The sequence below is a fragment of the Bemisia tabaci genome, chromosome 4 (assembly GCF_918797505.1).
Source record: "Bemisia tabaci chromosome 4, PGI_BMITA_v3".
In the NCBI taxonomy this organism is placed as follows: Eukaryota; Metazoa; Arthropoda; class Insecta; order Hemiptera; family Aleyrodidae; genus Bemisia; species Bemisia tabaci.
Window position 1 is genome coordinate 22,966,844 of NC_092796.1, and position 144,179 is coordinate 23,111,022.

The 144,179-nt window shown below is 40.0% G+C and overlaps 3 protein-coding genes, 1 long non-coding RNA gene and 1 pseudogene across 5 annotated transcripts; 4 read left to right on the forward strand and 1 right to left on the reverse strand.

The window, feature by feature from the left end:
• Positions 1-7,589: 7,589 nt before the first annotated feature.
• Positions 7,590-104,674, reverse strand: LOC109037107 (somatomedin-B and thrombospondin type-1 domain-containing protein). Its single transcript, XM_019051607.2, has 5 exons — positions 104,605-104,674; positions 43,531-43,722; positions 33,757-33,877; positions 21,449-21,525; positions 7,590-11,966 (listed from the first exon to the last, which is right to left on the reverse strand). Exons 1-5 carry the CDS (start codon positions 104,657-104,659, stop codon positions 11,743-11,745), a joined length of 669 nt encoding a protein of 222 aa, XP_018907152.2. The 5' UTR covers positions 104,660-104,674; the 3' UTR covers positions 7,590-11,742.
• Positions 26,032-27,327, forward strand: LOC140224457 (uncharacterized). The gene is made up of 2 exons (XR_011899730.1): positions 26,032-26,356; positions 27,035-27,327. It is a non-coding gene; the product is annotated as an uncharacterized lncRNA (long non-coding RNA).
• Positions 30,086-33,571, forward strand: LOC109037108 (uncharacterized). Its single transcript, XM_019051608.2, has 2 exons — positions 30,086-30,290; positions 32,599-33,571. The coding sequence occupies exons 1-2, from the start codon at positions 30,240-30,242 to the stop codon at positions 33,007-33,009; spliced, it is 462 nt and encodes a 153-aa protein (XP_018907153.2). The 5' UTR covers positions 30,086-30,239; the 3' UTR covers positions 33,010-33,571.
• Positions 35,381-43,516, forward strand: LOC140224368 (uncharacterized; annotated as a pseudogene).
• A 23,240-nt stretch (positions 104,675-127,914) lies between the features above and the next one.
• On the forward strand, positions 127,915-142,100 carry LOC140224456 (uncharacterized). Of its 2 annotated transcripts, XM_072299526.1 has the most exons (5): positions 127,915-127,963; positions 129,681-129,779; positions 136,646-139,000; positions 139,256-139,520; positions 140,639-142,097. In XM_072299526.1, exons 3-5 carry the CDS (start codon positions 138,985-138,987, stop codon positions 141,060-141,062), a joined length of 705 nt encoding a protein of 234 aa, XP_072155627.1. In that variant the 5' UTR covers positions 127,915-127,963; positions 129,681-129,779; positions 136,646-138,984; the 3' UTR covers positions 141,063-142,097. The 2 variants fall into 2 exon arrangements, with proteins under 2 accessions (XP_072155627.1, XP_072155626.1); XM_072299525.1 differs by lacking the exons at positions 127,915-127,963; positions 129,681-129,779; positions 136,646-139,000 and having other exon boundaries at positions 139,035-139,520; positions 140,639-142,100.
• Positions 142,101-144,179: the final 2,079 nt, after the last annotated feature.

The window sequence follows — 144,179 nt, forward strand, 5'->3', positions numbered from 1 at the left end:
TTTGTACATAAAAATATACAACTTAAATCAAGAAAAAACAAATCTTGGCGGCAAATTCAAGAATCATCATGCTTGAGCCACGCACACTTCTTTTGTGTGTAAAAGTTGGTTTCTTTCTGCTGTACGTTGCCCACCTGAGTCAATTCTTCAAGCGCCTCGCGGAATATTCACATCTGCCTTCCCATGAATTCGTAAACTTCTTCGTCGTTTACATTACTTTCCCTTAATTTATATAATAATTTGTAAAATTCTTGTATTGGAGAAGGTCACAATCTATGTTCAATAATAATAATAATAAAAAAAAAAATCTGCCTTCCCGAAATTCGTTCAATTTACTTCCCTTCAGGCAACGCCGGGCACCTGCCGCAATTTGCAGATGGGGGAGGGGGGGGGGGCGACGGGAACTGCTTTGAATTATTTCCCGCCCGGGAGGCAATCCCTCAAAATTTCGCTTTTCATAATTACGAGTCGTAGAGAGCTGGATTTTTCTCCCGCGGGGCCGCGGGCGCGACAAACTCCAGATTGGGAGTGTAAATCAAGACGGACAACTTAGGAGAGGAGAGGTGAGATGACCGTGGGGGGGGGGGGGGGGTGGAAGAGTTGATGGGCGAGTGATACGTATCTAAGGAGGTATTATTCGTCCACGCTGCCCTGCACCGGGGCAGTAACTGCGCGCCGCTGCCGGGCCTCGCGAAATTCACGGGGTTGAAAGGATAGGAAGCCACATGATACAAGTTCATCAAAAAGTTTTTGGACATCCGCCGAATGCGAAATCGTTTGAGTGAACTGAGATGAGATATGAGAAAAAGCCGATAAGGGCTGAGATTGGACTGCATTACACTGGAAAAAAAAACAATAGTGTATTTCCTTCGGAAAATACACTAAAAACACATTGGATTTAGAGTCCAGGCTCTTAAAAAAATCGACAAGAAAAAGTACTCTTGATTCAATCAGAATCTACCTTAAATCAAGAACCAAGCCTCTTGATTTAAGCGGATTTCGTTTTGATTCAAGCAAAAATCCGATTGAATCAAGAGTATTTTTTCTTGTCAATGTTTTCAAGAATCTGGACTGACTCCAATGTGTTATTTTTCCAGCGTTTGCAACAATGAGGAACTAAAATGTCTGGCTCATCCGTAAAAACACGTATGTGCATAGGGAAACTAATGATATACATACTTCGTTTCTAAACTGAGATAGAAATTATTAGTTTCTAATAGGTCAGTTGCGCTGGTCACAGAATTGTGTTTTGAAGCTTCATACTTGCAGATAAGTAAAAAATGATATAAGACCTGTCTAAACAGCAACTTCCTATGTTGAAAAAAACAGAGATCCCGCGCCTTGAAAAACTTGATTTACAACGTCATCCACCGCGGTAGTACATACCATATTATGCACGACCTAGGTTGATGACATCATAAATCGAGTTTTTTAAGGCACGATGGCTCGGTTTTTATTCAACGTAGGAAGTTGCTGTTTGGACAGATCCTATTATTTTTAACTCAACTGCAAGTATAAAGCTTCAAAACACAATTCTATGACCAGCGCAACTGACCCATTGCAAAATGCGGTCAAGTTAGTCTCTCTGGAGCAGTTATACAGAGAAAGTAAGTATTGTAACTTTGATGGATATTTCTACCGATTTTTTCCTGATGGAGGTAACTTCCACTACCTACCTCAGGTTTCATATTTTTCGACTGAAAATAAATAAATCAAGAAATAAATGAAAACACGAATTTCCCCCGTTTTAGACCTTTGAACCCACATAAGGACTGCATTTTGCAATTCGGAACTACTTTTCTGCATGGCTCAATACATAAAAACGCCTATCTACATTGAGAAACTAACGGCACATACTTTGTATCTATGATGAGCCTGAAACTGTAGTTCCTAATTGCAAAATGTGGTCTATGTGGACCTGTGATGAGGCTTAAATATAAATATAGACAGAATTTGAATTCATCTGGGAAATACACGTCAACTGCGAGGAATCGGAAAAATTTGGCCGATAGGTGGGCCGTAATCGATATCCTCTTTTTAGCAGTGCATTTGAGTAAGTATAATTAGGAAGCTACTTTCTGAGCCCTATGAGATTATGGAGAGTCCCTCCCCACTGAGTTACTAGTCAAAGTTTTGTCAAATTCGACTTCGTCAGTCCGACTCCTTTGAGTTGCCGACCAAAGGGCCTACGAATTTTAGCCCGTTAAGAGCTTCTCTATGATGACAGTATTGGCAACTCTATATACGATATCCAGAACTTGTTCACCCTCATTCCCCAAAAAATCGCATTCCCAAAGTTTAAGTTACCTTCAGCGCTAGCTTCACATTCACACCTACAAAATGAAGGAGGGGACCGACAAGGACCGTTCTGGGGTCCGCACTTTAGGTAAATTTCCTCAACTCTACAATTTTTTGCTCATTGAAGGTCTACATTTTACAGATTGCATCCTGATTTCGTCATTTTCGGTCCCTTTCGGGTTTGATATACTGGCCTGATTATCGATAGGTCTGAAGGTCGATTTTGGAGGAAAATGCGAGTTTAGACTGTTGAAGTCAAATGCCGAAAATTTCGCATTTTTTGAAAACTCGGTGTTTGGACCCATGTTTAAATCAGTATTAGACCCGGAAAATAGATCAGAAAATATCAAATTATGATTCATTCCGTAAAAAATAGAGTTTCGATGAGCAAAAAATCGTAAATTTGAGGAAATTCAGGGCGAGCCCAAAAACGCCCCTAATCAATATCCTTCCTGCGTTCCCTTTGCAATTTTACCTCCCACCCTCCGAGAATCTAGCGAGGGACTAGTTAGCGTTTCGCACGGCAACCCTGCGGGCGAGAGGGCGGGAAAAAATGGAAGTGTTTTTATTTTTGACGCGGCAGTCGGTAGGTATAATAGGGGCTCGTGAATTTTTCATGAGTCATTTTCCTTTTTTCCGAAACAAGGGCGTAAGGGACTCCAGCATCCGCGGGAGGGACCCGGGGGGGGGGGGGGGCAGAAGGAGCAGGAGCAGGGACACACCGTGATAAATTGGAGAAGCTTCCTCGGGCCAGTTGGGCCCGTGTCTGAGGTGCCGGGAGTCGTCGTGCCGTGCGACTCTTATCCATGGCCCTTATCCCTCGGCGTGGCACTGACACATTAGACGGGATTTTTCATCCGCGCCCCATCCCTGAGCATCGGGACCCTTTGACCGGAGCCCTGGCCGCAGTCTCAATCTCCCAGGCACCGCTGACCGATATTCCACGTCGGTGGATCCCAGGACAAGGTATCAAATACAGTCTCCACAGAACTGCGTCCGAGATATTGGACTTACTCTCTGTATACGACAATTGCCAGACGCACAATAGTCAAACAGGCATTCAATGATAAAATTGCTAGGAGCCTAGGGTGTAGTCCTCAAATTTAGTAAACATTTACCAGGCCTAGTTCAGTTCAGGGTTTTGAAACGGGATTCGAATGCTTGAAAGTAAAAATTCATCGAATCCATAGGCTTCTCAAAATGCTCCTTATGTGTTTTAACCGTCAAATTTGGAAAAAATCTGTATTTCATGACACGTAGTAAATTTTGAGATAAACGTTAGTCCAGGGCTAGAGCTTATTACGGATACCATTGTATGGTGTGCTATTAATTATCTAGAACAACGGCTTCTCTGGAAACTCGCTGGATTTTCATCAGGTAAGGTCTAAAAGGATTTTCAAAAGACGTAAACTTCATCTTCCAGGGTGCGAAATTGGAAAAAACTTACGTTAGAACATCGTAATTGCGACTTCAACTCACGGGTTTCTGATAATATCTGCAACTCCTGCAGGGCTGGACGCCATACTGTTGTTGTTTACCAACACCAAAACTGCCAACCTTGACGTTTTTCACCTAGCATCTCAGAGTAGCGAAGTTTTGAAAAATGAAATACAATAACGATAAATAATTGCAATTTAATATTTATTTTACATCCAGAAACTGAATGCAGAAATCTTTTGACACCTAAATGCTTTCTAAATAGCAATTACTCGCTGTCGAATCTTGATTTTTGCGCACCAAGTTAGGTTGGCTCCCTTACCGGAAATGCCGCGCCGTGGCAGTGAGATTAGCTCCCATTTCCGTTTCCGCTCGTCATTATTTATTACGAATTACTTAGCGGGATCCCTCAAAACGTTTCGTTTCTTTATTTGCGCTGTTTTAAAATCTTGGTGATTTTGTTTAAGATGCAAAATTGTGTGGTGAAAGTGGAGAAATTGAATTATTTTTGCCGTTCTTGTAAACTTTCCATTTTGGACACTGCCACTTTATGTGCGGATACAGATAGAGTCGAAAGATTTTTGTTAGAACATAAACTAATCAGCACCCATTGTATTGTTCCGTCGTGTGGTTCTCTGCGTCCGGTTAATTGGCGCACCGGCGAATACCGTTGTCAGAAATATGCCTTTTGGCGAAATCACTGGATAAAATGTAATTTCAAACGTATCTTCTACAATCGCACTTTTTTTAATCGAGTTAAACTGACGAAAGAACAAGTAATTCTACTAGTGTGTTTTTGGGTTCATCTTGTTCCTCCTCGGCAGGCGCTCATAATGAACCAGCTTATAACCTTCTGTCCGCCAGTGTGGTCAACCGGCTTTCGTTTTGCAGAGAGGTTCTAGTGCACTGGATGGATAAAGAGGACAAAATTATCGGGGGCGAAAAATGAAATTGTCGAAATTGATGAATCTAAGATAGGAAAACGGAAGTATAACCGAGGACGCCGTGTTGAAGGACAGTGGGTGTTCGGGGGGGGGGGGGGGGTGTGTGTCTTACGGTCCGACCATACAAAATGCTTCGTTGTACCGGTGGAAGATCGTACCACGGAAACTCTTCTCCAAGTGATCCAAGAAAGAGTAGCTCCAGGGACCATAATCTACTCAGACTGTTGGAAGGCGTATAATTGCTTAAACCCTGAAGGGAAGTTTAAAAATTTACCTTCATTAATCTCTCATGAAAACCTCAGATTCACCTTTGCTTTTTTCATACAACTCGAAACCTATACCTAGGTATATGCAATATACCTTAATAATAAATAATATGTATTATAATATAATAATATTTTAATAATATTTTTAATATTTTTAATGTCTTATAATATTTATTTTATTTTTTTCTTAATTGATGGTTTTTTCCCCCTTTGTAGGATATTTAATAGGGTTTGTCTTCTTGATTTGTTAACTAATTAAAACACTATAATACAGGTGATTTTGCCTTCTGTTCAGGTTTCCAGCATCAAACTGTCAATCATTCTAAACATCTTGTAGATCCTCAGTCGAAGACCCACACACAGAACATCGAGAGACTGTGGCGTGATCTAAAGAGCACCGTCCCGAGATTCGGCAGATCAAAGGAGCATTATTATGGGTACCTCGCCGAATTTAAGTTTAAACGGGCTTTCCCGGATTTCAAGGACAGAGTCCATTGTTTCTTTGTAGAAGCTGCTGATTTATACCGGCCGAATGTAGGATTTAAATTTTAAATTTACGTTAACATAAGTAATCATTTCAATATTTTTATTATATTGTACCTCTATTAATTGTATTTGTATGAATACATGCTTATTTTAAGTGTTTCCAAAAAATGATCATAAAGTGATATTCATTAAAAATTCAGAAATTCTTTTAAGTCGTTAAGTTCTTTATTTCTCTATCATTTTTATCACCCATTCCACCGAGCCCAATGCAAGTTGGGGCAGATTTCATTCGTCAACAACGAAAAACGTCAAATCTAAGTTAGGTTAGGTTAGGTTAAGTTAGGTTACACGGAAAAAACGAGCTTAGGGTTGGGACCTACATGTTAGTGCTGGACACTAACGAGGGTTAGGTCAAATGGAGCCAGCAAGTCAGAGGAGTGCTGGGCACTAAACAGCTCGAGGCTGGGTCACTAAGGAAGAAGTAGTGTCAAGCCCTAAAGTGACTTTGGAGCGAGCGTAAAATATGAAACGCCTCCGCCTGGGATCGAACTCGGATTGCGCCGGTGGAAGACCAGCGCGTTACCACCAGGCTATGGTGACTCCGACGTCCCACGGGTGAATTTACACCTGTTAAGCGCAACTACGTCTCGCGGCATCTGATTAGCACTACTCATGTTCAGTGCCCACCTGTACTGCCTTCCGGTGTTGAGCTGTACAGCGTTTGGACGCCAGCCCTCAACTACTCCCCACTAAACGGCCAGTAGTGCTCAACACTAGTCTTGTTTTTTCCGTGTAGGTTACTTCAAGTTAGGTTAGGTTAGATTAGGTTAGGTTAGGTTACCTTACCTTATGTAGTACTGAGTTGGGTTAGATTTTAAAGGTAAGTGCAGAACAGTGACCGAAATGGCGGAGTCCACTCCGTGAAGTGCCGCGAACGAGTGCTACAGAATTGCGGCATACTTTCTGTGAATCGAATTTTTCGATTGATCGATTAATCGAATAATATTTATCGATTAATTGTCGATCGAATAATTATTGTCTCGCACTCACCACACTCTTTTTTTAGTGTCTGGCAATAGTTTTTTCGTGATTTTTACTAAAATTTAGCGAAAAGAACGGAAGCCGCTGTTCTAGATATTTACCGGTGTGCTATAATGCACGTTTTTATAATGATTCCAATTGTAAGTAAAGAAATATTTTTTGTAGCAGTAGCAAAAAACCAGAATTTCAATGAAATTAACTTGTTGCCTAAGCATTTGACACAATGCCTGATGAATATTTGTTTGCAACATTTACATATGCTTGACAAAAATCTTAGACTCAATGCTCAATTTTAATTTCTCTGCTTGAGCATGAAATCCAACAGCTTGAAGGCTGTGTATATTTTTAATTTTAATTAATTCATTGTCCTGACGGCAGATATAATATATTTCTCTCCTGAGAATCATTCTAAATCTTGGTAGGTTCAACTCAAGCGCTTGTCTTTGGTTCGTATGTCTTCCCTCTACTTTGATGAACGAGAGAAAATCTTCCCAGGAGGAGACAGAATCAGCCTTCATCTTGGCGTGTATGCAATCTCAACTACTCGGAGCAGAGGTTGAAATTGCAGTATCACGCGATCAGATGCGATGAGGAAAAAATCATTGGATTCACACTCAAAAATTCAAAAATTTCATAAATTAAGTCCTTAGTTAAAGTGACTTGAGTTTTGATTGGAATAGAATACATTTTATGGCAAAAAGGTACATTGAAATGTATTCGAAAACAATGGATTCGCATAAAAAAGTGGTTATACTAAAGCGATCTGTGCTGATTTAATCAGCAAACAAGCTCTGATCAAAATTTTGTTTCGAAAATATAGGTTTATTCTCAAACACGGGCCGATACAACTATAGATCATTTTTGAGAATGTATGAGCGATTAGAAGCCACATAAGTATTCTCAAAGGCTTCTTAAACTTGAAGGTATTCTTGGCCGACGAAAAAAAAATTAAAAGTAAAATCAAATTAACTTGTTAGGCCTTTAAGTTCAAGGAACGACTATGAATGACTATGGCTGACAGATCAATGAGTGTTAAATTAAAATAGCATTTTGATAACTTTATAACAAAACGTTTTGTTCGCTCCTGGTACAATGGTGATAATAAGTGAAATACGAGTTAAAAATAAAAAGAAATTTATTTGATGTCTTTTCTTAATTATAAAATACAATATGTCACACTAAAAATTAATTATCCCTTATGATTAAAGAACGGAAATGTCAAAAAATGCACGAATGCTTTCTTTTCAATATTACATATACTATTCTTATTCGTACCTTTTTCTTAATGATCTGCGCAGAATGGGATCTTGAGGCAAAAACAATAATCAAGATGAAACGGATTACGCAGTTTTTAGAATCCTAAAGATTTAGCCTTAAAAATGTCGTTATTCCGTTACTATACGGCTGTGACTACACTTTAATGTAAGCCCTGACGTCAGTATGATTCCAAGTTTTCAGAACCTGCGTGAAAATTGATTTATGCTCTTCGGTCACATGTCAAGAGGCGAAAGAAGTAGAATAGGCATTGCGACGCATACACGGGAAAAAGACGAATTTGAAGAGGGCTTCATTAGAATCGTGGAATTATTTGATCTACAGGATATCCAAGTATTTAGGGCATACACTATGCAGTCTAAACATGGGCCAATATTCATCGTAGCAGTAGGGCACCTGACATACTGATTTTTGGGAACGTGAATGCTTATAGCACAGTATGTATGCGTAGCACATATACATATTGAATCACCTTCTTCATATTTCTCCCAAAAAACTGCATTTTTGGTGCATTTAAAAGATTCCCTCTTGTGATTTTCAAGAGCAGCTTAGATATGTGGCTGTTGTAACAATACCGTGGGCGTGATTATGACATTACAACAATTTATACTCTAGATGACAAAAAACTCACTTTAGAATCGTAAAAATTACCTTCGTTGAGTGATATAAAATATGAAGTCACAAAATAAAATAAGACTAATATTAATGTAACAGAAAAGGTGTATGAAAAATATTTTTGCGTACGGTACGCAAAGGGAAACAAAAAGGACGCCGTCAAAACAGGTATTTAATTCCTCATTGATTGAGGTGTTTATTAAAGGGTTCCGAGTTTAAACTTCACTGAAAAGTTCTTTGCAGGAACAGTTCTAGCATTTAAATCAACCATGAAATCTTTTATTTCCACATTTACGACTTTTTGAAGAAAAAAGCTATTGATTCGCGCTACATCTAACGGGTAAACATATCAGTGATCGTACCAAGAGTGTGACACAGAGAGCTTCTCTATCACAACGTATGAGAGTATTCGTAAAATATAGACATTGAACACAACTAAACAAGTATCATTGAACAGTATAGTACAAAAACTAAAATCAACTTATTACATAAAAGTGTTCATTCCAAAATTAGGGCCCTAATAAAATTAAGAAATATTCAAGTCCTTTGTGCATATTAGGATGAATGTATATTTACACACGAGTACTTAGCAAGACTAAATATTTCATGGCGGGGTACTTTCATTTGGGCAATTACGTTCTAAGCACAATTACAAAGAGCTGTTCTTGAATTTTAAGATTCTTTAAGGATTCAACTTCAATGCTTAGATTGTGGCCTGTTATGAGGAGGGACTCCTGCCTCACTTAACTTTCTCACAAGAGAATTTCATTAAGCTCTGTGAAAACCAATTGAATACTCTTACCTCAAATATAAAATAAGTATGGATGCAAACGTCAAATAAGTCGGGGACAATTTTTAGAACAACTGTCACGGAATCTCCACACTGGAAAAAAAAAACACATTGGATCTAGAGTCCAGACTCTTGAAACATTGACAAGAAAAAGGACTCTTGATTCGATCAGATTTAAGCTTAAATCAAAAGGAAATCCGCTCAAATTAAGAGGCTTGGTTCTTGATTTAAGCTTAGATCTGATTGAATCAAGAGTATTTTTTCTTGTCGATGTTTTTAAGAGTCTGGACATAGTTCCAATGTGTATTTTTTTCCAGTCCGATAAAGTGATCTGGCCACTATCTTGGAGAATGTCTCTTCGGGGCGACGGACTTCTGAAAACAGGGCTCGCTGGTCAAATGACTCTAAAATTTTCAAGCGAAGATAGAACAGCAGTCTCCAGGCGTCAGTATGACCCTGCTTTGACAAATTAACTTAAAGCCCTACGCAATATAGTTTTCCGCGGAATCCGTGTGCTAAAAAACGAGTTATTTGAAACGATGGCCAATAAAATGCGGTCCAATGGCACGGAAAGAGTTAAACTTTTATCAAGTTGGTTTTCACAGGGAGCGGCGGTTTATTTTACATGCTCCGTGCCGAGTGTACTGGGGTTTATATTGAGATAGGATTTGTTTCAGTGCGTGTTCCGTATTGTTAATTTGCCTCTATGATTTTTACAGTGCACCGATGTCGAGAAAAAACGGCAAATTAACAGCGACAAAGCAAATATTGACGCAAGGTTCACCCGCGTGAGCGCGAGCGTGTACCTGTCGTCGTGTATAAGCTTTTATACTTTTAATTGATTTTTCGAGCTTTATTTATCGGGCTGAGGCTGGAGCGGGCATTTTTTCCTGTTTTTACACCACTGGAGACGGGAACGCAGTCGATAAGTTTCGTCCTCGCTGTGAGACAAAAACAGTCGGAATGGTTTTAATAAATTAGAATCCGCATCACGATGACAAAACAGGAATGCTGGTAACTCGATAACTATTTACCGACGCAAGTTTTCACCGAGGGATTCACTCTGGAAATCAGGCAAACATTACGGGTTGAGGAAACATCTAGCATTCTAGACACTGTGTCACCACGGATTTACGTAACGACCATTGTATGCGCCGTTTGCTGACCGCTCTTCATACAGTACTGAAACATTTCTGATTTATTGAAACCGGAGGGGCTCGATCGAAATCTCACCAAAGAATGACCCAACATGAAAGCCTTTCCATGACCACTGCAAAGCTTAAACTCCCGAAATGTCCTACAGCCTTATTGTTGAAATTTTGTGTTTGTCGAATGGACATGAATACCATAGGTTAAATGGCGAAGCGTGATTGGTCGGCTATGTCTTATCGCTGCTTTATTGGTTAGAATGGACGACATACTGTCGAAAACTCAAGAGGTACCTTTAGTTTGTCGTCCATTCCGATCGATAAAGCACGACAAAGCAGCGATAAGACATAGCCGACCGATCACGCTTCGCCATTTAACCTAAGTCGTCCATGTCCACCCAACAAACACAAAATTTCAACAATCAGGCTGCAGCCCTGCTTTCTGTGATATTACGATGAGATTTAAAAAAAGGAATACAAATGGAAGACAGGTTGTTTATCTAGGGATCGACTGAAAAATTCTGAATATCGTTAGCTAAGGTAAAAAATGAAATTTGGGGAGTCATTAGAGCTTGTACTATTATTTGGTGGGATTTAAATGGAGCTCCTGAAGTTTTACCGATATTTGGGGATGCTTGTGGAAAAGTGATAGTGCTGTGTTCAAGGAGGCCATCAAACAGCGCAGCAGCTGCCGAGCCGGCTCACTGAAATGTTGTCTAGAACTTATAATTTCTCAATTCCCGGATATATTTTTTTAATTTTTCTTGATTTCCCGGGTGAACGCTTGCATGGAGATTTCTTTCAAGGCCCTCCGGATTCTCTTCGGGAAAACTAGGTTTTTCTCGTTGTTTGGAATAAAAATATAGATTTTGTTCTGAGATTTTGATCCGATTTTGTTCTTTGCTTCAATTGAAGAAAAATATGATCTCATAGCGGAAAAGGACACAATCAGGGTTTAACGTGGATTCTCTGACAATTAGTGCATTGCCTGGACATTTTTCCTTTCCTCGACAGTGGCCGGAAACAAAGCGGGAGTCACTATTATTCAGTGCTCTCATTTCCCGGAACTAGTTCGAATTTCGTAACCTTTGAAATTTTCCTGAATTTTTCCCAGAACTTTCAAAATTCCCGAAATGTTCCGGATCTGAAGCATTTTCTGGAACTTTCGAACAAATCAAATAGGAGTCCCGGAACTTTTGACGGTCATGGAGCGGGAAAGATTGGAACAAAAAAGTTCCTGATCCCGGAACTTTCGACGGGATGGAATGGGAGCACTTCTAACATTCATCAAGAAATAGTGGTGATTCTTGAATGTTGGCAATATTAGATTTCCTCCTTTGAAATCCATTAGAAAAATCGATTGACCCTTGGCCATTGGGCATCTACTTAGTCTAGATCAGGTATCTTTTTACACGGTAGAGTCGGGTGGGCGTGTGCGGGGACTAGACGAAGATGAACTTGGGTCCCTTCTCGCAGGCGGAGCAGGAGGTGTCGTCGTACTCGAGGGCGTTGAGTCCCATGTCGAGGCGGACCCACTTGCCGTGGCAGTGAGGCGCCGCCAGGGCCGCCCAGCGCGTCGTCCGGTCCATCGTCCCGTGGCCCGGACACCGGTAGCCCAGCGCCGGCCGCATCGCCTGGCTCTCGCACCGCACGCACACTCGCTCGCCTGAAACACACATCAACACCAATACTTCAATCGAGAGTTTATACACACAAATGTATTGCTTCATCTAAGAGTAGGCTTGCAATTCTTCATGGAAACCAAAATCTTGAAATTTCGTATAAAATACTTCATGAAAAAAAGGAAAAAAAAACCCCTGCAAAGTGGGCTCATTTTGCACTCACAGGCAGGGTGGCGCAAGTGAAATGTAAAATATATGAAAGATTGGAAATTTCCATGTAATATTTAATAAAATTTCACAAGGTCGTTACAAATATTTGTATACCATGAACTCGAATTCGTCTGCCGGGCTAGAACTAAGTTACATGTACCCATACTATACGTTTGTACAGTATAAAGGTTAAGGAACAATGCTAAAGCTTTTTTCAGGAGCCGAAAAGTGGCTCTTCCGTGCGATTTCAGACACGCTTTTCCCGTCTTTTGGGGGGCGCAGCGGCCAGATGCACTACTTTTGAGGTCTGGTATTGCCCAATTTGTTACTAGGATGGTCAGAATTATGCATTTGAAAAGTTTCAAGCGTGCCGGAGTCGTGGCGCCCTAGGTGCAGCTGGCTCTTCTTAGACTCCATGTTGGTGGCCGAGATCCCAGGAAAACAAACGAAACAACTGATAACACGGACATCGACGCCCCGTTGACCAAAAACAATCAACACGCAAGTTCAAGTTACCACTCACATATTCTGTAAAATCGAGTGAATGATGTCGTTCAGCACTCATCAGTATGCCTTACAATTAGTTGCTCGTTGTTCACACTCGTTAATCTCACGCACGTTTTGTCCCCCCGCATAAGAACTTCCTAGTTCTGCCCATGGATGTTTCAAATGCCCTCTTGATCAGTAGCTGATGCCGTTTACCTATATGGAGAATTTAAAGGTGTTCAAAATTTGATGAATATCATTTTCAAGTGGAAACTCCTAACTTAACTGATTGTGAGCATCAGACTATCTTGGATTTCAAATTGAACAGTCATTGGAGGAGATAATTATGACCAATTGACCTAATCTGCTAAAATGCATCGTTTAGATGAGAAATGCCGCCCGATAACGTCACGACAAGGCGGTACATTTTCTCACTTTTGAATCTACTCTCCTACAGTTTCCCCGCATAAGAACTTCCTAGTTCTGCCCATTCTTGATCAGTAGCTGATGCCGTTTTACCATTTTTGCAAGGTTTCAGTAATTTCATTGCAAAGAATACAAGTGCACAATCCTAGAAATATTGGAATGCTCTTGGTTCCATTTTGCAGAATGCAATCCATCTGTCAATGCTGCACGTAACACTTCGAAATTTCCACGAATATCATCACGTTCCGTTAAAACGGAAGAATTCAATAATCGGAACGCCACCCGGCGACACGCGAAACTGATCCGTTTTGTCACTTTAGGGTGCTGCCAGCCGGGCTCCCGAGTCGAGGAAACATTTAACGGCTCCAATTTCAATGGAGGCGAGCGAGAGGGATGATAAACAGGAACGAGCCACGGTTAGCGACTCGACTGCGCGTAAAACAAAGTAGGTTGTGTGCTCGAGAAACAAAAGAAGCTCAAATTAGGATTCTGGTTAGCTTTCCACGACCATTCGTTCCCGCTTCCCGATACCCGAGCGAGAGGGACGAACGAGCGCACCGTGGACGAGAGAGAGACGGACGAACGGGGGGTTGATGAGTCGAGTGAAAAAGCGGGTGGAAGTGATGTATGAGCCGAAAGTCATTCAAGGAAAATTTGTTGTGAACCTCGCCGAGACGGAGCGAAAATTGAATTCGGTGCAGGAGTACGTGGAGGTAGTTTCCTGATTATGTTTAAAGAAAAACCCGGGATCATTTGTGCGGCAGATTCCGGGTGTCGATTGAGCGGAATTAAAATTGAAGGGGGCGCCCCGGGGGGCGGGGGATCGGGGGGTAACGAGGCTCATCGATCAAGCAGCGACAGTGAGCGCCGGAGAGAGATGGAGACACCGCTAAGTAACAGCGAGAGAGAGAGAGAGAGAGGAGAACGAGGAAAGAAAGAGAGGAGCGCGAGCATCGAGAGAGAGAAGGTATTACGGGTAAAAACTTTAAGCATTGACGAGAGCTCGCGCTTAATGTTTGTGTTGATTTGACCACTCTAACCTTGCATACTGGAGATGAGAGTTCGAGTTAGGAGCTCGACCCCTCCCCCCTCCTCTTTTTAACCCTATACCCCCACACAATCACAAGAGAGAAAAACGAAGTGTGAATGAATCGCACCACCGTTTCGTGAACCTGCAGTGCAGTAACCCACAAACGAAAGCGGACTGGGCTTCACAGAGGCACGATTGCATGACGCCGGACCGCAAAAAAGCCTTCAAACGAATCTGATACTTCACGCACATCCGGAGAGTTAAAATAGTTGTATCACGCAGAAGCGCTAAGGTGCACTCATTTTACTGGAGCCTCTGTTCTCCTACATGGCTTGGCATTTTCCGTTTTCGTATCAAGCCGAATCGACCCATGAAAATTGTATCGTGAGAATAGATCATATTTCCAAAAATCTTGACTTCAATTGTCGATGCCACGGCATGATGAAGAGTTAAGCAAAAATATTGTCTGAAAACGCCCTAATAGCATCGAACAAAATCAGAGTCGTGATGTTTTGAGATTTGCAGTTCAAAAAATGTAGTTTCAAGAAAAAACAACTTAAATTTGGAGCCTAACAAGTCTGAAGCACAAAATTTTAGTGGCGCAAAGGAGAAGGAGGATGGATTTCAAAAAGCATCATAGCCGATACGCTCTTCACCAAACTCGAATCTTTTATGTTCCAGTTTTAGTGACCGATTTATCATTGAAAACTTGTTAGACTGTAAGGCATTTTGAGTGACACTCATTTACACTTTGACGACTATTGCAATTATCGTATCGCATTCCAATCATTGCATTCTCACGTTTCACTGTAGTACTGAATCAGGAAAGTCATGAAAATTTCAGGACTTTCGTGCCTCTAGGGAGCAGAACATTAACATACAATCCGATAATCCTGTAACGAGGTCGATGTTCTTAGTGTTCCCTCACTGGAGCAAAACAATGAGGAAGAGGGATACGCTGATGATTCCTAAAATACAATTTACATATGAGAAAATAAACTGGGCAAGGACAAAAACGTGTTCCTGCAAGGCCTCTGAGAGAATATACACGTGTGCATTAGGTGTTATATGCGTGCATCGAGTGAAAGAGTCATCTCGTTATCACGTGAATAAATTTACGACGCCTTTCATCCCTTTTATAGGGGCCTTTACGCTTTGATTTTGAGGTTCGTCGTGGGGGTTGATTCAATTTTGAGCTGTCACTCATACAACTCCTTTCCACCCTCTGACTTTGGATTTTTAGAGTGACATGCAGTCTAGATATTTAAGATATTCCTACAGACTTTAGTTCGTAACATTTCACCGCTTTCTCGATGCATTGTTAGTAATATCAACATGTTAATAAATTTGATAAAGAGTTTTCTTGAAATTAAAAAACTTGAAAAGAAGTATTTGATTCGCCCTATCTCCGAGACAAGAACTAGGTCGAATTCGATTTGAAGTATAGTCTTAAAGTCTCCACCATCTCGGGTTTGTCGCGGTCATATCTACTCGGAATCAATTCAAGTTGGTCTTAATTTTAACCGCGCTCGTCAAATATTGTGTTTGATATGCTAAAATCGATATTGGAATAAAATTCAAAAAATCACAGGCTGAGCTGAATTAATGTTTCTTCCAATATAGTATTGTTATCATTTACTTCAAAATATGTAATGATCACATTATGTGCTTGTACATTAATACCTAATTACGAATTAAAGAGTGTTAACTTCAGTGAGAATGTTTTGAGAATATGATTCTTTCGATTCATTCATTGCCTCCAGTCATTCTCAAAAGCACCGAAGATCCAATTTAACCGATGGAAGAATCCGTATACATCCATTTTTCACTCCATCATCCATTAAGAACTATAAATCATATAGTTCACATTCTTGTCCATGGGAGTGTTTCGTAAAAAATGTGGTATAAATAACCCAGAATTATAAAAAAACTGTAATTATGACGATTTTGAGTTTCGAGGCTTTAAAAGCGCTTGATTTTTGGCAAAAACGTTTGCAAGTTCCATTATTCACGCGTTTGGGTCTCAAAATTGTAGGTTTAAAATACAGTTAAAAGCCCAAATTGGCACCGAGATGAAGTCTAGTACGGCCACCCGATTCTTTTGAATATACCAGAGAGCCCTCTCATAGAAAATTCAAGCACAGATTTTTCGACCTAGCTTGATAAAAATCGCTCTTCCGAGTAATTCGTCTCTGATAATTGAGACTCCTTTGGCCGTGGGCGGTAACATTTTGAAAAAATAATTTTAAATATCCGCGCAAGGCGGATAAACAGACTGCAAACTAATTGTAAGAGAAACTTAAAGAGGGCACTCATCCAATCAGTCCGTTTACGAAACTTATCAACCGGCAAAGCTTTCTGATGCGTCAAAGTTTAAAGCCATCATCTCAGAGAGCGGGTAAGCTCGAGGGGCAGGGCCGCAGGGGTAGGCCCATTGTAAGCTCGAGAATGGGGATGAAGGTGGTGCAATCAAGAAAAAGAGACGATTAAATCTGAGAATAACAACGTTGTCAAATGGGCCAAGTGATTTTCTTTATCGACGTGGAGACGAATAATACAAATTGTCCTAGATTGATTTATAGAGGGTTAGTTGCGCTGCACTGGAAAAAAAAGTAGCTAGGATATAGAATCCAGACTCATGAAAGCAATGACAAGAAAAAATATTCTTGATTCAATCGGATTTTTGCTTGAATCAAGAGGAATTCCGCTTGGATTAAGAGGCTTGGTTCTCGATTTAAGCAAAAATCCGATTGAATCAAGAGTGTTTTTTCTTGTGAATGCTTTTAAGAGTCTGGACTCTAGATCCAAGCGAACTTTTTTTTCCTGTGTGGTCAAAATATTGTGTTTTGATGATGTAAGCTCGTAGATTGGCAACAAATAATATGATTGGCTCAAACATGAAGTTTCTAGGTTCCTGAATGACGGAAAAACATGCTGCAAGACGTTAGTCGTGCATCAAGGTGAAAGAGATCACTACACGTTGATTAATGTCAGACACGGTGTTTTACGATGGACGATATCTCCGTTAAAACTGGACGTGATAATTTGGAGTTTAAACAGACCTTATAAATTTTTGCTGATCTTAACGCTTAGTCCATCAAAACGCGATATTGTAACCGTTACAACTGTTATAGTTATTTCCATGTTTCCTCTGCTCTGCTTCACAAAAACTGTATGATTTTCAAAAAAATTCTCAGCCTTTAGGGTAACTCGCATCGCATGAAGAATAACTGAAAATGTTTCCTCACTAGCCTATGAATTGTGGTGGAAGGAAGATCAAATGAAGTATATTGATTTGATGAAAGGCTGATAAGGAACATTTCTTCCCTTACTTTTACCAAATTTTATCGTGACATTATTATCATGTGCTTCGGACACTTGTTCACAGCAGAGAGGTCACCCTTGCACTTCTCTTCCTCTTTACCTCTTATTACGCTTCAGTTACATAAGGCTATAGCTTCGCAATTTGACAAGTATAACTCACGTGCATGACAAAAAAAAAAAGAAAACAAAAATCTGTAGATATACACATTAACAGTACCGCAAATTTGACCAACAGCCTTGCGGTGGGATTCAGTCATAAAAACTTGACATTGCTCTCACAATGACTTCACGGCTATCTTACATTCTGGCAAAGATAGACTAAAATAGAAATACTTACTACACATGACTTCCGGCGACCAGTGAATATTTTAACTTTCTAGGCCTCGTCATTAGACCGCTGTATTACTTATTTTTTGTGTGTCGAACAAATCCAAGTAAGATGCAAATTGCTCGACGCGAATCTTGACGACCAAAACAATAGGTTAAATGGGAACTGTATCCCTGGAGAAAATTATAAATTCATAAAATCAAAAGTTTCGACCACAGCCAGGGTACTGGGAAAGGCTATAGATTTGTCCCAGCCACGGCTTCTGAGTCCAATCCGAGGTTTCTCCTTCCTCTTCTACCCCTCTCTCCGTCTTTCTTTTCAGATGGCTTCATTGAAAATTGGAGACTAAATCGTTTGATTAAGGTCGGTTAATTAATAGAAGAAGATGAGTTGATAACAACTGTCAATATCCAATAGGTGCTGAGGTTTTATTATCTATAACTAGTTTTTGTGGTTCATACGATTATTTTCAACCTGCGGGCTAATTGTTGAAATGGATAGACAAAGAAGACATGAGGAGTATGGAGTGATTCTAATGGTTGAAATGGGTGGTTCCTGAAGACTAATGGAGAAAATGATGGACTAACCATATAGGGTCCCTTTGTGGGTTACCGTTAGTTTGTCTATTACATACCTCCTTCGTCTATTGTAACTACCAGTTTCTACCAATAGGACCCCTCCGTATCTATTTGGCTCCTTCGTCCATAACATCTACCAATTTCAACAATCAGCCCGTTGAACCCTTGGATATGGAGGAGAAAGTCGAGGATAGGATCGAACCGACAATGACGCAGCGGGAAATATCGAGAGACGAGGCTTTTATGAGATGAAATTAAATTTAAGGAGCCAGGTAAGGGACGAAGGGGGAGGGTGTATGTTTCGCGACTTGATTCAAAGGTTGCTATTAATTCGACGGATAAACTGCGCTGCCAAGCTCGTTTCGGCACCTGTTGCCACATTTCATTCACAGGAAAAGCATAAGGTTTGATCGCAGAAACCGTCTGCGCAGTTATCGCTAGTCCCGCGCTATCTGGACCACGTTCAGCAGAATGGAACCAAGTTACTTAAGCTATTGCCAACTTTAACTGAACACTTTGATTTTTTACGAGAGAATGTTGGTTTTGGATTTCTTCGAAAATTTTAAGGAAATCACTACGTATTAAGTACAAAATTCACTGAAATTTGCACAAAACTCGGCACAATCGTTTTCATGTGAAAAATTAAATTACCCGATTAAATTTGGCAATAGCTGATACGGCTTGGTTTCTTTTTGCTTAACGCGGTTCATTTCGTCTGTCGAATTGAGCTTCCAGTTCATGGAGGCGAAATTTTTCCTCACTTCGGCTCCGTTCGAGAGTTCTGTTGCGCATGCATTAAGAGTTCGACTATATGTGCATGAATAGAAAGTCTGGTTATGTGAACCGGAAGCTCGATCAAACCGACGGACCAAAACCAAAAGTTTGGTTGTGTATGAACCAGGAGTTTAGCTGTGTATGAACTCCAGCAGCTTGTGGTGAAATTGCTCCGCACGGAAGCTGGCTTGCGGTACAGCTGAATTGCCTCCCCTATGCAAGTCAGTTACTTGTTCCAGACTTGTGTCTGACCATTGAATCTTGTACACGTAATACTTAAGATAATCCGTCGAAGCACAAAATTACTCCATCTACTTTAAATGGAAAATTCAGAAAAATGTGCAGAGTCCGTAAACTTTGACAATAAAATCATTGATAGAGGGTCCACGTTTTGATTTCTGGTTAAACTCTATTTAAGGTGTTATTGTTCGCTTCCTTGTTGACAGAGATTGACATCAATCCGAGATGTTCCAGGGTCATTCCATTGTAACGGGTGTGACAACAATTTAACTTTAAACAAGAATTTGAACTCTTTCTTCGGGTTTAATTAAAAAATGATCTGCAGCAGCAGAAAGAACTTTTTTTATAGATCATTTCAGTTTATCAGAAATTGTTTTTACTTTGTTCCATTCCTCAGAAAAAATTAAAAGGCATGCGTAACGGGTGTGACCGATTTTGGAAGTGAGTTTTTCCTCAATGAGTGTAAAGTGGAAACTCAGCGAATTTTATGAATGTAAAAATCTGATTAAATTATATGATGAAGCCAAGGGTTTTTGCTTCAACTGCCGATGATCCGTTTTCGATTATCTGTTTTTCTTTCCTTGAAAAAATGGGAAAGTTTGCGTAACGGGTGTGACGTAACGGGTGTGACAGATTGTCTCTCTGAGGTCCATCATTTCTGATAGAGTTTAAAAGTTAAAAAACTTACTTTTCTTCTCATAATCTTATTGTAGGCAATCCTAAGCAGTAAATCAATCTGTAATATGACGCATTTTAATGTAGAACATGCCAAAACTACATTTTTCTACAAGGTGGCCCAGACCTACCGTTTGCGTCACGGGTGTGACGTAACGGTGTGACAGATTGTCTCTCTGAGATCCATCATTTTTGAGAGAGTTTAAAAGTTAAAAAAGTTACTTTTCTTCTCATACTCTTATTGTAGGCAATCCTAAGCAGTAAATCAATCTGCAATATGACGCATTTTAATGTAGAACATGCCAAAACTACATTTTTCTACAGGGTGGCCCAGACTTACCGTCCCAGGGCTTTTCTTCGGGTAACCCAGGATTCCCCTTTCGTCCCCGCGGTCCCAGACCTCGCATGGCCCTAATTAACCAAAAGAAAACCATGGCACGGTAGGTCTGGGCCTATAGTAAAGTGAAAATATTTCAATCAAATCGGAGAGAGTTCAACGAGTTCTATTTGAAGTCCTTTTGAGATAAGGTGTATTCACTTTAAATACTGAAATATGGCAAAAAAAGTTGGCTATCTCTCTCTTATTAGATGTATACATAACCTCTAATTATGCATATGAGTGTATTTCTTGTGATAACCGTAGAAAAAATGGTGAGAAGTGAGGCAACATCTGCATAATTGAAGCCTCTTCTCATTGGTCACACCCGTAACGTGTCACACCCGTTACGCATTTTTGCCCATCAATTGTTCAGATAAAAATTCGGAAAAAATACTCCAAAGCTGTACTTGACTTGAAGACGTACGGAAAAAATTGGCATCTCAAAATGACATGAATTAAAATAGTTACATTAAAAAACCCATGTTTTGCGTAACGGGTGTGACAGTCAGTACACTAAGTTTTAAAAGTTACGTATAATATACAGTAATTACTTTTAAAAATTGAAACTTTGCAGGAGCACATTGAATCAGTTTCTTGACAACTACAAACATACCCTGAAACTTGGTTTTGGCGGGAACACCAGAAAACATTGCTACCAAACTGTCACTCTTTTTACAGTAGCATGAAGCTAAGCAACGGGGTTACAAAACACGTAAAAATTGCGAGAAAAAAAACAAAACGGAAGTAAACCCCATATATTTCCAAAAACTAGGAGTATTAAGGAGTCCAAAAATAAATATCGTTGGGTCATTTGGAGGGAGAAAAAAAAATACCCCCCGGACTACCTAGGCGTGGAATGACCCTCCACGCATTATGATGTGTGATTTCGCATTGTTTACCCAAATTTATTGTATTTGTTCATTAGGACAGAAAGCCTTTCGAAAAGCTCTTTTGATGTAATTATTTTAGCATATGGTTTGTACGTATATATATATTGCGGTTTCTATAATCTTGCTTTTTATGCTGAATATAAGGTTCGTTGAAAAGAATAAGTCAAGAAAAGAAAAAGTCTTTACCTTCCCTTAACGACGAGAATTCAGCTTCTTTCCGGCAAGCTTTCTTTGCTTTCGTAACTTCAAAGAGAACACAGTACCTGAAACAAAGCAAAATACTTTTTACAATTGCTCAATTGCATCATTTATAAAAAGCACACTGCTCTGGCAAAATGCACACCAGGAGCTTTGAGGTTTTGAGTTAAATCCACTATAGAGTAAAATTATCAGGCCTATGTGGATTTGCACGCTCTTGAAAGTTAGTGCCAATTCTGCACAAGGCAGGGAAGAAACATGGCTGGATTAAGGAGCCTGCCGAAACCGATGTATAGTGCGCAGTTTGATTCGAAGAGACCACTGTTTTTTTTTTGGTCTGTAGCGTCAAATAAAAGCATTTTCAGAAACAATTTTAAAAATAAAAAAAGTATTCTTTTTAACCCTGAAAAACCCTGTATAGAATACTTCCCTGTTCATATTTTCTTTAGAGATGATTGCCTTTTACTTGCTTATTTTCTATCTTTTGCACTTTCTTCATTTAAACTACATTTAAAGGGCCAGTCGTACCAAAACTTTACTCTTTAATCTTTCTGTTTCCTGGATAAAAGCGAATCCAATGATTTGAAGGAAATAAAAAACTTCTTGTTGGAAATAAAAACGGAGGTCAAGGACTTGAAAACCGCTGTTGATGAGAAACGTTACTTTGACTCAAAATACGATTATGCGGAGATTCAAGCGCTTCTCCCACTTTGCGATGAAAATGCTCTGAAGACATTTGACATAAAGATTAAAGATGAAAAAGATTATGAGTACTAAGTTGTAAGTAAATCACCACCTATGTAATTCCTTTTCCCTCTACACCTTGAAAATAATGCCGGTTTTATGTAAACACTACCGTACCTATAATTATTTGTGAATCATTTCATCCATCAAGGATTGAGGTTTATCATTTCTTCCACCTTGGTCTCATCAATCATTGATGCATTCATATACACTGACTGGCCCTCTTGCAACACCGATAACATAAGGTGGAATTAATCATGGCATATGTATTCCAGTGAATAAAATGGTACACTGCTTTTCACAACTTCAGCGATTCATAAAGATTCGAGGAATAGCCAACTTATTTCAGTCTGCTTCTAGAGGCAAGTATTTCCATCCCTAAGGTGTGGGATTTTCCTATCTCATTTTTAGTTTTTTATTTCTTTAGTTCTTCCAAAAACCAAACCACCAAAGAACCAAAAATATATTTGCTTAAAGCTTGCAAAATGAATGTAAAATGAAAAGTAAAAGAGAAGTTAACTTGAAAAAAGGGAGGGGATAAATTTTAGCCAAACAGATTAGTGCAGATGTTTTGTTTGCTCTCTTGGAAGCACAAAACTAGTTTTTATAGGGAACAAAAAAAACCTATTTTTTTTTGCTCTGAAAGTTCAGGGAATTTCCCACCACCATAAACGACTAAAGGAATAGACAGAGCAATTGATCAAGGTTCTCTTTTAAAAAAATAACATAGAGGCGGAGATTTTCAGACACCGCAAACGAGTTATGTGATGGCTGACTTGCACCGTCGATATGCTCTCTTCTCGAGATACCGGAAGACCTCCGCCAAAAAACCACCTCAGTTGCCCTAAGCATGTCTGCACTTCTTTTCTTCAGTTGCAGACCTCACTCACGTCCCGGAAGTTACGATACTCGTAACGATGACGTTGTACATTTTTCTATTAGTCTCCTAAAAGATAGTATGGACGCAATGTAAACTAAAAACGTTAATCTCATAGTTATGAGTTGATTCCAGCAATTTTCGTTGCACAAATCGTGTTCTAAGAGAAACGGTTAGGAAGCACGTATCAGAATGCTTAAATTTGCACTCACTGGAAAAAAAAAACACATTGGGTCTAGAGTCCAGACTCTTGAAAACATTGACAAGAGAAAATGCTCTTGATTCTATCAGATCTAAGCTTAAAGCAAAAGGAAATCCGCTCAAATTAAGAGGCTTGGTTCTTGATTTAAGCTTAAATCTGCGGATTGAATTAAGAGTATATTTTCCTGTCGATGTTTTTTTAGAGTCTGGACTCTAGATCCAATATGTTTTTTTTTCCAGTGCTTGGTCCGGTGGTCCATCCCAGGGTTTCACTCGTTCGCAAAAACAACACGCGAACGGAAAATTTTGATAAACCGTGAACGAGTTTAACGGATTCGCGGGTTCACGAAGGATATACGTGGCGTAGATTTCACCGTGATTACGGCGAGAGAAGCCCTGCCTTGCCGCTTGGCTGCACCTCTCATATTTCCATGTTCACGAATGAGGGTAAGCGGCTCGGCTCGGCGCACATGGATCGAAGTAATGCAAAAAGTCGGACATGAAATTTTAAATTAAAACTGCGAATTTTGATGTTTATTTCGTCACGATTTGAATTTCAAGGGGCGATTGTAGGAAACAAATTCACGAGGAAACCAATGGTATCACTTTTAAATCCTCAAAGTTTTGTATAAACGGAGTTATAGGCGGTTAAAAATTCCGAATTTTGTCCGACCTCTCCTCGATTCGAGCCACTGTGCTGCTCGGCGTTGGAGGGCCCGGGCCAGAGGAGCCATTATTAGCTTTTTTCTGGAAATATGCACGGGATCCGAATCTGACTGAGAGGGAGGGGGCAGGGGCAGACCTTTGCGCTGCTCCGAGCACAGGAGCGTCTTTTGTAGACGCCTCACTTACGCCATGCTCAATGTTCCTTTTCATCGGCGGAGCTTTTAACATTCCAAATTCTGATTAACTTTTGAAAGCTTTTCACCTGCCGCGGCGCTCACTCATCAATCATATACGACCCCTTTCATTCCTGATCCGCTCCCAAATTCACCTACAAATTATGTTCACACCGACTCCAGCTCCGACTCGGCGTCGATCCGATCCGATGCGATGGAGCCCGTCCGTCTTGCAGCCCCCGAGTGATACACCGAGAGAAATTCTAACACGAAAGTTTGGTTATAACGGGAAGTAAACGCAAATTAACCAAAGCCTCATTTGAAAATTTCAAGGGAAAATGCCCACTAGTTTTCTGGAAGAAATTCAATTGAAAACGAGGGGTGAATACCAACGTCGCAATCGAAAAACTGCATTTTCCCGTCTTCGTTCGTCTTGCAGCCCCCGAGCAATACACCGAGAGAAATTCCGGCACGAAGGTTTGGTTAAAACGGGAAGTAAAACACAGAATAACCCAAGCCTTCAGTTTAAAATTTCTAGTGAAAATGTTCACTAATTTTCTGGAAGAAATTCAATTGAAAACGAGGGGTGAATACCAACGTCGCAATAAAAAAAAATGCATTTTCCCTGTCTTTCCATCGCTTTCTGCGCTAAATTCACAGCAAATTGTACCAAAATCAACACACAATTTGTGCTGGTTTATGTTTCACTTCCTATGTATATTAACCAAAAGTAACACAAGAACACGAATGAATATTTGCATTAGTGTAGGCTCCTTTCTCGAAGAGCGTTCATAAAGTACGCTCATGGTAGGTGGGTCTGGGATGCGAGTCGCCGTTACGCTGCGTTACGTACACTGGAAAAAAAAAACACATTGGATCTAGAGTCCAGACTCTTAAAAACATCGACAAGAAAAAGTACTATTGATTCAATCAGAATCTAATTTAAATCAAAAAGCAAGCCTCCTAATTCTAGCGGATTTTGTTTTGATTCAAGCAAAAATCCGACTGAATCAAGAGTATTTTTTCTTGTCAATGTTTTCAAGAGTCTGGACTCTAGATCCAATGTGTTTTTTTTCCAGTGTAAGATAGTTAGAGGTAGCATGACGTAACCCTCTCTATTGTTAAAAAAAAAACGCAAAATCTTGAGAAAGTTCGCGCTAACTTTCGTTGGTCGCTAGGAGAACCGATTCTGATGTATTTTTTATTTTGTTTTTTTACCTTTCAACAGTATTTTCCGCTTCTCTGTAGATTATCAAGAACACCAAACAGTACAAACGGATGTTTCCGCGATTCTTCGGAGTCATTTTTTTCACCTTCATCAAAAATACATAAAATTTCGTCCTCCTACATTCTTTGTCCTCCGTCTGAGCGGAAAAAGTATTTTGTCTGGGTGTCAAATTACGCTGACCTTATTTTACGTTTCGATGCTGAATACCCGAAAATGATAATAATTTTTTTACATTGCCTATACCGTTTTTTTGAAAAAAAAATTTTCAATATAATGTCTACTATATGCCGATCAATCAGTCGAAAACCTTTCAAAAGCACCTAAAATGAGTACGAGTTCTGACATGATAGATAGTTAAAAGTCCACATGGGCAAGTATGACTTTATTCAACAAAATTTTGGTTTTTGATCAAAAAGGACAGTAACGTCGTCGATGGGACATATCATTTAGTTATTAAATGAAGTAATTATTGTAATTTGAGTAAAAATTCGCCTCGGAATTATGATACCGCATTTTCCGACACTTTAACTTCTTATTTTTAAATCTTTAAGAGAACCTAGATGGTTGAATAAAAAAAAAAAAAAAAAAAAAAAAAAAAAAAGTTTTCCTACACTACCTTCAAACCTATATTAATATAATAGCTTGGCTTTAGTTGCATGCATTAGCTAGCATATCTGTCGTTTCGGCAAGCTGGTGAGCTTAAAGTTGACTCATAAATCATGAATTTTGGTTTTGCATAAGCCCCCTCCCCTTTTTTTTCAGTTTCTCCTTGCGATCTTTGAGAATAGAAGCTTCAATTCTATTCAAAACTTACAGAGTTTGAAGAAAAGTATGTCAAGGTTTACCGCTTGTTTTTCCTCTTCCCAAACCTTGACATTTTCTGAGTATTTGCGATTGGAAGACAATGAGCGGAAATCTTCCGTTTTGAAATGTTTGCATATAAAAATATGATGTACGGAAATATTCTTGTCAGTGTAGATACTCTCGCCTTACTGTGAAATTTTCAAGTGAGTTGGAATGTGAATTTTTAAACTATAAACATACTTATTAGACCAATATGTACTGTCGTTAAGAACACATTTTTTTCCAAGTCGACGCAGTTAAACAATTTCCCGAAATTGCTCTCCTGCAAAATTTGTTTATGTGCACTAGTGTCTCTTTTCACAAGAGTGATTGCATTTTTTGGAAAAGTTCAAACTCGTTGGACGTGACTCGGGGGCTCTATTCCTTAAGTGTTTTCAGCATGTCATGCATGTGACCAATAACAGAAAGTGGGATCTCAGCACACGGGAGCATAACTTTTAAGGAGTGCAATTTCCGTCAATTTGAGCCAATATGATAAGAAATTTAACATTGACAAAAGAGGAGCAATCTAATAAAATAACCTCCGGGCGGTTAAAGTCATTTTAGTGAAACAAGAAGACTCAAGGATTCATTATAATCAACAAAACGGAGTCTTCTGCAAAAAAAAATTAAAACTGAAAGTGGATGCGAGAATATTTCTTTGGCAGCAAACCTAGAAATCGTCATGATTCTGATTGCTTCGACATTTTTGGGGCCTTTCCCGCTGATATTTTGTATGAATACTTTCTTTCCAGGTGTGCAAAATATTTTAATTCTGAGCTTTTAGCGGTGCTGTCTCCATTGACTATGTCTTATTTCATGATATTATTTTGTGATTTCAGTTGTCCCCACATCTCTCGCTGTGAAAAGAAAAGTTACCGAAATGAAGATCATTGGTCTCGTTATTTTCGTCCTTGTCGCAGCCATGGGGTTGATTTCATTATGTGCTGCCAAGCCTTATATGCCTGTTGCTGCAGTGGGACCGGGAGTCGCACAATCGCAATACACGCAAACAACCACGCAGAAAACCCAATATGGCGCAATAGGCTAAGCACGCCTGATTTCGGTTGTGTATGCTAACTTCATTTGTAAGATTTATTCAAAAATAAAATAAAATACAGGTTTCTTTTTCATATTTCTTTCTTTACCGCTTCATCGTAGTAACTTAGGGAAAGTCCATTATTTCAGCCTAAGCGCTCGATGGTCGATGCGTTTGAGATTAATGACCATTTTATCTAATAGCATACTTTTCAAGTTAGATGGTATCCACAGACCGTTAAAATTCATCCGTTTCTTTCCAAAAAAAAAAAAAAAAATCAAGCTATTACTCTCGGTGAATAAACCCTCTGTAAGTGAAGGAGACGTTTCCTTGTTTTTCGATCCAATAAGTGCTTATATTGAAGGTGAAGAGTGATAATGTGAAATAAGCAAAGAAAAATCGAGGGTCGGAATATGTAAACGGCCTCTTTATTGCTGACAGGCTACTGATTCTTACAGTAAAATTAGTGTATTTGCGGAAGAAAATACACTATTGCATTCTCTCATGATGTCGGACCCAGACCTAAGACCTTGTAAAGAGCACCCATAAAAGGGGTCGTACATCACGAAAATATGTGCCATTCAGATTCATATATATATATATATATATATATTACATAAAATACGGTTTACAACGAAGTATCGGTCACATTTATTTTCTGTATGGATTTCCTCACGCTAGCGAGAACCTCATTTGAGAAATATTGGGTGTGGGTAAAGAAATCAGGCCTGCTGTCAGTGCCGCTACCGGATTCACGCTTGTTAGCGATAATCAGGTGAGCATAGACAGCCAGACCCGATTGAAGCTCAAACACTCTGAGATGCCGTGCCAATCAGAATGCCAAACTCCGGCGGGAGCCACACTAGCAGAGTGGCTCACGCCCTCTACCGTTAGCCACCCAACAACTCCTAAGTTTTACTTCTGGCGGTTAGCCGCAACGCGACTTATCAGCCAACCTGAAGGCCTCCAACGGAGGAAATTTGAGCAGTTCATTTACGGACATGTTGCTCAGCACTCACGCCTCTGTGCCTATAAAAATCAAATGATTTGTTCTGACCGAAGAACCTCTTTTGAGGAGAGTCGGGCCACCATGTTAATTTTCTATCTGTTTAGCCTACTTCTATTAAAAAAAATATTGGCCCTTAACTTAGTACGCCGCATAATTGGTCTGTCACAAAGGAAGTTTCGCTTTGAAATGATTAGAGTTGGAAAAAAATTACTCATGGAAAACTGTCACCCGGAAAAATTTGTCAACAACATCTTTAGAAGAGTTTTAAGCAATATAGGAAGACCTGGGAGTCTGACCTTAATAACATCTTCAAGGTTGAAAAAGTTGTGAGTATCTCTCATGTGCCGTATCTTCCTGGGAATCTTTCAGAGATACTCAGAGACTATGGTTATCAGGTGGTTCATATAAGAAACACTTTGTAGTGCATTTTGTCTAACAATAAGCTTAAGGCTGAGTTATGGATGCAGCCGGAGTATAGTTCATCATATTCCTTGTAATGACTGTGACTTGGCGTGTATAGGCCAGACTAGGAATAATTTATCTAAGCGGCTTAACGGTCATAAATATGACCGCAAAGAACCAGAAGTTACTGCCCTACACAAACACCAGCAGGATACGGAAAATCTTATGTCACGAGAAAAGATATTTTCCGCGTATGCTAAAGGAAATTATCGAAATTTTGAAACAATAGGGAAAGGTGTGTAATGCTCGATCAGATATAAGCAAACTCAGTTTCCTTAACCACTCGTTTCTCCAAGTTGGGACGTAATAGCTATCGTGGTAGTATGTGGCACTACGGAGAGTTGACCGGTCCTAGTCAACAATGTTTCTTGTTGAGGGTTGATTAAGTTGTTTACATCTTATCAGTCCTAATTTTTCGTTGGGGCTGATCACACGGTTTTAAATGTAGTTGTGCTGTTAGCCTTTTTTTTAACTTTGTATTTATTTTAGCAGATAAAAATGGTTTGGGTCACCAGCCGAAACGTCCTGCGAATGTTTTCATACATTCTTAGCCTTGTTTCTCACGGTTTTTATTGTGTTTTCGCTATCGTATTTTGGGCCTCCATAACTTCTCTTTACTGGAGAAATATTATAATGTAATTTTATAAATGTAAAGAGATAAATAAATTTTCTAGAATTAAAAAAAAAAAAAAAAAAAAAAAAAACTGGTAATGGTTTATGTTTGTCTTGAGAATAAAATTGGAAGATTATGACGATTAAGTAACAGGTGTGGCGAGCTGTAAGAGAAGAGGAGACAAGGCTTCATTTTTCTTAAGATTTTGAGTTCCTAATGGTATGCCAAAATTGACTAGAAAAAATGAAGAATGAACATTCCTTGGGCTTCTTGTAAAATATTATTTTGTCAGAAAAATATCGAAAAAATGTCGAATGGACATACGGCGTTTTGACTTTGGACGGCAGCATGGGACTGACAAATTAATAACAAAATGGCAGCACGTTTTAAAACCTTCACGGCACACCCACAACGCTGACCATTAAACATGAATAAAATTAACGAGGAAAAATAAAATAAGTCTTTTAAACATTATGTAAGCCCATTTCTCTTAGCAGTGTGATTCGTTTCCAGACTTGACGTAGGAGGGAAAAAAGCAAAACCTGTAGTCAAACCTAGAAATATACGCATGTTTCCTTCAATAATCCTCACTTTCGGGGGACACACTAAATGTGTCTTTAATTTTCAACAAACCATTCTACCGCTCACTATAGAATGCGGGTGGTGGTGGAAGGGGGAGGGGAGCTTTAAAATCGGACGCGTTCATCATGTTGTTGTCTTATCAATCAAAAACACTCATTCATGGCACAGAAAATTCAGTTATGTAAATACTAACGTAATGCACGGATGCTCTTAACCCTCTTTTCGGCATACCTCGTGTTTTCTGTAAATGTCTGAAGTCTCGGTTCTTTGTTCTCTCGTCCTCTAAGGAGTGAATCTTGTGAACCTTGATTTTGTAGCGATGGTTTGTGGCAAAAAATAAACATGAAAATTAAATTATTGCTCCGAGGAGTAATTTGCGCTCTCAGTGTTAATGTAAGTCTCACGTACTCTGCCTTAATCGACTGGTAATACTACACTACGGCGAATGGAACTATTGTTACCGAGGAATCTCAAACTGAGACTGATACACGTATCCCTAAAAGTTAGCTAATATGGTAGTTTCAATCGAAAACCTAGATCTGAATGAAAGTTTACGAAACGATAGTTGTTTACAATAAAAACTCTCAAGGTCCGCACAAAACTCAACTTGAAGTCTTAAACGGGACAGCGAGGACTCTTTGTGTGAGGCTTCTTTTCAGAAATGAGAAAATGGCCCCATCGTGTGTTCTGTGTTTATTTTGTCAGCAAAGCGCGCAAAGTTTTCACGATTTCCAAGGGAGAAACCACGTACCTCTAATGAGGTGTTTCAAAATATCAGCTTTTATTTTACTATTTCGAAGAAAAACAAGGAAACTTTATATTTACAAAATACAGAATTAACGTTGAATTCACCAGATTACTCACGAGCATTCTGGCATTCTTTTGTTCTTCAAGGTCATTGTAGATGCGTTTCGCCTCCCATACAGGGCTTCTTCAGTGCATGGCATCTAACACTAAAATGTCCAACGATGGTCCAATTTCACGAGGACCATCGTTGGATTTTTCAGCGTTTTTTAGTATTTTAGTGTAAGACGTCAGCACTGAAGAAGCCTCGTACGGTGAGCGAAACGCGTCTGCAGTGAAGTTGAAGAATAAGGAAAGCCAGAATGCTCGTGAGTAATTTTGCGATTTATACAGAAAATTCTGCTAATAGAAAAGACGATCAAGGCAGTTATCAAGAAATTACTTTGAATAGTTTTCTATAGAAAAAATACAGTACGACAGGAAGTCTGCAACGTCGTAAACGGAGCTAAATAGTTTCACAGGTTGGCCATCGATAAGACTGTAACTTACGTTGGCTTGTGAAATGAGGACCAACTCCTCCAAACCCTAATATAACCAACAACAATTTCGGACAGCATGGTTTCTTCTTAAGAATAACTCCCAGAGACAAGAGACCATCCACTCGTATCTCGGCTATGGTGAAAGCTTTTTCTTTCGGGACTTCAACACTCAACTGTTGAATTGCCTACATGGTTGATGTTTAAAAGAAACAACTTAGAACGGGACTAAGGCCGCAAATAATAAACATAAAATAAAATAAAAGCCCGGGACGTTTCGCAGGGATCACACCCGCATTTTCAACCGGCAAAACAAGAAAGGTATAAGAAGGACACTATGAGCCTCACCGTTGTTAGTGTGAGACTCAACGATGTTTAACAACGTAATGGCAGTTTCGTTTCGTAATCAAGCCGGAGTTTGAGCAACTTGTTTGGCTCATGACGTCACCTGAAGCTCATCATCCACCATGTAGGTAGGTCAACAGCCGAAAAAAAGAGTCATTACTATTGCTCCCTTATAATATTGTCCATAAGGAATGGACCACTAGACAAAGTACGAAGTTAAGCATTCTGATACATGTTTCTAAACCAGAATTTTACCCAAAACACGATTCGCGCAACGAAAATGACTGAGATTAACTCCTGACCAATATATTCAAGGTTTCTTGACACTTAAATTCAAACCTCCTGCTCGTGAAAACTCGATGGTGTACGTGAGTCAAATCGCATACTAAAAATTACCATGACTTTCTCTGCGATATGAAAAGCTGGCAACATCAATCTTGACGCTTTGGCTCAGCTGTAGCAAGTTGTTTATAGTTTGAACAACACAGGGTGGGAAATGAACAGTGCTGGATTGAGAAGCCTGCCAAAACCGGTGTAGTACGCGATTGGACTCACGTAGAGTATTGAGTTTCGTATGATCGGGCAATTCAAATTTCCCATAACCAGGTAAAATAAAGCCGGTAATATCTTACACTGGAAAAAAAAAAAACATTGGATCTAGAGTCCAGACTCTTGCAAACATTGACAAGAAAAAGGACTCTTGATTCTGTCAGATTTAAGCTTAAATCAAAAAGAAATCCGCTAAAATTAAGAGGCTTGGTTCTTGATTTAAGCTTAAATCTGATTGAATCAAGAGTATTTTGTCTTGTCGATTTTTGTAAAGAGTCTGGACTCTAGATCAAATGTGTTTTTTTTTCCCAGTGTATATAGGAAATGATTTCGGTAATTTTCGATGCAAGAATCGTGTTCTATAAGTGAAATTTTGGTTAAGAAACATGTATCATCCTTAAATTCGTACCTTGTCTAGTGGTCCATTGTTGAATCCCCGAAAGTAAAAGCTTCCACCTGTCGCCAAGAGGCCAATGCAAGGTCTCTTGTCTCCGATAAATCCCGACTTACACGATGAATATTTCCAGATGGCGTGGACGTCAGATTATCTGGCGAACTGGCAGTGGAAGAACCTACGTTGGCTGAACAGGGGCCACGACCCGTGCCGGAGGATCGGCGAGGCCGCCACCGGGAACAACACCCACATCGTGAAATACGTCCACGAGATGTGCGGCGGGTACCTCCGCTTCTTCCACATGACCCCGCCCGAGTACCACGAGCACTGCCCGGGCGCGCACGAGCCCAAGTGCATGTACCACGAGAAGAAGTGGTGCTGCACCGTCAAGATCAACCACCGCAAGTTGGCCGACCCCAAACCCAAGGACTTCAAGATCGTGGCGCTTACGTCGTGCCTCGCCACCATCAACAACTGGGATGAGCTCGTCGAGCAGGAGGTCGTCACCACAGAAAAGGACAATTATGAAAACCTCTATAACTGACTCCGCGCATGGTGTACCCCTTTCAATCCCCCTTTTAGAGTTGGAGTCCTCCCCGAGAGCCCCGGCGTTGTATTTCTTTTCCCATACAGGTGTCGTCAGCTAAGTTGACGGTGTTAACTTTCGGTTTGCAAGCCCCAGCGACGAACTTGGGCCTCTGCACAAAGCGGCGTTAGCTACTATCCACATGATCGTATCGTAAAAAAACTACCATCAGTTATGATTCGCGACTTTTATGTGGTTGTGATTTCTGAATGGCTAAAAATTAAGAGTCAAAACCGAACAGGCCTCCATTTTGAAAGCAAAACGCAGTCGGCAGCAGTAAGGGATATTTTTCTCCCCTGCAGATAGGCTCCTCTGGCAAAAATACCCTTCAAACCACAATATACGGAGAGACTTGTTGAATACTGTATTTGAACATAATTTAGTCAGTATGTTAATCAGAAATTGCGACCATTGAGCTAGTTATTTGGTCTTTTTTCTACCTCTTTTGTTCCATTTGTGTAAGTGCTTGAGATGGTTATGGCTCCCCAAAGTCCTGAATAAAACCCAAAACATAATAGTATACGAAGGAATTTTAATATTCAAAATTGTTACATTCACTTGCGACTAAATTTCAAGCATAAAACTGAGCCCAGAGAAAACCAAACTCTTCAACAAAACTAAAAGGCTTTCAGGCCACTCGCTACTAGTGGCTGAAGCGGGCCGGCCGACCCTACGTCAAAACCAAACATGCAAGTTGAAACTTACTCTTTGTTGAAATTCTCGGCTGGATCTTTGGGGTATCTGAACCTCAAATTCCGTCGGATGTCCGACGTCTCGTTAATTTTCCGACTCAGCGATAGTGAAACTGGTAACAACATTGCTGTTTCTGGAATCAGAAAAAAGACGAATTATTCGATCAAGTTCTAACAATGCGCTGGGGGGAACATGCATTGAAATTTTCTGATGAATAGCTGATACTACGTCATATTGACGTGCACGCTGATGGTGTTCTATGCATGTCAGCTCCCCCACCCTTCGCCTGTTGCTTGAATGATGCTTCCAACGTGACAATCATTCTAACTCTTTTACCATGGAAATGTATCTTTCTCTTCATTGAATTGATTAATTGTACAGTTTTTATCTATTTATTTCATTTTGCGGGAATTGAGCGATTCGATGTTTTTATGTTTGTTCCGGATTAAAGTTTTCACGATTTTTTCTCATCGAGAAAACATATGTATGGATCACAGCATATTCTTTGCAGAATGGAAAAGCCCTGTTTCATCCCTCTCGAGTGATGGTACGGAGAGAATTTGGGGTAAGATTTGACGCTGTCTAGTAAATACACTACTGAATACAGGATGCATTCAGTAACATGACTTTTTTTTAAGAAAAAACACGACCTCTGTGATTTTCTTTTTATTTATTTTTCACTATTGATTGCATAAGAGACTTAATATGTGCGTATCTAGTGACTCGTATAGTTCAGGTAAGGTCATTGTCACTCTCCATTGAAATTCTTCGAGGCAATTTCAAAACTAAACCAATAGTGCCACGATTTTCAAATGCAGATTGCCAATTTCTAGTCTTAGACAATATTTTTTATTTTGTTTACTAATTCAGATGTGTGTATATTTGGTATTGTGTTGACAAAAAAATGCAGTTGCAATCCTACTGTTAGAAAAGCCACTGATTCAAACCCACATCAGTTGCACCTTTTTAAGGGTTGACACTGAATCATTGAAAAATATTAGAATGTATTGTGAAAGCGACGCGACTTCTTCAAAGGTGACAAATTCCTGTGTAAGAACTATATTAGGATGTTCTTCTGCTACACGGAACCGAAGGAAGGTGGAAAAGAAGGGGTGTGCTCGTTAGTTCTCGGGCCGTAAGAAATGAATGGGAATTACAAAGCGCCAGTGACGTCAGCGGGCGCTTGTAGGAGTCTTTACTACATAAACCCTGTCCACGACGCTCTTGTTACATGCCCACGGCTCATGAGTTAGCATAAAGTTGGAGCTTGGTTCCGTGTGATTCAACGTAAAATCCCGTTTTTCCATTTCCCCAGAGGGAATCACGCCTACTTTAACATTATTTCTTGTGCGGCTCACCACCAGCACACCTCATCTTTCCCACACGTTTTAGTTCCGTTCTGCAGAAATATGTCCATTTACTCTCCATGAGCATACAATTTATTAAATAAAAATCGGATGTTTCCGAAGAAAAAATCGAGAATATAAATGAATTTTTAATTTATTTTTTGCACGAATTCCTCGTCTTTTTAAATGTTCTGGTAACATGTGAACTGGTCGGCAAGTGTTTGCAAAACGCGTTCCTTTTTGCTATCTGATAGGGTGACTCGACACTCGGCAGTCAATGTGACGGCTAGAATATTCTGAATCGAGAGCATAGCGCATTCAAATGCCGCGCGGTCTTCAACGGGTAACATTGCCACGTTTTCCAGCATCATTCCGCATTAGCTGATCCAGTTTTAAAATCCGCCTAATTTTTTAACCATTTGCTTGAGGTCTCTTACATCATGGGCGCAGTTCTTCAGCCTGTCCCCTTCCCCTTCGGATTTGGAAAAAAATAATCTTCCTCCCTCTCCCTTCCCGGAGAATCTGGACAACAGGAAATAGTCCCGAACCCGTACTGTTCCTTGCTTTAGTGCGATATGAAGAAGGCAATAGCCTAAGATTTTTGGTTAATTAATGGTAGAATTGAGCGTTAAAAAGAGGCCGTCGGGTTCGTGGGTTTCACATGGCGAGCTACGTTTTGAACGAAATTTTGGCGAGTTCCAAACTTTAAGAATATCGAAAAGTTTGGAGGGGAGTAGAATTTAAAAATATAGTTGCGGATCTTTCAAGATATGAGAGCTCTGACTGAAGAGAAGCTGACAACATTCCCCACCCTACAGATACTGCTTTGAGGTTGCTTAAATATCCTATGAGTTCTGGAGTTTTTGATAGAGAATGTCTTGGCAACGTTGAGGCAATATCAATTATGAGAAAAAGAGCAATAATGCCAGGGAATATTTCATCAATGGGTTGTATTGGCGTAAAAAAGTGTCGGTGCTTTTTTCGCCTGAATGTTAATATCCACGGCATTTCAAATAGTGGCAGGATTTTCTTTGTGGGGAGGGGAGGAAGAGGCGATATTGTTCAACAATATTGCCAAAAATGTTGCCAAGTGAAATTGTCTTAATGTTCCTTGTCCTTGGAAATTTCGCCTCGCGATCAATATTGCATAGGGGTAGTAGACAGATACCCCCTAAAAATATCCCTATTTGACTCATGAGAATACACTGTCTCTACGTTGTCTCTATTCAAGAGATCAGTGTCTCTTGCGATTGTCTCCTCTTCCACATTTCAGCATGGACTAAAATATATTTCTCGGAAGAGCATTAGACGTCACTGTCCACACGCGCCGAGTTTCCAAAACTTCGACGGAATAAATTATAGCTGATTTATGACTTATTCCGTCTACGCACAGAAAAGAGGCGAAAAACGATGCGCAACTAAAATTTCCGCGAGCTTGTTCCGACAAAGTTCTGTTAATCGTTGCTCGTGCGGACAAGACCCACCGATTCAGATTATGGTCAATTTTTCGTTTTCTCTTTGAGAGTACAACCCCGTGCTCTTTGAGTGGAAACCCCCATGACCCAAATTAAAAATGAAACCAGCGAATGTTTTGATACGTCGAATTTAGTCTAGTTCCGGGACAAAATGTTCTAAGGAGGAGTGAGGCAGTTGGAAACGCCCTCTCTCCATGGGACGTTTCACGGAATTTTTCTCACGTTCAAATCTCAGGAATGTAACTTCTTTTGTAAAAATTATGGAAACTTAATGCCCCTTACAATCCCTTCAGTTTACTCGACGCAACCAGCTTCTTTGTGAAGCAAGTTAGGTTGCCTGAGCCGCGTACAAAAGGTGCAAGGATTCTTTGTGGAATGGGTTCGGTTCACCTTATGGAATTGCTAAAATTTATCTACTTCATCCATACCAATTTTCAATCCTCAAAATTTTTGATATCATTTGAGGTCAAGTTTTTCTGCAATCTCCATATTTCTTAATTTCACTTTTTTATGTTTTTTTTCATAGATTCCGTTTTTTTTATAAACAACACGAAACAGTTTCTTCTTCTTCTTTTTAAATCGTTCCTGGGACTCCACAAGGACTCTTACTTGGAACTGTGATTAGTATTGACTAACTCAATATTTTCCCCAACTTCGCAAGTGAGATTTTTTCCTAGGAAAAATCCCATTAAACGTCTCGTGGAGACAAGGCCTCAGAGGTTGAAGGACAGCTGACGAAGTCCACATGGCAACAAAGTGATTCTGTCGGGGGTTCGCTTTGTCTTGTGGCGCAAACCGCACGCAAGTTTGAGCTGCTTCCTGTTTCGCGGTGCCGGCCCCGGCCCGACTCGACTCCTTCTCACCGAGTTGACGCGGAGAAGATAGTCTTGTCCCGAATCTGTTCCCGCTCTCGATTGTTTGTTGAGCTTATTCCCGGAAGCTCAGCTACAAGTATTTTGATCAAGTTGCTGCTCCCCGCTTCGCACTTCAATTATTAGCTTCGCATTTGAATTAGCTGCGGGTGGAGCCGCCTCGAATACGTCATCGGCCTTGCAAATATGTACGAACCATCGGGTCGTTTAGTGTATAGTACTGCCGTGCTCGGGAAAAACGCCGTATGGACATTTGAGAGTTGCCAAATTTTCTCCAATAAAATGTTTATTTTTGAGGAGAATTACGGGCATTTTCCATTGAAATTTTCAGATAATGCAGATTTGGTCGCGAATAATTTTCTCTGAAAAATTCAAAAGAAAATGTTCACAGATTCCCCTGAAAATTTATATTTTATCGAAGAAAATTTGGCAACGTCAAAAAAGTTCATACGGCGTTCTTTTTCAGCACGGCATAATATGTATAGGGCATGTAGAGGACAGTGGCGTGGCGTGAATTGCGATACATCGATTTTTATGCCATAAAAACCCATGGTGAAGAATCGATTACTAAGGTGTTCGCTGCGAACACCCTGTCTATCGATTCTTTTCCGTGGGTTTAAATGACCGATCAATCGATACATCGGAAAGCACGCCACGCCACTGGTAGAGGATATAGTCATCTTTGGCACCTTCGTATAGAAAAATTATGAAACTTCCTGAAGTTCCTCCGTGTTTAAAATTCTAAAGGCATCTTCTTGTCTTATGGTTTAATTTAAGATTTTTCACTTAAATATTAAGTTTTACTTTAAAATTGTAAGTAGCTAGTTTCTAATTTTCCCTTTCATTCTAGCTTTAAAGTAAAAAAAAAACGATACATCGTGTACACTCTTGATCAAAGTGATTTTACAGTTTTGAGTAGACAGTCAGCCTGTAAATCGATGAGTCTCGGACAGTTCAAGTAAACTGCACGTCGCATGAGAGGATCTCAGACATACCGCTCTCAAACTTTATGCTATGACTCATCGAGACCACTTAATTTAAAAATATCTGGGGAGCTACACCCTTTGACCGCTTCGCGGTCAAATCTTTCGAAGTGTTTCGTGCCTCAGGTGTTATGCGTTACTCTTATGACTATACGTTTTACTTTAAATTACATCGTATGATCAAGGAGTGAAAAGAAATAAAATTTCTAATATTAGCACAAGTTCATCGAAAATTTCCTACAATTTTTCCGCGAATGTGTCCCGCTTTTTCGCGGTTTCTCCAACTCCTAGTCACAAACGTCAGAATTACACACTGAATTTGGAAGCTGAGTATGGGAGTCATCTTTCCAGCTCAACTTTTGTAATTCCGAAAATTTAATACTATTTTTATCCACCTATGTATCAAATTTACTCGAAGAGTTTAGACGAAATGTTGACTGCGAAGCCCCGATCCTCATACTGCCGTGCTAAGGAAGAACGCCGTGCGAACCTTCGGGTGTTGCCAAATTTACTCTGGCAAATTGGTAATTTTCAGGAAAATTTTTGAATATATTTCTACCAATTTCTCAGGTAATGTTATTTGTAATTTGATCTAAATTATCTGAAATTTTCAGGAAAAAATAATCATGATTTTCCTCAAAAATAAACACTTCATCGAAGGAAATTTGGCAACTCTCGAATGTTCATACGGCGTTTTTCATTAGCACGGCAGCATAGTTTGCCGAATTCTGCGCCAAATAATTCATAGTTGCGAAATTCGGGGCACCACTCGACAACGGACCGATAACCTCCCCCATTCAACTATCCCCATTCTCAGCGTGAGATTCCAGCTTCTGGTTTTGACAATGAGCAAAACGAGCACGTCATATTTGACGCAAATAATGTCAATTTAGATAATCATCAGAATGGCAACGGAATGTTGCAAGTGAGATTGAGATGTCTTAAAGATACACAAACAAAAAGCGCGGAGGGGAACTATCGAAAGAAGTAGCGGGAAGTCGCGAAACCTCGCAACGCTCGGTGAGTCCGACCGAAGTCAATCGTTGATATTCGTGGAGTTCTCAATATTGATATTTTATTTGCCAAGTCACTGGGAGGTAATAAAGTTGAGACTAGTCGGTGCTTTTTGCGCTGAGTGCACTCCGGACGGAATGTCTCCGGCTGGAAAATTAGGAGGTCTCCGCGGCCTGCTTTTCGAATCGATTAAACGTCACCTCCTTTCCAGCTCCTTTCTTGCGCTACTCAAGTCCTTGAGCAGCGATCTCTAAATTATGTTCTCATGCCTGCAGAGCAAAGACGCGATTTACACGTAATACGCTACTTTTCCATAAGATTAATTTCCAAGATTAAATGGTGGATAGGGAAAAGACTGCCTGGACGACCGCCTAAGAGATGGGCACAAAGCTGGGTCTCCTCTCCTGAGGATGATTGAATGTTCCTGTTGCTATTTGTTTTATTGACTTGACGAATCTTTACAGATAATTATTATATTTTTAATATTTTGTGCGCGGCACTCGAAGGCTTGACAAACAGGGTCATGCCCTAGTCGTTAGTAGAAGAAGAAGAAGAAATGGTGGATAGAAGTAGCCTGACAGATGAAACTGGAACAAATCTCAAAATAAAGGATACTCGTGCGCTGATCTTTATTCGGACCATCGATGACCCGGAGTAGACACACTTCCAACCCGAAATAGACCTCACTCGAAATACTCAAACCACTTGAAATTTTGAGCGAAATACGCGACCGCAGTGTAATCAATGAGGAAGGACGAAGGGAGAAACAAATAGACACTTTAGTGCCACATCACAGTCGGTATCGATTGTATCGAATTGGATCCAAAACACTAACATAACGTTATTATTCGAACATGTTCAAACGTGATAGCTTCAACCAACGCTTTAAAGGTTCGTGTTTCTGATAGTCTGTGTCTTTAACCATGATTAAACTCTCTCGAGTTTTCCAGTCGGTAGACGGATTAAAGCAGTTCCAGAAAGGTGAAAATGCCTACGAGAGCCAACATGTATCAAGCCTGTCTTCTGATAGTGAAATTCTCATGATTAAAGGTAGTGTTCTTGCAAGCCAGCGAGGCAGACTGTATGATGTCCAGGTAAGTCTACTTTTCTATGTACTTTCCTCATAACATTAATGAATTCAACAGAATTGAACCTATGATCCCAATATAGGTATACTCCGTTGTTAAAGTAAAATCGTCCGATTCCGTTTGGTTCTTCTATTCGCAAACGCAACCTAACTAACCTCCTGAGATCGTTGAGCGTTTGGTAGAAAATGTTGGGCCCCCATATGTAAACACACAAATCATCCGATAATTCTAATGGAGTCCAACAACGCTGACAGTACCGTGCAAAATATCTTGCACTGATTCCTACCTCGGTCAGTTGCATGCTCATTTCATCTTTTTATTCTTTTAATTTTTACATTTTTTAGCTTTTGTTCCAGTTGAGAATGGGCATAATTGGCCCAAAACGTCCTGGTTTGTTTTATAATTCCTTTGCCTTGTAAACCTATTTGTTTTTTGTATTTTAATGTGTTTTCATTTTTGTGTGCATTTGGGCTATTGTGTCTCATGTCTCTCTTATTTCCACCCCACAGATACATGATATAATACCTCATAATGTCATAAGTTCATAATGCAAGTATGTCATCCTACTTATTTATTAATAGATTGTGAAACCAAAATGTATAAAATATCCAAAATTGTGTTTCATGTCTTTTTTCTAGATTGATATTAATGTCGATAGTACTATTAAAGGCGGTCTCTGCTTCTGCCCTGCAGGCGTGGGAAGATGACATCACATGGCTGCCCTTCTCTTACATGGCCACCACAACATCTCCAGAACGGACAAATCTTGCCGGTGGAAAAGACAGAAGGGAGCTACAAACGACACTTGTGTTTCAATTGACCAACTCTTTGCCAATCCTGAACAACAGGAGTACAGAGCCTTTGGTAAAGTATTACCCCAAGTTGTTAAAGACCAATTGCACAAGGATGTGACATCTGAATATGGTTTGCATCCCGGTGTTTCCTTTCTGCTAATGCAAGAAATACAAGATAGTGCTCTCAAAGTTCATTCTCTCGAGGTTATCTTGTCTCAAGATGAATTTCTCCAGTCGATTAATTAAGTCCAGTTTTTGCTGGATCATGCCAAAGTGAGCGCAGAAGTGGTGAGGACGGTTGAACGACTGACTAGCGGTCAGCGGGCTAATGCCATGGGCTATTAGCTCGACAATTCGTTTGGATCGTCAGCAACTTTTTTGCAGATTTAAGAGCCATTTAATTCGACTCAATAGAATAACCCCTTCCCTTTATAAGACTCTTCTAGGGTCATATGAGCTAGATGCAGTCCTAGCAAACCAGTGGGGCAAGAACCACGAAGAAGTCAAAAAGCTCTTTGAGCAGTGTTTCAAAATTAAAGTGAAACCTTGTGGATTGTTCCTCCACGAGAGAGGTTTACCAGATCCTGTCCGTTTCTGTGTTGGGGTAAGCAGTAAAAGAAACATTGAACTTCATTGACTCAAAAAAAATCCAGCAAAGATAGGTGTTCTGTATCATGATAAATATTGTCAAAAAGATAATACCGGCTAATAAGATAATAAATAATACCGGTTTCCCAACTCGTCGGATGTTAGAGATAATCATTAATATATTTAAGGATCTTGACATTAATTATTATTTAAAGTTGTCAGTTCATAAAATTCAGAGGGAAGATCAAATCTTCATTACTCTCTTTGAAGTGCGTGTAAATTATGGAACAACAGATGGCACATCAAGTTGGCTGCAGTTAAGGCACAAACAGAACAGATAAGTCAAGAAGAAATACTCGAGGATAATACAACTCCAACTCCAGTTACAAAAGTTGAGAGATAGTGTTAAACCCTCCTAACGATTACTGATCGATCGTCAATGATTCCTTTTTCTAGAGATATGTTTGTGAAACTATCACGCTTTCAAAACTATCTTTTCGGAAAGATTGCAACGTATTTCTGCTCGGAAATTACTACCCCTTGATTCAAGGAATAAGTATCCAAAATTTAGTATTGATGACAAGTAGTGTTACCTGCTTCAGACTACACAGTACATATTCAAAACTCCAATAGGATATCACGCAATGCATACGTATGCCCTATACTTGCTTCAAATATTTTTCCTGCAAAGCCACAGCTCAAATGTCCTTCTCATTTTAACCTCAAAATCCGAAAAGATACTCCTCAACTTTTAAACCTGAAGTGAGTGCATAGTATGGATCGATGTTTTCGACTAAAATTCCGCGAATGAAAGCTGGGATTCCCCCAAGGACATTCCTTAAATTGCGTGTTAATACAGAGTGAAGGTATATGTTTTTGAGTCACAGTTTCGGGAAAAGCGGATTCCGTTCCGAGATTCCTGAGAACCTTCTGGGAAAAGTTCTTGCTCCGAGAAACGGAGCATTTGTCCTCTCGATCCATTTACAGACTTACCAGTCATGAGTAACAATGCTTTACCCCTAATAACGATATTAATGATGAACACACAATCCGACTAGTTTTGAAAGCAGCGGGTCTGCATGGTGTATACACAAAGATATAAAGACAAATGATGACTATTAAAATTGTAAATCATCTGAAAATTGCGATGAGGACGTCCAAAAAGTCCAAAATCCACTCCTTGAAGCACAAAATGCACACAAAATCATAAATTTTGAGATTTTTCGGCAGCCTCAGGCCACATGAAAACATTCATTTTATAATACGTTTGTCTCCTCCCTAAACAGAAAAAGAGGGCAATATAATCAAAATGACAGAAATCATGCGCGTAAAAGGTCGAAAGCAGTTAACGAGTTTGGTGTGCATGATTTAGGTCAAAATGTCTCATATCTCACGGGGAAAACATGATGGCCAAAAATGATGGAAAAAGAAAAAAAACGGACGCGGGATTTTTGAAAATACTCGATACCAACTACGTAAATTGTATACGTTGACGAGCGGATATCAACATTTATTTACAAACCCATCGTATGGTTTTCGGACGATTTACCACCACGACCACCGGAAAATATAATTTATCTGCATTTCTTGGATGAGTAGACTGATTCAAATCGTTTTTTAACCCACCTTTCAGAGCACTCCTGGGATCGTGCGGACACTGAGACCCAAGGCAGCCTCTTTTCTGAACCAGAGACGGACAGTGTTTGCCTCCATTTTCGGGCTGTCTCACCACCACCCGACGGCGCGTCATCATGCCTGTTCCGCAGTCGGCATCACATTCGCTCCAAGGTTCCCATGACGAAACCTCGCAGTCAACAACTAGAAAAGAAAAATAACAAAACCCAAATAAATTGGAGTCCGAAGATAAGAGAGAGTTAAGCTAGTTCGGAATCGCTTTACTCCCAAGTAGCACAGTGCAACGAAAATACTGAAATTAAATTGCAATTTGTTTTCAATAAAATTGCCTTTTTTTTAAAAATTAACTTTCAATATATTAATACATCATTTAGTGTTAGTCGAGTTATGTCGATTTTAAACAATCAAAAAATGAGCTTCATGTGTAAGAAAGATAGGCAATATGCAATGCAACGAAAAATTGCAACTAATTTCATTTTATTGCAAGAAGTTTTAATAAATGGGGTCCCTTCAAATAGGAGCTAGGCAACATACACAACACTCAGTGAAATTGCAATATTTTTACTAGAGTTGCTACCTTTTACAATCTGCGCTACTTGGGTTTGAGAGTTTTGTTTCCAAACAACCGATTGAAACGTCGTGACAGTCATGAAAGAAAGCCTTAACTACAAAACAATGGGCACAGAATGAAAGTATTTTCACGGATGGGTCTTAGAGTACGAGAGTATGATGCGCTTAGTAAAGAGGAAGTTTGCAAATACTCATCAGTTTCAAAATGAAAATGAAAATTTAAGATCTCGGAGGCAATTCCGATGTTGGACGCGTCCGTTGCTAATAAAACTCGAGGCATCTCTTTTTCTCCTCGTAGAGCCATCAAGACGAATAGAAGTTATAAGACGGATTAGAAGTTAGACCCAGAGTAGATTCTCTCACGCTGGCGGCACCTAATAATATTTCAAATCCCATTTGAATACTTTTGTTCAGTCCTTCGTTTTGAAACGCAAGAGTCCGCTTTAAGTTCATTGTTGTCGTTGATTCTAAGCTTCCAAGTTCATGATATAGCTGTATTTGTTAATCTTGCACCTGCCCTCAACTTTTGAAGACCGCCCTCAGAGATCTATGGTTCCATTGTCGCGTGACTTTATAGACTATGTGTAGGCCAAGAATGATTACTGGATGAATATCATACTTGCCGGCCAGGTTGACCTAGTGGTCAGCGGGTCTGACTCAAGGTCAATAGGTCCCGGGTTCGAATCCCGGTGGTGGCGTCTAATTTTCACGGAATTGACGAGTAGATCTGCTGAAACAGATTCTCCTCGACCCTAATCCCTGAAAATTAGAAAAGCCTGGAGCATGGAAAACCCACGATGTCTACGGACACATAACATTGTCTAAAGTTGGCTGAAGGTACTAGACACGAATCCATTAAACTAGCAGGAAAAAAAAAAAAAAAAAAAAAAAAAAAAAAAAAAAAAAAAAAATTCATACTTGTCAAACTTGGTCTTGTTTGGTGAATAAGTTCAACATTAAGATAGTTCATAAATGTATTACTTTGTAAATTATTATCTTGTGAAAAAAATGTCCCTATAAATAGAGTTTATCCGGCGGAGAACCCGTGGTATGGAGTCCTTAAAATACTTGGTCAGCTGAGTGCCATCTTTGTATTATTTACCCTCGTATATTTTGTCGTTATAGATTTGATAATTCATGTTTTTTAAGAATTGTCTGATTAGCGAATCCCCAGAGGCGAAGAATTTGCAGGGCCTTCTATTTGCTAGGCTTAGTGAGGTCAGGCTTGCATATTATGGTCTGCAATTATATGGTAAAAATTGAAGCTTACTACTGCCATAATGGCTCACTGGAAAAAAACACATTGGATCTAGAGTCCAGACTCTTGAAAACATGGACAAGAAAAAATACTCTTGCTTCAATCGGATTTTTGCTTGAATCAAAACGAAATCCGCTTAAATTAAGAGGCTTGGTTCTTGATTTAAGCTAGATTCTGATTGAATCAAGAGTGCTTTTTCTTGTCGATGTTTTTAAGAGTCTGGACTCTAGATCCAATGTGTTTTTTTTCCAGTGTATGATATCAAACCGAGAAACTGCTTATTAAGTTGAAGATACAAAGAAGAAAGGGAAAAAAAAGAGTGGGAAAAGGAAACAGAGCAGATATTCTGCGAGTGACATTTGCGTAACTGTTGTTCCGGCAACAGCAGCTGAACAGGAGGGATAAAAAAAACGAAGAGCTTTTTCCTCCACGTGCGGGCGGGCCTTGAATTCCACTCTTGCGGCTCCCAATTTTTCAGCGTAGAACATTATACATTGTTTACAGAGCATCCGAGTGCCCCGATCTAAAACTTCTTTCGGAATAATGTCTCATTTCGCTGAACACTTGTTTGCTGATCCACCCCTGCTTACCTATGCGCCGAGCTGTACCTCCGAATATCTTGAATTTAGATGATTCGTTAGGATTAATAGCTCCCCGCTACACGCCGCACAGTGGATCGAGTCAATCGGAGAGGTCGGACATGAAATTTTGGACTAAAATTGCAAATTATGATGCGTTTATTTTGTCACATTTTAAATTTCAAGGGGTGCTTGTAGAAGAAAATTTTACGAGAAAACCAATGAAGCTCCTTTAAAAACCTCAAAATTTTGTATAAATGGAGTTGAACACTGGAAAAAAAACACATTGGATCTACAGTTCAGACTTTTAATAACATCGACAAGAAAAAGTACTCTTGATTCAATCAGAATCTAGCTTAAATGAAGAATCAAGCCTCTTAATTTAAGCGGATTTCGTTTTGATTCAAGCAAAAATCCGATTGAATCAAGAGTATTTTTTCTTGTCAATGTTTTCAAGAGTCTGGACTCTGAATCCAATGTGTTTTTTTTTCCAGTGAATGCTTTTAAAGCTTCCAAAATTTTGTCCGATCTCTCCTATTGACTCGATCTACTGTGCGCCCCTCCCGTATTCTGAACCGCGGGCTCCCAGACACGTAAGTAAACGAATCCGGGAGTAACTTTGCGGCCAAGTCACCACGAATTTCCGCATAGATCTCTTGAAAGTTTGTGGTACATCTGCTGACTTGACAAAACGGAAAAAGGGAAAAATACGTTTGGTTTAAGTACATAGTAGCGCATACCGAATTTTAGTAAATTTCCTAGGGAAGGATTATTTATTGATGAGGAGAGTTATAGGAGCATACATATATTTGCTTCACATGCAGAGCATCATATGGCTTTTCAAAAATGACATTTACCAAGAGAGATGAGTATAATTGACCTATTTTTTGAACGAACGTGGTCACTGATAGCTACATCGTTTCCCCATTTTTCAGTGCCCTTAACAAGTTCAAAGAGATTCCCTATCGAAAAATAATGCCACAGGTAATTTTATTAGTGAACCAAAGGACTATAAAGATTTCTGAAGAATCTTCCACCACTTTCTTATTGGATTAGAAAATATTCAGCATATTTTTATTTCTCAAAAAAGTATTTTGAAAGCATATGCGTATTATGATTAGAATCAAAAACAAGCGGGAAAGCTCTAATACGTTGGTATTAGAGAAGCGCTCAGCATTGAGGGTCTGCCTGAAGTGAAGAAATATTCAACTTTTAAACCAATATATATTTACTTTATTTCAGAATTTTTATTAAAAACTAAATTACAGAAACTAAATTAAAGCTTTCTTAAATAGAATTTTTTTTTTTCTTAAAATTTGAAAATTCAAATCTATAAGTTTTCGCGCTTTTTTCGAAGAATGCCGTGGTTGGAGCTTCCTATAGTCATACTACTCGACATCAGCTGATAGCAAACAAAGGTTACCAAGGAAACCGTAAACGCGTAACAACTACCTACCGTCGCCAGAGCCAAAGACAAATAAGTCAAAGACACATAACCTAGATGTAAGCGAATTCTACTAAGGTCTCCGAATAAAGTTATCACCGGTGGAAAAGTTTTCGGAAATCAGAACGCGCATCTTGAACTTTCGAAAGTAATTATAGAATAACTATAAACCGCATAGCGAAGAGAGTTTTAGGCCTGTTATTTATTTCTCACGCTAATTTGCATTTAATCGTATTCACAGAGCTATTATGAGGTAATCAAAAAATAAATTTTCCTAAATGACGTTCCGTGCATCGATGAGTTGGTGCGCCATTTGACCGCTTGAGCGCCCTACTATACTAGAGCTCTAGTGGCAAATCGAAATCAAAAAGCGCCGCCTATCGGCTGAGCGCTTAAAACAAAAAAATTAGAAAAGCGCAGTTTAGTGGAGACAATGATATGAACTTTTTTACAAAAAGGAGAAGAAAAATTTGGCGTTTTTGAAATCGCGCATTAATGGGCTGCAAAGTCTTGGTGGGGCCGGTACTTTAATTTCGCAATCGAAAGAGAGAGCAGAAATACATTTAAAATAATTAGCGACGTTTCGTGGAATTCTCCCAAGACATTCGGTAGAACAATGCTTTGAACTTTAATCCTTCATTTTTGACGGTTAGCACGCAAAACAGGGAATTACGGCTAGAATGTTGTTAAAATGGTTGAGAGAACTTCAAATTCTAATTCTCTTTTATCGAAAACATTATTAATGAAATAAAAGAATCAGATTTTGCTGATTCGCTGTTTAGTCATCACAATCCGGTTAGTTTTATTCCCCTCGTCGTTTTCATTTCTCAAACTTCTTTTGAGGTGCTGCCCTCAATATTAACCGGTCAGAAAGTTATGAACCTGTAGGAGACAAGATTCCACTCAAAGCCCGTTTCTTTCTTCGAACTTTTTTTAACTTCATAAACCCATGGGAAATTCAGTGATTTACCATCCTGTCAAACTGGCGATCGTGCTCGAATCTCATCGATTCGTTTTTGTGAATAATTCGCTACGTCAAAAAGACCATCCAACTTCTCCACTCATTCCGCAAACGTTGAACTTTACGAATTCTGTCCGTGGATTTTTCTACGGAACTTTCAACTCCCTCACAGCCACCCCTCTGTTGCTCCTCTTCTTCTCTTTGTATTTCCATCGCTCGGAAAACTCAGCGTGTAGAACTTCAAATCGTAAAATAATTAATTTCCACGTAATTTCTGTCTCATTCAACCGCTACTATCCGCTATGATTTTCACTCCGGCTGAGAGAGGCGAATAAATATAAAATAAAAACTGCTGCTACTTGAATCTATGGAAGCTGCCGTCTGAACTTGTTAATTTTCTTTCATACTCTCCGTTTAATTCGGCGCAGCATTTTTCAGGTATTCTTCCGACTTGAAACTTTTTCATTCGAAAATGTTGAATAGCGATGATGTTTTGCATGTTAATTTTCCATCCAATTAACTCTCCACACTGGACCTCACTACAACTTTTTCACCGAGGCCTTCATTTTTTTACTCTTTCCAATTACGAACTGAACAAAACGCTCAAAAAATATGGATTTAATCGCTGGATTTAACTCGCCGTGAAACTTTTTATCCTCCCCGCATTCTCGCTGAACATGAACAGAATATTTAATTTAGATTTCCATTCCTTAAAACGAAATCAGAATCTGTAACGGAATAGGGATTCTTATCCGTGATCGAGTTGTATACGACGGATCATATGCGGATTACAAGTCCCTATATTTACATAAAATCCTCAAGAACTTTTTTCCGATTTCCGATAAGATCTTTCCAAAATCTATAGATTAATTTTTTTAAGTGGTAAAATCCAACAATTTCTTGTTTCTCCTTCTTTTTTTATGTTTCTTGTCTTTGGGTTTTTTTGTCTTTTGTTTTTTGTTTGTTTTATCCATGAAACACATGGAACGCGATGGATCTGGATCCTCTACGATTCGGACCTATTCCAAATCGTTCGACGAGGCAAACGAATTCCAATGGCGGCTATACGTTTGTTCACGTTTTTTACATGATTTACCTAAGCATAACAGGTTAGGATTCGGCCTAACCGCGACTTTAACCTACCTCGTCAGAGCGACCAAAGCGTTCCACTGGATCGGGCTGGACCACGCCAGAGGAGTGTGATCCAGGGTAAACAAGTTAAGTTTTTTGTTGCATTTCATGGAGAATCGGATAAAAAAACCCAATTTACCTACAATTTAATCAATTGTCCCTTAAATTTATAGTCCATCTTCATAGCATTATCTTTCAATGGTGTTTTACTAATCTGTGAAGCGCATTTTGCGTGATATTTTAACAATTAAATGAGGAGAAACATGCATTTCTCTGATTGATTAGGTCATGAGCCTAGTGGTAATTGTGTTAACTAATTCCTCTGGTTCCATCAGGTTTAGCCATGTAGGTTGCACGTTCCTGGTAATGTTTTCCCTTTAGTTTGTTTACTTTATTGCTCTTAATAATTAAGTCTGTTGTCGTTGTGCATATGAAACTCTTCTCGTTATTCCTCTTGTTGTTCTTCAGCTGTATTTATTCGATGAATTTGCCTATTTTATTGTTAACCATGCATTGTGATAATGTTCTTCGTTGTTTTATGTTTTGATTCATTTTATATTATTATATCGCCGAGGATTGGTTTGAACCTGAAATGCATGCGATGAATCACAATAATATGTTAATTTGAAAAGTTAAAAAATGCGTGTTTTGATTTGTTTTGTCATAATTTGAATTTGTATTTTGTGAGGAAATAGTTATGATCATGCATCCGCGCTATAGCCAGGCTGCCAGGTATTCCAGGTTCTATCATCGCATGTGAGAAAGACTTTCGTCTGTACCTGACTTAAACTCATAACTATTGATTATAATTCTTCGGAGTAATACGTCGCTACTCCTCGTGCCAGTCTAACAATGTGCAGGCGTTTTCTAGAGAGCTGCAAGAAAGTGAAAAGTTAAGGAGCTCTTAACTCGGTGTTCAAATATGTAAAAATTTATTAATGGCCTTGTTAAAATGTGTACGTGCAAACACCCGGAGACGCCTCACGCACATTAAAATCTCATTACAGGCTTTCGCCGAGTACTGAGCCAAGCCGGGCGTGAAACGGCTTTCGAGAGTTTAAAAGGCAGAAACTTCTTAAAAATTGATTTTCGTCCCTGCAGCTCAGCAAGCGCAGATTTTGACGCGACATGAGTCCGTTTAATGGTTTTTTCTCCTTCTGCTTCTTCTTTTTTTGCTCTCCAAGTTCTGCTCGCGAGCCAAACTACAGTCGAGCGTAAACAATTTGCCCGAGTCGCCCCCGTGTAATACAAAAGCGCATCTTGAATCTTCGCGAGCGTTTTTCTCGCTCGCGTGAATGTTTAATAATACATTTTTTAGCGAGCAAAGGCTCCGCGGCAATTTTTACCTCCCTCGTTTATTCATCGCCCCGGCTCCTGTCGAGTTTTTGAAGTCGGTGCATAAACATTCCCGAGGATAAAGTGGTCGGGTATTCCGAATGTTGAAAAGCAGTAATTAGGGGAAGACGGAACAACCTTACTGTTCCAAGATAATGCAGGGCTTTTAGTGATCCGAGGAAACATCAGCAATAGTGTTCCCGCGAAATGACAGATAACAGTTCCAGGAGTATTTTGAAATGCATAAGTAGGAATCGTCCTGCCAGTGGGCATGGAAAAGGGCCTCAGGATGAAGCTGAGGCTGTTGTAAAACGGAACGCTGATTCTCGGAAAACATTAGCAATAACATTTCCCGCGAAAATACCTAATATAATCATATAATGTTATAATAGTTTATACATGTATAGTTGCAGTTTGTAGTAGATACAGTCATGGCACCGAACCAAAATCTTCACAAAACGATTTTTAAGAAGAATATGGAAAATGCGATAAAAAAAGACCGTAGAGTGAAGCGGCTACAAGGACAAGTAGCGGACAGAAAAGGAATCAAAATATCAGCCTACACTGCGAGCTTGGTCCTAGAAGAAAATATCTCCGTGGATGCTGCAACGAGAATGATATGCGAACATCTGTCTGAGACCAAGAAGCAAAAGAGGTCCCTCCGAGATCAAGTATCTCCCCCCAGTCTTTTTTTCTGCCTGAGAGGGAAATCAACACGCAAGCACGATCTACAAAATCAGGATCAGCAGAAGGATCAGCAAAATCCGTGGATGCTGCTACGGTCGCTGATATGGTGAAGATGATCGTGGTAACGATTGTTGAAGAATTGGATAAGTTGCCTTAGATTTCCTTAGTAAGGCACTTGGACACCGACGTCAAAAATTAACTAATATAAATATTGAAATTCATAAGTTGGAATTGTTTGCCAGTGCGACCATGGCAAGGGGCCTCAAGATGAAGCTAGGGATGTTGTAAAATGGAACGCTGAATCTGGGGAAACATCAGCAATAGCGTTCCTGCGAAAATACCTAATATAATAATATATAATGCTATATTAATACAAATTCATTAGTTGGAATTGTTCTGCCAGTGCGGGCACGGCAAAGGGCCTCAGGATAGAGCCGGGGCTGATGTAAAACGGAACGCTGACTCTGCTGTATCCCTAGTGGAAGTGAACCTCATGCGGCGGGAGGTCTGCAGGTGGTTAACCACCCGCGGCGGGGACTAACCTCCTGCAACCTCGTGCGAACCTCAAGCAACCCCCCGTCGCATGGGGTAGACACCCGGTTCCAGGAAAAAACCGAGTAACCTCCCGCGAACCTCCTGCAGACCTCTCGCAAGCCTTAGTGAGCTGCATGGGGTTGCAGGCCCTTGCTTGAGGTGATTAAGGCTTGCGAGAGGTCTGCAGGAGGTTCGCGGGAGGTTACTCGGTTTTTTCCTGGAACCGGGTGTCTACCCCATGCGACGGGGGGTTGCTTGAGGTTCGCACGAGGTTGCAGGAGGTTAGTCCCCGTCGCGGGTGGTTAACCTCCTGCAGACCTCCCGCCGCATGAGGTTCACTTCCACTAGGGATATGCCAAAGGATTGACATCAATTCTGCAGAAACACTACTTGAATCTAACAGTAGCAGTTCATTAAAAGTTCAACTTATAGATCTTCAAGAAATGGATATGATTCAGAGAAAAGTACCAGAAAAACTTCCTCAAATTCCCACCTTCACCAAATGTTATTTAGTTACCTGGTCAGTTGATGAAGAGGAATTTTATCTTCGCCATCTATTCTGCTTCAGTTGTCCCTTCAACGAAGTGTGCAAACATTTTCCCCCTACAAGGTAGCCACACAATTTAAAACATTAAATTCCCTGACATTACCCCGATTTTCCTGACACATTTTGGTGAAATTCCCCGGCAATTGAACAAATGTCAGATATTTAAAAAGACTGAGTTAGAAATTATTTTCGGGCAAAATTTGTTGTGCGCGAAGTCAAACCTACTCAAGTTAGCAAATGAAGGTGATTTGACGAATTTCCCCTGACATTTTTGTTTTTTTCCATGATATTTCCCGGTATTCCCTGACTGTGGCAACCCTGCCCTTGATGTACGGTTTGTAAAGTACCCGGCTGTAGGCACCTCCTCGATTGATCATCAAGTGTGTTCTATAGATTGGATTTTAGCTAATACAGCATACCCTACAAATGAAGTATGGTAAAAAGTAATACAATTTGCAAAATAAAAAAAAATACCAGTTGAGTTCATGTGTGCTTCTAGTTTAGGAAAAATCAGAAATAATTCAGTACCGAACAAAATGCGGTCTTTTCCTGTTTCAGTTGTCATAAAAAATTTAAAGTATGTTAAGAAAATGCTAATTTAACGTAGTATTTCAAGTCGTAACCCGAAGGACTAATTTACCCAAAAGAAAATTGCCTATAACCAGCTAATACCTAAAATAGTGGTAAAGACATTCCATCTGCCTCTTCCTCTGGAAAAAAAATCTAACGAGATTTTGAAACCAGAGGAGCCAATCATGCCCAACTAACAACTAGTCACGTATTTTATACCATCAAAGCAAAAGAAATTGTGGGAATCTATAAACTTCAACGAAGTATTCTATGCTTTGGAATGGTTAAAAAGAAATAACCCTTTTCATTCCAAAATGATTTTACTCGCCAATGCAGAAAGCTTGCTTACCTATCTGAATGATATCGATACACAGTTTTAACTTAATGACCTGAGCAAACCCGAAAATGAAATTAGGTGTGAAAGTGATGCTGATGAAATCCTATCCCCTGGCCAAGTTAATTGCACCTCTACAGAAGCCTCTCAAATTTCTCAAATATCTGCAGCATCAATGCTGACGGAAAAATCTGAGAGTGATGCAGTTCATGATGAGTACACCGTGTATCCTCTCCATGAAAATAGGACTAATGAATCTGCCTCCACTTTGTACCAAATGTTAAGAATTGAAAATTCACCTCTCAATGAAAGATCAAAAAATCTAGATGTACTGTGTTTTCCTGATCTTTATCCTTATGGCACCAATGGACTTTATGAAGACGGAGAAACGCCAATTCAATTCACTGAATTCATAAAGGCCAAATTAATGAGTCGCCACCCTCAGTTTCGTCGTCAGATGCAGTATATTTTTCATCTATTGTACCTGTATAATCTGCGGCAAATTAGGAAGTTGTTCTCCCTGAATACAGATTGAGCACTTTTAAGCTGTAAATTGCACCTACTTCCTCAATTTAGGAAGATGAATTTTTTTGGTTACCTAATCGAATGTGTTGCTTCATTATGTTTCTTATTATTGCTATCTTGCAGCGAAGCTGTTCAGGAGAAGTCTGGATTCATATTACCGAGTTTTTTTCAAAGATTTTAATTATAATTATTCATTCTCCAAGGATATGTCTTGGTGATTCTTTTCCGTATAAAACAAATTAAAATAAGGTAAACTGTTTTGGGGAAGTCAATTCATAAAATAACGTCTCTTAGTTTTCTTTTTTGATTTTCCTCCCGTCGATTTTTTTAAAAGTTCAACTGTAATCAACATGTACAGAGTATCTAATTGCAAGATAAAATTAGTTGGTTGCTTCTGTGATTTTTCTCTTGTAGGTACAGTGTTAGAAATAGAATAACAAAGACTGCATATATGTAGCATAATTTATTCTTCTTCCTTTTTATCAGGGGAAGATGAGTAAGCAAAGTTCATCGAGGGGGGACAATTGTCATGTTTGAAAAAACTGAAAATCCAAAATTGTGTGGCACGCGTTCCACCCAAAACGCTCCCTAATTTATCAATCATTTCTCTTGCATAAATTCAATATAAATTAATTTCAAATACTGAGACAGCAAAGTTTTTCTCTGTCCTTTTTTCCGGTTCCTTCGTGCAGGAGTGAAAATTTTAATTTTTTGTTCAGTTTGCTTTTCACACCCAAAACAATGGAATGCATGTACCAAGAAGTATTAAAGAATGAAGACGCGAAAAAGTCAATTTGTGTCAAAACTGACGATGAGCAAGTTCCAAAATACTTAATATGTTATTCCAAATATACTTAAGTTGTTTTCCCCGACCCAAACCTACAGAGAGAGAGAGTAAGGAAGACAAAGTGCCTTCAATTTAGTGGGTATGTTACATGCAAGGTAGAATTTCCCGCGTGGAAAGCCATCCTCCGTAATCCCGACGATTCGCACTCTCCCGTTATCAAGAAATCATGCAGATGTAGCGTGAAATACATCTGGGATTCGTTTTCTGTTGTTAAAATTATGTTTTTGCTGAATGGCATGTCAAAGTCCTCTCAACTTTTGTTTTCCACATTTCAACAGGCCACTAAATCCCATTGGTGCGGTCAAAGGCGACAGTTTAATTAATATTCATGCATTGAAGGAAATTCTGTGAGGCAAACCTCTTATTCTTCCGCAGTCGAACAGTTTCGTCCAAATTGAACGGGACTGTGCCATCGGAACTGTACCTACTGGGATTTTGACAACTTGAGGAGTCCTAAAACTTTCAAGTCCAATAATTTTATTTTATCCGGTGTTTTCACAGTATGACCTCTCAGAAGATCGATTGGTGTTTTGTTTGTCATTTTGCAGCACAGACTCCCTTAATGTTTGGAGGCGTTATCTGCATGTCATAAAGTTTCCTTTCAAATTATGTAGCGAGGAAAACTTAATAAAATCAATTTGATTCTCCGTTTATTCGATACTCTAATATATTTCTGAAAATAATGTTTAAATTCCTACTGTGTAGGTCTCTTGATGACAATGTTTTTGTGAAGCCTCATTTTCACTTATTTACCTACTTTTAAGAATTTTTGTTTTGCTCGTTTGTTTGTTTGTTTGTTTGTTTGTTTGTTTGTTTGTTTGTTTGTTTGTTTGTTTTTTGTCAGGAAAAGCGACCGCGCGGATATATTGTGGAGTAGCTCGATCATTGAAAAATCTTCGTTGAAAAAGTAAAATACATTTTTGTTTGAGTGCACCTGAATTCTCTGATTCTTTAAGCCTTCTGAAGAAATTAGAAGAAAATAACTGGTTCGTAAATGAATGATTTGTTAATTCATAATAGTTCATGAAAAGCGTACGTTTAAAAAAGGGGGAGGTTCAAATAGGGAACTTTTCAAAAGGAGTTTCAGACATGGGTTACAAATAAATTCAAAAGCAGTGTGTCACGGCCGCACGCTGGAACCAGTCAATGGTAATCACTGATCTTCATGCTCTCACATCTTATGGTAGACTAATGCGCTAGGCACTTTTCTTGCAATAATATACAGATTGAACCTTCGTGGCGGGCCTGACCACAAAGCAAACAATGATTACCAGTTTTTTCCCCCAAAAATATTGATTGGTTCGCACTCCTAAATATGTACAAGACCTCTAACGGCGCAACAGCAAACGGAATTTATGGTTGTGCCAAATTGAAAACGACTGAGGCAATGACCAGAAGTCAGGATATGGAGCCAGGTGTTATAAAAGTCATACAGAATACCGGCGGTAAAACTAGAGAAACGATTTTCAATTCGGTGCGTGTCGAACTTATAGACATATTTTATTCTAATATGTACAGAACAGTCGCCTGTTATTAATTCAAGAGATATAGCATCCTTTTGATAGGTGTTTGCCAGAGCACGAAACTCATCCATACATCAACACCACATAGAGGACGAGAAAACCAAAAAGCCTTAATTTTCTTCGATATGCGACACAGGCAACCGTCAAACACGAATAAGCGCATCAAGATGTTGATGCCAATATCTTGCTGTTAATTGCAAACATCGACGTTTGCAACAAACGGTGTGGCTCGTCTTGTGGCTGCAAGCATACTGAGGACGTCTTTTTGATTTCGTAATGGGAATTAAATAGGACGCTTTCTTTAATTTTTTCCCCCCAAGATTCTGTTTACCGAAAGGATTTCCTTTCTACTCCTCTCTCTGTGGTTAATCTCTGGAACGTATTGAATCCATACCAAGGATCGGTGACCTTTCCTATTTTGCAATTTTCTTAAGTCTTTTTCTGGATCTACGAATCTGTTGTCTGATCGGAACGTGCCACTATTAAATGACGCCACAACGAACTCCAGCAATAGTAGAAATCATCGATGCAAAATTCTACGTCAGCGATATTGAGAGCCCTGAGGTTTTTCTTGTGCGACAGGAAAAGTTGTTTTGTCACCGTCAGTATACAAAAACACCGAGCTTGAGGCTTTTATTTGGACAAGAGCTGAAACGCAGAGGGCGGGAGGCGGGGGTGAAAAGTTAATTGAGTTGTATAAAATTATGAATGCACGCGCGCTAAATTAGCAATGTTCAAAGTTGGAGGCGTGATAAAAGCCCAGCTTGAAAATCCACTCTTAAATGTTGCCTTCGTTAGGAGAAAATCCGCTTTATCTTCAAAACTCACGAGCGGAAAGAATGTGTACGCTTCGGTGAAGAGACCATTCCTAAACCCTTGGCGGAATTTAGAACGTGACTCCTGACTTATCACCCTTTTAAAATAGGAAAGGATGGCAAAATGTTAAGATGGGTTTTGAGGAAAACCTCTTTGCACTACACCTAAAAATATTAGATTTGTATTTTTGCTTTACTTAATTTGCTAATAGTTTCGTAGCTTTTTATGTATTTTCTTTTTAAATTTGTTTTTGTAAAATGTTACCACGTTGTTGCACTGAGGAAGACCAAAATTTATTATAACCCAACTATTCAAAGACAGAATCTACTACAGGAATCGTCTTTCCCACTTCCAAATTAAGTAATCACTGCTTTCGACGTGGATTTTGAAGATTTATAATATATGTCGGGACATTGGTTATTCCATTCATCAATGAGTCTGATTTGACTTTTTTTATTTTTTAAGTGACGACCCGCTGTTTTACAATTATTATGCTTCTGCAAGCCACGAAGTGGTGGGATTTGTATTTTTTCAATAACCTTTTATTTGCGATTTAGAGGCGATGTTCATTGTTTTCCAGGTTGGCAGAGTCGGTGTATGGTCTGATGGAAAAGATATCTTAAGAAAACATTGGGTAATATTGTCTTTAAAGTAACTATCCAAAAACTTTATAAGATGTTTGAAATTTCCGAGAATCAGGAAATATTGCATTCTTTTATAATAGTAATTCACTTTTTAAAAGTTATAATCCATTTTTTGCTAAACTAAAAATAGTTCTTTTCATGTTTTCTCTAATGATTTATAAATTATGCTGGCGGTCGAAACGTTTGTTTCGTTTTGTTTCCTGTAAGTTTTTTAGTAATTCTCATCTCTATGTGGTTTGAAATATTATTTGTTTGATTTATTTTTGGCTTGTAGTTCGATTATTTTTTCAATCATTTTACTATGTTGTATGAAAGCCATTTAAATTGGCATTAAAATGTATTAGAAATATTTGCTGTCCTTCGGAATATACGGTTGAATAAGGTCCTTGATAACTTTGCAGTAACGTTTGGCCTAGATCGCACTTCAGTTTCTAGGATATTTCGGAGAGCAACTCCCTTATTTCTGCTTATGTAAAGCAATTCGTGCACTGGCCCGATCCTGAAGTAATTAAGGCAAATTTGCCTATTGCCTTCGGAGCAAACTAATCAGATGTGCAAGGCATCATCGATAGCTTTGAGACCGAGATTGAAAAACCAAGCAACGCGTTGCACCAAGCTCAAACTTGGAGTTCTTGTAAAAATTGCAATATTGTGAAATATTTGGTTTGTGCAACCTTGGCTTCCTATGCCAACAATTGTTGAAGATAGAAGATTTTTGAACGTTTCAATGGATATACACATATTCCAGCTTTAGCTACCTTTAATCCTCACAAAATTCGTAAAAAATGGAGATGAGCCGCGATACAAATGAACACAGGAAAAAAGTATATTGCATCGAGAGCCAAGACACTTGATGGAATGCTACATTCGTATTTCCCGCATTAGTGATGTAAATCGGTGTGTTACACTGGTGACTTCGGTATGTCACCACTTTTCTGCACTTGTACTAATAAGGACTATCATGTCCGCTGTATTCGTGTCCAATAAATATATCGCGATGAATCGAAATTGTTGTTCATGAAAGTGAAACCATACAAAACTTCAAACATCACTAAAAAATTTCAACGAGAAAAACATACTCTTGATTAGCGCGGATTTTCGCTTGAATCGAGAGCCCAGCCTTTTAATCCAAGCTGATTTTTATTGATTCAAGTAAAAACCTGATTGAGTCAAGAGTTTTCTTGTCAAATTTTTGAAGAGTACAAATTTTGGATCCGCAAGTCTTTTTTTTTTTCTGAGAGGAAAAACTGAAATTGATGACGATGAAAGACGGAAAGAGCCTCACAGACCTGAGACGGGAAATCGGAGACAAAAAGCCGTCGGGGATCCGACTCCGACGCAAGACGCAGTGGCGCGTCGTACTTTGCGATAAATCGATTAATCTGCCATTTAAACCTATAGAAAAGGATCGATAACCAAGGAGTTCGCAACAAACACCTTGGTAATCGATTATTTACCACAGCTTCAAATGGGCAGATATCGATCATCGATCATTCACGCCTCGCGCCTGGTAAGACGCACTGCGGAAAAAACTTGGGGAACGCCTGCTCCCGGCCAGGGACCAGTGATACTTGAAGGCCCATTGTAATCATCGTCGACCCACCTTAATGAAGGCAAACGGGGCAGGTTTTCCGTCTCTTTCCGATGAAAACTATTTCTCGCCGCACACTTAATATCACGAAAGCTCGTTAGAGTCGCTCCGGCTCTCGAGAACTTCGCCAACTTAACCAAGTTATGATACGCCCAACTTTCTTGCCGACTGACAGGACCTCGACATTTCTCTTCTGTTTCCGGTTGGTTTGCGCCGGCTGTTGGCCTCTGTCCGCGGCTCAAGCTAGGTGAGTGTCATCAGGAAATGCCCACGGACAGAATATTCTGGAGATGTCGTGCTTTAGGCCCTTGCGGATGAAATATTTTTTCTCAAAGATTAACACCTTTTTTCGCTTGACAATAAGAAGTTTTCTTTTAACGTTTATTTCCTGTAAAATAAATCAAAGAATGTCCTAGATCAACATTGTTGGAAATCAGAGTGTATGAATTCATCCACCCCAAAACTGACCTAAGATATGTTCATCCTGACATAGATCTCTTTGAAGATTAATGTAATATACAACGTGGTTGGCACGACTATAGTTTCTGCTGCTAATATAATATGATTTATGATTATTGATATTTATATGATTAATTATTTTAATGATAAAGCTTTACTGTTAAATTCATGTTTCCTCATTCCTGAATTATACGAAATTATTCATCTAACGAAAGTTCAAAATTTGTTGTTGTTGTAATATGCAAGTGATATGAAGTAACAGCAGCACCAAAAAAGCGTCCAACACTCCACAAAAGTAATAAATTCCGTTCCGTAAGAGTGTGGGTCACTCCATAAGGAGCATACATGCTGTTATGTACTAGACGTGGTGAATAAGTTATACGATACTATGACTCCAGAGTGTGCTACTGAACCTGAAGAATGGGTAAAAGCCTGCTGTGTTTCACCAGATGTATATTATTGGAAACCTTCGTTTAACGAAAATTCCTGCAGAAAATTGTTGAAGAATGAGGACAAATTACGGAGGATTTCAGAAAAAAGCGGAAGATGCCTGAAGTATGTTAAATGTTTGAAAGATTTTGAAAACATCGTAAAATCGTGTTTTTGACCTTACCCAAAGTGTAGAATTTATATTCAGATACTCAACAAAAGTATAAGACAAAAAAAAAAAAAAAAAAAAAAAAAAAAAAAAAAAAAAAAAAAAAAAAATTATGTCCCCTCACTAAAATAATAAACATAAAAAAGACATGAGTTTATTTCAGGTTTAAATGTGTATTAGTGTGGATAACCCACTTGAGCCCTTTTTACAACTAAAGTTAACGTCATGGAAAAAGGTTCGAATGCCAGGGCTCAGGCCCAGAACTACGCGCAAGAAGTGATAGGTGCGTGTGATCCAAGAGACTCCTGATAAGAAAAATTGTGTTAAATCGAGAAATTGACATTTTCTAGAATCCTCCCTAAGAAATTTGTACAATTCAAATGATGTTTGATTCATCCGTTCTCTATAAAATTTCACTTTCCACCCCCGCTGTAATGATGTAAGGCTATCGTCCAAAGCAAGAGCCCCAAATCGGAACCAAACGGTGGTTTGCAGTCCGCATCGAGGCCCAATACGTCTCCCTCAAGCGAGCCTCCATGAAATAATTATACCTCACCTGTTTTCCTCCAATTAGAGCATCCCCATCCATTAACCTGCCCCCTCCGTCCATAAATTTTTACCCTTCAGGATTGTGGAGCATCGGGCAATCGGCGTGCGTCTGCCACGAAGATTTGAACATCCTCAAGGGATTCCAGGGAATTTTTATCCTTCTCGACTGAGCGATCCGCGGTTCCTCTAAATTGCAGTAATTATACGATATCCTTGGAAAACGGGCAAAACAACACCGTTGCCGTAACGATGACCGTTTTTTCCAATAAAGATAACATTGTTTTGGTGTTTTGACGCAAAACCTGTCGAATTGACAACGTTTGAAAGGGGACGGATTTAGAGTACGAACCTTCAAACAGAGGTACCAGGCAGTGGGAAAATAGGGATTAGTAGCATCTTGCTCGGGCTTTTAAAAAAGAGTGAAAGCAGCAGCGCATTACAATAATGCTGCGCGATTTATTTATCTACTCTTTTACCCGTTTCTGTGATTGTTGTTTCCATTTCCTTTCCTCATCGGAATTTCATTCCATGCACAACATGGTCAGGGTGCATTGCGACATCTTATGGCCCAAATTAATAGTTACGTTTATTAGTTTATCAGCAATACAGCCATAAAATCAAAACCTAAACTGTAGACTTTAACAGGCGCTAAAATGATAAACCCGATTGGTAGAAAAGACGATGAATTACGTACAGTAATATGCTCTGCCAGTTGAGAAGAAAAGTATGTCGAAAATTTTGGAAAAGCTTGGTTAAAATGCGAAAAAAGAGAAGATTATTTAAACAAATTTTTCCTTTATGATGTATTAACTGCGTCAAACTAATTTACTTTTTGGTCACTCGGTAATGATTATAAAGCAGTTTGATGACGATGAAATGTGATACGCTTACAAAGTATCTAATGAAAGGTCAAGATTTGGACGGTCTAGAAATTCGACCAACCGAAATTGACCTATAAAAAATAGAATAATCTCACGAAGCATCTCCCTCCCTCTAATTCGTTTCTGTAAATCTTCCCCGTGTCGATCAATGTATCATTGCATTACACATATACCTTCCTACTTTTAAGGAATCGACACGGTGGCTACTAAAAATGCATCAGATTTTCCCTGTCTGTATTTTTGACGGATTTTTTTTTAAAAAAAAATACGACAGACCTTCAGAAGATAAGAAGCACGAGAAATTTTACTTCCGTTGGGGACGTCAGATGTTTTCCTCAAAAGTAGCACTTGACAAAACTTTCATGGGAGCGCGCGATAAGGCTTTTGTTTCTCAAATTCGACAGTGCTTTTTCGCTGGGTGAGGAATAAGTTCGTTGGCATAAGTCATGTCTTGGAGCGTTTTCTCAGAGTGTTTTTAAAGCTATCTTCGTTTCCTTCCTGGTTGATGACGTCGACATTGCCGACATTTCTCCGAATGAATTACACACTAAAAAGACCCTGGTTTTCGTCTTTCAGCTTTGTCTCTCACACTGATGCCAGATTTGGCAGAAATGCCGGTGGATTTTGCAGCATTGGACATGTGCAAGACCCGTCACTTTTGCATGCAGCGATGTAAGGCAATTAATTTCAAACTTGGTGGTATATCGATCACATGACTGGAATAAGATGAACTTTCTGACGTAATAATAACAGGAAGGCTTCGAGCGAGGAGGTTTTAAATTTTATTTTCTCCCCAGCTCGATGCCCTAGTTTCTAAGATAAAGTTTAAAACTTTTACATGTTTTCCCGCGATTTCCTCTACTGCATAGGTGGTTCACGGAACCCGCTTGAGGTCGCGCCGAGCTGAGCCTGAACCTCAAGTAACTTGATTTGTGAATTATTTTTACTCACTTATTTCTCAAGCGTTCCCACAAAAGCAACCCCCTTCCCCTTTCCTGAGTCGCGGTGAGAATGCTGTAGAAAAATCTGAGAATCATAGGACAGCGTGACTATCTTCATCGTTAACCCTTCTCCGCAAAAACCACGGTACTTATCCAAATGAGTCAAAGTTAACCGGGAAAGTAAAAAAAGTTAATTGGGTGAATTAAAAAGACACGTCTGCATATTTCTAATTTCTCATTATTCGATAATTCGTATCATCTTCCAGTACTCGAAAGTTTTCGTTACGTTGAACGTCAAAGTCCGTACTCGAAAGCTCGTTCGAAAGAATTAATCCTTGATTTGTTGCCAACAAGTCTGTTATCCCGCGTTCAGGACAAATTTAAATGTTATCTTTTCCGAAGTATGGTTGTCAATGGTTTTTATCACCTTTCTTGTCAAGAGTTATACAAATTAATTTGATAAACTTGTAATTTCAGTACATTCAATACATTTTTTGTATTATTTATGAGAAGCACCCAGTTGGCACCCAAAATACCGGAGAAAATCCAGTCTTACTTCCTCTCTTGCTCATAAAAACATCAGAATTCGACGTATTTACTGAGGGATGCTCTACAATTTATCACGAAAATCAGATGATTCTAGTTCCGGAATGCAACGTTGGGATTGTAAGACATTAAGTGGGAGGAGGGGGTACTGACGTCGTGGGCCAGTTGTTTGAATATGCAAATTGCAGTGCAAATCGTCACGCAAAACGGACGACTCCCAAACTTTTCTCAGCCTCACGAGGTAAACAGATTAATAAACTATTGAGAATTGGATTAGGATTTTTTCTTTCTTATACCACGACCTGTAGTCATGATATTATTTCCGTGTTCGTTGTAGGAGCCACCATTGCCGGCTTTCGCTGTAACGACTGAAGTAGATTTTCAAAACGCAAACGCGCGAATCTTTGTTTCAAGTCTGGGCTAGGGATAGGTTTCCTTTTTTGTTGGAATTACCAAGGCATTGTTTGGTTTCTTCACCGAAAAATTCCAAATGTCTTAGTTGAGTACGCGTTGAAACGAAGGTTATTCTGACAGTGATAAGAATATTAAAATCTACGAGGTTTTTTATATTTGGTGCGCAAAAACTTCATGTTGTTTTGATCATACTCCTGATAAGAACCATCGAATGAACAACAGGTTCAAATGTTTGAAAAGCTTACCGACTTAACAATCAGTGTTATTATCAGCATATTAACCGCTTATTGTACGATCAGTAGGACGCTACCCAGATGTGTACGACACAAGCCGATTTACACACGTTAAAGCGCCTTCATTTTCGTCTGATATTGTGCAATACTTCTGTGGCGGTATAGTTGCTCAAAGCGCCTTCCAACAGTGTCGCTTTGACTCGATGGCAGGAGATCACGATGACGGATGACGGTTGAAATTACACTACAGCTCGTGCGCCATTTAACATGTCCGTCTTGAATATCGAAGATTCGTGAAAAACGTGTCATCCCTCCACATAGCAGGTTAGATTTCGAATTGTTTTTTCCTTTTATATTTTCACTCACACCTCAAATTACGACGTTGCAAGTTTTTCACGGCCTATTTTATGCGGGGAGACCAATAAGAAAACTAGAAAATCAGCCTCGGGTTTTTCCGGAGTATGATGAAAAACATTATTTTAATGTTTCTTTCAAGTTTAAATGTATGCTTTCGTTAGGTTTACGTTAAGTTTCGTTCAATAAACGCGAATATTAAGTTTGGTTTTCCGCCAAAATTCATAATATAATTTTGGGAGGAAGTTGGATTTTAAATTGGACCCTTACTGAGCTCAATTTATTTATTCGAATCAAACAGCAGTTAATTTTAATTGTGACAATGATTAGTTAAATTTTACTCATTTGAACAAATTTTGAAAGGAGAGAAGTCGAAATGGGAGTATCACGTCATTTTTATTCTGCGTGCAAGTTCTGTCATAAACGTCTAACTCCCTGCACGAAAAAAACTGATGAATCAACTAAGAATGGTTTTAATACATTAAAGTCATACATGTTAACACTAGAGATTCCAGGAAAGGACCGCGCGGCATGGATGTGTGATGGTTTATTTTTTGTCCTGTAGTCTGGTGAACTTCGCTTCTCCATTAATGTTATTACTCTGAATCAATACAGGAAGCTTTTTCATTCCTATCTTTTCTTTTTTTAACATGTTTCATCCATGATGTTTGATAATTTTATCGTCTCCCTTTTTTTCCCCACTAGACCCTTCTATCTATTTGCTGCCTACTTCTGATGTTTAATCATTACTCAGATTTAAACCGGAGCCATTTTAAATTTTAAAATAAGGCGTACAGATTCATCAGTAAATCAATTGCAGAAGCAATTCATTCTTAAACTAGCATTGCAAATTCGAGTATTCTAAAATTTCCACGAATGCATCACTTAGTAGAATAAAAAAGTAGATATTAAAGTTTTCCATGATGTTTTGGTACGGTTTCTTCGTCTGATGGTCATCCTCGAGAAAGTTTCATACGTCGAAGTTGTATTTGTTTTTTCTCTGCAAGTGAATAGCCGTAGGAAAGTTTTGAATGGTGAAATCGTTAGCTATTGGGCTCTTCTATTCATCTCAAGACGTGGCGGCCTCTCGAATTTTTTCTTTTCGAGCCGGCTTTAAGGACTAGTAAAAAAATACGACAGTATGGAACCCATCCAGATTAATTTAAAGTTCAGGTGAATGAAATGGTTCGAAGAGGAGAGAATGTTTACTTGTGAAGAAACTTTTCAACAATCTATCATAGCGATGCAAATTCTCTCATTTCACTGAATTGGTCCCCGGAGTGCGGTAGCTATCGTAGGAGCGACGGAAAAAACAGAGTATATAAAAATTGGCTACGATTTCAAAAAGCACACGACTGCTGCGAGTTATAAGTTTTGTGCTTTTCTAAAGTTCTCTGAACACTCAAGAACATTCAGTCACATCTAATTAAAAAAAATGAGTCGAGCTTTTTCACCGCTATGTCCGACGTTTATACTTCATACCACGTTGTTATTTCCATTTATAGCCGTCGGGCAAGAATTTAGGCTGAACTGGCCTTAAAATTAAAATTTTAAAATCCAATCCATCCTTTGAACAGAAATGTCTTACACTTTCCCATGTAGAAGGACTTCTTCCTCAGATATTCGTCCAATTATTGATCTACATTGACGAAGTATTGCGTGGGTGAACACTCGAAGAGCCACGTATACATTCCTTTTATTCCTTCTGACGACATGAACTATAAGTTCGCAGAACTATGCGTGCGGGCTTTTTTATTTTAGCGGATGCCGCCGGCCGCCGTGTTGCAGGACGACGCGAATTTCAGGAATGCACCCGTCGAGAATTTGCGAGTTGCTAGGAAATTACGAACAGCTCGCGATGATGCCTGTTTTATTGTGCGACCACAATTAGGTCAACTTTTTTCATTTCATGCGTGGTGTTAGCATTCGTACCACGTAATAATGATGAACAAAATACATGCAGTCAAAACGGGAATGAACTATTTTACCGCTGAGAATGGAGGAAGTAGAGAGAGGAATAGGTTCAGTTGAAAATATATTTTGCAGAATCGTGTTTGAGCAAAGATGATGCAGAATAATAGGATCGATCTCTGAAGTCAAGTTTCTACGCTCGAAAGCAATAACATAGATACTTGTTCGGTTCGGAAATATTGTGCGAGACGCTTTTTACCGCGACAATAAACCTCATGAATGACGCAAGAAAAAATTAAACAATGCCTTGGTATGCAACGCTGCGAATTTCCGGTCTCATTTCACTCAGTGTATTTAATTCATGGAATGCGAAAAACACTCTTTACCTTTCTAAAAATATTGCAGTTTCCACTTACATTCATTAAAAAGTTAGGAAACTAATTCAAAATCTTCAGTCACTCATATGCTCGTGTTGGTGGCCAGTAACGAGGATAAAAGTTCATCTATTCTCACCACCTACATACGCTGTCATACCCGTAAAATAAATAAATTAGACTCCCTAAAAGCTACCTGAATAGGTCATACATATTTTATCGTTTCTCAGACGAAAAAAACATAGCAACATTCTAACGTTAAAAAATTTCCGCTGATAAATGTCGTCCTCTCTTGCACTACCAAACCTTTTACACAAAAATATCCGATCGGACAGCCGACTTTTCTCAAATCCTGATTTTTCGACCGATTTTCCCTCAAATCCTGATGTAATCGGGATTAAATCCTGATTAACCTCAAATCCTGATAGAATCGGGAAAATCCTGATGCTAGACACCCTGCAAAGCCCCATCCACCAATCACGTAACGCACATTTTCAGAATTTTTGTCCCCCCTCTCCCTTGTAACGCTCTTATGACGTAGGTCCCTATCCTTTAACACGAATAAACAAAATGGCATAACGCTTTCCTAAACCCCCATTCCCTCATAGAACGTTACGTAATTTATGGAAGGCCCCTAAAGGAGTTAGGTTTTTTTCTTCTTATCAAGACTAAACTATAGCGCAGATATGCCCGGCTCATTTCCGTTTACATGGCGATGCTGGCGCCTAGGAAATCGGAGGGTCCTAGTTCTGGCCGAAGTTGGCGCTATTGCGCTCGCGGCGGGGACGTTGGCGATGGGGCGGGAGGTCTCCGAACCCCGATTCGGGCGAGGCCTGACGCCTGACACGTAGGCAAAGTTGAGAACTCGTGAGCGGGCGCGAGATATGAGCATCGGACGAAACTGTCGTTCATTTCGAATTTAATTAGCGCCGCCCGCGGCCCGCGGTTCGGGTCCGAGCAGTTTTCGCGGTCACGCCCGCGCCCCGCGGGTCGCCACGAAAACATCTCCGGGAAAGCTCCGGCAGGCCCGCCGCATCCCATCTCGGGCCCTGGTACTAAATTTAAGGTCCGGGCCCATGACTGCCACCAACGCCCTCCCCTTACCTCCAGAAAGAAAATTTGAAGTGCTGGGAGGACAAGGCGCATATGTGTAGTTTTGGAAGAAATTGAGATATCAATGATTTCAAGTAAAATGAGTCTTAATACATATTCTGAGAAAACATTGCTGCCAAATTACAATTTTTAAGCAACAAAGAGTCAGTTCAAACTTTCTCCCCGCCATAGGGATCCATATAATTTCGAAACTTGAAACAAATATTTCTCGAAGTAGCAAAAACTGCACTTATGCGCCGCGTCCTCCAAGACCCTCAAATGTGAAACCAAAGTGGCCTCTGTGCGCAATTACCTCCTTACGGTTCGTTTATTTGTTGGTTGTTTTTCTTACCTAGTCATGCTACTATATTTCTTTAAAATGTGAATTGTCACTTATGAGGCCCGGGCCTCAACTGAGAAAACGTTGAGGCCCCTGCTCCTGCAATGTCAACTCTTGGTGAAGAAGACGATCAGATGCGGAAATTAATGTCCCAGTCCGTCATCGCCTTGTATACCGAAGACACACAGCACAGGAGGACAGGGGGAGCAGCAGATAGTCGAATTGAAATTGACAAAAATTGAAGTCGACGATGCCCAGATTAGAGACTTATAGCATCAGACGATGGAAGAAAATACAACGCAGTTGTTAAAAATATCATTTCATGTACTTAAACTCTTGAAAATAAATAGAAATCTTCAAAGAGGGTAGAATAATTCTACAGTGCCCCAGCGTCTTCTTGAAAATTTATACACCTCATGAAATTTTTTTTTTCTTTTCCTTACGAGACGATGGATATATGCGAATTCGTTCGAAGTAGTGTGTCACAAGCGGCACGGACCCAACGCTTTTCCAGACAGATCCGCGTTTCCAGACATTGTCAAACTACCTTTGATTAAACAAGAATTTGGGGGGAATGTCTGGTAATATTTTCCCTCAAAATTTTCCGAGAATAAAGAACTGACCGAGGAATGAGGGCTGCCTCCGGATAGGATAATTTCATTATGACCGCATACATCACTGAGAAAAAAAAAAAGAATCTTAAATTTTCCGCCAAGAAGTATTTCTTCTTAAATCAAGAATTTTTCTTGTTAATATAAGCTACTTTTTTGCTTAACTCAAACATTATTTTTCTTGTATCAAGAAAAGGTCAGCTTAAAGCAAGATAAAAAAAAATTCTTGGCGGCAAATTCAAGAATCATCATGCTTGAACCAAGCTACTTTTTTTTCCAGTGTACCTTACGATTGAAAAGAGTGAGGATATCGGTCTCCTCTTTAAAAGCGAAGCCCGGCAACAACGTGGTGTAGAGAACCCCATCCCTCATCCCCTCGTCACGGGACTCCGGCGCGGGGCTGCGGGAAAATGAGTGGAACCCATTCAGCAGTTTCGTCTAACGTGCGACAAAAATTGCTGAACGTATAGAACGTTGCCTCATTAAGCAATACGCGAGCGAGAGCTTCTGCGCACAATGGGGGTACCACCGTCCGCCGGAAAAACAGCATATCTACGTTTGATGTCTGTTGAGATTAGGTGGTTCTTCATCGGCAGATTAGAACATTAGCCTGTTGGGAGTCAATCAGGGCAACAAATCGGGAAATTGGCAGGGGATTCCGTAGCGATTACCTTCTAAGTTTTCTGTGCAAAGGAGCATGAAATCCGAGTGCAAAATGTTGAGAGCCGCGACAATATGTAACGGTAAACGGTGCCCGGTTTCCAGCACATCCAAATTCATCGCTCCTTTGACGAAAGGGCGTAACTATACATTTTTACAAGAGCCCGTGGAAACATAGAGTTATAAATGGAAAACAGGACTTACGTGAAAATCGAGATACACTCTTATGTTAGAGGAGAAACGAATGCACGTGGACGAAATTAACGTGAATGAGGTGAACCGAGAAAAAGCTCTCGCACTGCACCGACGTAACTGCTTCAGGATTTAAGGAGGGAATGCGATTGACTATCTTGATAACCGTTCTGAAAACACTTGACAACTGAGTCTTTCTTTTGACTATATACATAAGAGCCGCTTTCGCAGCGCTTTGCGACACCAAAAAGCTCAATCAAAAATTTCAATCATTCAAAAGCTCTCGCAGAACAAGAGCGTGTGCAACAACGCCACTTTTTAATGTCAAAGAAGCTGATTAGGCCTACTCGATTGAATTAAGGCGATTTTTACCTCCATAGACTTTTATTTATTTCGATGGTCGAAAAGTGAAATCACGCATCTCCATTTGCGACGTCGAAGACTTTTCTTTCTTTTGGAAACAAGTCGATGTGATTTCTTGAATCTTCTTGGATTTTTCTTCTTTGTTAACAGAATAAAATAAAAAATATAATAAAATACTTCGTGCGAAAACTGATATCAAGGTTTCTTAGGGATCTTTAAGGTCCTGCGAAGTTTCCGACTCCTTACAAGAAAAATTTTTGATGGTACTTACATTTACCATTACGGGTGTGAATTTTTCTTCGGTCGTCTAACTTGAACCACTAACAATCGACAACCGACGATCACTTGGACAACCAAAGAAAAATTCACATGAGGCAAAAAATGAATTTAAGTACTATTCTATAAGTGCTACCCGATAAAGAAAAGAGAAACATAGACATTTTTGACTCCGCGGCTGACACCGAATGCTTAGAAAATGCTTGGCAACCAAGTAGAACTTTATTAAATGACTCCTCGTCGCGGAGGTGTGGAAGGGTGAGGGGGGTTAAAGTTTGAAGAAAGCAGGAGCGACGGCACACCGTTCGCGAAAAACGCAAAACACTGCGAAACTGCGTGAAGGGAGGCAGAGTGCGTCTGATGAACAGAAACAGAGGGAAAAGAGAAATATTGCATAGCTTCCTTATTTGCAAGGTTTCGGAGGTGCTCGACGGGAGGGCTCAAAGCAATTCGCTATGTGCCTTACCGTCGGGCCAAAGTGCCGACTCAACGTTTTCGCGGTTCTCCGCATACTTCAACGAGATCGTGAAAAAAGGCACAAGTGAAAAAGGACGATAGAGCCACGGGACTCCCTCAGAACTTACGCCCTTCTTTGTGTAAACGATTCGTTATATTTAGGGTGTGCGATGCGCCATTTACGCTATTTCATCGCCATTAAATAAAGAGGTAGATTTTCCCACCCCCCCCTTTTTTACCTCAGGAATCAGCGTGTTTATGAGCCCTGGAACGAATAAGTATCAAGGGTTGCAGTGCAGGGCTGAAACGGACTCAAAAGGCTGAAAATCGAGTTGTCTCAATTGATTATATGCCGTCGAGAGGGTTTCTTCAAATGAGAATTATTGGTAAGCGTCAGAAACGATGTACAGACTTTCAAAGCTAGCCTCAATGGCAGAATTGAATAGGCGATAGGGGAGCTGAGTGATTTCCCCCTAGATTTTTTTGAATCTTTGGGAGTAAAAGAGTTGATCCCTTGGTCAACGTTGAAGCAGATATTAAGAATTCTCCCGGCGTGTCGATGTACAGGAACGCAAAAGAGAGGGGGAGGAGAGAGAGAGAGAAAACTGGGGAAAATAAATGAATACTTATTCCTTTGAAATTACAGACCGATTTAAATGAAGCGGCAATAGGTACCTTTGACGATTATCTCCCTTGCAGTGATTGTTCAGAAATTGCAGCAACCAATAAATCCTCGACTTGAAGTTAAAATTTAAAAAACACCAACTCTAATAAGCCAAAGCCTTTTAGAATTTTCTGACGCCAGCCTTTGGAGGATAATTAGCCACGACATCATAGTGGAAAAAACGGCTGAGAGAAGTCTCTAATTAAAGGTGGCTAATAGAATTGTCTTTAATTAAATGAGATTTAATGTCCATATAAAATTGAGCAGCTTCGACACAGTAAAGAAGATTAAGACTTCCTTGCTCGAGTCTGGCTGAAACTGAGCGAGTCTCGTCTAGATGTTTATTAGCGATGATTCTATCAGCTTTTTTGCACGAAAAAGTTGTGTGATGCTGTTGAAACTCCACACTGAAAAAATGTCCTAACATTGGTTCATTATTGACCGTTCAGCTGATGTGAAACTTCTACTTTTACGTTTCTTAAAAATATGGTTTTGAATCAATCGATTAAATTTTACTGAAAAACCATTATTTATTGTAATTCTGAATTCCGGACATTTCGCCGCTTAACTCGGTCTGCTTCCAATGAAAAGGATTAATAGCACTTTGAATACTTGCAAAGACGTTCCAAGTGTCAGCCTTTGTGCCAGCATTGCACTTACAAGGCTAGAGGCGGCCCTCAAAAAATTGACCACGCTTAATGTCTTTCATACCTGAAACAGAAATAAAAAGCAGTTTATAAGTTTAAATAATAAGGGGAGAAATCAACTTAAACAAAACTTTTGGGTGCTTTTAAATCTAATGAAATGTTTTAGACGCATAGAATTTTATTATAAATTATTATGATACCCCCCCCCTCTCCTCCAAGAAAAGCATATTCAAAAATTACGTACAAATCATGATTCATTTACAATTGTATCATTTAAGCTGGAATCAAACTTTAAATAATGATTACTGTAAGTTTATAAAAAGTAGAATGTTAATCCTGTTCTTCCGAGCATTTCAAAATTTCAAAGTTCGAACTTTCTCGAATAGTCAGAATATTGACACATCTGTCAATTAACACTAGAGGGAATTATTAATGCAACACTGCTCGGCAACTAGAAATACTATTGGTTTTAATATTGAGAAAATGTCTCAAAAAAAACTTGAAAGGCTATGAAAAATCAAAGGAAGGGGGGGGGGGGATCCCTTAATCGTGAGTCGCGAAACGTCTTCAGGTAGAGCACAAAGGAACGATTAGGGGTTGAATTATCGATCGAGAGGATACATTTTGGCCTTTCATTTTTTAGTAGAACCAGAAAAAACCCCTTTTACCAAAGGCATATTTTCCTCTCGGTGATCAAAAACAAAAAACCAGGGCACAATGCAACTGGACCGCCTTCGTTCCAAAAACGATCGAAGTCGTCTTTGGTTCTCACAGTTCAGATTCGATTGCAGCATTTCAAGTTCCGATAAATTATTTTAACATTTCAGCTGTAACTTTTCAAGCGAGGTGTTCGCCTGCGCTGGATCAGAAATGCCGCAGCATATTAAACTTCGATTCTTTTCCAGAAGCGTTTTCCCAGAAAACAGATTTTCCGGTCGGGGAGGATTTATTGGGGGCGGTGGCGCAGAGAGAGCTTTAGGGCAGGGTGAGTTCTACAGCTTTTATTTACTCAATCTAATGTAGAAAGTGTGTCCGTATGGGGAGGGGGGAGCTTGCTCTGCGAGTCGATCAAGGGCTCGATATTAAAAGAAAACGGGGATTTAAGGGATGCAGATTCGCGGGGATAGGTGGAGGGGCCGGGCGGGGTTGGTCGGGTGGGAAAGGGGGGGAGTTAATCCCGCAGCCGGTTGGAGGGACGGTGAAGGGTATTGGTTATGTTTTAATATCGGCACGATTGGGGGTCGCGAATGAAATATGTATATGCGTGCGCAAAAGATTTCCCGCCGGCAGTTGCGGTTTCAATGCAATGTTGCTGTTTTATTGGACGTCGCTCGAAATTTCCACCTGCCGCGATTGTGTTTCAATTTTGACGGTTCACTTGCGTTTTTTAGGGTAGGAATCCCTGTGACTGGGGAAACATCGGGTTTTAATTAAAGCTTTTAAGTAAACGTACGGAGAGTAATCAGATGGAATGAATTTTTTAAATCCTTGATTGCACATTTCGATGGAAAGTGCGCGATTTTCAAATGGTTCCCTCTGGGATAACACGGTGAGCGTTTAGCCTGAAGCTTCTTGCTGTAAATTTAGTAAAAGTTTAATAATGGATCAAATTATGCTGTAGGGGATGAACTGATTCTTGATATTATACAAGCAGCTTTATTTATATTGACTGCAAAACCCATTTTCATGCAAAAGTAGATGCAACACGGCAAAGTATACAGGGTGATCCAAAAGTCCCTTCCACCCCCTCTAACTTTTTACCTAATTGAGGTAAAGATTTGAAACTTGGGGGATATTCCTAAGTCAAAGGGAGCTACTTTTTGGCCCCCCTAAAATTTTCCGGGGGGCCCTCCTTGGGGGGGAAACGGCCCCCAACTTTTAATTTTCAAATGGGAAGACCCCCTTTGTGATAGCTCGTTCGAAAGAGCATAAAAAAAAAAACTTTTCGCGCAAACCCGAAGTCAATATCTCAAACCGTTTCAAAATGGCGGCCGGTTAAAGTTCAAAATGGCCGAAAATTCACACCGGTTATTTGTCGATGGATTTGCGCAAAAATCGGTATATAGGGGTATTTTGACACGAGAAAAACGAATTTGACGTTAGATTTCCAAAAAAACCAAAATTTGCAAAGTGGCCGCCGGTTAAAGTTTAAAATGGCCGAAAATTTTCACCTCGGTTTCTTCCTAATGGATTTGCCTAAAACTTGGAATTTGAGAGTATTTTGGCATAAGATAAACAAATTTGAACTTAGATTTCTAAAAAAATCAATTTTTGGTCATTTTGAACTTTAACCGGCGACCATTTTCGAAATTTTGGTTTTTTTGAAAATGTAACGTCAAATTCGTTTTTCTCGTGTCAAAATACCCCTACATACCGATTTCCGCGCAAATCCATCCACAAATAACCGGTGTGAATTTTCGGCCATTTTGAACTTTAACCGGCCGCCATTTTGAAACGGTTTGAGATATTGACTTCGGGTTTGCGCGAAAAGTTTTCTTTTTTTATGCTCTTCCAAACGAGCTATCACAAAGAGGGTCTTCCCATTTGAAAATTAAAAGTTGGGGGCCGTTTCCCCCCCAAGGGGGGCCCCCCGGAAAATTTTAGGGGGGCCAAAAAGTAGCTCCCTTTGACTTAGAAATATTCTCCAAGTTTCAAATCTTTACCTCAATTAGGTAAAAAGTTAGAGGGGGTGGAAGGGACTTTTGGATCACCCTGTATTTAAGAAACGCCTGCAGTATCCTGAGAAGCCATTTCTGTTAGAATAAAGTGTATCAGAATAAATGCGGACTTTCGAGGTTTGCTATGATCCGACAAACCTAATTCGGAAGCGTTCTTTGCGCAGCGCAGTTTGCGAGAAATATGTTTACAAACCACACCGTTCATAACGATCAAAATTTAGGCGTAAGTTATAGTGAAAAATGACTTTTTAGACTATATTTGGTCTATGAAGGGGTACTCCGCTCAGTAGGTGGGGGAGAGGGGAGCGGTGGATTTGCATTCCAAGGGTCGACATGAAACTAAAAGTCGGAAAAATAACGTTGCGTTTCGTCGCTCACTGTTGTCGTTAATCAACGCTAAACTATAATTACTTATGCTAGGATTACTTATGCGTAAATTGTGGCCAACCCTTTTTTTGGATCAAGTTTTAAGTGCTATCGAGAGAGTGCAAAAACTTTAAAAAACGGTTACACATATTAACTAACTTCAAATACAAATCTAAGTCGTTACAATCACATGGAGAGCATAGGTCCATATTGTGAATGAGCTCGAAATGTCTTTACTTCATGGTTTAATAACCCAAAGAAATATCAAGATATGTGTTAAAGCCAAGAATTTTTCCGTACCTTCACACACCTATCAAGTGAAAAAAATTCGAAAATTCCAATACATCACTGATGGTAACATAACCAACAGCACACATTCCAATTTTAGGCATGGGTAATCATTAACTGGAGAGAAAATCACTCTCGTTGCGGTGAGGTCACAGGAAAAGGACCCGCATCGTTTTTGTGGTCCACACTTCGGTTAACATCAAACTGAACTGATGAATACACATGGCACACTGAAATGTTTCCCTCGGTCCCTATATTGAAGCTTCTCGGCTCAAAAAGCTCATTAAATCGTTAGCGGTATCAAAACCGAAAGGTACACAGCGATAAGATCAGAGAGCTTGTCGGATTTACTCATATGACATGCATACCTCGAGTATGTGATATCCACGAACGCTCCAAAAAGGGTTAATAGTTTCTTAAAGCTCGAACCCCTTGACTACGACTCGGATTGTGGTCGAAATGAGCAGATATCAAGAGTGGAAGCAAATTATGACGCGGCGCAGATAACTGATGAGACCTGGGATCCTCACTGGCTTCGAGGCCCTGAAGCTCACGGTTATTAGCACGTATACATCATTCCTTATTTCCACCCCTCATGTCGCTTGAGAGAAGATGAAGTAAAGTGGATCAAAGCCTAATTTCGAACACCGCAGCACCGTCTGCCGTATAGCCGTCATTCGACGGCGATGTTGCCAAACTCAAATGGATAGAGAGAATACCTTAATAATAATCATTTTTTCGCGAGTAGATATATTTTACTTGATGAATAGATAGATACAGATTGTTTCTGGCGGTCGGTGGAGAAAGGCGGAAAAATGGTGGACCCCTTTCTCTAGGATTTATTTGACTGATTTTCTTCTCGGGCAAGGATTAATAGAAAACGTAGAGCTAGAGATACTTCGAACATTACTAAAAATTCAAACCAGGAAAATTGGTTCTCAGAGTAAAAAGAAGAGAACGTGAAAAATGGCAATACGGAGGTCGAGTCCCGGTTCTAACTTCTAAATTCGCTACGGCACCATTAGATAAATGTTCTTTCCTGTTAGCATGGCTCCCTTTCTTATAATGAAATAAATACAATTATATATGATTTCCGTGTTGCGTTGGCAAAATTTTCTTCGTTTTACAGTGTACTCTCGATGATTCGAACCTCGATAGTTCGAAAACCTCGTTAATTCCAGTTAATTCGAAGGAAAGTCTGTATCCCTTGAAAATCTCTCGATAATTCGAAGCAAATCAATGCATTTTTCTCTCCTCATTATTTCAAAATTTTTAAGCTGGCGCGGCCCTCTATAAATCGAAATTGCGACGAAAATTTTACACGCTTCAAGTGCGTAGTGTATGTAACAATGGGAAAATATAAATCCCTGGATTTCGGGAAAAAGGTGGAGTAATCTCAGTCAATCAAAAATTACTGACTACTTCCAAAAATAAAACGCTAGTATTTTAGGTTACTCTTGTGTGTCTGGAGTAATTAATAATAATTAATAATTTTAAAATTAAATATAAATAATTAATAGTAACTTAGTGTAATTTTTACGTCCGTAAAGAAATAAACTGATATTTATGGTTCCTTTTGGCGTAAAGCCGTCCCTCTATATTCGAACCTCTCTATTTCGAAATTCCTCCACATGAAATCTCTATAATTCCAACTCTCTTTATTTCGAAACCTCGCTAATTCGAAGAAAAAACCGATTCTCTTCGATTTCAAATTATCGAGAGTCCCGTGTACTCCCAAAAATCAATATACTCGGTTTAGGTTTGTAGGGATACTTATAAAATAATATCGCATATTTCTATACTTAGGTTTGACTGTATTAATTAAAATTAACCGGAAGCAACGAAGTGACGAAGTACTTCAGAAGTGTGATCTCGACAGCAGCTGGTACTCAAGTTCTCGGATGCACGATCTGAGAACTTTAAAGATCCATGTATCGCCGTGCTACGTAAAAACGTCGTATGAGCCATCACGCGTTGTCAAATGTCATTCGAGAAATCACGAATTTTCAGGAAAATTTGTGAATGTTTCTCTTCAGATTTTTCAGAGGATTTTGTTCGTGATTTGATCTTAAAAGTCTGAAATTTTCATGGACAAATATTCGTAACTTCCTTCAAAAATAATTATTTTCTGAGAAAAAATTTGGCACAATTCGAATGCTCATTCAGGGTTTTTACTTTGCAAGGCAGCGTAAGAACTAAACACTCAACGCTCTAAGTTTCTTCCACCGTTTGTTACTTATCAAAGACCGGAAAGGTAAATCAGCCAAGAATCTGGCAACCAGGAAATGCAATTGTGCATCCTGCTCTTGAAGGTTCTTCGAAGACCCGTCCTTGCCGCAGCAAACTTCCCTTTGATGGGAACAGCACACAAGGTAAATCTGGGCTAGATGGATTTAATATGACAAGGCTGACTTCTGGAACCCATGATGTTGCAGCGTAACATTGATATGAAATCATATTTTGCACAATATAAAAAGTGCATTTGCATCCTTCACTTAAATCATTCCTCAAGAATAATTTAATTGAATTATTCAACAGGGACATGTCTCAATTCAATTAGATTACATAACCATTTGATATAAAATAAATCCATCCATTATCTGTTCGATAATGGTGCATGTTAAATTCAAAGCATAGCGAAATTAAATGAGCCAATTAAAAATATGCAAAAGATAGCTGGTTGAAAATAATGTTCCTCCGTGGATAGCTCAAATTTTTGCGCCAGGAAAATAAAATAGGACATTTGCCATAGTAGGCATGTAAGATTTTGGGTTGAATCTGAAAGATTAGAAAACAATTACACGCTGCATTATCGAAAATCTCAAAGGCCCCACAAAAAATTCTGGGTTAATACTATGCGACGAAAATGATCGATCAAAAGAGATGGTGTCATGAGTGTACACTGAGAAAAAACTATGGCTTATAAACCTATTAGTGGTAAATATGGAACACCACTAATAGTAGTACCTCTACATATAATAATAGCACATATACCTTAGTTATGGTCTCTGTACCTTAATTAGGTACAGAGACCTTAGTATGGTTCACAGACCGAGAATCATTAGTTTATTTACGACTATTATAGGTGTTCCATATTTACCTCTAATAGGTTTATAAACCATAGTTTTTTCTCAGTGTAGGCGGATCAAGACGCCTCGAACCAGGGGAGGGAGGCTTAAAAATCCTCCAAATTTTTTTTGATTTTTGGAAATTTTTGAAGCATCTAATATGCAGTTTGAGTCAATTTCGTCATGAATAAGTACCAAATGTTAGCGTCTTTCTTCCGTTCTTCTCTTTCTTGTTTTTCCTTTTTTATCGGACGAACTGGGGGGGGGAGGGGCGTACGCTTTTTGCGCCTCCCCTCCTGGATCCATCCATGGCAATAGGCAGGATTCTCCGATCAAATTGGAGGCTTACAATGAAGCGATTAATCGAAATTCACTCAACACGATAGACCGCATTGCGATAAATCGCACTGATTTGAGTTTCCAGTTAGATCGTATAAACCCACCTACTTATGCACGGCACTTTCGTTTGGACCTATACACCTGAGTTTTCAGTTAGATCGTATAAACCCACCTACTTAGGCACGGAACTTTCGTTTGGACCTATACACCTGAGGCTTCCTACGTTCGTCGCCGCGCCGTAAGCCACGTTCGGGGCTATCGTGCGGTCCCGCATACCTTGACATTTCGCCGAGCAACGTTGTCCTGTAGGCCAAAAGCAGAATTTATCGGAGCCTTTTTTCCCCGACGGGAGTGGGACCCGGCCGAGGTGCATTAAGGGATTAGGCGCGCGTGTCGGGACCGAAAGGGATTTCAGGGAACAGGCCCTTCTTCGTGGTTAGCGGGCAGCTTTTAAGCCCCGGCCGGGAAACTTGACTCCCGGGCTTTCTTCCTAACGAAAAGGTATCGGCGCTGAAGGTGACACTCATTAGAAAGAATGGAGCCTCTTTTCGCGACGCCAAGAGCACGGACAGAAGAAATGGACTTCGGCATTGGCACATCATATTACAATCCCCCGCTCCCAGTCGGATCCCATGATGGAATTCTTGCACCGCCTTTAAGTTTTCCTCCTTGTTGATTTCGCTATCTAATGAGCGGTTATGGATCGTATTCGATGGTGGTTCGGTGCATCGTTTGGCTCTAAACAATGAGAACATGGCCTCAAATAAGAATTTTGCACTGGAAAAAAAAAAAAAAACACATCGGATCTAGAGTCCCGACTCTTGAAAACATTGACAAGAAACTGGACTCTTGATTAAATCATATTTAAGCTTAAATCTAAAGGAAATCCGCTCAAATTAAGCGGCTTGGTTCTTGAATAAAGCTAGATTCTGATTGAATCAAGAGTACTTTTTCTTATCGATGTTTATAAGAGTCTGGACTCTAGATCCAATGTGTTTTTTTTTCAGTGTGGGATTTAAGTTAGAAAAGCTGAAAAAGGGAAAATTTCTAACTTTTGCACTTTCCGTTGTCATACAGTACTCAAAGGAATAAAAAATCTATCACAAAAACCCGTTCCCACAGATAACTCGCTTGAATTCTGGGGCCATGTTTACACGTTGATCGATATCAATACAATTGATATCGATACAATCTCACCTGTTGGATGCAACGAATAAAATCCATAGAGAATTGGTTTGTTCCCTCCGAAAGATAAGGATAAACGAATACTTTCTTCTCTACATCGAGTTGTGTTCAAACAGTGTGGAAAAATAATGCATTTTGTGCGGATTGTTAAAATGCGAGTGCGGTTAAAATGAGATGCAAAAGTCAAGTTGCAAGTTCGGATTTTTAACAACATTCAAGTCTTTCAATCCCGTCAACCCGCCTCCGCCGCGACGAGCAATGTAATACTAGTTTACATGATTAATGCAAAACAGAGGGCAACTTTTGAACTTTTCTGAACCGTGTAAGTTTTAGCAGCTTCAAAACAAGACGTGTATCTACCCGTCAATTTTTCAATTTCCTCCAAAGCGCGTGAAGATTTACAATTCTCTCGCTCTTGTCAGATCTTAATTACATATTTATACACGTGTAACTTTGTTGTTTTTTATGGTCTCAATTCTTTCAAACTTGCAGTCAGCAGGCTGAATCGTCAAATTGAAAACACTTAGGCTGTGTATATCCATCATGTTCTGAACTTATGATTTCTTCAAATTGACATAACTGGAACATACTCGTCTTCGCTGATTTTTAATCTTAAGGTTTAGGTACCCGCAGGTAGACAACAAGATACAGGGTTATTCAAAAGTTACGCACCACTGGCCATAACTTTAGTTCTAATTATGATATCGATTTGCGGTTTGTGGCGTCCTTCCTCATATCGAGGGGGAAACTTTTTGAGGTACTTCCCACTTCTTCACCCCCCCAGGGGGAGGGGGGGCGGGGGGCAACTCAAAAATTTCAAATGGCAACCCCCATCATGTGATACATCGTTAGAAAGAGCATGAAAAAAGAAAATTTTTGGCGCAAACCGGAAGTCGATCTGACCCCCCTATCAAAAGTTAGGGGGGTCCAAAGGTTATTTAGGGGGTCCGTACCTTCATTTTTTAGAGTGGCTTCGGCGGCTCTTGGACATACCGTTTCTCTTTTCAAAGAGTCCTCGAGTACTCCAGGTCTGATACCGAAGTCTTCATATTGCCCCCGGGCCACCACAGCCCCCCCGTAGGGGAGGGGGGGGGGCTGTTACAATGAAACATTGCATTAAAATGCGGAAAGTCACAGAAGAGCTTCAAACTTAACATCAAATCTGAGTGGAACTTCTTGCCAATGTTAACGCAAACGCAGCCTGCGACTTTAAAGTGAGTTTTCAAAACTCTTAGCCCCCTGCCCCCCGCATTTTTGGTTGCAGAGCGGGTAAAAACCGGGAAATTCACTATAAATAAGCCCGAAACTAATGTCCAACTTGAGAAGGACCCTTGAAACGTTGCGATCAGTCGGAGCATTGAAATACAGGGACTGCCGCCCCCTTAAAGTACGGAAACATCCATAAAACCCCCGCTGCCCCCCTCATTTTTTGTTGCGGAGCGGGTAAAAAACCGGGAAAATCGCCAGAAATGATGCCCGAAACTACTGTCCAACTTGATGCGGACCCTTGAAACGTTGCGCCCAGTCGGAGAACTGCAATATAGGGACTGCCGCCCACTTTAGGGACGGAAACATCCATAAAACCCCCGCTGCCCCCCTCTTTTTTCGTTGCAGAGCTGGTAAGAACCGGGAAATTCGCCAGAAATGATGCCCGAAACTACTGTCCAACTTGACGCGGACCCTTGAAACGTTGCGCCCAGTCGGAGAACTGCAACAAAGGAACTGCCGCGCACTTTAAGGATGGAATCATCCATAAAACCCTTCGCTGCCCCCCTCATTTTTCATTGCGGGGCTGTTATAGGAACCGGGGCATCATTTCTGGCGAATTTCCCGGTTTTTACCCGCTCCGCAACGAAAAATGAGGGGGGCAGCGGGGGTTTTATGGATGTTTCCGTACTTTAAGGGGGCGGCAGTCCCTGTATTTCAATGCTCCGACTGATCGCAACGTTTCAAGGGTCCTTCTCAAGTTGGACATTAGTTTCGGGCTTATTTATAGTGAATTTCCCGGTTTTTACCCGCTCTGCAACCAAAAATGCGGGGGGCAGGGGGCTAAGAGTTTTGAAAACTCACTTTAAAGTCGCAGGCTGCGTTTGCGTTAACATTGGCAAGAAGTTCCACTCAGATTTGATGTTAAGTTTGAAGCTCTTCTGTGACTTTCCGCATTTTAATGCAATGTTTCATTGTAACAGCCCCCCCCCCCCTCCCCTACGGGGGGGCTGTGGTGGCCCGGGGGCAATATGAAGACTTCGGTATCAGACCTGGAGTATTCGAGGACTCTTTGAAAAGAGAAACGGTATGTCCAAGAGCCGCCGAAGCCACTCTAAAAAATGAAGGTACGGACCCCCTAAATAACCTTTGGACCCCCCTAACTTTTGATAGGGGGGTCAGATCGACTTCCGGTTTGCGCCAAAAATTTTCTTTTTTCATGCTCTTTCTAACGATGTATCACATGATGGGGGTTGCCATTTGAAATTTTTGAGTTGCCCCCCGCCCCCCCTCCCCCTGGGGGGGGTGAAGAAGTGGGAAGTACCTCAAAAAGTTTCCCCCTCGATATGAGGAAGGACGCCACAAACCGCAAATCGATATCATAATTAGAACTAAAGTTATGGCCAGTGGTGCGTAACTTTTGAATAACCCTGTATGACGATCCACTGACATGGATGGTTACGGCAAACGAGTATAATTAAACGCTTCTTTTTCGGATCTCAGATCTTTTTACCACTAAACTATTTTTAGCTTGAAAATTTTAGACTTTTAGGATCAAATCTAGGACAAAATACTCTGAAAAATCGGAAGAGAAATATTCACAAATCATCCTGAATATCGTATGAAATTTGGCGACACCCGATGGATCATACGGCGTTCTTACTTGACATGGCAAAGCTAGAGGCCCTTAAGAGTAAAGTTGACTACCTTCCTCACGTTTTCCTGAATTTTCGAGAAATGGTCATCATGTGGAAGTTCAAGCAACTTGTCATTGGTTTCAGGAATCATTGCCTTTCCCATACTTTTAAAACTTCTTTGCTGGAATTCGTAAAGCAATTTTTTCCGACTCACCGCTGACACAGAATGAACTATTCTTCTCGCCAACTTGCTTAGTTGAACTTCGAGCGGGCTTCCCTATCCCTCTCTTCCTTCGGTACTTTCTTCGCTACTTGCGGCGGCCAAATTTTAAACTCTGAGGGCTGATCATTTCCCCGCTGATTAGGAAGCGCGTAACTCACTCGCGGAAACCCTGTGTAGATAAGCGGTTGTTGCCTAGCATGACAGATAGGTTCCCACGACAATATATTGAAAATCGATCGGGAGCGGGGGAGAGAGATAAACTGCAGGCTCCGCAATATCTCATTAAAAAATATCGCTCGGACGGAGAGGGGCGAGCAGAGAAGAGTGGATGCTCTCGATCTGACAAAAACACGTAACTGAATTTTGCGGAGACCGTGGACTGCACCTCCGCGCATTCATGACGGGGTCCGAGCAGGAGCATGGTCGTGTTTTTCCGCCGTAAACGATGACGAATCTGTGTGTAGCGTAACAGTTTGCCGGACGGAACCCGAAAATCGGAGCTAAATACGAACTCGGCTGTTTGAAGTCTCGGTGATGAGAAATTTCTGATTTTTATGTATTTTTGCATCAGTCACTTATCAGGATGTCTCCTAAAATTTTACTTCGAATGTTCCTAGGTTATCCTGAAATTTTACAGGAAATTTTCTGATTTTTGGCGCAAATCAATTGAAAATGTTTGAACTTTGAAAATCAACATCTTAAGTGAGTTGAATCAATTGTTTCACTTTTGAATGTCGAGGGCTAGCGAACAATATCGCCCGACTAATAATTTTGGCAAAAAAGAGTTAGCGACTTTGCTGCATTTTACAGTATTTAATACGCAAGCTGATGATTTCAGTCATTTTATTCATTCTGTAGAAAAGCGCTTCAACTGTGATGTATGAAAGAAAATATAAATCGAACCTTAAAATTACAAAAGTGATGAAGTTTTCTCTTCGTTCTGCAAAATCGTCAGTTTGCAGGTAGGCGGTATTGGGTATTGTTCAGTAGTCATCGATGTGCTCGACTGCGTGTAGTTGACAAATGCTTAACACGCAGGGTTCCCAGCCAATTTTCGAAAAAGAAATCCCTGACTTTTCCAGGTTTTCCAAGCCAAAACGAAAATTTTTCCAGGCCTTATTCCGCGGAAAATTCTCAAATAATTTGCCTGAAAAGAGACAGCGCGCGCGCATTTTTCGATTTTTGTAAAACCTCCTCTATTCTCATAAATTTTTGATCTGGGTTTGCTTTTTTTATATAGGAACCAGGCTAGGGTAGTATCATAACACGGTGGAAAATTCAAAATACAACGAGGGAAATAAAATTTCAATTATTTTATTTTTATTTGTTTATTTATTAATTTTTTTTCTCAGTACTTGAAAGAATTCCAGACTTTTTGAGCAAATTCCCTGACTTTTCCAGGTTATCCAGGCCATTTTTCCCCCTGACTTTGCTAGGTTTTCGAGATCGCTGGAGACCCTGTTAACGCCTGTGGGTCATTTTGATTGTCAGAATTGGGCATCTTGAAAAATGAAACATCCAGTTTCCCGGCAGGGTAGGATGATGCGGAAAACCCGCGATTTTCCCTGACTACCGGCAACCCTGATGCGTGATTTAACGATTTCTAACAACTATTTTCCGCAGATGGGCGCATTTTTCAAATACAAGAGCACCGTTCCCTGCGCAGTTACCCCCCCCCCCCCTCCCGCGAGCATCACTCTCGTTAAACGCCAGCGGATTAAAATGAAACGGTAAATTAACAATAATATACATACGTTATAAATTGACTGCGCGCATGAGGCATAGCGAAACCGGTCGAGGGGGGGGGGGGGGTTGCGGTGGAGGGGACTAATAGGTCACCGCATTGGTTACGTAAATCTATTGAAAGGGAATTCGAATTTTCGCGTGGCTCGACCATCGACTTTCGTTTGTGCCGAGGTATTTTCCGGTTTAATTTCCTTGTCCGCGTATCGTTTTGAGTGATTTTCCAGGTTCGCGTCGGTTGTGTTAATCAGAGAGAGGCTAAATTTTTTTTAGAATAAGTGGTAGAATGAGCATGCTAGTTAGTTGATAGAATGTTATTTCCCTGTAATACCGATGATTATCAATGTGCACTGCCTGGTTCATTTTAGCGGAATAAACGTAGAATCAGATGAGAAAGCGGTAATCGCAGGGCATTGGATGTAGAGGATGAAGACTTCACCCTCAATATTGAACGGTTATTAAATTCTATTTTTTATTTGGATTAAACACAATAAAATACTGAATGGGACAATCAAAGAGACAGATTTAATTTAGTTCACAGAGTTTGCTTCACATTTTCAATGAGCAGATTTGCTCATTTTACCTGAATGAAAATGGTTGTTCATCATGCGAAACGATTGAGGAATCTCTTTTAGCGGCTGTAAAAGCTGCTCTAGAGAGTGAAGACCCAATTAAGACGACAACATTCCAAAAATTCCCCAAAGAATGAGGTATCACATATTATAACTTTCCCTCAATGTAAAAATGTTTCTCTTCAGGGAATCTTTCGCTCAAAAGTTTATCAGCAAGAAAATTTATTGCAGATGTTCGGTTTAGCAAATTGGTAGAACAACTGCTGATTTGCCTTTCAGCTCAATCGAACCATACGCTGACTTACCAATTGAATTAAAAGTCAGAAGAGCTGAACTGAAGCTTGTAGCTTTGATAGCCGCCCATTATCTGCCAATCTCTCTCCTTGATGTAATAATGGATTTGATTCATACTCTCGAAAACGAATTTCCTGATCACGTGGTATACACACGCACTAATTAAACTGTGACGAGTGAGCGGCTCGCCCAGTCGTCCATAGCCTTGCCTGGCAGAGATGAAGGAGGCCAAAACGCCTTCAATTTTTCAGTATGCAACATGGACATCCACTGAGCACGTTTAGTTGCATCAATACGTTGAAGTTAACTATACGATGCCTGGCGTCGCGTTGCTTTGTGGCGTCGCGTCGTCGCGCCACGATTGGAAAACCACCATTGATTCGCCCTGATGATCTTGTCGTCGAGGTATTTTCTGATCACGTAGTGAGCACATGCACTGCCCACGGGTAGTGAGACAAAGAGCATTAAGAAAGCTCTGTTTCAAAACTTTCGCTTTCACTTCATTTTTCAAAGAGAAGTAATTTATAAATTTTCCTAAACGTTTTAGATAGGTACATTAAAGTCATGTCCTGCAAAATTTATAAAAATGGAGACAGCTTTTTCCACTCTATTATTATGAAACGCAGCAGGATTTTGCGACGCTGAGGTTTTTGTGTTCCGTGATACAATCAAAATGCTACAATTGCGTATTTACTAAGAGTCAGTAAATTAGACACCAAAATGTCTGATTTACCAAGAAGCAATAAATTGCTTGTAACCGACAACTTAACACTCGAGTGCTAAGAAAAGATTCCTGATTCTTTCCTATAACGTCATTAATAATATCAAATCAGTCCGTAGTTTCCTTTATTTTGATACGACCGCACGAGATTGCAAATACGAACACTGCTTATTGTCGGTCTAGTGCAGCTTGATTGAAACCAAATAATTCCCTCGTAATCTTTTTCATTCCACTCTTTATTACTTTTTTTCATTTCTGACATCGACAAAGAACAAATTAGAGCGTCAATGAAGGAAGATTGAGCAAAGCAGGAGAAAAAAGAGATACGAAAACTTGGAGAGAGAAGATCGAGTCGAACTGATGTTACGTACGAGAGAGATAGAGACGGAAGAAGAGGGTACAAGATTGAGGGATGAGGAGCAAATAATAACGGGTAATAAAAGTCAATGACAAAGTTAAAGTCCTTCTCTAAACAGATTTGCCAAGTTATAGAAAACACCGTTATTCTTATTAAAAGGGAGAAGAGTTCCTCAAACATTTTGAGAACGAACGTAAATAGATCGTTCTTTGCAAAGGTGCGTCTATACTCTCGTAACATTTTGTTGTTCAATCGTATTTTGGCACATACCTAGCCCCAATGTAGGATTTATTATAGCCCGCACAATCAGGCTACATAATTTCGTATTGTCCCTATAGCCTAGCTCTACGCGCAATATGTTCGGGCTATATTCCAGAATACTATTCAACAGGTAATTGATACCAGGGTATTGAACATACATGCACAGATGGTTACTTAATAAGAAAGAAAGATAATACATCGAGCTACAAGCCAAAAATGCAGTATACTTAATCACATGATGCTACAATAAGGAACAAACAATTGACAAAGACAACACAATGAATTGAATTTGTTATTTTTTTGGCTTGTAGCTGGGCGTATCACATTTCTTTCATTGTCGATACGTTAGTCAGCCAATTAGCATTCCAGTGTAGTTGGTTACTTATTTATTAAGATTTCAAGGGAAGATCGGTAGAATAAGGGTGTCTACTAAAGTTGCATTTCGGATTTTCCTTACATTTTCTCGATAGTTTAAATAAAATGTTCTGATTTTTTGCGCGAATAAATTAACAGTCGTTAGAGTTAACAAACTAACATACATATATACAATGAACAGAATAAAAAGTTTAAATTTTGCATGTGCTAAACTGCTTATAGTTGAAAAATGTGTAACGCTCTCGGAACTTTCATGATCGATTTTCCTGATATTTTCCGGTTTCTACTGAAGGTAGATACGCCGAAAAAAAGTGATGCTGACTTAACATTTTAGATGTAATAAAGTGTGTGAGAACTCCTAAAACGCTGAATTAACCGCCAGAGCAGTTAGTTTTACATCTTCACATCGCTAAAGTAACTGCTATATAGCAGTTAATTTAGCGTTTTGTGAGTTCTCGCACACTTTTGGACATACAGAATGTTAGATCAGCAGCATTTTTCTCTTCGATGCAGGCCCTGAATAAATTTTCAATATTTTTTTCAAATTGGGTTGACTTAGGCAAACGGTGCAAGGAGGCAATGACACCGACTGCAAAAAGTCGTTTCGCGATTTTTGTTGATAACAATGCGGCGGCGCGGCGTCGGAGCGGAGCATCTTGCGAGTTCTCCCCTTTGTTTTAATCTCTTTGGCTCGGCGAAGCCTCTCCACCCCCCGCCTACCCCCGCCGCCCCGGCGTTTTACCTTGTCAATTCGTCGTCGCGACTCAACTTCCTCCCGAACGCGACCAGATAAGCGCCGCTCTCCAAAGTTCCAATTCCGGCCGGAAATGAACTTTTCGCACCCTGGCGCCGCGCGCCGTCGCCGTAGTCATAGTCGTCGGTACCGACAAAAATTCCTAAATGCTCCCTGCCTTGTCGCCGGATCATCGCAACAAAAAACGGGTTTTGCTTTCATTACACTCAGAGTTGCTAAAACAAAATTTCATAAAAGAATGTGATAATGAAAATTACGAGTGTGATTATGTGATACGAGTGTGATGTGCGATGTGTGATTACGAGTGTGATATGAAGTATCTTGTGAAATTTCTTTTTTCCCCATGAAATTTCTTCCGACCGACAAAATGTCAAAAATGCTTGTTTTTTCTAACAGAATTTCTTTTTATTTTTAGAGAGAATAATATTCGTCAATTAGACCAATTGGAGCGCGGTCTCTTTTTAGTTCTTCTCTTCTCGTCTTCTCTTGCTCTTTCTCTTCTGGCTCATCAAGGGGAGGGGGACCCTAACCTCAAATTTCAATTGTTTATTTTGATTCCATACCGGTGTGACGTCTCAGGTGCAAAGTTCGACGAATTACTAAATAAAAAGTGATTCAGTGTTCTTTTGTATTGTTCTAAACTGATTCTAGTCATTTCACCTTATTCAAAATGCCCTCTTATCCTGGGAAGGGTAAACCACTAGGTGGATCGCGCAAACATTTCACTGTGAAAATAAATCCGAACGCGAAGAGTAGGATTGCAGTATGTGAATTTTGCCAGTGGGAAGTAGCGGAAAATGCAACACCCGACAGACAGAACATCTTGTATCACACTATGCCCTTTCACAGTTTACCACGTGCGTAAAGGGACTTAAAGAGATTCATAAGTGCCTAGGGTTTAATCCTGAATTCTGAGTGTTAAATGAAATTTCTACCTTTTTACCAGAGAACGCTTGTGCGGATTCTTTTGAAAATTTAAAGGAATTTGTTTAATACTATGAAGAAAATTCGCTGAAATTTGGAAAAAAATATGGAGAACCGTTTACTTGTAAAAAATTTAACTGTACAATCCAATTATTAGAATTATTATTAGAATTAAAAGATTAGATGTGGCTTGGTTCCTTTCTGCTTAACGCGATCCATTTTGCAAGAAGGAACTGCACTCTTTGGCCCATTTTAGAGGCGACATACGATGGTGAAACTGGAGAAAAGCGTACCTCGGTTTGCGGCGTTGCATACTTAAACTACCAAACGTCACCTCTGAAAAATTTCGGCGATTTTAATTCTCTGTGTGATGACTATTCTTTGAAAATTTCAAGCCATGCTGGTTGGGTCTTCCGTTAAAAAATATATCATGAGAGGAAATTTTGAAACACTGTAACCGAAAAATGGATTTAAGCAGTTTCACCGTCGAGAGGCACCATAAGGTTCCCCATACAGATGGTTTTTCTTTATGAATGAGTCAAAGAGAGTAGTTCTTAATTGCAAAATGAAGTCAAATTGCGATAGCGGTGTGGGTTCCAAAAGTCAAAGTAATTACGTATACTCAGATATTCAGGCAGGATTTCCCTCCTTGGATGTTTAAAGTATTGAAATCTGCCTATATCTTTGAACGTAAACACGTACATCGAACCTTTTGCATAAATTACAAAAATTGGGATGTTCCTCGTAAATTCTGCCCGATCAAACTGCAAATGATTTGCATACATTGAAGAATACTGCAAACATTTGTGGTTTTACGTTCAAGAGTTGAAGGCCATTAAAAAGTCTCTGTTATTGTTATAATCTCGTAATTTCTTTGAAGAATTATTATTGCATATTCAAAACGTCATCTTATCGAAATTAGCCTAATTCGGTTTCTAAATTAACGCAAGGATAACTGGGTACGTGCCTGGAGAGCTCCGTTACGTCAACATCCATTTTTCGCGAAAACGTTAGGATTATCAAAATAGTTGTTTTCATGGAAAACTGGAAAGGTATATTTATGTTGAGTAAGAGATAAAGACTTCAGCCTACTCGATAGAGAGAAACAGTTTCCTTCGTTTCTAAACGCTGCGTGCAGTCCGATCGGTCTCTGTTGGGCGGTGGGTGACCCCGGTTTCTGAGAAATCCTCTCCTCTGAGACTAAAAAGTCACAAACAAGATGCTCCTTGCTGATTAAGCCTTCTTCATTTCTAGGAAGCGATACAAAATATCATCCCGTGCCTCAACTCCGAAACGACGAAAAAATCACGAAATCACATCGTTCAAAACTTCCGCGTGTATGAGAAAGATGAATCAACAGTATGAGTAAAGATTCTTTGTAGTTTGTCCCCTCTAATTACTGGTCATTCGGTAAAAATAGTCAAGCCATGATGTTGATTTGTAATTTTTACTACTTTGGAGTTACTTATATATGGAGTTATGTACTTTAAAAATTCAAGAAGTTAAAAAAACACCCGATGAATTTCAGACCATTAAAATCGATGATAGATTTGTGTTGTTTACACCTGGAAAACTCGAAAATGCCATGCATTCCTACAATTCATCTACATAATTCATTTTCTATGGTTCCTATGATTTACTATAATCTTCTGTATTATTTTCTGTTCTAGTGATGACTTTAGCAGATAACCAAGGCGTATTTGAAAAAGGGCCCATGGGCTATAAAATTATGATTCTAATAGGACTAGACATGAGACCAAACTAGCTCAACTTAGGCTCGTTTAAGAGCTAAGAGTATGAGCTACCACCTCCCGCAAACCGCATGTCGATATCTATTGTAGTTCCCGAATGACAGCCTTAGTGCCAGTTGTTTTGGGACAGCCTATGTATTAACATTTATTACTACTTAACTTTTGATTTATGGAAACTTATGGATTCTTTGAAAGCTGTTCTTAATATTCTTTTGATGTTTGTATAAGTCAGTTGTCATTGGTACGCCAATCGCAGTCTTTATTTGTGGATGAGACACCCCTCTTTGGTGTACGTTCATCTAGACCTCTATTTATTCTTACATTCTACTACTTTTTTACATTGATCTTTAACACTTTCGAAACAACTGCTACAAAATAAAATAATATTAAATAGTAGAACTGATTCATCTATAAAAAGTAAAAACCATATTTTGCCTTATCTGTTCGGAGCATCATACGTACAATTTCATTTCATAAACACAAAGGGGCTATTCTATGCTTAATGCTATCACGTGCTCATGAGGAATAGAGTTGCGCAAACAATTGGAGAGGTTCGAACGAAATGAGTGGTTTTAGTGTTGAGCCATCGCAGTGTCACCGGACAACCTGACAATATCGCGCACAAGGCCGACCCGTAAGGTATCCCAACGGAAGCTTAAGTTGGCTCTTGGAGAGAAAGGGCGGCTTACCTCTTTACTCTTGAACGGTTTTACGAGATAGGAAACTTCGACTCGGGGTAAGTTTTGATAAAATTGAGGTTTTTGGTGACAATGTAACGTAACCTTCTAAACTTTGCACATTGTTTTCAGATGCTTAAACTCGTGAGACTCTCCTTGAAAACGAGACTGCATCGACGAAATTAAGGTATGTCGGTTTGCAGAGAGATGTCAAACTTCGAGCATTTACGAGCTGGGAATTGAGTTGAGGAATATGCATAATGGCTTTTGAACGTAGTGGTTCTGTTTACAGATGCACTGAGACTTACCTTCTCTGTGATAGTAAATTATTTGAGACTTTGATTAAATTTTATGAAAATTTGAAGTTTATTCCCCGATGTTTTCAAGATTTCACATCTACCTCTTAAGCGAGGGAAATCTGACGCTCTGGGATGATTTCACGTTTTGAATTCACACCAGTTGTTAGTATTATATATTCGAGCTCAAGACGCATTAAAACTTCCCAAATCCAAGTCATTCGTGGAAAAATAACGAAATTTTTCCACGTTCATTCACACGTCCCCTCTAACAGAAAAACCGCAGTCGACCCGAGTCAAATCGGGTACTAAAGCAGTTTTGGTTTTTCACGATGAAAAAAATTCTCAAGTACGAACTTTTTTTCGTTTTTTAAAACTTAAGACACGTCGTATTAGAAGATGTTTGAGACGAAGCTCTAGTTATTTGCCTAACACATAGGTCGATTTCAACGCCTGAATAGGCCTAGGTTATTGATGGTCTTTTCGCGAGCATTAAGTTTGAACTTACGGTTTAAAATGTATTTGTAGAATACGCACGTAAATTACTCATTTATGAGGTAATGTTGCGATCTTTCGATGAACTCAACGTGTATTACGTGAAATTTGGATGGGCTAGTAAGTGCTGTAACGCTTAATTTGATCCATACCTATTCCTCATTGAAGCAAAATGTGTCAGGAAGTTAGCAGCCTCGCAAACTGCGACAAGACACAAAGTCATTACAAAGATCCACCATCAATTTACGGGATGCTTGCATGCAGATAAGTTGACCCATCTTTAAAAAACCATGGCATCTTTCCCTTTTTTCATGGCTTCAACTTTGGCGTTAATTCTCGCCCGTGGGTTGAAGCACCAACTCCGCGACGATTTATGACGTGCTATTGGGCGCACGCGGCGCGGCGTGCGACACCTTCGTCGCTCCTCTGGCGTAAAGGGCGTATCTCAATCTCTATATGAGCCCTAGAAAGGATGGATTCTTACGTAAAACAGGGCTCAAGTGGAAATTCAGATACGACCTTATGTCAGAGGGGCGACGACTAACTCAGCTCATGACAACTCCACTCCGATTAATTATGAAAGGAGCCAGCCATCAGCAAGCCAGATCTTCGCTCCTCTGACGTAAGGGCGTATCTCTATTTCAACATGAGCCCCAAAAAGCATGGAGTTTTATGTGCAACAAGGTTCACGTGGAAATCGAGATATGCCCTTACGTCAGAGGAGCGACGATATGACTCTTGCGAATGCGAAATGTTAGTTGCATCTTCACCGACCGGAGTCAACGGTTTGTCTCTTGGTATTTCTTTTCTCTTTCGATGACCTACCCCACCTTGACAAGGATTGCTATTCTTCGTGTATTCATAGTGGGAAGGGTTCCATTTGAACGTAAATTATGACCTAAACGTTACACTAAACATATCCTCTCCACAATTTCAGTTGGATCAGAAGACATACGCGGTGATATACATACACTAGGTGGAACAAAAAAGTTGGTCCTTTCAACAATATCCCCTATTTCCCAAGTTCAGTCACCAGAAAATTTTCGATATTTTTGCCGTTCGTTTGTGTGATTGACCATTGACCACCTGCAGCAATAGTACCGGTATTTGGTAAAGTTATCGAAGACTCAGTAGAATTGCCGGATTATCGTTAAAACATTTTACCGAAAATTGGTTTTTATCAGAGACGATATAAGATTAACAATAGAAATTTTTAAAATTTTCGAGTAGGGCGTAAAATCACTAGAAAATATTAAAAATTTATCTCACCAAATGAAGTCATTATTAGCGAACACGTAATCGGGTAAGAGGTCACCAAGAACATGATCAAATTGAGGCGCTGAGTAAAGTGCAAAAAGAGCACTTTTCGGTTGCAGTGTTTCAGTATCTTCACTGACATTTCGTCACAAGAAATTAAATTCATGTACTTCGTTGTTTCTCCTGAATATTATTTATGATAATGCATGTTCTAGATGAACCAATTCAGAAAAACCACTCGTGAGTATCCTCTTTGAGCGTAAAAGTAATAGCTGTGAATAGTCCGTGTCACCAAAGCCTCGAAGTGCCCTCCTTGCTCTTGCCATTTTAATGACAGTAAACTCTCTGGTGATCCATTTCCATTGTAGATATTACGGTAATTTTACTTCAGTATTTCCTTTAGCAGGTACATTTCATCGAAGCATTTGCATGTTACACACATGGTGCTGGTACCTCAAATGCAAATGCATCTCAGCGAATAAGAGTGGTAAACGGGGTTCAATTTTGAATGTGCGGTTGAAACCATCTAGGGCATGATAAACTATCTCTCCACCGTGTCTCCGTTTTCAACTTCTTCCTTGCTGAAACCTGAATTTTATGACTGCAAAAGAAGCGAGGACAATTGCTTCCAAGAGTTGAGAAAAACCCTCACCTGGTGTTTCTTCTACGAGAGTGATATTTCCGTTTACAGTCTCATTACGAGCGCGATGATTAATTTCCTAGGAAATCCTTTCTTGTCGCTTTTACTCGTCTAAGACCACGCGAAAATATAAAATATCCAGAGCGCAGCAGGTTATTCCTGAAGTCTGACCGAAATGTAAAATTGTTTTTTGAGCCCGGTTGGTTAATATAAGGCAACGCAAAGTTTGACAAAGAAGAAAGAAAGAAGAAAGCAAAAAAAATACTGGTTTGTTTGTAAAATATGAATATTTCACGTACCTAAAAATTATGAATGTTCTCTCAGAAAATTAGAACTCTCCGAAATAATAATTGCCCTTATACGGTTATGGAGACTTAAAAGATAGAGACAAATCAGATTATTTCTGAAATTTACTCACATTTCGAACTTTTTCCAGTCTCCTTACACAAATACACTATCAACTATTTTCCTTCTACGTTGACTTTTTTGCGATGATATATCCACAATTTTTCTATGCCCTGACTTACATCTGTTTCCTATCTCTGCAGGATTCAGGCTAAGACGTAATCCCTTCCCGCACCGTGAAAAATTTCAATCGCAGAACGTCAAAAATAAGGGCTCTATAAAGTTACAAAATTAGAAAAAACCGCAAGCGAATCGAACATACACCCACACATGTAAATAGACACAAATAAACCCGAACGAGGGATTTAGATGACCACTCCTCTATAAAATCGCCATAAAAACCGAGTCATAATGCAATTGCCGGTAACTGTGAGTGCGAGCATAGATTCTCCGGAGGAGTCCCATTGCAAATGATACTAATACGCAATAAAAGCCGAGCAAAGAGCGAGTTTTCCGTGCAAACGACGTTGCCAAATATCCCGGGAAAACCTGCTCAATCCACGCTGCGCAACGAGAGGAAAATAGCGGGGCGGCAACGGCGGGGCGAGTTTATCCGCCGTCGCGCGCCATTATTCATGCCGGGCGCCCGGCGCCCCTGGGGAGCCGGGAGACCCCGTCCGAAAATGAGTTCTATCGCGAGCGCGGCTTAAAATTCTTCCGGGATTCGCCGAGCTTTTCTTTCGAACTCGCTAAATTTTACATATCCGCCGCGATAAGCCCAACGCGGGCGGAAAAGCGTACGCTTCTGCGATTGTCGTGCTTCCGGCATCCGGCGCGCAGCTTCCGCAGGGTTACCGGTGTGCGGTCCTATCGCATCCCGATACTTTAATTGCTGTAAATCCGCGGTAAATTACGCAATTCTCAGCGGACACTGTTATCGTGCTCCTTGGAGGGCGTCGGTAAATTGCGCCGATTTCATGGTAAATTGCGCTGACCCCACCTGGGACAATAAGTAAGAAGTTTTGAAAAGATTGCTAGGTAATTTGAAAAAACTGCTGATCAGCTCAGGAGTGAAGCGTAGACAAATTTAAAATGCAAGCTTACCTGCGCGCACTGAGAAAAACAGTTCGGTCACATGAACCGAATGTACGGTGTATATCGGCCGTATTATTCGGTTCATGCGACCGCTCTCTCGGTTTTAGCAACACTGGAAGAAAAAAAAAACACATTGGATCTGGAGTCCAGACTCTTAAAAACATCGACAAAAAAAAATACTCTTGATTCAATCGGATTTTTGCTGAAATCAAGAACCAAGCCTCTTAATTTGAGCGGATTTACTTTTGATTTAAGCAAAAATCTGATTGAATCAAGAGTATTTTTTCTTGTCAATGTTTTCAAGAGTCTGGACTCTAGATCCAATGTGTACTTTTTTCCAGTGAACTGCATCTTCGGCTAATACATCCAAGCTTTTTCGTTTATCCTGTTCGGTTTGAATGCTCTGTTGCATGATGATACGGTTCCCAGAACAGACAGAGCGGTTACACCGAGCCTTACAGCGGCTCTGAACCGAACATAACACGACCTATATTGAAACTGTACTTACATTCGGTTCATAAAACCGAAGTTTTGTTTCTCAGTGCGTATTGAACTGAGACTTAAAGGACTAAAAGACTAAAATTAAAAAGTGCAAGTGAGTGATTTCAAGTTTGTTTTTAAAACTTTTTTGAATTTTTGTACCTTTTTATCTTCAATCTCTTGCAGGAGAAAGGCACCCATGACCTTTAAAACAATTCTTAGCCGTTGTACCGGCTTGGAGTCGCCGCCAGCCATCGGTTTTACAACAAAGCCAAAATTATTCTTCAACCACAGTAAGCCAACCCTCATTTATCCAGAATTTGGTACTTGCGAGATGAAGCTATCATTGCCTGTAAAGTTGAATTTTTGTAAATTTTTGAAATTGTTAAATTGTACATACTTACGAGAGCAATTAAAGCACTAACTCTTTGGCCCAATTTAAAGATGTAAGCCCAAAAATGGTCGGCTAACTTCCAGTAAAACGTGTAGCATTTCCATCTCCACCCTATCCAACTGAGATCTGTGGTGACGATTCGAGCTTGCCCTGACGCGCAGCATAATCCAAGAGAAAAAGTGACCTTCCCATACCTCGTCGATTCAATTTCGTATCAGCGTGCCGCATAGCCGCACAGAAGAGTAGGAGGCTTTTGAAGTGGCCTTGAAAACATTTTTCAATCAAAAGTCTCGGAGCAGCCACCGGAAAACTCCTGTCTGTTTCCTCCGCCTCGACGTCCTCCCAATGTTCAGCCGAAAGCTCGCAATCAGCCGGATTCTCACCCGTCGGGACGGCCGCTTCCGGTCCCAAGAATCCACTTCCGCCGTTTATTCCCGAAACAACCTAAGTGCCGACGTTCGGAGGCACAAGAGATAGTTACATGTATGTACAAGAGTCGGCGGTTCGAGAATTTTTGCTGCCTCCGCCTTCTTCCAAAACGAGGGATTCGATCATGTGTGTCGGGCCGGCCGCACTTGGCGCTTCTGCTCCGAAAACGAGATTTCATGGGCCGCTGACCCGTATTCGCCGTCGCCGTCAGCCGGGCGAAATTTAATATTCGCCCTTGATGGAAAAGGAATTGGACCGTCCGACGCAGGAACAATGTCGAGCCGGATAAAAGTCTCATTTGCACTGCCTCCATTTTCGAATGCACTGAGATCCAACCGGTCAACAACGGCTCCACTCAAAATGTTATCGCGTTTAGGATCGCGGAGAGGTTCCCATCACGCTGAGGTGAATAGCAAGGGAATGTGTCTCCCGAGAATGTTTGCATTTTAGCAACTGCCGGGCGGATATTAGAAAAAAAAAAAAAACCTCTGAGGATGGAAACAATTAAAGTCACTGAAAAAAGGGATAATCTCCGGTGACTACACTTCGACTACTAGAACTGGGGAAAGAAAGCCCTTCAGGAGGGCGAAAAAACGATCAAATTCAAATTTATTGATTTTCGGTTTCCGATGATTTTCTATAATTTTGAGTTGAATTGTTTTTTCTGCGCTCCTAAATGATTTTCAGTAAAGGTTCCCTTTTCCAATGCCCGATCACAAATTTCGAACGAATCGTCCAACAAATTTGGACTCTAATAACCAACATTTGAAGTTTTTTAGATCACTATATGAGAGCATTAGCAGCTGAAGCAGCAGACAGGCTACAATCAAAAGTGACCTACATGATGCTGACAGCATTCGGACTCTTCACCCAAGATGCGAAAGTAGCATCCCTGATCAACACTGGATACATATCTTCAGTCGAACAGGGCACAGCATGGTGGGTTTTAACGGCAAGGAATGTTGAAAAGCCAGTAGATTTAGCAACCGGAGACTCCGCAGGGAAGATCAGTGCTTCTTTTCATGAGTACACTCCTTCCGATGCACTATTATGTGCTATCGTCCAGAGACAGAATTCTGGATTAGAAGACAATTGTGACTCCCTACTCAAATGGACTTTTGGAGAAGTTGAAAACATCCCGACAATCCGAAGCGCGTACAACTTGCAAGCGTGGCAGGAGCAGTAGAAGGACACTGGATACTATTAGCAGGAGAAGGGGGCATTCTAACATTCAAAATTTGTAAGAGAGATGAGACAGAAAGAGAGAAAAAAGGTCCATCACTAAGAGGAACAATTTCTAAACTTTCAGTTGTTATGGAACATGTTCATACGAATCGAGGTTTTTGGGTTCGTGGACTGAACATTTTCAATCATAGAACTAAAGTTTAGTTCTGTAAACTAAAGTTGTTAGTTTGCTCAGCTAAGGGCGTAGTACATTGAACCAAGCTCTAACTAAACTATGCGATTCGTGCACCCAAAGTTTTTTCTCCAGGTGCAGATCAACGTTCGAAACTGTATTGATATGAATCAAATCATGTTATACCTCTTTCTCCTCCCAAAACAAGCCAACATGAATAATACGGTTAGATAGTGAAACAAAGGATTGCTCTTTACCAACTACATTCAGAGAGAGAAAATACTGAAAATGAAATAGTCATCGGAGGACAAGTTAGATGCACTGAGACGTGTTTCAGCGGAGAGTAAGGGCTCCTTTGTTCGTTCTCTCCGTCTGGAATCTTTCAAGAAGACGTTTTCTCATTTCGTTCAGACCGCTCACGCTGGACAAACTTCAACACAGGACGAATTTTCGCGGTTGGGACCCGCACCATCGAATTTGTCAAAGTCAGCTTCAAAACACTGGATGATCTTCGCGAAAACCGAGCAATGGATGTTTTTGCACCGTTCTTATTTAACTTTGACCGGAAATTATTTACTTTCCGGGAAATGGTTTCTCACCAGTTTCCGTTATGGGGGTTGCCTAAGGAGGCAGTGAAGGAGACTTCAATAATTGCAGTCGGATGCTCCATAAGGAGCGCAAGCTTAAGAAACCTTAATAAAAATGTGCAGAATTGGATAAAAATATTTCTCGTAAATCTCTCGTAATAAACTAGTTTAATCGCAGAGAAAGCTATCCTCTGCGCTCGATGTTCATGCATTTCTAAGTTATTTCGTCGCCTGGCTGACCAAAGGGCGTAACTACACATTGACATGACCCCAGAAAGGCATTGAATTGTATGGACGACGGTGTTCATTGCAGAGTGCAGTTACGCCCTTATGTCAGGAGGCCGTCGATTTCTACCAGGAAAATTATCCGATCCGTAATTAGAATTTTCCTTTAAGCTAAAGCCAGTCGGAAAGCCCACTCCATGTTCGCCGACGTAAACTGTTCCGATAAATCGAATGTAGAATAACGTAGACGTAGTTATTATTTCGCGCAACGATAGAGAAAATACTTCCAGGGCCCTTGGCTTTACACGCCAAATCACCCGTTAACATTCAAAACTTTACATTCTTCTTGTGCCATCGACTGTGTTAATTGACCCCTCGATAATGTGAACAATGATCCACGTGATGGGGTGGACGCCGCACCAGGGATGACCAGGAGCATGGGTTCATTGAGCGCCAAGAATGATGGGACATAATTTCGATGGCATCGTTTAGTTGCTGCTACGGCATTGACTCGGGAAAGGGAAAAGTGAGTAGTGTAGAGCGCGCACAATGGAACTCGCAGTTTATTAAATCGTGCTCTATAACCGCGGTTGCCTATATTTACAGTTTTTTCCATGTCCAGCTCCTCAAACGAGTAGTATGGAGGACTTTCGGCTACTCGTGGCACTAAAAAAGATGCATTTGTGATCCAGTTTGAAACAGCTTTCCCAATCTTATAACGTGTCCAGTGTGTAAATGTGTGTGCGCTCATTTTGAAATTTTAGAATACTATGAGTAGTTCATCTAATTAGTTCGAAATAAGCAAATTAAATGCGAAACGATGGATCCAAAACCTTTCAAGGTCCTATCGAGCAACCATGAATTGGGGTTCCGTTTTTCTTTTCTAAAAAATGTATCATTATTTTTTTTCTTTGGACGACTCATTTATTGACTATACGAATAGGTTGTCTTCTCCACAACCTACGTTGCTGAGAAAAGTGTGTGTTTTGTTTGAACCCACACGGAGAGAAAAACTTCGTGCTGGGACCCGAAGTTTAGGTCATATGGATCTCTGAAGTTTTCTGATCAATTAAGCATCCGAAAACTTGAGGTCGAGCTGCCAAAGTTTGGGGCAGACATCGACACTTCGGTATGCACCGGATAGTACTTCAGCGGACTGATTATTGAAATTGATGGACAAAGCTATAGACAAAGAAGACATAGGGAGTATGAAGCGATCCTATTGGTTGACATGGGTGATTCCTATAGACAAAGGGAGAAAATGATAGACTAACTGTCGGGTCTCTCGTGGGTTGCCGTTAGTTAGTCTATTACCTACCTCCTTTGTCCATTGCAACCACTCGCTTCCACCGATAGGATCTCTCCATATCTCTTTTGTCTCCTTTGTCGATAGCGTTGTCTATCAATTTCAATAATCGGCCCGCAGAAGTCTGACGCGAACCCTTCGGTACATACCGAAGTACTTCAGATGCCTGACCCGAACTTCGGCAGCTTGACCTCAAGTTTTTAGATACGTGATCCGAAAACTTCAGAGAACCATATGACCTCAACTTCGGGTCCCACGCACGAAGTTTTTTTCTCCGTGTGCAGGAGAGAGGGCCCAGGGTTGCGTTACAGAGCGTCACAAAGGGTGAAAAGGTGAAAAGGGTCTCCGCTCAGCAAAAATCTACAAAAGTTGTTCATCTATTTTTTTTCACCAACAGGTTTGACGTTTTCTTACGACATCGAAAAGATCGAAAAAATTATTCTTCTTGTTGTTGATCATTAATTGTGTTTGTTCGAACCAAATGTTTTTCCGCCGAGCAAATATCTACTCAAGTCGTGCATCTAATTTTTCTCACCAACAAGTTTATTAATTTTCTCATGACATCAAAATTGTTGACAAAATGATTCTCCTTGGTGCTGTTTAAGCATGATCAACCCGTGCAACAATGTGAATAATAAAGGGTCTGTATTGCCCGCGCAAAAACCTCCGTTCCATTCGAACTTCAATCAGTAATGCAAATACTACAAATATACGTCAACCGTAAATTAAGTGTTACCTTAAATGAACCTCTTATCATATCCTTCAATTCATTGAAAATAACATTTGTCATGAGTGTTATTCTTTTTGACTCTACATTATACCGTGATAAATTCCACGATAACTCGAGGAAAAATCGCCTTTACCAAGGGGTATAAAATATATTATTTCTCTCCAATTCTGACAATAAGGCATCTTTCAAACAGTCTGACGATTATTGAGAGAGCCGTGCGGTGGGAGGGCGGGGGAATACAACTGACCAATAAATACCGAGCTGGAACGAGTAAAAAATAACTGGCGGAAGACCATGAGACTAGGGTAGAACCGTGACCACGCACCGCCACCCGCGCTATCCTTTTTAAATGCGGAGCAATTCGTTGCGAACGAGAAATAAGTTGGATTCTTCCGTTATTTACGACTTCGAATAAATCGTGGACAAATTTACCTCTCTGTAGTCTTAGGTTGAGGCAATGCGACATCAATTGAGGATTCCAGAGTTTTATCATGATACCGCAAAAGAGTGTGATAGAAATATCAAAAATTACAGTATTAATTTTATTATTCCGAATACTTACACTGGAGAATAAAACACATTGAACCTAGATTCCAGACTCATGATAGCATTGACAAGAAAAAATACTCTGGATTCAATCAGATTTTTGCTTAAATCAAGAGGAAATCCGCTCAAATTAAGAGGCTTTGTTCTTGATTTAAGTAAAAATCCGATTGAATCAAGAGTATTTTTTCTTGTCGATGTTTTCAAGAGTCTGGACTCTAGATCCAATGTGTTTTTTTTTCCAGTGTAGATTTAGTCGCGAAGTATTTAGTCCCAGGACTCAACTATTAGTCGCAGAATTCTGGCTCAAACGTGACTGGACCGTAAAAACCCCGAGCAATTTTACAACTATTTAATTTCTTCAAAATCGAAAAATTGTACGTAAAATTTGTGAGAGCATAATCCTCTTTTGGCGGAATTACATACGTCCGAGACACTTACAAATATCGACCGACATGCGCTCTCTTAATATTGTGCACGCAATCCTAAGAAAAATGCTAAAATAGTATTATGTGTCATTAGAATGTAATGTTCAATAAGAAAAATAAATAAATAAAAACTTACAGAATTATTCGCATTTTAATCCTACGTACGCGAAAGATTAGGGGGGAAAACATTTATTTAAAAAATACATATTTTTTCAAAGGTAATGTGCTCAAATGATCATGCCACGTTTTTTCTTGGCGACAGCAGCAGCAGTCATAAGACACATGAGAGACGATGACCGTGATACAAAGAAGACGTAGCTACAGGTGCTGGATAAGAACGATCGTCAATCGCGAAGGGGCTGATACAACTATTCGAGCACGAGTGTGTTGTTTGGCCTAGTGTCCAAGATGAAGGCGCCCTGTCAGACGAAATGTTTCTGCTGATTCCACGTGAATTCTCAAACCTGAACCCACGTGTATAGATCGAGGAGATATCATGTAGACTGCTATGCGCTACGATTTCCGTTCCATTTCCGAGTTTTACTTTTACACTAATGATAGGCTCATTGTTTTTTCGCCGAATGATATAAATATTCTCTAAAATTCATGAAGATTCACCAACGAAATAAAAAATGAATAATCGGTTGAACAAAAAGCCCTGTTGAATTTGGTGCCAAACAATGAAGGTTGGATCAACCGAACATTATATTCCCCTGATTTTTCTTGACTCTTAAGGATTGATCCCTGAAAGAGTCCATTAATTCATATAAGTTCCCTCACTTTTCCTAAGATTCTCTGGGATAAAAAGGTATTTCTCTATGAAGTTTGAGGCAAACTTGTTAATCTTTTTGATATTTTGGGTGAAAATATGGCGCCAAGTTAAAGTGGTCCACCGAGACCATTTATAAACAAGATATTTTCGGGGCGGGAAGGAGAAAAATTTTCGGTTTTTTTGACGCCGGTTTCTCAATGAATTCTCCGATTTTCTCACAGAATTCGGTTCTTTATTTTCCCGATGGAGCCTAGCATTACCAAGGTTTTTCAAAACCTAAACACTATGAGCTGCATCAAACGTATTTCTGTAAAGTCTACAATGATTGCAGTTATCTCTAAGAGAAATTTTGACCAAGTTTTCTACTTAGCACAAAATCTGCTGAGACAACGGTTGCGTTGGTCATCTTCTTTCCCCTGAATCAGTGATTCTTTGTAACGCATACTCTTAATTGTAATACGAAACTGAGAATACAAACATGTGTTTTATACTTTAAAAAAGACACAGAATAAACAATGCTGCGAGTAATACATGTTGTATGCAAGCAGGCTGTGACGTGTACTTACACTTGCTTTCTTAAGATTATAAAAAAAGCAATTTTTGAGAATTATTAGCCAAGTAGAGATATTTTCCATTCTCAACTAAAATGAGGGTCGATTATCGGAGGGGTAAAAAATTCTGAGCATCATACTCAAAAGATATGTTTTAAGGGTTTAACTATCAATTCTGTAAAAAATGGGTTTGCTTCTTCTAAATGAATCCCATCAAATAGAATGCTCATCAATGGCACAATAACTAAAAGTCACACAGTTAAAATGCTTCTTTCAGAGCTCTGATACGTCTCACGCATTATAAAACCAAAATATATAATTTATAATGCTGTATAATGATGTAAGTAACAACAAGGGTATAAATACATATTGTAAATATTTGCTACTTTATTGTACTACGTTGACTTAATGCCGAACCGTTCTAGGCTTAAGTTCGCCGAGGTGTTGAATTAGACGCTGAGTCAATTAAATGGACAGCGTTTATAAAGCAGTATGAAATGCACATACATATTAATGGCCTTGTTTTAATGGGAATCACTGTGAGTTGCGCTATTTCTGAAATAATTTGATAATATTGGTTCCCTTCCGATTCAAAGTGAGAGTTAACAATGAGAGCAACGACGCGACGAATAGTGAAATATTGCCGAGCTAGCTGAGAGAGAAAGATGTTCGGCTAAATATGGAAACCAAACCAAAGATGGAGGTGGCTGTAGAGCCTGCGGTCTTCATCGGGTCGATGCCGCCCAAGATTGCCAGTTTTTAAAACACAAGTTTCTCCGGTGAAGAGTTTATCGCTTTCAAAGCCTTCTTTTGCCATTAAAGTGCATTTTCAAACCGATATGGTTTATTTACTATCATAAAAAAAATAAATAAAAAAAATAGATAAATAAAAAAAAAATAATAAATAAAAAAACGTAAAATAAAAGTTTGTTTAAGCAGGGCTCTTCGAGTGAATGATGTAATAATTAGGATAATAGTTTAACAAAACATATAAATTGCAATTATAAAATAAGCTAATTAGCTTTTATCTCAAGCCTGTGTAGAAGTAAAAAGTTTACAATTAATTTCGGCTTAATAATTAAGGCTTTCGTGCCTTCGTGCAGATTAGTTAAAACCAAAAAGAGGTATATTATTGTTATAAATTCACTTATTCTAAATTTTTAATACTTGCAAAGGAATTTCCTCCTACCAGGAACTGCCCTAAGGAGGTTTTCTAAGTTTAATAAAGGGATCAGCTTGATAGACTATAATATTCATACCTCGGTCTGGAAAAGTCAACTCAAAATTTCCAATACGGAAAAAGTCACAATGCATATGCACAATGAATCTCACCTGTGAACAAAGAAAGAAAAATATAATTAAACATCAATGCACAAACGAAGGTTACACAGCGCATCAAGTGATGTTTATGAGGAATAAAATGCACTGCATTTTTGGTATTTAACGCAGGAAAATAGATTACTAAACTAAAGAAATTATTTGCGCAGTTACAGTGTAATACGTAACTTAACATTTTTCTTACTTACCATTACTTTTATGTTCACTCTTTGAGTTTTACAGAAGTTCATCTCCAGACTTTTCAATTTATGCATTTGTTCAAAAAATTTGAAGAGAAAATATTTCTATTCATAGCGTAGGAGCTCATCTCGCGTCCATTCGTGTTTTCGTTAAATGTGATTATTTTAAGCATTTCACGAAAAGATAAGGGAAGGGCGATAATTATGGAGTCGAGCATACAGAGAAAGGTAGATTTTATGATATACTAGACTTCTTTCGAATGAAACATGCTTTAAATGATCAGGGTATCATATAAAACGATTTGTAACAATTTATTTCAGTGTAACTGCTTCATATTCCTTTTTTTGTCTCACAATTAGTTATACTTAGAGATTTACAGAGCAGATTCTCATAATACGCCTTTAATCGAGAGGAATTAATCTTTAAACGAGCCTACTGTTTTCAAATTTCAGTTCTTTCCCAGCTACGAAGCGTGCACCCCAGGTTGGTCGCGGTCGCGCAGCGACCGGTGGCAGGATCGATGGACCGCAATTTTATACCCATGCCTTTTCCTTTCTTGCTGATGCTAAGAAGGAGGACAGGCTAAGAAGGAGAGACACAAGGAGAGATGAACTTTTGATCTCTATCTCGAAGCGCAGCTTGGCAACAGCTCAAAACAAGACCTTGTGTTGTTACCTTTTTGCTAAACACCCGCTAGCTCATGAATATTTATACCGAACAATTACACCAGCTTTTTAGACTTTAATCGCACTCCGGGCCGGACGATAAAGAAGTCGCATTTTATTTTCTCCCAAGTCGGAGCCTGGCGCTCACTTCCCATAAATACCACTTCCTATTTCATGAGCAAATGCGGCAAGGTGCGCCTGCCACCACCCCCCCCCCCCCCCACGCCTCGCTCGTTTTGAACAATTTCCAAAATAAAAATAAGAGAGAGCTCGGGCGCCTTCAACGCACAAAACGACTTATGTTTCAGCAGAGTGCTGACAGCAGTTTTAAAACTTTTCCAGTGGAATTTTCCGCCAAGTTGAGCTTAACACTTGCTGTTACTGCTGCTGAAAGCACTGAGGCACGAGAGCTTTTCCGCTGTTTTAGATTTTGATGATGGAATAACGACTGTGCCTTGATCTTCTCAACAGTTTTAGATTGCCAGAAGAGTCTGGCCATTCTTGCAAGTCCGCTAATTTTCTCTCACTGATTGACTTCCATTGAAGATTCCGCATTTAACGAACGTCAATTAATGCGCGCTTCTGTGTGCAAGTCCTTAAAAGTAAGTGCAGAAATGAGATGGAAATTCCTGTAATGTAAATATCAGAACACAAGTTTTTCCTATCTCATTTGACCTACACTTTTAAACCTAATTAACTGGATCTCAATTCACGCAAAAAAAGCTGAAAAAAAAAATGATGTCATACAAACGATGTGGACTACTACTCAAATTTTGTGTTGCTTTTGGTGCAGTTTACGTGAAATTCAGCATAAAAAACAATGGTAAAACCGAAGTTCCTCAGGATCAACCAATGGCATGGATTACATTGGGTTCTCTTCCGGCATTTCAACCGTACAATCTAGTTATTTTTTCTCGCAGTTTAGGTAACAGTAACTCGATTTTGAGCTTTCCCGCTTTAGGGCTCCTCCTCCGTGAACGGTTACACAGTCGAAATCAGCTCTATGAGATCAATCAAATATTTCCCTTTCGTGTAACCCTCTAAACCACAACCGTTTGACACACTTCATAGAGTCACGGAGACAGAAACGTGGATTTCGGTTCCACACGTGCGTTCTCTCAGAGGGCGGAATGTAAATTTCGATGAAAGCCCTAGCGAGCATAAAGACTGACGAACTTCCAAGAAATTTTCCGAACGAACCGCGTGCGGCGAGCAGGGCAGCTTATTTTGCATAAACAAATAAATACTCGGATCCGCAGCGGAACTCGCCAGAGGGCGCGGCGCGCGGTGAAACTGAAGCATACGGATTTTGCGTGGCGCACTGAAAAAGTGAAGGAAAATGCATCTTTAGAAAAAAATACCCATTCATTAATCGTGCATTTGCGGGTACTGAGACCGTCGCGTTGCATCTCTGTGTAGCCATACGTGAAGACTAGATTGCCAAGTTTAGTAGAGGTCAATCTAGGAAAGCATTTTGAGAGCAAATTTCTGACTGTAAACTTATGGTATAAAGAAGACGACTAATTCAATGATGACAAGCTGACATTCTACAGGGTGAATTTTACAATATGATCTGCAAAGGAGGGGTATCGATAAGGGCCTTTCTTCCCCCTCCCCCCCGTGGGCCTTTTTTGGCTCCACCTAGAATCTGGAAATTTATGCGGATTTTTTAAGTTGACTCAATGTGTTCTACGGAACTAATCATGATTTGGTTCATAGGCCACTTGATACATGTGAAACGGTTGCCTGAACATACTTCTGCAGGCGTATTTAAGAGGAAATACGTGTATTTCTATCACTCCGAGGCTTTTTTGACACCGGGCGCATCGTCTAACTAAAACGAGCTTTTGATATGCTATTAAGGAGGCTTTAGGACACATTTTAGCCTAACAGTATGCACGCTACGTATATTATCAAGGACAGTTATCAAGTCTCGTTAAACTCTTACAAGGAGATTTTCTTTAATTGTAGCCAAAAAAAACCCTAACGACTAATTCCGTAAGATTTTTGCGGATGTCACTTAAAAGTCGACTTTTGAAAAAGTTTTTTTTTTTTAACTATGAGCGCATCATCTAGTTAAAACCAAACCAGGGATAAAATGTGTCCTAAAGCCCCCTTAACATATCCAAAACTCGTTTTAGTTAGACGATGCGCTTGGTGTCAAAAGGAACATGCAGTTTTCGGAATTCGAAGATTTTCAAGAAAGCCATGCAATGAAACGGTTTTTCGGGGGTTTTCTCGGATTCGCAATTTCGGTGCTTACGCGATTTGGAATTTATCGGTTCAATTTTTCCCGACCCTTGCAACCTCGCCGTCGCATCAGTGGCGACTCTCTCCCCGGTTGGCAACGCAACCACTCACCCCCGCAGGAAACGGCCGCTGGTCAAACGGGAGGAAAAAAATCCGGAAAATCGCGGAGCGCGGTAAGGGGCACGAGCGGAAATAGAGGGAAAGCCGTTGAGTGGCTAGACAAGCTGGAATGAGGCTTGCACCAAACGAAGCGCCATTAAAATATAATAGGCGGCCAGAGGAGTAGGCAAAGTGGAGCGCGCACGAATGTGGATTAATTTAAGCCGCGCCCCCTCCCCTCCGCCCGGCCGAGCGACAACCTCGCAACTTTAACGGGCAGTGGCGAGCGCCGACGATCGATTATCGATATTTCCCCATTTGAAAATACGGCAAAAAATCGATTATTTGAGACCACCCTGTCTATCGATCCTTTCCTAAGGTTTAAATAGCAGATCAATCGATATATCGCACGCTCCTGTTTCCGGGAGCCCCGTCCAGATACGAGATTTTACCCCCCGAGGCACGTAAGGGGGACACATTCTGCCGCAGAATTGCACATTTCGTCCGCGCTCTTTTTTCATCGGGCGCCTCCCCTCGAGTCCCATTCATGCAAAATCCAGGGGGTTCATTTGGTCCGGTGTACTCTCACTTTCCACCTTTTCCGGGCTCCTTCGCTAACGACGGGTGTCCGCCCCCTCCCCCTTGTCGCTCCATGTCCGCACATGCGGGGAAAAACAAAAACCAGATCTACGGGGCTCGGCGTGGAAGCGTCGCACACTGGACCGAAGTTAAAGGATAAGTCGGACAAAATCTGCATATGATTGTAGAGAAAAGAGTAGCCAAGGCTCTTTTCTCTGCAATCATATTTCAAAATGGTGTTACTAATGAACGATTTTATAAAATCCGAATAGTTAAAAAGCTCATATTTTCGAAAATTCAAAACCAACATGGTCAAGAGTGACACTGGGTTTTTCATGAAATTTCTTTTCAGAAACACCAGGGTGTCTGATAAAACAGGCTGGCCGAAAATCGGTACTTTCACAGTGCTTTTCAGTACATTTCTAGGAAATTCAGTACATCCTCAACAGAAAAAATCTGTACTTTTTCAGTACCTCCATTTGACGAAAATCGAAAATTTTTACACTATGGAAGTTCACGCTCAAATTGCGACAAAAATGACAAAAAATGAAAAAAATTCCGAACTTTCTTGCGGAATTTCCGCACTTTTTCGGTACTTCCGGACCGCCCTTAAAAAATCAGCACTATTTCCGGACTTGTAAACACCCTGAGCACTCTTTGAAATTGAATCTGTGAAGGAATAAACCTCAATTTGAAATTTTAGCCAAAAAATTCATGTCCGACCTCTTTTATTAGCTCGTTCCACTGCGCGTCGTCATCAGTGTTCTCATGTTACTCCTCTGGATACTTCGTTCACTCATTTTCGTCGCTTTGTTACTAGTAGAATCACCCGAGGCTTCGTGCTGCAAATACAAGCGATGCCTTGTCCACACGCGCAGCGCTCTCGCTATTTTGACGTTATTAGGCCCTGTCCACAAGAGGGCAGTTTGGACGAGGGGGACTTCATTTCGAAATTAGAAACTACGATGCGTGACTCATTTGTAAAAGCACTAATCAGCATATGGAAACTGATGGCACATACGTTATTTCTGAAGTCCGCTGGACTTTACAATTCTCCATTGAAAATTGTGGTTCAATTAGTTCATTTCACAATTTTCGATTAAATTGTTTTATAAACTTTGAAATGAGGTAAAAAAAACGTAATTAATCCCAAAGTAAAGATATACAAAGACGTCTTCAATTACAGAAATTATTTCAATCAGAGTGATGGTATGCTAAAATAACTAAGTGATATTAAATCTGATTGTTCAAGTCAATGCATTGGATGAATGTAAGTGTATCTTTTTTACGATACCGGTATGCACTTAAATCAAAGTGTATAATGGGTGTCTTACTTTACTTTCCCGAACTTCTCAACAAAAGTGCCAACACAGCATCTTCTGGTTTCGGATGACTGATTTAATCTTAAAACTGAATCGTTCTATATTTGGAAGTATTTCTGCTAAACGGAACAGGAGACAGGTACACGGAGAAAAAAACTTCGTGCGTGGTACTCGAAGTTTAGGTCATATGGATCTCTGAAGTTTTCGGATTGAGCATCTGAACACTTTAGGTCTAGCTGTCGAGGTTCGGATCACACATCTGAAACTTCAGTTCTTACATCTGAAGTACTTCGGTTTTCACATCCGAACAACTTCGGTTCTCAAATCCGAAAAAATTCGGTTCTCATATCTGAAGTACTTCAGATATAAGAACTGAAGTTTCAGATGTGTGATCCGATCTTCGATAGCTAGACCTGAAGTGTTCAGATTCTCAATCCGAAAACTTCAGGGATCCATATAACCTAAACTTCGGGTCCCACGTTCGAGTTTTTTTTCTCCGTGTAGGAAAGAAGGGGTCTGCTCGTTAATAGTCGAGGGCCGTGAGAATGAATGGGAATTATAAAGCGCCAGTGACGTCAGCGGCTACGAAGACCCCACCTAGGTCGCACGTCCTCCGCTTAACTCATGAACCCTGTCCGAAACGCTATTTTCCCTGCCTGATCCACGGCTCACGGTCAATGCTGCGTTCAGTTGGCACTTAGTTCCGTCTGAAAGGGTGTAAAAGCCCGGTTTTCAATTTCCTCGTAGAGAATCAAGCCTCCTTTTACACTGGGGCTCATGCCGCTTTCTGGAGAACACCCCATCTTTCTCATTCCGTTTAGCAGAAATACGTCCATTTTGTTCGAGGAAAATGTTCCTATGATTAAAATACGATCGAAGAGCGGGCAAATGTTAAAGGCCAATTTTCGTAGAACGTCGTCATTCACAGCTTCAAACTTAAGATTTCTCTCGCGACGTCATTATTTTCAGTTCGGAGTGCGGAGGCTTTCGGAGGAAAACGATACAGCAACGGCGAAACCTCAAGTCGATCTATGAGAAGTTAAGGGCAGATTTCCCCAGAAAATATCACTCATTCTCCGAACAAACCTCAGATTGTTGATGAATACTGTCACTTAAATTTCAAGAAGATCGCGATTCGCTGATTTTTGGTTTTTGCTGGCTGTACGAAGCAATACAGCTCTTGGAAAGGGAGAACTCGAAGTGGTGTGGAACGCATTGAGGGAAATAAGGCCAATCGGAGGTACGAGAAATAGGAAGTCGAGCGCCCAAAATTGCGCAGATTCGATTTCAAAAAAAGGAGATAACGTTGTTATTGAGGCCATGTAATTTGGTCTTGTTAGAATGGTCAGAGAAAACATTTTGGGTCACGATCTCTTGATGAGCTGATTAGTGTTTGTCTCTTTCCCAAATTTATGAAATGCTCTCAAAATTGAGGCTACAGTGGAAAATTTTTGGAGACACTAGAATTTGGCAACTGCAAAGATATATCTAAATGCGCAGGCTAAATACGAGTAGCCACACTGTGAGAACGCATGTTAAAGGTGGATTTAATCTCGAAGTCACAACCAATTTTTCGTCGGTATTACACTATCCAACTTTTCATTCGACAAGTTGCATCCAAGAGTTGGATGAAAAGTTTGATAGTGTGAATTGGGCTTTAGGAGTTTATTATCGATCTTCGTGTTGTGTGCGCGTACGATTTTGAGAAAACATGTAACGGATTAAAGTTGAAACCGCTAGTAGAATATACATAAAAAAGGTGTTACTCACGACCGTTACAACTGTCAGAATGCTCGTGAGTCACACAATTTTCATGTAACGGATTACCTTGGTACTTTATCTAGTTCCCCATTACGTGCAGATGCCTGTGGACTCATTTCCTTCTAGAGTGAGGGACCGCAATGGAAGCTGTCCTTCATTCGGCAATCAACAAATTTGTTCTGGTCGGGTTGGCTTGATCTTGACGGTTTGCACCCTTATTTCTCTCCTTATTTCATCGTCTTCGCCACCTTTTGCCAAATTTCAACAGAGCTTCAGGAAGCTTACGCGTTGCGTTATCGCAAAGTTTTGAAAGTTGGTAATTGCGGCAAGGACCTAATCATTTCTCTGTGAAAAAATTGACGGTAATTTCACAAGTATTCTGCCGTAAAGTTCTTACTCTTTGACAGATTCTCAACGTCGGGATAAAAGTAATGGGTTCATCAGAAAGATTGACACCTTAAAATACGCGCAAATTTCAATTGAATTAAAATCAAACAAAATCCAGGTATACTTGATCTCATGAACCACTTAATGATAATACGTTGGTGGTGGTTTTGCATTCGACTGTTTTTAGAGGAACTTCGAGAAGAGTACGGATAAAATTCTACCCACATGAGTATGGGGAACTTCAGACTTGCTTGCAGGAATTCAACTCTCTTGGAGTGAATTTGGGCAAGCACTAACGCTGAGACGTTACTGTTTTTCTACGACTCCCGAATACCTCATCATCTCTTTCAATTCACTGTTACCAGTTTCGACTTAGTCTTCGAAATGGACTGCCAATTTGCAATTCGGAATCTGTGATTTCTGGCTAGATTTAGGAACAACGTATTGTACCATAAGTTTCCTATGCATATAAGTGATTTTACAGATGAGCCATAAAATGTAATTCCGAATTGCAAAATGTAGTCCAAATAATCTGGATGCAAACCGGAGTGAGTTTTTAAATCTGATGATAATACTTTTACAGTGAGAAGAGATTTCGAGGGAGAACAGTCAAGCAAATTAAAGTTGCAAGTTAAAAACTTTGAACGCGATAAAAAATTGTCTACTCTCCGACTCATATCTGCAGTTAAATTTATATACGTCTGGAAGTAATTATCGCTGAATCGGAAATAATCCCTAAAGACGGCAACTCCGAGGGCTTATCACAATATTACGGCACTGACACACTAACAGACACCGGCTCTCGAGAGGAGAGAAAAGAAAGGGGAGGAAGAAAGGAAACGCCACTATTATTTCCTCGGGCTTACAACCTAGTTGAAGAATAATAGCCGACGAATCTGCTGGGAAGAGGCGAGTACAATGCTTCTTTTTTGATGAGGTCGCGCGGACGCCGGAGAGTTGAGAGTAGTTTATCCCCGACCCCGTGGCCCCATGCCCATGTCAAAACACCCGCCTTATTAGGGTGTTTTTTTGGTTTACATACATTCCACCCCCGCTGAAACACCGGCGCGGTGCCGGTGGGGCAACGCGCCAACAGGTGTCAACAGCCCACACCTAGAGGGTGTGCGCTCGGGAAGTCACCTCGTACAGTGGGAAACCTTCAGGGAGAAGGTTATCTTCGGCGAAGCCCATGTATCAGTGGGCGTACACTGGAAAAAAATAGTTCTGTTCACAGGGCTCCTGCACTTCTTTTGTAACAGTCACAGCAGCTTCCATTATGAGGACAGAGTACTCTGTTTCCACGACCGAAGTTCTGTTCTCAGAACAGAAAAATTCTGTAAAAGTAAGAAAAAAACTGCAGGAGCCTTTGAACAGAAGGCTCCGTCGTCAGCACCATCTATTTTTTTCTGTGTAGTGCGTAGTGTAAAAGTATAAAAAAATGGGATGGATTGGAATCTCAGCACCTGCGGATCTTTCATTCTCTATTTCTGCTTTTACTGCTAGTTCATCATTATTATCATCACCATATCCTCCTCCTGCTCCTCCTTTTTAACATCATTCGCTTCTCTCTTGTTATTACTATGTTTTTCTGTGAAATTTCACAGCGCAAGGGTGGTGTTCTAGTTTCCTCCAGGTCATTTACAAAGTAGGTACTTAGATGAGTTCTATGTTTAATTTAGTTTCAAAATGTATTTGCTTTGTTTTGATATTAATGCTGACCCGTCGTGCGAGACTGTGGAATTACACAAATTTTTTTGTTCGCCTAAATCATTGAAGTATGGAGGTACGTAATGGTAATACTTATTTTCGGTTAAAGAGGTGCCTAATATTGTGTTCCTAAATTGAAGAGACTTGACTCTACTCTTGGGTCTTTGAAAAACCCCTTTTTCACTGAGAATGCAAAGGATTTGTATAAATAACACAACTTTTGAACGGACCTCGCTGCACAAAATGTATTATTTCTCCAACTAAGAAATAATTAATTTTGTGCAAGTGAGTCGAGGTAAATATTGTTATTTTGAGTCTTCGACAGTATTTCACTAAATTTGACTATTTAACTTTTGATGAGACAAATCAACTCTAATATGATTAGAAAATGACTCTAAATTAACGTAATTACTTAAAACTTAAAGTCTAATTCGAATGGATCCACGAGTCAATCGACTCGACATAATACATCATCGATACAAATTTTTAAGAGCAGCCCGAAACGATGATAACAGTGGAAAAACAAGACGGGAAAACGGGAAACAAGGCTAAAATACTCAAATAATAAAAATCGAGACGTTTCCACTCACGACTGAGTCATTTTCAGTCGGAAATACAATGAACATTTTTTTTTAAAAGAAAAAAACGATGGAAACCTGAGCTCCAGCCACCACCATGTAGAGCTCAGGTTTTTATCGGTTTTTTTGAAATTTTTATTGCATTTTCCGACTGAAAATGACTAGTTTTGGGTCGAAACGTCTCGGTTCTTAATAATTGTGTATTTCAGCCTTGTTTCCCGTTTTCCCCCCGTGTTTTTCCACTCTTATCATCATCCTCGATCCGGGAACAGAGTATTTTAACTCACGACAACGTAGTCCGTCAACCTAGGATCAAGATTCGGATCCTGCGGCGCCCACTGTGCCTGTGTAATCCGGCGTTACCTTCATCTTGGCTCTGACATGCGTCACAGATTCACTTTCTAATTCAATCTCGCGGGGGCGGGGGTGATTTGGGGGCTTGAATGGGGTGTCCTCGCGGCGGCGGCGGCCCTCCTCTTTTTTTCTCCGATTCATCCCATACTTTCGCTCTGAATATTCCCGACCTGATTTATTTCTCGCCGGATCCTTTCGTCCCGCACCTCCGGGCTCCGAGCGGGACCCGGCGGCGGAGAAGTCACCCTCTCGAGACTTTGTATCCGCGCCCGGGACGCTATTGTTCTCATTAATTTATTATTAAATGCCTTTATGCGCCCTTCTTTGTCCGCCGAGCACCGATTTGACGCACTCCTCTCCACCTTCGCTCCCGACCATGCCGAATCACTCGTGGCCCGTGATTTAAGGTCCGTTCCCTCCTATTCCTCCTTTTGTCCCCGACATTCTTGCATACTTCACCGAGAAAATGGAAAAAATAGGACTTGAGTGAATTTTTCAAGAGATATACAAAAATTTCCGCCTTTTGGTGGTGTTTCACTAAGCAAAATTAGTAGTTTAGCCATAATTGAGGCACTGGATGCGAAAAGGGCACTTCTCGGTTGCAGTGTTTCAGAGTCTCCTCTAATATTTCATTCATTGTAAGGAAAGTGAATGCATCCATTTCACTAAATATTTTACTGAATATTCCTTATGATTCTACAATTCTCTGTGGAAGAATTCTGGAAAAATTACCGATTAAATTCTCCTCCAAGGGATTAATTAGCAACAGAGATTCTGAAACACCGCAATCGAGAAGTGCCCTTTTTGCATCCAGTGCCTCAATTGGACCGCGTTGAGCAGAAAGGAACCAAGCCACATCAGCTATTGCCAAATTTGATTCGGCAATTTAACTTTTTGCATGATAACGACTCTGCGGATTTTTTTTTGCAGTATTCACTGAATTTTCTGCAAAGTGCTATGCAAATTCTTCAAAATTTTCATAGAAATCGCACAAACGTTCTCCTGTAAAAAATTAAATTGCTCAGTTAAATTTGGCAAAAGGTGATGCGACTTGGTTCCTTTCTGATGAACGCGGGCGAATTGTTCGTAGAGCTACAGTTCATCGGATGTGTCTTTACTTATTAAACTGGACAAAACCTCTACAGAAATAGTGTAAAGATCGAATATCAGAATGCCCTTATCTCGCAAGTCCGCTGAAAGTCTCGTTCAGGGAGTATACTTTTAAAATTGTGAATTGGGTAATCTAGAAAACTTATGTCTTCAAACATTTCATCCACTGCGTCCTTTATTGATAAGTGCAGCATGGCAATTTTTATGACGTAGTTAATTTACGCAAATTCAAATCCAGAAAAAATTAGCAAATCGCGTCTCTCTCACTACGAGGGATAAATATTTTGAAGCTTCAAACAAACATTTAGCTGCATATCGATGCAGGAAGTACATTAATACTTGCTGCTTTTTACACTGCTTGATAAACACACTTCATACCTGAAGTTATTTAAATTTGAATACAATATGAAGCAATCTTTTTTTTTGTTAATAAATGCCGCGGGTCCTCTCTGCTGCATTCGATCCGATGAAAATTTTTCCTTTTTTCACCTTCCAAACTACAGATAGCATACCATTCTAAAGGCAACTCGTGTAATTAATGTTTAAAAGGCATGAACAAAAATGCAGAGGGTTCCAGAAATCCACTTCACTATCGTCGAGGCTTCAGGGGAGGGTACAGGGAGGTGAGCGAATGGGTGTGATATGATGGGGAAGGGGTTGTTTGGCCGGTGGAGTTCTCTAACGCAACCCGCTAAACTCAATTTGCAAAAGCTCGTTAAAAAGGTCTCACTGAGACCGCAGAGAGTAGATCACTCACGCTCGCTGCATTGCCAAATTTAAAATGAGTTTCTTTCTTCAAAGCACGTTAATTTGAGTATATTTGGGCTGCATTTTGCATAAATGAAATTTCCATGATTAAGTCTGCTCAAAAGTTGATTCGCAGAATTCTCTTTTGCAGTCATGTTTAATCATATGACTCGACTCTTCCCTGACTGACTGAAATTCCATTCTTTGTAAGGGAGCAACTAACTGATACTTGACTCCTTTTTGAGATTAATAAATTCCGCTTTTTTCCTAACAGGGAGAGAGGGCCAAGGGGTCGATAGCCTGCGAAAGAAAAAAACTCCCCCGATCCGACTTGGTAATTTGCGCCCGTATCAGAGAATTAGTATCTCTCGCAAAAAGTGAATTCAGAAAACCCCTATACTTGGACGATTGTAATAGCATTGCAGTAGGGAATTTCCATCGACACGTACATTTTTCACAAAATTATTGATACCCAAAAGTTTCCGAGGTAATAATGTGAGCTCTCGACGGAAAAAGAACCGAAAGCCCGAACTTCCGTTATTAGCGTGATTGTATTCATAGCAGTGTCATTCGGGCATGTTCCAAACGACCAATAAAGTCTAACAAAATCAAAGTTTCCGTACAAAAATGTGCAGTTTTTTTCACCCTCATTCTTCCGATGGCTTATAAAAATACTTAGTAAGAAGTACTCGTAAGAAGGCATTCATCCATCATAGGGAATTTTTTGACTTGCACAGAAACGTCAAAAACTACGAAAAATTGAATAAAAATTTTGAACAAATGTATGTTGACAAACTCTCTGCACACGTGAGGGATCCTGTGTTCAATTCGTATATGGTTCAAAATGTTGAGAATGCCTTCCAGCGATTTTCTCGCCTAGCATCTGTAAGTACAAGGATAAAGTTTATATTACCCTTCTTGATGGCTACAAAAGCGCTTTTCAACACTTCTGGCAATGGAAACGCCGTGTTAATATCACGAAGAATTTCAGGCAAATCCAACGAAATTCAAGTTTATGGTGCATTTGCATCACTGTCTCCCCCCCTCCCGCCGCCGAGGGTGCGAGAACAGTGCTGTAGACGGAGCATCTATGGAGTTTTTTACAAGGCTTACAAAAATCGTCCTCGTATTGGACCCATCCGTGCCACATCACTGATAAGAGAGGTTAGTGGCGTTTGATTTTGGCAAGACGAATAGTCACTTTGGCAACATATGGCCGACGCGAATAACATTGGTTTTAAACGTTTTGCATTCCAGCGATAAAACACTGGTGCAATGAAATCAACATATGAAGCATGTGCAACTTGGAGAATTGCATGGAAGTTTCTCTGGTTGCGACTCGTTTCTTCCTCGCTGAAACTCAGAGGCTGAAGAGACTCGGCAACATGGTTGCCGGATTTTGCTGAAACAGCGTAGTTTTCCACATAAGATAGGCCGATTTTCAGACAAAAATTGGCAACCGTGCTCAGCAAAACCAATTTTTCCGATTTGCAAAGTTAAAAATTTCGGTTCGCGTTCTATATGCATGAGAGGAACATACATAATAGATGGAATGGCATCACCAATTCACCAATCAAGCATGGTGGATTCGAAAATGAATAAAAATATAAATTAAAGTCGCCATACGTTATTAAAGAGGATTGAATTGAAAATCATTTGCGGAAATGAGCTCAAGACGGATAAATCGCAAATTGGAGAAAAACGCACATGATGGAAAGGTTGATTTGGGTATCCCTAAGTCTTAACTGAGGAAATTCACACAGAATTTTTCAACTTTGTAAGCTGGAAAAAATGCTTACTTTTTCACCATTATTTGTTGAGAGGCTGGAGAGAACTTTCCTTTGATATCTCGGATAGAAACCCAAAATTTTAAAGATGTGGATATCAACACGGAATTTTTCAACTTTGTAGGCTGGGAAAAAATGTTGAATTTTTTACCCTTACTTACTACTGACTTTACTTTTTGAGGGGCTATAGAGAGTACTTTCCTTCAATACCTCGGCCTAAATTGACTGAAGTAACTATCCTTAGAAATTGCCCCGTGTCGACTAAGATACCTAATCCTTATGAACGGTTGCAGTATTTTCCGCAGGGACAGTCAGCACAGGGACATACTTTCTGTTGTGTTCCATTTCGATGGAAAGACAAAGAAGGTTTTTTTCTCTTTTTTTTTCATTATACGAAATGCACAAATTTATCGTTACAGTTATAGGAACAACACTTTGTCACAGGGAGGATCCGTTGGTAGCGCGGGTTGGTCGAGGGTTGTGGGAGGGGGTGTCGGACGGGTAAGATAGATCAGAGCTGGATCGCAGGAGCAGGGACCCATCAATTTTTGCAAGCTCAGGCAAGCGGAGAGAAAGAAGCCACCGAGAGGAAAATATTGGCGGGCAGCTGTCAGATGGAAACAGGAGCGACCTGCACAGTAAGACGCACTCGAAAAAGCTTGGATGACGCTTGCAGAACCCGCAAGTATTACGTGACGCAGTTAGAGGGAACAGGACTGAAGTATACGATATGCTAGAACCAGCGAACAATCATTTAACAACCTGCGCAATTTTTTTGGAATACCTGCAACTTGACAAACACTGGAAAAAAAACACATTGGATCCAGATTCCAGACTCTTAAAAACATCGACAAGAAAAAATACTCTCGATTCAATCGGATTTTTCCTTAAATCAAGAACCAAGCCTCTTAATTTGAGCGGATTTTTTTTCTCGTCAATGTTTTCGAGAGTCTGGACTCTAGATCCAATGTGGTTTTTTTTTCCAGTGAAGGGGAGAAAGTGGGTAAGGAGAAACGAAAATTTGAGATTTTGAAGTTTACATGGCATGAGCAGTATTTTACAATCATTTTTGCACAAGAAATGCCCAAAAATGTTGAACCGCATCGTAAGTTCCAATGTTAAGAATGTAAGTTAAACAAAACTAGCTTTAAGAAAAGAGATTTTTAAAAACAGTTCTCATCCACCTCGTTGGAAACTAACTGTTTCGAATGATGCAATAGTAGCCGATCTATTAATGCAAAAATGAACGAAACTGCTTGAAATTTATTCTTCGGAAAATCTCTATGTTTCATAGTCCTTAGACATAATTCTATGGCGATGTAATGCGCAGGAAATGCGCACCCCTTTCAAAAAAAGCTGTAAGAACTAACGATCTAGAGTCATTTGACATTGTTCAGTTACGCTACATCTCCTAAGACAAGTGCTATGAAAGACCTGTGAGTGCAAGGAAAGACCACTGACTCCAAGAAAACCAAGAAGGAAAAATTATTCCTAAATATTAAGATTGTGATACGAAAAAAATGAAACAAATTACATAAATATCAGAGGTAGAACAGAAGAGATATTAAATTTTCAGTGAGTGCAGCCGAACGAAATTCGGTATGATATCCTGCTGAAACGAAGTTGTATACATTTTTTCATCAATATTTTACACGAGAGGTAAATCTTAAAAATATGAGGAAAAATTTAGTGACTATAAAGGTTTTACTGGACTGCAACACGGTAAATGTTTCCTATTCATTTCGTTGGGAATTTGTCACGGACAAAAAAAAAAAAAAAAATTAAAACCCTATCGAGATATGATCGCGCCATTGTGCGGCAGATTCTGAGTGGTGACTACAAAACAAATCGGGACTTTTCCTCGCCTCTCGAAAAATCGGCAATTTCATGTGTGACTGCGCGAATCTACCCGGGAAATTCGCGTCTTTCTGTCACCCCGGAACTTTTTCGGACCCCACCTCCTTCCGCAATCTTTTCGTACAATGTCGCCTTTCGAACCACTGCTTTACAACAGAGCGAACAGCGTTCTTGGGCTCAATGCATATTTGATGCAATCTCCATCCACCAAAGGCGGCAACGCGTTCGGCTTCACAGGGATCTGTCAGACAACGGAAGTTATTCCGGGAGGATTTCCTACGTATTGCTTTCGGCCTCATGACTTTTAATATTCCGGGAATATCTTAGCGTAGAAATCCTTGATAAGCAAGTAGATTATTTACTTGCGTTGAATGCACACATTCTCAACATTTCAAGCCACGAGTGAATATCTTAAAAAGCACTCTTAGAAAGTTTCGCAGCGGCTTCTTTGTATGAGTAAAGTCATTTTAGAAAGGCTGGAAAATATTATTGGAACCTAACTCGTGCAATTATACAAATCTTTGGCACTTTAATTTTCCACTTGAAAAACATAAAATTAACAAGGGAAAGGCTAAACTTGTATAGCAGTGTTAGAGAGTTTTTATTCATTTATTTATTTTAAATAAAAAATACAAGTATAATGGCCTTACGAATTATAAAATTATTTGAAAACGTAGTTTCAGCTGCCCACCTGGCATGATCAATCGAACATGATTTTGTGCCACGGTCCATAAAAATGCTCATTCAGAAATAAAGTGTTTTCGAAAGTAAAAGTTCAAAATATATTTCCAGAAGGTCAGCCTTTCCAGAAGACCAAATTAGCGCTCTGATCAAATCGTTGCCAGCCTTTGCTGAAAATTAGCAGTTTTCTCGTATAACTTAGATGAAGACCGTGCAATTTTGTCCCAAAATATTGCAACCTTGTCATATCATTAAACTCACGGTTGATCGAAGCAGGTACTTACACCAAAATTAAAGCACGCACATAATTTTAGAGTGAGGTTTTCTCGTCCGTAACTTCAGTGCTTGGATTGCATTTCTAACTTCGAAAACGGGTTTATGAGTTTCTCAAACAGATACTGCACTTCCGTTAACCTCAACATTATACGCATAAAGTTAGTGTTTAAATAATCAGTTAAAATCACTCGAGTTACATTAATTTTCGCCGTAGAATGGCTATATTGCTAGAAAACCGATTTTAACTTAGCGGTTAATAAAATCGTTTGGTGTACCATCCAGTTATAGACTGGTTGATTTAATTATCTCTTCACTAGAACGTCCTGACAATTAGAGCAATCTCGTTGACCATCTAACTAAACAATTACATTAATGTTATATAGTCTTTTGCCGTGAACAGTTGAATCCTTTAATAAGGATACTATGCTTGATTGAACGTTACTTTGATATTTTAGAAAATATCAGACAAGCTAGTCACACATAACAATCAAGACAGCATCGCAATGATAATATAATGGACCTTCTGCAAACTTCAGCTGGAGGTAAAAGAAAAGGTATATTTCATAGAAAATGGCCCAAAAATCACAATGGGTGCATCGGAAAAGTCTGAAATACTTGTCTAACTTCACAATCTGCGTAAGAAATATGCGTTTTAAGCTTCCCGCTTAAACAACGATACTACGGCATAGGTGAACATTTCGTAAGAGGAGTCGTTCCAACCAACCCTTGTGCACTAAGATGCTTCACAATATTCAACATGGCTGACGCTTCCTCGCGCAAATCGTGAGGAAGTACAAGCACTATTGTCTTCGTCAACGACTCGACGCAAGAAAAATGTAAATATAAACATGCCGGTTGATAAAATCCCGTTCGGCACGTAATTTGGCGGGTTGGCGTCGGCCATGTTGAATATTGTGTAGCATCCTGGTACACTGGAGAAAAAAACACATTGGATCTAAAGTCCAGACTCTTAAAAACATCGACAAGAAAAAATACTCTTGATTCAATAAGATTTAAGCTTAAATCAAGAACCAAGCCTCTTAATTTGAGCAGATTTCCTTTTGATTTAAGCTTAAATCTGATAGAATCAAGAGTCTTTTTTCTTGTAAATGTTTTCAAGAGTCTCAACTCTAGATCCAATGTATTTTTTTTTTTTTCCAGTGTGCAGAGAGGTTGGACGGAGTGACTCCTCTTGCGAGATGTTCACACTTGCCGTGACATGTTTGTAAGTGGGAGGTTTAAAAAACCGCATATTTCTTACGCAGATTGCGAGGGATTGAAATGTAGATCAGACTTTCCCGATGCGTGCATTGTGATTTTTAAGCTTATTTCTATGAAAAAAAGAGCTCTTATGTTTACAACTGAAGTTTGCAACAAGCCCACACTTTAACGAAATAATATACAACCTAAGTGAATAATCAATGGATTATGGACCGAAAAAATCCCTTAAATTGTTATACTTGATCAAATTTACTTTGAAAAACGCCTCCTTTCAGCTCCAAAAAAGTTGACAACATCCCCATCGAGCACAACTTTCTCCAAACCGCAGAGCAGCCCTGAATGTGTCTGCTTGATTGCCCTCCGACCTTGAGCGCGAGATTAAAATATTCGTCCCCCGGGTTCAGGAGCAAAACATCGAATTCCTCCGAGGATATTCGATTGTGCGGCTCACGAGCGCTCAAAGCGAAAATTGAATTCCTGGCAAAACTGAGACGTTCAATTGAAAAAGACGCTCCGAGTTGAGCTTCCACGTCAAGTATAGTGAATCATTGAATCAAAACTTACGATTCGCTGTCAGGGCGAGGAAGGTGGAAGAGCAGAAATGCAACTGTCAGTTGAAGTATTCGTGTCTGTAAGACGGGGCCGACGGGCGGCGGTGCCGATTTTCATCGACCAATCAGCTCGCTTCGCCATCGATCAAGGCTCATTGGATGGAAGTTGGCGTGAAAATTGACGTCAATGCGTGGATCTGGGTTTCTCGTCCAAGTTACACTTATAAGTCAGTTTTCGTTGAACTATTAAATCTGACAGGGGCTTCCGGCTCAAACTTCAACCGAGTTGCTTAGTGGCTGGTTAACGTTCGTCGATGATTTTGGAGAGCGGTGGGGATCCCGTGCGATTTGGCAACGTCGGAGCTTTTGTTTAAATAAAGCGCCCGCTCAAGCTCACTTTTCGTGACTTTTTCGCATTTAATTTTAAAGCGCTCTCATTCGGTGTCTCGTCCAAAAAGGTGGAGAGCTGAGGAGAAATTTCGACTGAGCTGTGTTTCTCTGGTCCAATCTCTCTTTTGGAACTTGGAATGTCTGATTTTTGGGCGTTGATGCCAGAGTTGAAGTACGCACTTCCGCCTAGTTACAAACCGTATCGCACTGGAAAAAAAACACATTGGATCTAGAGTCCAGACTCTTAAAAACATCACCAAGAAAAAATTCTCTTGATTCAGTCGGATTTTGCCTTAAATCAAGAACCAAGCCCCTTAATTTGAGCGGATTTCCTTTTGATGTAAGCAAAAATCTGATTGAATCAAGAGTATTTTTTCTTGTCAATGTTTTCAATAGTCTGGACTCTAGATCCAATGTGTTTTTTTCCAGTGCGTAAGATATCGAATGTTTACCCAGTAAGATGATTAGCAATTGGTTTAGTGGACCTTCAGACGAATGCACGAAATGAATGCGAGACGATGGGCAGTAGAAATTTTAGCTGTGTGAGCGTAAGCTCCCTAGTAGATATAGTGGTTAGAGCTAGATTCCTGACAGTTTTAAGCAGATTTTCAGTGCATCCACTGGACTTCACGTCAACATCACCAGGTTTCTAGTGCTGACTAAATACCGAATTTCCTGGGGTTTCGAGTACGTCGCTAGCTTTTTCGACGTTTGGAGGGTTGCTGAATGCGAATCTGAAGTTTTTGGACACCTATCTGGCTGCCTCAAGAAAATGGCTTAAAAAGGCGTGGAATTTTTAAAAGCGGCTTCATGAGACAAATTTTCAATGTGACAGAACATGCGTCCTAGATTGGTGTCAATAAACTTTAGATTTGGAATTGGCGAAATGTAAACATATAGAGTAAACATAAAACAACTGTGATGTGTGTGTGAAAAATTCAGGATGATCCATTTCTTAGCGACCAGGGGCGTAGACTAAACTTTAATTTTGTATTACAGTGAGAACTCCCAGTCTTTCACTGAAAGCTAAAATAAAGATAACCCATTTTCATTTTCATAGATTGTGGGCCTCCGTATGGAGAGTTAATCCTACGCAAAAACTTATTTTCGAGTAAAGCATCAATACCTTGTGTTACGAAGCCCGATTCCATTTTTTTCGCAGAAGAAGAATTCAAGACTATCAAAAAACAGAAAACCGATTTTTTCCCTCCAATTCCTTTCTCATATCTAAACATTGTTGATGCATTTGAGACTCTACAAGAATAGTTGGCCTCATCGTTAATTTTATCTACAAAGTTCTCCCTCGACCAACTTTGGCTGAAATAAAAAGTTCAGGACGAAATAATAATCAATTAACCTCATTTATTGTCTACACCTCGACTGGGCACTCGAGTTTGACTACAGTTTCGAGAACTGTAATTTATCAAAATGTCAGGCTTTAAATGGATTGAGAAAGGCGACACACTGCATGAGTACATGGAGGAAAGTTACAACTTTTGTCCTTAACGTCTGTGTCCCACAGCGTATGTGACTCACGAGAGTCGTACATGTGAGCTTACGGTCTTGCTTCAAGTGGAAGAGAACAGTAATGGACCACTAGACGAGGTACGAATTTAAGCAATTTGATACATGTTTCTGAATCAAAATTTCACGTAGAACACGATTCGCACAACGAAAATTACTGAAATCAACTCCTAACAAAGATATTAACGTTTTTATTTCACATTGGCTACAATGAATTCGAACTGCCCACTCACAAGAAACTCAAAGCTCTACGTGAGTCAAATCGCGCACTACAACGGTTTCTGCAAGCCTCTCAATCGAGCAATGTTCATTTTCTACCATGTGTTGTTCAAACTATAAGCAATTTGCTACAGCTGAGCCAAAGGGTCAAGACTGAGGTTGCCAGATTTTTACATCGCAGAGACTGTCATGATAACGTTTAGCGCGCGATGTGAATCACGTAGAGCATTGAGTTTTAATGAGCGGGTGGTCTGGATTCACGCATAAAAAATCAGTAAATATCTTCGTAAAGAGTTGATTTCGGTAATTTTCGTTGTGCGTATCGTGTTCTACGTAAAATTTTGGTTAAGAAACATGTATCAGAATGCTAAAATTCGTACCTTGTCTAAGTGGTCTATTAAAATCAACGCTTAAAAAAATTCATTTCATGAAACTTTAAATCTAAATCATGAAACCACAACTTGTTACGACGGTAAAATTGAGAAAATTTCTGTTATCGTTTTGCTGCTTTACTACGACTTTTTTTTACACATCGCACGATTATTTTTAAATAATTGTTACAAAGTATCTCGTGTCATGTTTATGAAATTTAGAGGGATTTTACATTTCCCCGTTTTGAATTTTTCCTATCGTGTAAGCCTTTCACCCGACACATACCACCGATTCCAGCCTTTTAGAGGTAATTTAACTAATCGCCATCATCCGTCTCGAGTATCATAGTCTTGACGGTGTAACTACCATTCCTTACAAATCCTTTCTATTAATGCAACGATGGAACCACGCATCGACAGTACCTTATCAGTGACATGCAAGACTTGATTTGGGTATAGCTTTTCCACAAACGAAAATAGGCATGAAAATTTCGCTTGATAAAATAAAAAAATGAGCATAAATTAAATAAGCAGGAAGAGAAAAAAATGACAAATAATCATGAAGTCGCATAATGCTGCAACATGAATACAATCTTGCAAAATATTGGCAACTTTGAATTTCAGGGACAAACGTGCTCTTCGAAAGAAAGAGAGAAAAAAGAAACCGCCTTATCGAGTATTGAATGTAGAGGTGTTACATGAGTTTTCGAAGTTTTCATGAGCAACGTCATGATTTAATTTATCACTCTGTTTCTCGAAAATGGACATAAAACGGGTGGTCAAGTAAAACTGAGTGTGTTAAGTTCGGTTATTAAACGATATAGTAATTTATTGATTACGGAGTGTGCCTGTCCACTCTCTCGGATTCCTCTCTCTATCTCCATTCCCCGTTCCTCTTTGTCTACTTTCTGCCTCATGGATCTAATCACTTATTCCCACAAAAAGTGGTTAAAATCTCATCAATACGCTTGCGTTCACTTTCAAGTTGGTTATTCATATATTGTTCGGGGTTTCCCTTGTTTTTTTTCAAAGAGCGACGCGCAACATTTCTGCGGAAAAAAATTCGCTGGGGACACATTAAATTTGAGCCCGGACATAGGTGAAACTAGAATACCTGCATGCGACTAGATTCCTGAAAAAGCTGAGCTAATTGCAGCGATGGTCAAATGATAATAATTTTGGATAGTCCCGGAAGATAATTGGAAGCAGAAAAAAACAAAGAGAATTCTGCACGAGGCAGCTCAAAATGTAAATTCTGAACCTGTTCTGCGAACGGATAAAAAGCGCGCTGAGTATCGTATATAGATTTTTCACGTTTGCGAAACCTGTTAAACGTTCTCTGTCTCTAGAAAAACTACGAAACATCGAACATTTATTCCATTCACTCCAGATTAATAGAGCATATTCTCGCAAATAAGGTTTAAAACGCAATTTTTTTGTTCATGTTTTGAAAAGTATATTGAGAAACTTATACAGGTAGAAAACCGCGAGTTATTGATATTTTCTCCAGAGATTCCGGCTGGTTTTAGATCTAAAAGCGAATAAAATTCACTGAAAAATTGGAGAAAAAATATTAGTAGATTTCCCTGGAAATTCGTACTTTGACAGAGGAAATTTGATAATGTCTCATCGTGATGGCTCATACGGCGTTCTTCCTTAGCACGGCAGTTTTACGCTTTAGCTCGAGCATTTCCTACACTGCGTGCTACGTGTTGGATCCGTGCAAAATGAAGTCCAAATTGCTTCGGTTATTCTCAGACACTCAAATTGCACATACTTTGAAATAAAATGCGTACTACCTAGATGAAATTAAACATGAAAATCCCATGCGTGGAAACAAAAGAGAAAAAAACGGAGGCAAAGATGGTGGGAGGAGAAAAAGTGGAGTATGACGGTGCGTCAACGGTGTGGTGCGATTGTGGATTGAGTCGTCAGGAGTTTGATGAGTTGATCCTCAGGATGTGACGCAGTGTCGCTTCGTATCCTCCGCCACTGCAAATCCCACCCGTGCGCGCATTTTGAGTCTACCGCATTAAGTCCTTTGTACGTCCAGATTAATAGTCGTACTTGTCGATTGCTCATAAATAAGGTCCGTCGATACTGTCACGAATGGGAAATCGGTGAGAAAATGGGGTCAGAAAATGTCACATTCCCTCATCACCTCTGAAATCCAAATCGTACATTCTGAGATAGTTCAGGCCTGCTACTGACCATTGGTCTTCACATTACCCTTCAGTAAGACTGAATTTTTTATTTTTCACTTTCATACAGTCCTACGCCAGTTAAAATGGGAAGAGAAGGTGGCTTCATTGAGGCGAATGCAAGATCACCTGTAAGCTGCGTTGCTAAAGTCTCCGGAGGGCTCTCCGGAGTCACCCGGAGACGTAAACAACCGTTGTTCTGACTCCGGAGGAATTACCCGGAGACTTGCTAAGTCAGTCTCCAAACTGCTCTTCAGTTCTCCGACCTCGAGAGGTCGGAGAGATACGTAGACTGACGTAAGAATAGGCGTTTAGCATTCTCGCGCCTTTTTTGCTGCTTTATGCAGTGAGTTAGTGAGTTTAAGAATTTTCAAAAAAATGCTGGTGTTTGTGGATTTTATTTTAAACTTGACTAAAATAACTACGCAGCTTCCTTTAGATGAGTTTCAATGAATGAGTGCTCGTAAGTTATGATTTAATTCATTCCCTTAAATTATCGCACGTACAAACCATCTGCAGTTTCTCCATGACTCTTTAGGCATTGCCTCTACGAATGAAAATTTGCAGAGCTGGTTCAGCCAACTCAATAACAGAAGCGTTCCTGAAGTCTTAAGTTCAACTCCTTTGTCTAGTTATCCTCTTTGTCATGCCCATGTCAGGTATAAATTAGTGGCGCTCCTTGAGTCACCTACATATAGCTCATTGGCAATTCCATGATGCCGACATGCCTAGAGAGAACGACTTGCAAAGCTGACTATCACATAACACCATTCCACCTTAAGCTTGTCCAACCCAGTAGACAAACCCATAACATCAATAATTGGCCCACTGAGACTGGGGTCTCATGTACGAGATCAGTTTGTATGAGCTACTTGAAGCGCTCATGTGCTGTCAAGGAAGCATATAGTACATCCTTCAGTCAATGGGATATTGCAGGCGTTCGTGATTTGTAATTCAAGTACTTTTGTTTGTAATACTGCACTGTATTCACAAAGGTGCCACTGGTTTTTTCCGCAGCACATTCAGAAACTCCTAAAGAGCTCTCAAAGTTGATGTTGTAACGGAGGGATTGCTTATGTCAGGGTAAGAATCTACCTCTACATTCAGTCAAACTCTCCACAGTTAGATAGGCAGTGAATACATTAGTAAAATTGCCATAGTTCCAGCCTTGGAGTCCCCTATCAGCAGCATCACTGCTAGTGTATTTGCTCCGTGTCTGTTCACGGTAGATTGAACTTGCAACTCCAACAAGGCGATCCGCTCAATCATGGCCTCAACTTTCAGAGCTTCTTTTGCGCTTGGGAGTCGTTCGGTTCAAAGGGAACCAATGGCAACATCATGTTTTTGCCAAATTTAATAGAAGGAGGTATACTTAAAAAGCCAATCGCTGCGGCATGCAAGAGTTTCATTGAAAAAGTGCCCATGGGACTTCATTTCTTGACTAAATAAACAGTGACCTCAGTTTATCGAAATTAAAGTATTGGTGTAGAATTTACTATTCAGCTCTGCACTCAGCTTCAAAAAGTTTTAAGGATAGAAGTAGAATTGATGGACTCCTTTTTTCCAACATTCAATTAAAGTCTATGTGCTCTGTTGCACCCTGGACTAAGCAGATTGTGAATCAGGCCCCTTGAAGTCATTTATTGGCAAAATTTACCTCCCTGTATGTTACCAAAATCTGACCTAATGGACAAGGGCATTAGATGGAGTGTTGTGATTTTTCCAATGTACGTTGAATTTCAGTTTAAAATGGTATTCCCATTATAGAGGAAGAAAACTCAGCAGAGTACAAATTTTCTCGCGAGAAAGTTGTGCTGTTTGTTACAACAGTAGTTACTACCTGTTAGGAAGGCTACTGCAGATCCATTTCACTTGCGCGGCGACTGCATGTCCAAACCTCCGACTGATTTACACGACCTCTTTGAGCTTGAAAAAGATAATCAGGAAACTGGGCTGCACTGCATTGTTGATGAGTCCAATTAGACCCGATAGGTGTAACTCTTTTGGGAGGAAAATTTGTGCTCTCATAAGCATTTTTCTTCTATACTGAGAGTATTAGTTTTTTACCAAAATTAAATGCCGTTGGCAAAACACCAATGCTCTTGTCCTCCCTATAAGTCAAGTATAGCTTACGCCCCTGTTGGACAGTATTAGTTACAATTAATTTTTTTTTTTTTCAGAGCGAGGGGAATTGGTTGCACACGCCAGTAAACTGCCGCCCAAGGCAGTCAAAGAAGGAAGTGTTCAGTATGTGGAAGGATTCAAATTCCTCAAAGCAGGTAACCATATATTTGATTAGTTACTTACTGTCATTTCTCTCAGCTCTATTCCAGTGTGTGCAGCTATGTATACTAATTTCTAACAATATTCCACGTTCTGATAGTGCTGGGTACATGCTGCCAGGGGAAACCAAACCAGACAATTCCATTGATGCATATTATAATTTCGTAATGAATTTCAATACTTACTGGCACCGTATGAGTACTACTTTGATTACAGCTCAGCAATTCTAAATGGCAAGTACCCCATTTGAATAGGAAAGATGACGTCAACCCTCCGGGTAATTCTCCGAGACTCTACGTTCCCAGTCCTCCGGAGAGCTCTCCGGAGACTTTAGCAACGCAGCTCAATTTAGAGCATGGTAAAATGTCGGCAAATACCTAATGGCATTCAATTAAGTGCGACCACTTGAGAAGGGAAGAAATATTTGTTGGGAGTTCATCATAAGAATACTTAAGCATCACCATGTTAGAATCGATAAAATAAATACAAAAATTAACTTATTTCATGAGAGTCTGGATTTCCTTCTTCATTCTCTCATTACCTCTTAAAGCTAATAAAAATAAAATAAAACGAAAAGCTAAATAAAAAAAGAAAGGAAAACATGTAAAAAATGAAAATCGACAGTATAGCCCGACATTTACCCAAAAAAATAGCAACCCTAGTTTCCCTCTAAAACGTAATTGTGTCGAAAATGATGGGTAACATAAAATAGGAAAAAAAAAACGCTTCCGTTGTCTTTTCTAAAAATATTATGAGTAATAAGAGCTCCCTCCTTCTTCGGTAATGATATTTAATTTTCCCCCTTTCATATGTATGCAATGCATAATTCACTGGGAAAAAACACATGGGATCTTGAGTCCAGACTCTTGAAAACATTGACAAGAAAAAGGAATCTTGATTCAAGCAGATTTAAGCTTAAATCAAAAGGAAATCCGCTCAAATTAAGAGGCTTGGTTCTTGATTTAAGCTTAAATCTGATTGAATCAAGAGTATTTTTTCTTGTCGATGTTTTTAAGAGTCTGGACTCTATATCCAACGTGTTTTTTTCCAGTGTTTTGAAGCTGAAAACTTCAATTTAAAATATGATCCCTCTCTCTCTCTCACTCTTACACCCCATCCCCCTGAAAAAGATTTGTTTTATTTTACCGTAGCTCCCCTAAATGTTGAAACGAATAAATCTAAACGATTCCATCCTAAATCTATTCATATACTCTCTGATACCTTCACTCTGTAGGAAGTGTACACTCAATAGCTCCTTCGACCGAGCTTTCCAGAAACTAGATAGTTGGCGAAGGTATCAAAAAGGTGTCCGGAGTGGGTTTAATGCTTGGAATCCAGGTTGAACCCAGTAATGAAGTCATCGTCAGTAATCTCCGGCCAATTTCTGAGCGCGTCATTTATAGCTCGTTCCGTCATGGCCTACCCTTCGCTTATTGCATCCTTGATAGCATCTACTTTTAATCCTCTGATTGGCAACACCATTAAATATCACTCAGCATCTCCAGCAAATCCCATTTTGCACGAATGGAAATCGAAGAATCTTAAGGAACCCCTATTAATTTTAAGATTCAACGTCCTACTACCGCGCGGCGCGGCATGCTTAAGGAAGAAAGTAAAGTGAGCAAAATAACCGTACGCACAAAACTTGCACCTGAGAGGAGCCTGAATTAAGCGGGTGTACTGTAAAGTCTTTAATGTGCATGCGATGAGGAGTAAAAATCGCACTACATTGTGCAATAAGGAATTAATATTTCTAGCTAATTTTAGAGACAATGCATGTGCCATTAACTTTTTTATGCAGATATGGGCTTTTACAGATGAATTAGAAATTGTAGTTCCTAATTGCGAAGTATAAAGATCAATGACGACTTGTGACGTGGAAGAAGAAACGTATTGGATACATGAGTTCGTATTTCCTCGTCTTTTTCGTAGAAATTGAGCTATTTATTTTTTGCACATATTGTTCTCTTCCGTATCAGGGTAAAACCCTGTATCTTCCACACAGAATCACGCAATAAGCTCCCCTTCCGGCAAAATTTAATTTTAGGCTGAAAATTGTCAATTTTCCTTGTGCACAACTAGGCGTAAACTTTAGGTGAAATACACTAAAACTAATATTTTTGTTCATTCCAGCGACTTTTCGGAAACAAACATGCTTATAATCACTACAGACCGGCAGCTACAAATACGGCAAAAAAGAAATAAAAACGTTCTCAAAATGAATTTTGAGAATAAATTATTATTTTCCGATTTTCAGGGAATGACTGAATGGACTTTCCGACTCAGATTCCGGCAGGGAAAAAAATCATGACACTTGGTTTCGGAGTAAAACGACGTTGAGGCGAATGATTTACGCTCCGCGTGCGTCGCACCGATTCTATCCTTCTTCAAAAAAAATAACCAAAAGCGACCTGTTAAAAAAGGGAAAAGGGAAAAGAAATACCGGAGCTTGGAGTGCAATCCGCGTGGAGGCGGGAAAATCTTGAATTCCCGGTGCAGCGCAGTCGTGCGGATGCAGAACCGCGCAACTCCTATTGAATCTCCAGGGAGTTGAGTTGTTTTGGCGTCGGCACGGTAGGGTGGCTCAACAAAGATATTTCACCGAGGGAAGAACGGAGCCCGACCCGGATTTCGGAAACGCGGTGAAAAGTTATTTGCCCGGACTTATTCTAATTGCCACCCTCGGCGACAAGTGCTGCGACAAAGACTACACGTTTGAAATATTACGGTACAATTTATTCGCGCCGTGAACAATGCTGTCTGCGCTGGAGCGATCTACCGGAGGCGCGAGGGGGAAAAGAACATGAAAATCCGAAATTCTCACCGACTACGGTGACAAACTAAGCAAAAGCTCTACATCATTTCATACAGCGCTGGATAAATACGGCTGTTATAAAGCTCTAAAAGCTTTTAAACTGGCATAAACGTCAGTCGCTACCGCGTGGTTGCCACGTTGAGAACGTCCACGCATTGCGTATAGTTTCTCGAGATCATTAGCGGGTCTGAAGGGGGCTGGAGTGTGACAATCGCCCCTTCCGTTCGCTGAAAGGGTGAGAGTTAGGAGAGGAGAGAACGATGAACAGGTTAAGAAAACCGTACACACACGGTTAATGGGTCTGCTGCACGCAAGGGGTACAGCCAAATAAATATACGGGTAAAATCGCACGAAAATCACGTTTAAAAAGTCTGAAATCCATTTCTTAGCTCGCAATTCACATAGTTATTAACGCGCTTTCTAAAGCTTCCCACGTCTGCGGGCAGTTTTTTTCAGTCACCACCGACCAGGTTTGCACAAGGAGAGGAGTAAGAAGAATTAACCTAAGAAACCGTTCGGTTTCTCAGGTTAATTTCACTAGCTTTATCACTGAAAAAAAAGATTGGTAGTATTTACCATTCTTTCACGCTGTATTTCACACAGCGTCAATTTGGAGTCAATCCCGCCAGAGAAAAGGTAAACGTTACTATAAACTGGTACAGGTAACCATTCCTCTGACAGAATCGACTTTGAACTTACGCTGTGTAAAATACAGCGTGAAGGAATAGGAAATTCTACCAATCTCATTTTTCAGTGATCTATCGTAAGATTTCAATCGTTTTTTACGCAAAAGAAAGAAAAAAAAAACTTTGAGTCAATTGAAATACTTCACTATTAGAAATTTATAGCTTTCCGTGTTGTCTGTGTTTAAAATTTTTGCGTTCAGTTTCATCAAAGCGTGCTTCACAAACACAGAGAACACAAAGTGCGGTTCTAAATGTCTAATCCTGAGTTTTATAAACACGTATCATCCGGCTCATTGGTTTTGAAAATCCGCTCGTTAGGGCTCGCACCTTCGCTAACGTCGCAGACTTGACACAGTAACGCTCATGCTTGCATCCGATTCAGAACTATCGATAGTTACGGCGGTGAATTGTAGTAAGACCGTCACGTCTGTAACAGCCTACAGTGATAGGAGCGGGATTTTGATTGATTAAAAGCCTCATTTTCGCGGCATGTTCCCTGATGAGCGTCGGACGAGGTCGGATTCGCACTTGCAGCCTGCGTCGCGACGCCCCCCCCCCCCCCCCCTTGCGAGGAGACACACAACACGCGTTTTGCAAATTACTCGCTCGATGAGCGACGACGGGCTTAGGACACACAACAGAGCATTAAGTCTACACTTTGCACGTACGGTTTTGTGCGTTTGAGCGCCTAAGTCAAATCGAGCGAGCTGCCCTATTATTCAAAGAGATCCGTCCGTCTCGGCCGTAGTCAAATGTACTTAAAAATAAAATTAATGCCACACTAAGACTTGTAACGTCGTGTAACTCATGACCTGAGGGGATAAAAGGATAAGTGGGATAAGTGCATAGTTATTGAGAAATACGCGTTTCGAGTTTCAAAATTATATGGAGCAGCCACATAGTCCAAACTCACTTTTTGATGCTAATATAAATTGGACTAGATATGGCATGCTCTAATGCAACGAATAGAGCCCTCCAAGTTGTTTTTCAAAGGAAAGTTCAAGTATTAACACAACATTTCAAGAGTTTCATGGTTCCAGCTGCCCGTTCCGTCACTTATAAACGCCACAATTCTGAAAATACCATATTTTTTTTTTTTTTTCAATTTTAATTTTTTTTTGTAGTGTTCAATCATGGTTTCATCCTTTTTCTCTTAAAAATCGGAGGGGAGCCAGCAACACTCAGTTGGATATGGGTGGGAGGGGGTTGGGTTTTCGTTAGGGTTGCGTTACAACTGAAGATGTGGGTTACATTCCGGTTACGTAATATTTGAACTTTAAAAACGTGCTAGTGCTAAAGTGCTTTCATTTTTTCTTAAAAAAATCCTACTTCACGTTTTCCAAATACTTTTCTCCTACTAGTTTTTTGTCCTCTCACAGAGAGACCTACGAATGAGATGGACAGACTTTTAGCGATTGCAAGTTTTTTGCCAAGTCCTGTACGAAAAAAGTCTTTGAAACGTACCGAACTAATTGCAATGGGACAAAAAACGATTAGGAGGAAAGTATTAGGAAAACTTTTAAAAGGAAAATGTTATAGGAAAAATAACTTGCCACCGAACAAAAAAGAAAGAAATAAAGGGGAATATTTCCAAAACTATTACACGTAAAAATGTGTCATTTTGGTGAATTGTTGGGTCTCTTGTTCATCGATAAGACTGAAAAGAAATTAAGACACAATTCTACACTACTTGGAAATGGTCCTTTCTGTTTCAATCGACGATCGCTACTCTGTTGTTAATGGTATTTTGGAATTTCTCGGCTTTGATTTCCCCGTGAAATGGTGTGAACTCCGCACCATCTCTCCACCTTGTTACGTACAGTTTCGGGCCATTTTTCTAGTTTTTTTCTCGCTTTTAGAGAACTGATCACTAAATTTTAAGTCGAGTACTGCTTGACCATCGGGCTCGAACGATACGCGACCGGGGGAACATCTTGGCACCAAGGGTGACTTATGTTTTTATGGATAATAGTCTCGTCCGCGGCGCGTCGCGCTCCATAAATCAGCATATTTATTTCCCGCCACAAGAGAGAATTTGGCATCAGGATAGAGCACCGCGCCGCGCATCGCTGCAATCCGCCCGACATTGCCCAGCATCTGCTCCTTCGCGTCCGAACTCTCGATGACTCCTTGAGCGGGTCTTCTGTTCAGAAACTTTCGCAGCCTTCACTCGTCCAAGGACGGGTTTGAGAACTAACAATGAGAAGACCTTAGGACTCAGACTAACTTCCGGGTTTCCTGACCTTAAAGTTTAAGGAAGGTTTTTAAAGTCGAATAGGTCATCATTTTTAACCGGTAAAAAACTACACTGGAAAAAAAAACACATTGGATCTAGAGTCCGACTCTTGGAAACATTGACAAGAAAAAACACTCTTGATTCAATCAGACTTAAGCTTAAATCAAAAGGAAATCCGATCAAATTGAGAGGCTTGGTTCTTGATTTAAGCTTAAATCTGATTGAATCAAGAGTATTTTTTCTTGTCGATGTTTCTAAGAGTCTGGACTAGATCCAATGTGGTTTTTTTTCCAGTGTATGCAACGGCATTCCGCGGTAGGTAAAGTCGGTATAATTACTGCACGTGTGTTTTGGCGGGTTGGCGTCGGCCATGTTGAAAATTGTGTAGCATCCTGGTGCGCGAGCTTTGAATAGAAAGACTCCTCTTGAAGAATGTTCACCAATGCCGTAGTATCGTTTTAGAGCTTAAAAGTTTAAAAAAAACATACTTCTAGCGCAGATTGTGGAGTTAGGAACGTATTTCAGATTTTTCCGCTGCGCTCATCGTGACATTTTAGCCACTTTCTCTAAAAAGCAAGGCTGAAGTTTGCAACAAGCTTATTGAAATACACCCTAGCATTATAATACACCCAGCAGCGCAACGAAGAAGAGAAAAAATGTCACGACGTCAACTCGCTCGAAACGAGTGGTGACTACTTCCATTATCGAATAAATGACGTGAAAAGATTCAAGAGCGAGCAAAAAAGATGCCCGAAATGGGCTGTTACAGATTTTTTACATCCTGAGAGAGTACGGGAACATGACGTTAGGGGCTTCGAAAGGGCAGTACTTTAAATGCGTGTGAAGATTCATAGAACAAGTCGGCACACAATTAGGTAGAACGCTTGAATTTTTGATTCCAAAATAAGAGACAATACTGCCACGATAGTGAGGATAGTAGTATTGTCGAATTTTTGAAATCGAGTTTCCTTCAAAATTCGTCTAATATCTTTCAATCGTTATTAATGCCTAGTTGGTACCTTTCAAACTTCTTTTTTGTACCTGCATCGTTTCTTTGTCTTCATAAAATATTGAATTATATCATGGAAACTAATTGTTTATTTTAATTCTTCAATTTTGTTTCAGGAGAAACCAGGCAAGAAAGATGCCTACAGAGTTCACTCACGTGGCCGTGGGTTGGAAAGAGCAAACATTTCTTGTTCGCAGGTTGTCTTTGGATGCAACAATTCAATTTGTTTAACTCATATCCCCCTACTTTCTATACCACTCAGGTATTTAGATGTAAGAGTTTTTCGGTCTCAAAACAGGTAACACCTGTTATTCATGAAAATTAAATGTACGAATCTAAAGAGATACTTGCTCCCTGGTAGGTTTTTGTGTAAATACGTAAGTGAATTTATAGCCTCCGCTGGAAAAGAAGGTAACTTCGAATGATATGATGTGGAGGGATATGCAACTTTTCACGCGTGGGTCGCGTTGCGCGGATGCACACTTATGAAATTGAAATCACGCAGGAAATTAAAATGGTTTCATTTTCTATTCATTCGGAGACTTTGATTGAAACTCACGGCTGCCATCAAAAGTCTTCACAATATACTTCTGGTGACGACTGACATATTTCAAAATCATTGCAAGAATAAATCAAGGGGAACGGTCTGACATGACGGGTGCAAAACGGAAAGGATGGAGGCGGGCCTGTTATTCCGTGACACCAAAACACGGACAGATCTAAAGACAGCTTCGTTGGTTCTGGGGATTTTCTGATGATTTCAGTTAAAATCGACAAACGCAAACTGACTGCGGTGGACGCACGGGTCGTAAGACAGTATGTTGGAATTTTTTAGCCAACGTGCGTTAAAAATTCAGAATAAAGCTGATATCTCATTACAGAAGGATAAATCTATCTGCTCTTCTCCGAGAGAGATATCCCTTTAAAGGAAAATTGTGCTAGTGTGTGAATTTTTTTCCTCCGTAATGAGATATCAGCTTTATGCTGAATTTTTAACGCAGGTTCGCTAAAAAATTTCAACTTACTAAAATATAAACCTAAACAATGATTTTCATGAAATTTGTACGAACATAGCAGGGGACGGGGTATTAGGCATAGCGGAACCAATTTTTAAACGAAGTGGCTATTCGTCGGTACGGTACCGACGGATAAATGGCTATTCGTCGGTACCGTACCGATGAATAAATAGCTATTCGTCGGTACCGTACCGATGAATAAATAGCTATTTGTCGGTACCGTACTTTGATTTTAGTACGTAAATTATATTAAAGATATGATTTCTTAATAATATTTTGGTGGAAGTTAAGAGCTAAAAATTGGGTGAAAGATGGAAAAAAACCCAACACGAGTTGTAAAGAAATATTCTCCAAATTTAATTTATGTATTTAATACTCTCACATAATACTGAAATGTACTACTCTGTCAAATAAATAATCATAATACTAAAATGTACTTCACTGTCAAATGAATCATCATAATACTGAAATGTACTACTCTGTCAAAAGAATCATCAAGAACGCTTCTTTTTTCGGGTGGTGGGGCCTTTAGTTTCATTTGCAGGTGTTTTCTTTCGTTTTCGTTTTTCGGGGGGATTTTCCACAGATTGTCGGTCGGCAACGGTGCGATTAAAGGAACAAAGTTGTCTTGCTGGCAGTTTAGGTCGCCCTCGTGAAATGACTTTACTCTTAAATTTTAGCTTCGTGAAGCTCTCTGCACTGACATTTTCGTCAGATGGAGCAGCAACAGAAACCGAACATTTGCTGGTGGTGGAATAGACTCTCTGCACTATGATCGTTGTTAGTTGGGGCAGCGACAGATACTGAAGATTCGCAGGTTTTCGAGGTTTATCGGCACTTAGTATCTCCGTGTAATTACAACAGAGCACCATAGATGGCGTTTGCTCGTCCATTCGGACCAAGGCTTGACAACACATTTTTATTAATTAATGTCGCCGATGCGGTACCGACGAATAGCCATTTATCCATCGGTACGGTACCGACGAATAGCCATTTATCCGTCGGTACCGTACCGACGAATAGCCTCATCCATTTTTAAAATGGAAGGGTATCAGCCCTGCGGCACAGAAAGAGAAGGGCGGATTTTAAATTCCAAATTATATAATATCATCTTCCAAAAACCTCGGGTTTTTAATGGAACGAATTTAACCCATTGTGCGGCGCCCTTAATGGGTGTCGATTCGAGGAAAATTGCTGAGGTGGATGTGCGTAAGCTGCCTCGAACAAAAAACCCGAACGATCCTAAAAATAGACGTCAAACTCGTTGAAAGGTTCAGATTAGTTTTCCAATTGCAAGCGTGCTCGGCGGAGTTTTCAAATCCACGTTCTTTTAAATTGCTTATTATGAGGCTGACATACTGCTAAATCATTGCGAGCTTCGAACTGAGAGAGTGCGAGCGACGAGTGTATTTCCTGGTGAAGTTAGTTTATAGTTCGACATGACGCTGATGTCGGGTAAGTTGAGTAACTAGTTTATAAAAGCATTAACACGAGAAATTAAAGATACTTAATTAAGTTTTTAGATTATAAAGATCGTAATTATGTTTATAGTCACATTTGGATTTTTGGGGGAATGGTATCTTCATAATTTCAATGTTCCGCGACGCAATTCCCTGGCTCTTCAGGGTAGTTTCAGGGACTTAGGTATTTACTCTTTGCATAAGTACTGTCTTCAACATATGTCTACACAAAGCAAACATTTTGTTTCAGTTTCTCTTATCACGCTAGTTCTCTGGTCATTCTGTGCATCCTATGTAAATGCCCAATATTATCGACTGAGCGAATTAACGTTGATCCCTGGTACGTTTTACAAAACGACGCACCCCAGTATATGTCATCTTTTAGCGGTGGACAGCGAAACCTTAATCTACACTATGGACCACAACTGCTTTAGGGGCTACACAACCGTCGTTGCCGTCAAAAAATATTCTAAATTTGCTAACGGAGTCCGGGCGAAGGAAGAGAAAATCATAAGGTAAATCCAAAGTTCACAGTTTTTACAAAGTTTAAACGCGCATCCAGTTTCCTTGTGCCTGTATGAGTACAGAAAATCAGAATTTTGAGTTAAAAGCATCATTCACTCGGTAGAGAACTTAGTTTAAAAAATTAGCACTTCAAAGGGTTCGCAGAGAAATCCGTGTTTTTATCGATTCTGAGAGAAAAATTTGAGCGCTGAGTTTTGTTACCTAAATTGACCCATTTTCGAAAACGACCAACTCGCCAAACACCCCTTGAGCCAAGACATGCCAAAATGAAAGAAAATGTGCTACGATGTTGAAATTTGGCCTCGTGACTCTAGTAGCTCCTATTTACAGCTCCCAGCGGTGAAATCCGAATATTTTCCATCCTTGCCAAGGTTACGGTAAAATACCGGTTTTTTTGCCCCCCCCCCCTCCTCTGATTCCATTGTTCCATCCCGTTATTTGATAAAAGGACCGCTATAAACATGACAACAATAACCAACGGGACAATAACCATTGATCACGAAACAAGTTTCTCATCATAACTTTACCTATAGAACACTGGACACATTGAAAATGTGTACTAAATTCATCTCATGGAAGAGAAAATAGTGATTACAGTATAAGTGCATTCAATGGTACATTAATTTGATAATAATTACAGATGGAACAGCAATCTTGCATACAGCAGTTCCTACAGAAAAGTATCACTAACTTGGTGAAATCAGATACTGGAATCGGAACCTCATAATTCGTGTACACTGCAACCGTGGTATTGGCATTCGACTATATCGACATTTTTTTATTCCACCAAGTATAGGCATGTGCTAGACGACAATTTTCGGTTGAAAACGGTCACGATCACTGTTACTAAAAAATTAGTCACCAGTATAGCACCAATTTTTTTACTAGTCTCAAAAGCTTAATTTTCAACTGTTCAAAAGTTAGTGAGAGTTGCTCGCATCAAGAGTAGAAACATGCGGTTCGCTGAGCTTCTGCGTGATATTTTTCACGGTTCAAATCATTAGATCCCTGCACGGATTCGATCCCTCTGTAGTGCTCCACTCCTTGTGTCATCCGGATTGCTAATAGCCTTTCCTACGGTAATGAATTTCCATATTTCTCTCGGCAGGTACAAGAATTTCGACGCAAAGGTGGGAGCCGCATTGGCGAAGAGGCTCATCGGAAAAAAATTACCGTACTGCTCACAGAAATGTAACAAGTACAAGTACCGGTTTTACTTCCTCCACGGTAAGGCTACCAGCAAAGGGATGTGTTACCAGCTTACCTTTGGCTCGCTGGACCCTGACTGTCCGCTACAGCGACCCCTCCACGGTCTTACCGTCAATGAAGTCATGGACCCCGCATTCAAGCTGCACGACGAAGATCGCGAGTTTACGGTGGACTCTTTGCCGGAATATCCAGACTATGAGTATTACTACGGCTATCTCCGCCAAGCCGCGACAGAGATGCAACTCATTGGTGGTTCGGCCCGCAAAAGTAGTAAAGCCCTCAGCAGGAGTGCAAGTTTAGCTGGCTCTCGAGCTATAGCTTAAACTATTTTCCTGGTACCGATTGAAGGCCGTTCATAAAACACACGTAACACTCTATGGGGGAAGTGAGGACTTGAGCCTACGTTACGGTGGCGTTACAGGGGAGCAAAGACTGCGTTACGGATTCTTCAAAAATGAGATGAGAAATTTAAACGCAAACTCTTGACGATAAATTGACGTGCGGTGGGAATTTTTCATTTTCCATACAACAAAAAGCGCTGATTTGTAAGGAATATTTGAAAAGTGCACTGAATATTGCTTCTGGGATTGCAGACCTGTGTTACGGGTGCATTACCGGAAGAATCGGGGATTGAAAAAATCTGCCTTTCAGCTTTACGTATTTAAGGAACGCCTCCTGGATTTTAATTCCGGACGCCAAAAACGAGATGGATTGGTTCATTCCTTAATATTTCTTTAATATTTCTTTTAGAATAATTTAAGTAAATTATTTTTAAACCTTCAGTAATAATTAATAATTTCCCAATTTTTAGTTTTTTTTTCTTAGTGAATTCCTGAATATTCCATTGATTCCCAAGAAGAAATCCCGGATCATAACCCGGGGTTTTGGCTTCTTCTATGCCTAAGTTGAGGGAAAAAATTTATCTACTTGTAGATACTTTGAAGCTTCAATTGATAATAAATGTTGATTTACCGAGTTATTTTATTTCAAAATCGTATGAATATTCCCAGTCGATGCATGGTTAGAGATAGATGATACTTTCGAGTATCATGTGTTGCATTAGATTCTTTTACTATTAGCTTCAGTGCGTTTCAGTGCTCACTGCTCGTCTGCTAATGAGGGCATGTTATCTGTTACCATGCGTATTGTACGTGTCAAATCCAGGAAAATTAGTCAACGGTAAAAAAGTCCTGCGCACTTGCTTCTCATACGTGATGATTTAAAAAAGACAACGACAAAAAAGGCTCGCGTAGGAGCAGATTTTGCGTAGTTTTAGGAGGTTTTCAAGGAATTTAAGAAACAAGGGCATATTCAATTGAGAGATTTTAGAAAAAAATTCCAAATATTAAAAATTATACCGTAAAAAAGGCTCGCGTAGGAGCAGATTTTGCGTAGTTTTAGGGGGTTTTCAAGGAATTTAAGAAACAAGGGCATATTCAATTGAGGGATTTTAGAAAAAAAATTCCAAAATATTAAGAATTATACCTTACAGTATTAAGGAGATGGCAATTCCCTTTTTTGAAGTCCATAGAGCGCCACAGCGCCTCCTAAGCGCGCCACAGAGCTATACAAAGTAGCAAGCATCCTTGCAGCTCCGAGCAAACCTAATAGAGGGAAGATTGCATAGAGGGAACCTCCTCCCCGCACAATCTCCAAGGCAAAGTGCTGCAACTCAATCAATTTTTCCCGTTTTCCCACCTGCTAAGAGCAAAGCCGTGCTTCAAACGCACTGCGACTACGGTACGTGTTGCCGACTACTTTAATTTAGAACTTTCGAATCAACCCCCTCCCCCGACTTCTCGGAAATCTCTCGACTGCACTGATTCGCAAACCTACCGGTTACCCCGGTGTTTTCACCTACTCCCACGCGCGGTGACGCTTCGCGGCGTGCATTATTCTTGATTATGAATTATGGGCGGGGGTATTTAAATTTATTCCGGCACGGAGCCCCGCGAAAGCAAATACCAGGTTCTCACCACGGGGTGGGGACTGCGGAGAGACGGGAGGGATTCCGAAGGGTGGATGGGGGGAGTCGAGGGTGGTGTCCCATCGTTGGGCTTGAAAGCTTTGTGAGACGAGCTGAGCACGGTGGGATGACATCGAGGGTTGTAAACTCTTTTGGATTGTAAACATCTCGTAAGAACATGATGTCTAGAATTTTTGACCAGGCTCATTCCCTGATTTTTCCTGATTTAAAGGAGCTCATTCCCTGATGAGAAACCGTACTTTTCTCCTATACTTCCCCGAGATTTTCTAGGGGAAAAGAATATAACTCTCCAGAGTTCCATTTATGAATATCGATTTTAATGCCGATAGCGCTCCAGATGTTTATAATATCAGGTCAATGAAAGCTTCTCCATTCTTTTAATGATTTGAAGTTTCAAATGTGTCATTCAAGAGGTCAAAGATGGCGTTCGATCAGATAAGGCCGCCAAATTTGAAAACGAAATGATCCCTAAGCGGTAGAAGAAGAGATTCCCGGTTTCTGGAACAGATTCTCTGATTTTTCCCTGTAAATTTTCATTCCCTGATGAATCCCGGTTTTCCCGGTTTTTCCCGTTCTATAGACACCATGCGTAAGAGTTAGGAATTAAATCTTCGGTTGTACCTGAATATCGGTGTCTGAAGTACGATACCACGTACCGCCGTATGAGACGCTGCAGATATACTGTAATACTTTATTCCTTCTTTCGGAGGCTTGTTATCTACCGAAATTTCATGCTGCCGTCGTAGGTTTTCCTTCTCGGTTTGCAGAAAATTCCATTTTCAAGCGATGAAATTTCTTTTAGTCTTCTTTAAAACAGTAGAATGGGGGAAATTTTGGAATATCGCAATAAAGATACGTGGTATCCCACTTTGGCCAAGGATATCCTAAACAGGGCGAAAGCTAACTCGAAACTGAATTTTGAATGAGAATTGCACCATGGCGGTATGATGGTGGTATTTTGATGGATTTAAATTATCTCCCGTTTGAAGAAATGCGCTTACAGCATGAGTGCAAAAGTTTATGGTAAAATTTAAACAGCTCCTGGAGGTTAAAAGGCGATGTTTCGAAAAAACAACTTTTTACCTGCTTACAAAGAGCGGGCGCACTTCGAGCCAATTAAAATGAAGTATTCATGCAGCAGATAAACTGACCTGAAACAAATAAAGAGAGCAACAAATTAGGGTAATTATTCATAATCGGAACGCAGGATTAAAATAATGCCTATTTCAAACATTCTGAGATAATTTGTCATCAAACTTTCTTTCCTTCACCCCTTCTTCCAAATCAAAGCCAAGGCTGCTACCAAGATGATATTTTTCTTAGCCGCATTAGAGAGAGAAAGGATAAAAATACCCTCTTACAATTTAGGTCCTGAAGATCAATGTAAGGGTTGCAAAGTTGGAAAAATTTGAAATTTCTCTGACTTTCTTCAATTTTTCCTGACGTCAAGTAT

Coding starts and splice junctions, on each gene's coding strand:
- LOC109037108 (XM_019051608.2), top strand. CDS start 30,240: ATGAAAATTAAATTATTGCTCCGAGGAGTAATTTGCGCTCTCAGTGTT. Junction 30,291..32,598: donor TTTGCGCTCTCAGTGTTAAT/GTAAGTCTCACG, acceptor GAATATTTCCAG/ATGGCGTGGACGTCAGATTA.
- LOC109037107 (XM_019051607.2), bottom strand. CDS start 104,659: ATGCATTGTGACTTTTTCCGTATTGGAAATTTTGAGTTGACTTTTCCA. Junction 33,878..43,530: donor TCCCAGGAGTGCTCTGAAAG/GTGGGTTAAAAA, acceptor TTCTGATTCCAG/AAACAGCAATGTTGTTACCA. Junction 21,526..33,756: donor GCCGAGAATTTCAACAAAGA/GTAAGTTTCAAC, acceptor GCTTTGTTTCAG/GTACTGTGTTCTCTTTGAAG.
- LOC140224456 (XM_072299525.1), top strand. CDS start 139,087: ATGTTTATAGTCACATTTGGATTTTTGGGGGAATGGTATCTTCATAAT. Junction 139,521..140,638: donor AAGGAAGAGAAAATCATAAG/GTAAATCCAAAG, acceptor TTCTCTCGGCAG/GTACAAGAATTTCGACGCAA.